The following is a 144,179-nucleotide window of genomic DNA, read 5'->3' on the forward strand; positions in this document are numbered from 1 at the left end:
CTAGGTTGGGTAGATCTGTGGAATAGGCTAGGTTGGGTAGATCTGTGGAATAGGCTAGGTTGTGTAGATCTGTGGAATAGGCTAGGTTGTGTAGATCTGTGGAATAGGCTAGGTTGGGTAGATCTGTGGAATAGGCTAGGTTGGGTAGATCTGTGGACCCCAATGTAATGCACGCCTGAATGTAAACCATCTCCGGGAGGGAATTTCAGTATTTTTAACCTGATAAGGGGAGAGTGGGGAAACTGATAGGGGAGAGTGGGGAAACTGATAGGGGAGAGTGGGGTAAACATAGGGGAGAGTGGGGTAAACTGATAGGGGAGAGTGGGGTAAACTGATAGGGGAGAGTGGGGTAAACTGATAGGGGAGAGTGGGGTAAACTGATAGGGGAGAGTGGGGTAAACTGATAGGGGAGAGTGGGGTAAACTGATAGGGGAGAGTGGGGTAAACTGATAGGGGAGAGTGGGGTAAACTGATAGGGGAGAGTGGGGTAAACTGATAGGGGAGAGTGGGGTAAACTGAAAGGGGAGAGTGGGGTAAACTGATAGGGGAGAGTGGGGTAAACTGATAGGGGAGAGTAGGGTAAACTGATAGGGGAGAGTGGGGTAAACTGATAGGGGAGAGTGGGGTAAACTGATAGGGGAGAGTAGGGTAAACTGATAGGGGAGAGTGGGGTAAACTGATAGGGGAGAGTGGGGTAAACTGATAGGGGAGAGTGGGGTAAACTGATAGAGGAGAGTGGGGTAAACTGATAGGGGAGAGTGGGGTAAACTGATAGGGGAGAGTGGGGTAAACTGATAGTGGAGAGTGGGGTAAGTGGGGTAAACTGATAGGGGAGAGTGGGGTAAGTGGGGTAAACTGATAGGGGAGAGTGGGGTAAACTGATAGGGGAGAGTGGGGTAAACTGATAGTGGAGAGTGGGGTAAGTGGGGTAAACTGATAGGGGAGAGTGGGGTAAACTGATAGGGGAGAGTGGGGTAAACTGATAGGGGAGAGTGGGGTAAACTGATAGGGGAGAGTGGGGTAAACTGATAGGGAGAGTGGGGTAAACTGATAGGGGAGAGTGGGGTAAACTGATAGGGGAGAGTGGGGTAAACTGATAGGGGAGAGTGGGGTAAACTGATAGGGGAGAGTGGGGTAAACTGATAGGGGAGAGTGGGGTAAACTGATAGGGGTGAGTGGGGTAAACTGATAGGGGAGAGTGGGGTAAACTGATAGGGGAGAGTGGGGTAAACTGATAGGGGAGAGTGGGGTAAACTGATAGGGGAGAGTGGGGTAAACTGATAGCGGAGAGTGGGGTAGGTTGAGCCAAAGGGATAAATTGAGCCACCCTTGTTTTTCTAGGAAACCAAACACCAAAAAAGTATTTGACCAAATATTTAGGAAGAGGTCATCATTTTATGGAGTCTGTGAAGGAAGAAACAACATGGAAAAAGTGGTAAAAGCAAGTTAGGTGCAGAAAACTGGGTTTTCACCAAGTCAAATGAATGTTTGTATCAGAGGTTTCATGATGCTTGTATCTAAACCAAAGTAGATAATTTAAAGATTGTTCTATACATCAGTTGGGGTCTCTATTAACTTCTATATGAGGTCCTAAACCTAGTATGAAAGTGCATCCTTGTAGCTGTGTGGGCTAATATAGTCAAAATGTTTGCCCGAGTAGCGCAGCGGTCTAAGGCACTGCATCTCAGTGCTTGAGGCGTCACTACAGACCGAGTGGCGCAGCGGTCTAAGGCTCTGCATCTCAGTGCTTGAGGCGTCACTACAGACCCCCTGGTTCGATTCCAGGCTGTATCACAACCGGCCGTGATTGGGAGTCCCATAGGGCGGCGCACAATTGGCCCAGCTTCGTCCGGGTTTGGCCGGTGTAGACCGTCATTGTGAATAAAAAATTGTTCTTAACTGCCTTGCCTAGTTAAATAAAATAAATAAATACAAATATAAAAAAAGTTGAGCCAATGGCCATAGGGTAAGTTGAGCCAATGGCAAGTTGAGCAAGTTGAAGTGTTTTCTTCCCAGGCATAATGCAAGGCGTTATCGCTGGGGTATCAGGTAACACCAGGGCCTCCCAGGCATAATGCAAGGCGTTATCGCTGGGGTATCAGGTAACACCAGGGCCTCCCAGGCATAATGCAAGGCGTTATCGCTGGGGTATCAGGTAACACCAGGGCCTCCCAGGCATAATGCAAGGCGTTATCGCTGGGGTATCAGGTAACACCAGGGCCTCCCAGGCATAATGCAAGGCGTTATCGCTGGGGTATCAGGTAACACCAGGGCCTCCCAGGCATAATGCAAGGCGTTATCGCTGGGGTATCAGGTAACACCAGGGCCGATGTTCAAAGTTTTTAAAAAGTACAAAGTGTTAGATGTTAAGCCTGTGTTAAAATATGCTTAAAAATACAAAAAGTGATTGTGAATGTGATGAATTGTGTTTGGAAAATAAAGAGAGACATGGTTTTAACTGGTAGTGGTAGTATTTAATTCAGTACAGAAATGTGTAGGTGGCTTAACTTACCCTGTCACGAGGCTCAACCTACCCCATGGCGTAAGTTGTGCCAAGAGAACACTTTTTTTGGTCATGCTATGTTTTCAAAACTGTACTGTTTACAATAATTCTGATTATTTCCAGGGATACACAACATCCTGAAATATATGTAGATATATCTTTGTTAGAAAGAATACTAGAATGGCTCAACTTACCCCACTCTCCCCTAACCCAACAAGGCTCTGCTCAAGCACAATAGAAGGGTCAGCTGACCCTGTGTGTTGTTGTGGTTCTGGATGGCCAGGTAGCTAGCAACAATGATAAGGAACTGCCATGTGGGGAATCAGAAGTGGCTCGTTTCATCTTGTTCTTGATACCATGTCTTGTTTTTAGGTGTTTTGATTGATGTCACGTGACTGAAATTGGCTAGCTAGCTAGCTAACCAACAACTGTAACTTTGTATTTGAGAGACAAGTGCTCATTTTGCAACTTTATTTTATGTTTTCAATAAACATTGGAGACTAAATACAGTTGACGTGTTTTCAACAATCTAAGCCAACCCCGTTCATATTGTCAAAGTTGCGCATGCGTCAGTTTTGTTGCTAAAACAATCAACCCGTCTATATGACTGAAGAGTGAGACAGACAGCTATTTAATATGACATCACTGGAGAGTGAGACAGGTTTAAAATGATATCACTGGAGAGTGAGACAGGTTTAAAATGACATCACTGGAGAGTGAGACAGGTTTAAAATGACATCACTGGAGAGTGAGACAGGTTTAAAATGACATCACTGGAAAGTGAGAGATCTTGAACAGTAAACAAGTCCTTTGAGATAGGACAAATGCCGTGTTCAAAACAACTAGGAATTCGTGAAAATATGAGGTCAAATCATGACGTCAGTGATCTTCAGGTCGGAAAGTCGGAACTCTAGAAAGAGTTGGATGACCGTTCAAATTGATTTTTCCCAGTCGGAGCTCGTTTTTTTCAGAATTCCCAGTTGTTTTGAACAGAAGTCGGAGATTTCCGAGTTCCCAGTTGTTTTGAACGCAGCAAAAAGATCACTGACCTGGCAGGTTTGGTACATATTCGACTAACCCTGGCCCAGCTCTGAACAGTCCTAACCCTGACCCAGCTCTGAACAGTCCTAAACCTAACCTTGACCCAGCGCTGAGCAGTCCTAACCCAGCTCTGAACGGTCCCGACCCTAACCCTGACCCAGCTCTGAATGGTCCTGGAGACAATCACATGACTGACAATCTACAGCATCCCTGCGATGGTTTCCTGACACACATTTAGTACGTGTTAGTCTCTCTCTAACCAGGTCTTCCAGAGAGAAGAGGTGTGTGTCAGAGTCTTCAGGGAGGAGGGTCCTCAGCGCCTCGGCCAATGAAAACAGGTATTCAGTGTTCCGTCCGCTCGGCCCGACTGCATCTACAATCTGATTGGCTATCAGCTCCAGGGGGGCGGGTCCAAGGTAGTCAGGGTTGTCATTAGAACCGATGTAGAGCAGAGCCTGGCTGGGGGCATGGGGAGTGTCAGTGTGTCTTGTGGGGGTCACGGAGGGTCGGGGGTGAAAGTTCACTGCGATGACGCGGTAACCGCCCTTCTCCCGGTGGTCAAGGTAACGCTTCACTTCCTGCTCTCGGCCAGACGGCAGCTTATAGGCCACGCCCCAGACACAACCCTGAGAGAGAGAGAGAGAGAGAGAGAGAGAGAGAGACAGAGAGAGACAGAGAGAGAGAGAGAGAGAGACAGAGAGAGAGAGACAGAGAGAGACAGAGAGAGAGAGAGAGAGAGAGAGAGACAGAGAAGCCCAGTTATACCAGGCACTACCTTTACCAATAAAACAGACCAATCATTGCCAATAGGGGGAGGAGACACACGCAAAGACATTCAGCAACTTAACGGTTGGTGGCGATGAGCTTGGGCGACCAGAGCTCAGCAACTACGTGATAACTAATCAGAGGAGGGAGGGTATTGCTAGCTAGCTTTGACACTGTGATGGATAGGCTAACAGCCAATGTGATGCTGTGCATGCTGTTTGGAAGCTACACTGACAAAGGGAGAACTGGCCAGCAGAGAGACGGACAGAAGACAAATCGGAGGACATCTACAGTGCCTTCAGAAAGTATTCAGACCTCTTGACTTTTTCCACTTTGTTAAATTACAGCCTTATTCTAAAATGGATCAAATACAATCCTCAGCAATCTACACCCAATACCCCATAATGACCCAATACCCCATAATGACCCAATACCCCATAATGACCCAATACCCCATAATGACCCAATACGCCATAATGACCCAATACCCCATAATGACCCAATACCCCATAATGACCCAATACCCCATAATGACCCAATACCCCATAATGACCCAATACCCCATAATGACCCAATACCCCATAATGACCCAATACCCCATAATGACCCAATACCCCATAATGACCCAATACCCCATAATGACCCAATACGCCATAATGACCCAATACCCCATAATGACCAAATACCCCATAATGACCCAATACCCCATAATGACCCAATACGCCATAATGACCCAATACGCCATAATGACCCAATACCCCATAATGACCCAATACCCCATAATGACCCAATACCCCATAATGACCCAATACCCCATAATGACCCAATACCCCATAATGACCCAATACCCCATAATGACCCAATACGCCATAATGACCCAATACCCCATAATGACCCAATACCCCATAATGACCCAATACCCCATAATGACCCAATACCCCATAATGACCCAATACCCCATAATGACCCAATACCCCATAATGACCCAATACCCCATAATGACCCAATACCCCATAATGACAAAGAGAAAACAGGTTGTTAGACATCTTTGCTAATTTATTAAACATAAAAAACATAAATACCTAATTTACATAAGTATTCAGACCCTTTGCTATGAGACTCGAAGTTGAGCTCAGGTGCATCCTGTTTCCATTGATCATCATTGAGATGTTTCTACAACTTGATTGGAGTCCACCTGTTGTAAATTCAATTGATTGGACATGATTTGGAAAGGCACACGTCAGAGCAAAAACCAAGCAATGAGGTCGAAGGAATTGTCCGTAGAGCTCCGAGACAATCTTGTGTGGAGGCACAGATCTGGGGAAGGGCACCAAAAAATGTCTGCAGCATTGAAGGTCCCCAAGAACACAGTGGCTTTTGGCCGCCCGGCCAAACTGAGCAATCAGGGGAGAAAGGCCTTGGTCAGGGAGGTGACCAAGAACCCGATGGTCACTCTGACAGAGCTCCAGAGTTCCTCTGTGGAGATGGGAGAACCTTCCAGAAGGACAACCATCTCTGCAGCACTCTACCAATCAGGCCTTTATGGTAGAGTGGCCAGACAGAAGCCACTCTTCAGTAAAAGGCACATGACAGCCCGCTTGGAGTTTGCCAAAAGGCACCTAAAGACTCTCAGACCATGAGAAACAAGATTCTCTGGTCTGATGAAACTAAGATTGAACTCTTTGGCCTGAATGCCAAGCGTCACATCTGGAGGAAACCTGGCACCATCCACACGGTGAAGCATGGTGGTGGCAGCATCATGCTGTGGGGATGTTTTTCAGCGGCAGGGACTGGGAGACTAGTCAGGATCGAGGCAAAGATGAACGGAGCAAAGTACAGAGCGATCCTTGATGAAAACCTGCTCCAGAGCGCTCAGGACCTCAGACTGGGGCGAAGGTTCACCATCCAACAGGACAACGACCCTAAGCACACAGCCAAGACAACGCAGGAGTGGCTTCGGGACAAGTCTCTGAATGTCCTTGAGTGACCCAGCCAGAGCCCGGACTTGAACCTGATCGAACATCTCTGGAGAGACCTGAAAATAGCTGTGCAGCAACGCTCCCCATTCAACCTGACAGAGCTTGAGAGGATCTGCAGAGAAGAATGGGATAAAAACTCCCCAAATACTGGTGTGCCAAGCTTGTAGCGTCATACCCAAGAAGACTTGAGGCTGTAATCGCTGCCAGGTGGCACACCAGTCTGGCCACTCTACCATAAAGGCCTGATTGGTAGAGTGCTGCAGAGATGGTTGTCCTTCTGGAAGGTTCTCCCATCTCCACAGAGGAACTATAGAGCTCTGTCAGAGTGACCAGGTGGCGAATCGCATCTCTGCATGTCTGGCAGACATATCAGTATGGATGACGGATCACCACCTCAAGCTGAACCCTGGCAAGACGGAGCTGCTCTTCCTCCCGGGGAAGGACTGCCCGTTCCATGATCTCGCCATCACGGTTGACAACTCTGTTGTGTCCTACTCCCAGAGTGCGAAGAGCCTTGGCGTGACCCTGGACAACACCCTGTCGTTCTCCGCTAACATCAAGGCGGTGACCCGATCCTGCAGGTTCATGCTCTACAACATTCGGAGAGTACGACCCTGCCTTACACAGGAAGCGGCACAGGTCCTAATCCAGGCACTTGTCATCTCCCGTCTGGATTACTGCAACTCGCTGTTGGCTGGGCTCCCTGCCTGTGCCATTAAACCCCTACAACTCATCCAGAATGCCGCAGCCCGTCTGGTGTTCAACCTTCCCAAGTTCTCTCACGTCACCCCCCTCCTCCGCACACTCCACTGGCTTCCAGTTGAAGCTCGCATCTGCTACAAGACCATGGTGCTTGCCTACGGAGCTGTGAGGGGATCGGCACCTCTGTACCTTCAGGCTCTGATCAGACCCTACACCCAAACGAGGGCACTACGTTCATCCACCTCTGGCCTGCTAGCCCCCCTACCTCTGCGGAAGCACAGTTCCCGCTCAGCCCAGTCAAAACTGTTCGCTGCTCTGGCACCCCAATGGTGGAACAAGCTCCCCCACGACGCCAGGACAGCGGAGTCACTCACCACCTTCCGGAGACATTTGAAACCCCACCTCTTTAAGGAATACCTGGGATAGGATAAAGTAATGCTTCTACCCCCCCCCCCCACAAAAAATAATAATAAATAAATAAATAAAAAAACAAAAAAATTGTAAACATTTACATTTACATTTTAGTCATTTAGCAGACGCTCTTATCCAGAGCGACTTACAGGAGCAATTAGGGTTAAGTGCCTTGCTCAAGGGCACATTTACGTCATTTAGCAGACGCTCTTATCCAGAGCGACTACAAATTGGTGCATTCACCCTATAGCCAGTGGGATAACCACTTTACAATTATACTTTTTTTTTTTTTTTTTGGGGGGGGGGGGGGGGGGGTAGAAGGATTACTTTATCCTATCCCAGGTATTCCTTAAAGAGGTGGGGTTTCAAATGTCTCCGGAAGGTGGTGAGTGACTCCGCTGTCCTGGCGTCGTGAGGGAGCTTGTTCCACCATTGGGGTGCCAGAGCAGCGAACAGTTTTGACTGGGCTGAGCGGGAACTGTGCTTCCGTAGAGGTAGGGGGGCTAGCAGGCCAGAGGTGGATGAACGCAATGCCCTCGCCTGGGTGTAGGGACTGATCAGAGCCTGAAGGTACGGAGGTGCCGTTCCCCTAAAGTGGTTATTCCACTGGCTATAGGGTGAATGCACCAATTTGTAAGTCGCTCTGGATAAGAGCGTCTGCTAAATGACGTAAATGTAAATGTAAATGTGCTTCAACAAAGTACTGAGTAAAGGGTCTGAATACTTATGTAAATAAGGTATCTGTTTTTTTATTTTTAATACATTTGCAAAAATGTCTAACAACCTGTTTTCGCTTTGTCATTATGGGGTATTGTGTGTAGATTGATGATTTTTATTTATTTAATACATTTTAGAATAATGCTGTGAACAAAATGTGGAAAAGTGAAGCGGTCTGAATACTTTCCGAAGGCACTGTTTCACACCGGTTCCATTACCACACACAGGTGGCAGCTCACCTCTGGGTCCTCCACTAGAGTCACGACTCGGCCAGGCTGAAAAGAGAAGAGAGGAGCTGATTGAGCTGTAATAAATCCAACCTGTAGAGAGGTGGACAACATTGAGCTCTAATCAATCCAACCTGTAGAGAGGTGGACAACATTGAGCTCTAATCAATCCAACCTGTAGAGAGGTGGACAACATTGAGCCTCTGTCCCCATCCAGAACCTGTAGAGAGGTGGACAACATCGAGCCTCTGTCCCCATACAGTGCCCATGCCGTAGAGCAGTCATGTAGCTGGCTGGATATCACCACTAGTCAACAGACTATTATTTAATAATAAACGTACACTACCTTCACTAGTCAGACAGACAGACAGACAGACACACACCTTGCCTGGCACTCCCCTGTGGTCGGTGCTGCCTTGCCAGAAGCGCCGGCTGAAGCCTGTGATGAAGCCGACCCGCTTCTCCTCATAGGGAAAATCCACCTTCCAGATCAGAGAGCCATACCCGAACACCCACATAGCTACAATACCTCCTCCTCCACCTGGCCTGCTAACTGTCACACCGGGGCGGTGTATAGTCACGTAGCTTGTCCTGTCAGACTTTTAGCTTTTAGCACTATATACCAGCATCTCTGCTGTTAGTAGCAGCTCCTACTGCATTCACAACGGCGCTCACTGTCGTGACTAGCTACTTCCGTCTGAAGCAACCAGCAACTCGTCACGTGATCGTCAGACAGCACTTGCTGCACAGACTTTGCTTGCCAGGCATTAGTAATCAATCATCATCAAATTCAATCTGCACTCAAAATAAAATCCAAGTTTAATCGTGACGTGCAGAGGATACAGCAGGGGTGTAAACATTATGCCGTTTCTGTATCTGAGCCATTGCAGCGTCTGTGACGTGGGCAGCGCCACCGAGTAAGGTTACATGCATACAATAATGCGATTACTGTAGCTATTCGGATTAATATAATAGTTCTATTAAAACGTTTACATGCTTTGCAAGAAGAGCGATTTCCCTAATAATCCTGTTTACATTGACACACCTGAAATCAGGGTACGTAATGTCAATCTGATAAATGCAGAAAATCGCCAATCAAAAGAAATGTTCTACCACAGTGACCATGTTATTTTTGTGAAGTATGTTTGATTCTCAGTTCGGACATATAAAGTTTGTATGTGATAACTATTTCTAAAACGCATACATTCAGTTGTTCCGAACTCATTTCACTCGCGCTAAAGAGGGAAGCTTGCACTATGGGTGCTGACACGTGCCGATTAAGGTGGTTACATTTTAGTCATTTAGCAGACGCTCTTATCCAGAGCAATTAGGGTTAAGTGCCTTGCTCAAGGGCACATCGAAAGATTTTTCACCTAGTCGGCTCGGGGATTAGAACCAGCGACCTTTCGATTACTGGCACAACGCTCTTACCCACTAAGCTACCTGCCGCCCTATACGCCTAATCATTTCAAAAATTGCTCACAAAACCAGGTGTTTTAATCGGCGTATGCTTCGATTTAGTCCTTATGCCGATTAAGATAAACAGAGTAAGGTGTTTACCTGACTATTGCATTATCCGCCTACTGCCATAATCAGTTTAATATCCAATTATTCCTGTGCATGTAAACATACTCATTGAGTATCCATTTTGAAGTAGTCCATTTTCTTCTTCATGATTGGCTGATCCCTCTTGATGACCCGGTTGGACATTACTCCAAAAGGGTCACCAGGAGGGATCAGCCAATGAAGCTGGAAGTCCCACCCAGTTGACTATGTTAAAATGGTGAAAGCCCGTGCTAATAAAGCCTTTTCCCCACTAGAGGCCTCTATCATTCTCTATGGTCCCTCGCAGTTTTGGTTCCATTTGCTCTGTTTGCTTCTGTTTGGTAAACGGTTTCCGTAAGGAATACACCCAGGGGGAAAACGGTACAGTGAAAGGCTTACTTGCAAGCTCTCCTCAACAGTGCAGTCCCCAGTACAAATATAAATCATAAAAAATATAACTAGTAAGTATTAAAAAGTTCTATAGCTGACATAGTGGTCCTCTGTAGCTCAGCTGGTAGAGCACGGCGCTTGTAACGCCAAGGTAGTGGGTTCGATCCCCGGGACCACCCATACTCATGACTGTTAGTCGCTTTGGATAAAAGCGTCTGCTAAATGGCATATTAATTAAAAATAAAATAATTAATAATACAATTTACTGCGGTAGAATATATACACAATAGGATATAGGGTATAAATGATGAAATGCGCTATGTCAAGTAGGCTTATTCTTATTTACAATTAATAAACACGCACTCAGTTGATCAAACGATTTAAAAATACAATAATCAACGAATTAATAGTGGGAAATAAATGTTTTATATCAATAATAAATCATTGTTGAAAGGTAGAAATGTATTATGCTAAAAAAAATGACATTTTCAAAGAAGAACTACAATTCCCAGAAGTCCCTTGTTTAAAGCCAACCGTAAACAGAAAGCGGAAACAATAGAGAACCACAAACACACACCCTTGCCTTGGCGATCTACTCAGGGAAATAAAATACCTTTACCTTTTAAGCAATACTATTAAAGTTGACATCTAAGAAAATACCAAGTCGACGAGTACTTAGACTAAGTTGGTCACCATGGCATTGAAAAGAATACAAAAGGTAAGATGGTTAGCTAGCATTGTGGCTAGCTGTGCTAGGCTAGCTAGCTAACTAACGTTAGCTTCATGGAACCGAACGTCATCTATCAGAAGTTGTTATTGTTTGTTAACGTTAGCTACATAATCGGTTCATTTTAAAACTAATCCTAACCACGTAGCTAGCTGTCTAGCTATAGAGTGTACACATATGCGGAAGCTATGTGTGTTGTTTCACTGGTTAACTAACACGGTCCACAATCCTAATGTTTAGCATAACATGATATCACGGTATGGCACAACGTCAGAACTAGATTTTAATGTTCCTTGTTGTCAGCCATTCACCCCCTCTCCAGGACACAGCTATTCATGCTAACTACACTTAGCTAGGTGCAGCACCTGTTCGTGTTGTAACGCTAACTAGTTAGTCTAATTTGACTTGAGGGTGTAGCTAAGGCAGGACATGATGAAGAAGGCCAATAATTATGATAACAGTCGGAGTCAAATATATCTACCAATAAAGCTGTGACTAGGGACAGGTTAAGAAACCCAGCTTTTTAGTGGATGTAAAATGCATCCGAGTATCTGACCTAGTCCACAAGGACAACTTTCAGTTTCATGTGTAACCCCTAGCACTACTTGTCTGACTTGTTTTGTCCCCTAGGAGCTTCATGACCTGCAGAGGGATCCGCCAGCACAGTGCTCCGCTGGACCCGTGGGAGAGGACTGTAAGTTTAGACAGAGGGACTCTGAGGGTAATGTACTCTATATCTGGTGAAGAGGAGAGGGACTAGGGCTGGTTGTATAGACCCAACCTAGAGGGACTAAGGCTGGTTGTATAGACCCTACCTAGAGGGACTAAGGCTGGTTGTATAGACCCTACCTAGAGGGACTAAGGCTGGTTGTATAGACCCTACCTAGAGGGACTATGGCTGGTTGTATAGACCCTACCTAGAGGGACTAAGGCTGGTTGTATAGACCCTACCTAGAGGGACTAAGGCTGGTTGTATAGACCCTACCTAGAGGGACTAAGGCTGGTTGTATAGACCCTACCTAGAGGGACTAAGGCTGGTTGTATAGACCCTACCTAGAGGGACTAAGGCTGGTTGTATAGACCCAACCTAGAGGGACTAAGGCTGGTTGTATAGACCCTACCTAGAGGGACTAAGGCTGGTTGTATAGACCCTACCTAGAGGGACTAAGGCTGGTTGTATAGACCCTACCTAGAGGGACTAGGGCTGGTTGTATAGACCCTACCTAGAGGGACTAAGGCTGGTTGTATAGACCCTACCTAGAGGGACTAGGGCTGGTTGTATAGACCCTACCTAGAGGGACTAAGGCTGGTTGTATAGACCCTACCTAGAGGGACTAAGGCTGGTTGTATAGACCCTACCTAGAGGGACTAAGGCTGGTTGTATAGACCCAACCTAGAGGGACTAAGGCTGGTTGTATAGACCCTACCTAGAGGGACTAAGGCTGGTTGTATAGACCCTACCTAGAGGGACTAAGGCTGGTTGTATAGACCCTACCTAGAGGGACTAGGGCTGGTTGTATAGACCCTACCTAGAGGGACTAAGGCTGGTTGTATAGACCCTACCTAGAGGGACTAGGGCTGGTTGTATAGACCCTACCTAGAGGGACTAAGGCTGGTTGTATAGACCCTACCTAGAGGGACTAAGGCTGGTTGTATAGACCCTACCTAGAGGGACTAAGGCTGGTTGTATAGACCCTACCTAGAGGGACTAAGGCTGGTTGTATAGACCCTACCTAGAGGGACTAAGGCTGGTTGTATAGACCCTACCTAGAGGGACTAAGGCTGGTTGTATAGACCCTACCTAGAGGGACTAAGGCTGGTTGTATAGACCCTACCTAGAGGGACTAGGGCTGGTTGTATAGACCCTACCTAGAGGGACTAAGGCTGGTTGTATAGACCCTACCTAGAGGGACTAAGGCTGGTTGTATAGACCCTACCTAGAGGGACTAAGGCTGGTTGTATAGACCCTACCTAGAGGGACTAAGGCTGGTTGTATAGACCCTACCTGGTGAAGGGGAGAGGGACTGGGGGTTGTTGCAGTCTGTACTAGACCTGGTGAAGGGGAGAGGGACTGGGGGTTGTTGCAGGCTGTACTACACCTGGTGAAGGGGAGAGGGACTGGGGGTTGTTGCAGGCTATACTTCACCTGGTGAAGGGGAGAGGGACTGGGGGTTGTTGCAGGCTGTACTACACCTGGTGAAGGGGAGAGGGACTGGGGGTTGTTGCAGGCTGTACTACACCTGGTGAAGGGGAGAGGGACTGGGGGTTGTTGCAGGCTGTACTACACCTGGTGAAGGGGAGAGGGACTGGGGGTTGTTGCAGGCTGTACTACACCTGGTGAAGGGGAGAGGGACTGGGGGTTGTTGCAGGCTATACTTCACCTGGTGAAGGGGAGAGGGACTGGGGGTTGTTGCAGGCTGTACTTCACCTGGTGAAGGGGAGAGGGACTGGGGGTTGTTGCAGGCTATACTTCACCTGGTGAAGGGGAGAGGGACTGGGGGTTGTTGCAGGCTATACTTCACCTGGTGAAGGGGAGAGGGACTGGGGGTTGTTGCAGGCTGTACTTCACCTGGTGAAGGGGAGAGGGACTGGGGGTTGTTGCAGGCTATACTTCACCTGGTGAAGGGGAGAGGGACTGGGGGTTGTTGCAGGCTGTACTTCACCTGGTGAAGGGGAGAGGGACTGGGGGTTGTTGCAGGCTGTACTCCACCTGGTGAAGGGGAGAGGGACTGGGGGTTGTTGCAGGCTGTACTACACCTGGTGAAGGGGAGAGGGACTGGGGGTTGTTGCAGGCTGTACTTCACCTGGTGAAGGGGAGAGGGACTGGGGGTTGTTGCAGGCTGTACTACACCTGGTGAAGGGGAGAGGGACTGGGGGTTGTTGCAGGCTGTACTTCACCTGGTGAAGGGGAGAGGGACTGGGGGTTGTTGCAGGCTGTACTTCACCTGGTGAAGGGGAGAGGGACTGGGGGTTGTTGCAGGCTGTACTTCACCTGGTGAAGGGGAGAGGGACTGGGGGATGTTGCAGGCTGTACTACACCTGGTGAAGTGATGCTCTATAGGCCTAATACATGTTATCTTTCTATATTCCAGTGTTCCATTGGCAAGCAACTATAATGGGGCCAGTGAGTATGACTTCAAAATGATCTGTGTGGTTTAATGATTGCAACATGGGTCATCTGAACAATGGGTATTGAAATAATTTTGTTGCACATTTTCATAATTTCTAACAATGTCTATCTGTTCCTGTTATTCCTAGGGTGATAGTCCATACCAAAGTGGGGTCTTCTTTCTCACAATCCACTTCCCCACTGACTATCCCTTCAAGCCACCAAAGGTAAGAATAGATTTGTTATGGAAGTCATTACATCATTAAACTGTTGCTAAAGAATGGTCCTCATGGATAAATGGTACATAAACACAGGTCCATGTTTCTACAGGTAGCATTCACAACAAAGATTTATCATCCAAACATCAACAGTAACGGGAGCATTTGCTTGGACATCTTGCGATCCCAGTGGTCTCCAGCACTAACTGTATCAAAAGGTGAGATAACTGGGTTAGTACTTTACCAAACAAATGCTGCCACAATGTAGCTGGTTAACTGGCAGAAATGACACACCTGGTTCCATGTTAAAACATTGTTCCATCCAACACTTGTAGAATGTTCTATTACAACCCTCCTACAACTTGAACCTGATCATTAAATCAGAATGACCAATTATTACATTACATGACCAATCTGACTGACTGGTGATTGAATGTGAAATGGGACCATTAACTGTATCAGCTGCTGCTTCATCTGTTTTCCAGTTCTGTTGTCCATATGTTCATTGCTTTGTGACCCGAACCCGGACGACCCCCTAGTTCCAGACATAGCACAGATCTACAAACTAGACAAAGAGAAGTGAGTATATTGTTACTGTGTAAAGTGTTAGGCCTATTTCTCCAATGAGCTGCTGTAACCAAATTCTTTGAATAATGGAGGACTTATTTAGGTCATTGCAGTATATTTGAACATTCTATAGCAAATCAACAGAGATGGCACCTAGACTTTGTTTCATATTATCTTTGTATTTGTTATTTTGAGCAAAACGTGTTTATTTTGTTTCCAGATACAACAGACTAGCAAGAGATTGGACCCAGAAGTATGCAATGTAAAGGCCCTCCTGAAGATTTTTTTAAAGTCACAAAACACTGTACATTCTGGTAATAGAAAGTAAACTTAGGTGATATGGAACACATTGTACTGTCAACATTTTATCATGTGACCCAATTAACTATAGATGATTTAGTGTTTCCAGGGGGTATGCACTGCACATATGGACATTACGGGTGGAATAGGGGGACAGATATGGGGGACAATAACTGGACATTGTTGTTCTCCCCACTTCCTGCTTTTGGGAACTTTTGTTTCTCGTCTCCTGAATAGAAGAGGAAGTCATCAGAATACTGTAGCCCACGGTTACATTCAGAATACTGTAGCCTGCTGTTAGTCATCAGACTACTGTAGCCTGCTGTTAGTCATCAGAATACTGTAGCCTGCTGTTAGTCATCAGAATACTGTAGCCCACGGTTACATTCAGAATACTGTAGCCTGCTGTTAGTCATCAGACTACTGTAGCCTGCTGTTAGTCATCAGAATACTGTAGCCTGCTGTTAGTCATCAGACTACTGTAGCCCACGGTTACATTCAGAATACTGTAGCCTGCTGTTAGTCATCAGAATACTGTAGCCTGCTGTTAGTCATCAGAATACTGTAGCCTGCTGTTAGTCATCAGAATACTGTAGCCTGCTGTTAGTCATCAGAATACTGTAGCCTGCTGTTAGTCATCAGAATACTGTAGCCTGCTGTTAGTCATCAGACTACTGTAGCCCACGGTTACATTCAGAATACTGTAGCCTGCTGTTAGTCATCAGACTACTGTAGCCTGCTGTTAGTCATCAGACTACTGTAGCCTGCTGTTAGTCATCAGACTACTGTAGCCTGCTGTTAGTCATCAGACTACTGTAGCCTGCTGTTAGTCATCAGACTACTGTAGCCCACGGTTACATTCAGAATACTGTAGCCTGCTGTTAGTCATCAGACTACTGTAGCCCACGGTTACATTCAGAATACTGTAGCCTGCTGTTAGTCATCAGACTACTGTAGCCCACGGTTACATTCAGAATACTGTAGCCTGCTGTTAGTCATCAGAATACTGTAGCCTGCTGTTAGTCATCAGACTACTGTAGCCTGCTGTTAGTCATCAGAATACTGTAGCCTGCTGTTAGTCATCAGACTACTGTAGCCTGCTGTTAGTCATCAGAATACTGTAGCCTGCTGTTAGTAATAAGAATACTGTAGCCTGCTGTTAGTCATCAGACTACTGTAGCCTGCTGTTAGTCATCAGAATACTGTAGCCTGCTGTTAGTAATAAGAATACTGTAGCCTGCTGTTAGTAATAAGAATACTGTAGCCTGCTGTTAGTCATCAGAATACTGTAGCCTGCTGTTAGTCATCAGACTACTGTAGCCTGCTGTTAGTCATCAGAATACTGTAGCCTGCTGTTAGTCATCAGACTACTGTAGCCTGCTGTTAGTCATCAGAATACTGTAGCCTGCTGTTAGTCATCAGAATACTGTAGCCTGCTGTTAGTCATCAGAATACTGTAGCCTGCTGTTAGTCATCAGACTACTGTAGCCCACGGTTACATTCAGAATACTGTAGCCTGCTGTTAGTCATCAGACTACTGTAGCCTGCTGTTAGTCATCAGACTACTGTAGCCTGCTGTTAGTCATCAGACTACTGTAGCCTGCTGTTAGTCATCAGAATACTGTAGCCTGCTGTTAGTCATCAGACTACTGTAGCCTGCTGTTCCAGTACAACATACTCATAAATGACGTAAATGTAAATACTCATGGCTCTGCTGACTGTCACCCATAAAGAGGGAAATTGAGGAATCAAACCAATTTTACTGTATTTTTTTCATTCCTTTTGTTGATTTTCTTTTAGAGATGTTTTTTATTGTATCAAACTATTCTGGACCTACTTTAGTTGTTTTAGCATTAAGTCATCAGAACTTGTATCATTAAAACATTGGTATACATACTCAGCAAATAACAGTGATTTAGGGTCTTCAATTATGGCTATGGCTTATGCTGTTTAGCACTTTGTATAGTTAAAGAACGGTAGACTTTTTATTAATGTTCATGTCTTCTAATTCACTGCTGATGGAAGCATGGAATATTGTCCTGAGAGAAGCATGAATTCCAGTTCTATTATGGGTTAAATATTCCACTCTAGTTTAAAGGCTCAACATGTTCAGTGGAGTGAATGACGCTCACACTGAGTTGAGTTGGAACTGCTGACTCCTGAAAGACACTCCCAGGGAAAAGAATGCAGGCCACTGGAGGGGAAATTCAGATGGTTACTGTCGTAGTAAATATATAATGTTATAGCTTGGTCTGACTAAAATCTTGTGCATGACCCATTTTGTGTTGGGCCTTTGTATTTAATACAATGCACAAAAGAGTCCTATCTTGTCAGCCTTATCAGCAGGTGGCTAAGGACAACACCCACGCCATAGGTCTCTCAGTTCTTCCAACTCACGAGTTCTTGCTCTGAGGACACACACACACACACCCCCACACACACACACACATACACACACACACACACACACGCACATACACACACATACACACACACACACACACACACACACACATACACACACACACACACACACACACAAAAATCCCCTTCTCTTAGGCTGAACATCTGAAGACAGAGAACCCGACTCAGAGCCAATGCAACAGTGACACTAACCTGGAGGGGACCTCGCCCAACTCATCAGGACCAATCAGAAGATCAGAACTACTAGATTCAACCTACTTCATTTTATTGTATAAAATGTCAGCACACAATGTTTCGGGGCTCTCTCAGATATCTCCCTACGAGATTGACGAACGGGTCCGTGCACGCGATTCCAGATATCTTTACCTCTGAATAAACTGCCTTTTATTATACCATATCCACCCTGTCCAAAGTCTCTACTTGGTCTCAGTTCTCCAGTAAACTTGTTTTATCAACATTACTCTTCTGATCAAACAGTTGGAAAGTGTGGTGGAGGCATGCTTGCCCCCTGTTATTGGGTATGGCCAAGGGGCATTAGGCTCTTACACTAGTAGCTGATTATTAAAGATGATACTGCCGTTCCATTTTCATCCCTCAAAATGGTCATCATTTGGGAAGCTCTGATTGGACTTCTGGCAACGCCTACTCACAAGAACTATGCAATGAAACCCATGGATCAAGAACGCAGCAATGATCATTTATTTAAATGAAACCCTTAGGCCAAGAACACGGCAATTTATTGGAGTTATTCTAAAGTCACTTGCTTATTTATGGTTGACATTTCTTTTAAATTGGTTGACGTTCCCATTTGTGGTGAATGTGCTGCAGTGAATGTTAAACTACGTAAACACTGCCATGACCTTATCCCACAATGCAGCTGGATGGTGAAAGCGCGTTATCCGTGCATGGCAGGGGCAGAAGGACGTTACTGAATTAGAAAGCTGTTAAACAACGAGTAGCTAGTGAGCCAGTCAGCCGGGACAGTAACGTTGTTGTCTCTGTCAGAAGTATATTCTGACCGTCTAGTTGATCCAACCGGACATGGCGCCCTTCGGTCTCCTGTCTGCTGGTGCCAGCCTTTTGGCCAAGTCAGTCAGTCTCTTCTCCAACGCATCCAGTCTTGCAAGGTAACATAAGGAGCAAAACGTCCTATTGTCAAGATAGTTAGTTAGCTATGTTAGGTAGGCAGTTAGTAAGCCACCCTGTACAATTTCTCATTGGTATTTTAGATTTTTTGAAATTCATGAAGCCAATTCTGCAAAGGAATTGCTGTATTTCCAGCTATCACTCCAGGATTAGCATAATTAGAGCTAAATTAGCTAGCTAGGGTTATCTAACGTTAGCTTGACTGACCACATTGGTTAGATTTGGGTAAACTAGCTAGGAATGATAAGACGTGTTTTACTTCTGAATGTAGTATTGGATGATTATAGAAATGAGTCTCATATATGATTTAACTACTAACTGGCCAATAGCTTCTACCCCCAGACCATCGGGCTGCTGAATAGCGTGGGGATCTAGATGTGATGACTAGCTTAGAAAGAATGCATTAAGGATTAAACATAAAGGGTTTGTACTGTACTGATATAAATTGTTTCACATAACAAGCTGTGATTCATGTGAGGAACGTTAGGGGGTAGGATGAGATAAGACTTGTATTTCTCACAGACACACACACACTGCCTCTTTGTTAAACCATCATACTCAAGGATGTGTACTGCAAAAAGTGCTGACTTTCTGGATAAGTTGCAAAACAACTAGACACCTGGCAACAGTGGTGCGCCAAGGTGCTGGGACCAGCCTGTGCGCCAACGGATTGGCTGAGTAAGTCTGAACCACGCCCAGTCTCTACCCTGATAGGCCCAGCAGGGAGCGGGAACTATCACTGTCAGGGTATTTAAAGAACAGCCTGTAACAATGGATCAGTTCTCTGTCTGCCCTGCGTGGTATTTCAGTGAGCCCGTATACGAACCATCATACTTATCATACATACATTTTGCATATAATAAATGTAGCTTGGATTGAATATCTCTTGATTATGTTTTCTCTTATTCCAATACCAGATTTGAATTACGCTATTTCTAACAATAGACACCATTAGTCATGACACAGTTGTTAGTATGTATACAGCACCAGTCAAAGGTTTGGACACATTCTCATTCAAGGGTTTTCATTTATTTCTTTACAATTTTTTACATTGTAGAATAATAGTGAAGACATCAAAACTATGAAATAACACATATGGAATCATGTAGTAACCAAAAGTGTTAATCAAATAGCCACCCCTTGCCTTGATGACAGCTTTGCACACTCTTGGCATTCTCTCAACCAGTTTCATGAGGTAGTCACCTGGAATGCATTTCAATTAACAGGTGTGCCTTCTTAAAAGTTAATTTCTGGAATTTATTTTCTCCTTAATGGGTATACAGAAGATAGCCCTATTTGGTAAACGACCAAGTGCATATTATGGCAAGAACAGCTCAAATATGCAAAGAGAAACGACAGGCCATCATTACTTTAAGACATGAAGGTCAGTCAAAACTGAAAATTTCAAGAACTTTGAAAGTTTCTTCAAGTGCAATCGCAAAAACCATCAAGCGCTATGATGAAACTGGCTCTCATGAGGACCGCCACAGGAAAGGAAGACCCAGAGTTACCTCTGCTGCAGAGGATACGTTCAGTAGAGTTACCAGCCTCAGAAATTGCAGCCCAAATAAATGCTTCACAGAGTTCAAGTAACAGACACATCTCAACATCAACTGTTCAGAGGAGACTGTGTGAATCAGTCCTTCATGGTCGAATTGCTGCAAAGAAACCACTAATAAAGGACACCAATAAGAAGAAGAGACCTACTTGGGCCAAGAAACACAAGCAATGGACATTAGACCGGTGGAAATTTGTCCTTTGGTCTGGACTCCAAATTTGAGATTTTTGGTTCCAATCGGCGTGTCTTTGTGACGCATTGTGGGTGAACAGATGATCTCTGCATGTGTATTTCCCACCATAAAGCATGGAGGAGGAGGTGTTATGGTGTGAGGGTGCTTTGCTGACTGTCTGTGATTTGTTTAGAATTCAAGGCACACTTAACCAGCATGGCTACCACAGCATTCTGCAGCGATACGCCATCCCATCTGGTTTGGGCTTAGTGGGACTATCATTTGTTTTTCAACAGGACAATGACCCAACACACCTCCAGGCTGTGTAAGGGCTATTTTACAGAGAAGCAGAGTGATGGAGTGCTGCATCAGATGACCTGGCCTCCACAATCCCCCGACCTCAACCCAATTGAGATGGTTTGGGATGAGTCGGACCGCAGAGTGAAGGAAAAGCAGCCAACAAGTGCTCAGCATATGTGGGAACTCCTTCAAGACTGTTGGAAAAGCATTCCAGGTGAAGCTGGCTGAGAGAATGCCAAGAGTGTGCAAAGCTGTCATCAAGGCAAAGGGTGGTTACTTTGATGTATTTAAAATATATTTTGATTTGTTTAACACTTTTTTGGTTACTATATGATTCCATATGTGTAGAAAATAGTAAAAATAAAGAAAAACCCTTTAATGAGTAGGTGTTCTAAAATGTTTGACCAGTAGTGTGTGTGTGTGTATATATATATATATATATATATATATATATATATATCACACACACAGTGGGGAGAATAAGTATTTGATACACAGCCGATTTTGCAGGTTTTCCTACTTACAAAGCATGTAGAGGTCTGTCATTTTTATCATAGGTACACTTCAACTGTGAGAGACGGAATCTAAAACAAAAATCCAGAAAATCACATTATATGATTTTTAAGTAATTCATTTGCATTTTATTGCATGACATAAGTATTTGATCACCTACCAACCAGTAAGAATTCCGGCTCTCACAGACCTGTTAGTTTTTCTTTAAGAAGCCCTCCTGTTCTCCACTCATTACCTGTATTAACTGCACCTGTTTGAACTCGTTACCTGTATAAAAGACACCTGTCCACAAACTCAATCAAACAGACTCCAACCTCTCCACAATGTCCAAGACCAGAGAGCTGTGTAAGGACATCAGGGATAAAATTGTAGACCTGCACAAGGCTGGGATGGGCTACAGGACAATAGGCAAGCAGCTTGGTGAGAAGGCAACGACTGTTGGCGCAATTATTAGAAAATGGAAGAAGTTCAAGATGACGGTCAATCACCCTCAGTCTGGGGCTCCATGCAAGATCTCACCTCGTGGGGCATCAATGATCATGAGGAAGGTGAGGGATCAGCCCAGAACTACACGGCAGGACCTGGTCAATGACCTGAAGAGAGCTGGGACCACAGTCTCAAAGAAAACCATTAGTAACACACTACACCGTCATGGATTAAAATCCTGCAGTGCACGCAAGGTCCCCCTGCTCAAGCCAGCGCATGTCCAGGCCCATCTGAAGTTTGCCAATGACCATCTGGATGATCCAGAGGAGGAATGGGAGAAGGTCATGTGGTCTGATGAGACAAAAATAGAGCTTTTTGGTCTAAACTCCACTCGCCATGTTTGGAGGAAGAAGAAGGATGAGTTCAACCCCAAGAACACCATCCCAACCGTGAAGCATGGAGGTGGAAACAACATTCTTTGGGGATGCTTTTCTGCAAAGGTGACAGGACGACTGCACCGTATTGAGGGGAGGATGGATGGGGCCATGTATCGCAAGATCTTGGCCAACAACCTCCTTCCCTCAGTAAGAGCATTGAAGATGGGTCGTGGCTGGGTCTTCCAGCATGACAACGACCCCAAACACACAGCCAGGGCAGCTAAGGAGTGGCTCCGCAAGAAGCATCTCAAGGTCCTGGAGTGGCCTAGCCAGTCTCGAGACCTGAACCCAATAGAAAATCTTTGGAGGGAGCTGAAAGTCCGTATTGCCCAGCGACAGCCCCGAAACATGAAGGATCTGGAGAAGGTCTGTAGGGAGGAGTGGGCCAAAATCCCTGCTGCAGTGTGTGCAAACCTGGTCAAGACCTAGAGGAAACGTATGATCTCTGTAATTGCAAACAAATGTTTCTGTACCAAATATTAAGTTCTGCTTTTCTGATGTATCAAATACTTATGTCATGCAATAAAATGCAAATGAATTACTTAAAAATCATACAATGTGATTTTCTGGATTTTTGTTTTAGATTCCGTCTCTCACAGTTGAAGTGTACCTATGATAAAAATTACAGACGTGGTGTAGGGTTAGGGCTAACGTGGTGTAGGGTTAGGGCTAACGTGGTGTAGGGTTAGGGCTAATGTGGTGTAGGGTTAGGGCTAACGTGGTGTAGGGTTAGGGCTAACGTGGTGTAGGGTTAGGGCTAACGTGGTGTAGGGTTAGGGCTAACGTGGTGTAGGGTTAGGGCTAACGTGGTGTAGGGTTAGGGCTAACGTGGTGTAGGGTTAGGGCTAACGTGGTGTAGGGTTAGGGCTAACGTGGTGTAGGGATAGGGCTAATGTGGTGTAGGGTTAGGGCTAATGTGGTGTAGGGTTAGGGCTAATGTGGTGTAGGGTTAGGGCTAACGTGGTGTAGGGTTAGGGCTAACGTGGTGTAGGGTTAGGGCTAACGTGGTGTAGGGTTAGGGCTAACGTGGTGTAGGGATAGGGCTAATGTGGTGTAGGGTTAGGGCTAATGTGGTGTAGGGTTAGGGCTAATGTGGTGTAGGGTTAGGGCTAACGTGGTGTAGGGTTAGGGCTAATGTGGTGTAGGGTTAGGGCTAATGTGGTGTAGGGATAGGGCTAATGTGGTGTAGGGTTAGGGCTAATGTATTGTGGTGTGTTGTAGGTTCGTCAGTGTGATCCCAGCTGTAAAGAGCTTCACCACCAGTGCAGGTGCGCCCCCCAAGAGGCCCCTGAACGGATACATGAGATTTGTGAAACAGCAACAACCTCTCGTTGTCAGGCAGTATCCAGGTGACTGGTGATATAACGTACAGTATTGTATCTCTACAGTTTCACTGTACACTCCTTTATCACTGAGTTACTGTTGATGTGAGTTTCAGATGTGAAAGCTGTGGACGTGATAAGGAAGATTGCACAGCAGTGGAGAACTCTGACAGCAGACCAGAAACAGGTAGGTTGCGTCTAGATTCATTAGAGATTCAGTAAGGCCACCTTGGACAGCAAGGCACCCAGACCCTAACACCTTGGACAGCAAGGCACCCAGACCCTAACACCTTGGACAGCAAGGCACCCAGACCCTAACACCTTGGACAGCAAGGCACCCAGACCCTAACACCTTGGACAGCAAGGCACCCAGACCCTAACACCTTGGACAGCAAGGCACCCAGACCCTAACACCTTGGACAGCAAGGCACCCAGACCCTAACACCTTGGACAGCAAGGCACCCAGACCCTAACACCTTGGACAGCAAGGCACCCAGACCCTAACACCTTGGACAGCAAGGCACCCAGACCCTAACACCTTGGACAGCAAGGCACCCAGACCCTAACACCTTGGACAGCAAGGCACCCAGACCCTAACACCTTGGACAGCAAGGCACCCAGACCCTAACACCTTGGACAGCAAGGCACCCAGACCCTAACACCTTGGACAGCAAGGCACCCAGACCCTAACACCTTGGACAGCAAGACACCCAGACCCTAACACCTTGGACAGCAAGGCACCCAGACCCTAACACCTTGGACAGCAAGGCACCCAGACCCTAACACCTTGGACAGCAAGGCAACCAGACCCTAACACCTTGGACAGCAAGGCAACCAGACCCAAACACCTTGGACAGCAAGGCACCCAGACCCTAACACCTTGGACAGCAAGGCACCCAGACCCTACCACCTTGGACAGCAAGGCACCCAGACCCAAACACCTTGGACAGCAAGGCGCCCAGACCCTAACACCTTGGACAGCAAGGCACCCTAACACCTTGGACAGCAAGGCACCCAGACCCTAACACCTTGGACAGCAAGGCACCCAGATATCTTCTGTCTCCTTGGGTGACGGAGAATACATTTGACACTTCTGTAGTCCATGTTTGCACCTTTCATGGAGAAGTAAGACTACACAGACTGTCATCAGTCTACTTCCTACCAACATGGATCTAGACTACAGACTGTCATCAGTCTACTTCCTACCAACATGGATCTAGACTACACAGACTGTCATCAGTCTACTTCCTACCAACATGGATCTAGACTACACAGACTGTCATGAGTCTACTTCCTACCAACATGGATCTAGACTACACAGACTGTCATCAGTTTACTTCCTACCAACATGGATCTAGACTACACAGACTGTCATCAGTCTACTTCCTACCAACATGGATCTAGACTACACAGACTGTCATCAGTCTACTTCCTACCAACATGGATCTAGACTACACAGACTGTCATCAGTCTACTTCCTACCAACATGGATCTAGACTACAGACTGTCATCAGTCTACTTCCTACCAACATGGATCTAGACTACAGACTGTCATGAGTCTACTTCCTACCAACATGGATCTAGACTACACCGACTGTCATCAGTCTACTTCCTACCAACATGGATCTAGACTACACAGACTGTCATCAGTCTACTTCCTACCAACATGGATCTAGACTACACAGACTGTCATCAGTCTACTTCCTACCAACATGGATCTAGACTACACAGACTGTCATCAGTCTACTTCCTACCAACATGGATCTAGACTACACCGACTGTCATCAGTCTACTTCCTACCAACATGGATCTAGACTACAGACTGTCATCAGTCTACTTCCTACCAACATGGATCTAGACTACAGACTGTCATCAGTCTACTTCCTACCAACATGGATCTAGACTACAGACTGTCATCAGTCTACTTCCTACCAACATGGATCTAGACTACACCGACTGTCATCAGTCTACTTCCTACCAACATGGATCTAGACTACACAGACTGTCATCAGTCTACTTCCTACCAACATGGATCTAGACTACAGACTGTCATCAGTCTACTTCCTACCAACATGGATCTAGACTACACAGACTGTCATCAGTCTACTTCCTACCAACATGGATCTAGACTACACCGACTGTCATCAGTCTACTTCCTACCAACATGGATCTAGACTACACAGACTGTCATCAGTCTACTTCCTACCAACATGGATCTAGACTACACAGACTGTCATCAGTCTACTTCCTACCAACATGGATCTAGACTACAGACTGTCATCAGTCTACTTCCTACCAACATGGATCTAGACTACACCGACTGTCATCAGTCTACTTCCTACCAACATGGATCTAGACTACACAGACTGTCATCAGTCTACTTCCTACCAACATGGATCTACATGGCAGCGTATTTAAATAACAGAAAATAGGCTATATGTCTGACTTATAGCTTACCTGAAAAGACATATCAATATTGTTGTACTGTGGACAGACCTGTGTGGTCAATTAGCTAAATACATGTTGACTTTCCCCCACAGCCTTTTCAACAGGCGTCAGTGGTTGCCAGGGAACAGTTTAAGGTGGACCTGCAGAGGTACCAGTCCCAACTCAGCCCGGCACAGGCTGCTGCTCTGAAAGAGGAGAGGAGACGGAGGCTGGCCAAGAGGAAAGCCATCAGAAGGAAGAGGGTGAGTGTAGTGATGTGCTGTCCTAGTGACTGGAATGGCTTACTACTAAGGCCTTGTGATAGTAGTGGTGTGTTCTGATGATGTGCTGTGGGCCGTGACAGGCCCCTCCTAGTGAATGGAATGGCTTACTACTAAGGCCTTGTGATAGTAGTGGTGTGTTCTGATGATGTGCTGTGGGCCGTGACGGGCCCCTCCTAGTGAATGGAATGGCTTACTACTAAGGCCTTGTGATAGTAGTGGTGTGTTCTGATGATGTGCTGTGAGCCGTGACAGGCCCCTCCTAGTGAATGGAATGGCTTACTACTAAGGCCTTGTGATAGTAGTGGTGTGTTCTGATGATGTGCTGTGGGCCGTGACGGGCCCCTCCTAGTGAATGGAATGGCTTACTACTAAGGCCTTGTGATAGTAGTGGTGTGTTCTGATGATGTGCTGTGGGCCGTGACGGGCCCCTCCTAGTGAATGGAATGGCTTACTACTAAGGCCTTGTGATAGTAGTGGTGTGTTCTGATGATGTGCTGTGGGCCGTGACGGGCCCCTCCTAGTGAATGGAATGGCTTACTACTAAGGCCTTGTGATAGTAGTGGTGTGTTCTGATGATGTGCTGTGGGCCGTGACAGGCCCCTCCTAGTGAATGGAATGGCTTACTACTAAGGCCTTGTGATAGTAGTGGTGTGTTCTGATGATGTGCTGTGGGCCGTGACAGGCCCCTCCTAGTGAATGGAATGGCTTACTACTAAGGCCTTGTGATAGTAGTGGTGTGTTCTGATGATGTGCTGTGGGCCGTGACAGGCCCCTCCTAGTGAATGGAATGGCTTACTACTAAGGCCTTGTGATAGTAGTGGTGTGTTCTGATGATGTGCTGTAGGCCGTGACAGGCCCCTCCTAGTGAATGGAATGGCTTACTACTAAGGCCTTGTGATAGTAGTGGTGTGTTCTGATGATGTGCTGTGGGCCGTGACAGGCCCCTCCTAGTGAATGGAATGGCTTACTACTAAGGCCTTGTGATAGTAGTGGTGTGTTCTGATGATGTGCTGTGGGCCGTGACAGGCCCCTCCTAGTGAATGGAATGGCTTACTACTAAGGCCTTGTGATAGTAGTGGTGTGTTCTGATGATGTGCTGTGGGCCGTGACGGGCCCCTCCTAGTGAATGGAATGGCTTACTACTAAGGCCTTGTGATAGTAGTGGTGTGTTCTGATGATGTGCTGTGGGCCGTGACGGGCCCCTCCTAGTGAATGGAATGGCTTACTACTAAGGCCTTGTGATAGTAGTGGTGTGTTCTGATGATGTGCTGTGGGCCGTGACAGGCCCCTCCTAGTGAATGGAATGGCTTACTACTAAGGCCTTGTGATAGTAGTGGTGTGTTCTGATGATGTGCTGTGGGCCGTGACAGGCCCCTCCTAGTGAATGGAATGGCTTACTACTAAGGCCTTGTGATAGTAGTGGTGTGTTCTGATGATGTGCTGTAGGCCGTGACAGGCCCCTCCTAGTGAATGGAATGGCTTACTACTAAGGCCTTGTGATAGTAGTGGTGTGTTCTGATGATGTGCTGTGGGCCGTGACAGGCCCCTCCTAGTGAATGGAATGGCTTACTACTAAGGCCTTGTGATAGTAGTGGTGTGTTCTGATGATGTGCTGTGGGCCGTGACAGGCCCCTCCTAGTGAATGGAATGGCTTACTACTAAGGCCTTGTGATAGTAGTGGTGTGTTCTGATGATGTGCTGTGGGCCGTGACAGGCCCCTCCTAGTGAATGGAATGGCTTACTACTAAGGCCTTGTGATAGTAGTGGTGTGTTCTGATGATGTGCTGTGGGCCGTGACAGGCCCCTCCTAGTGAATGGAATGGCTTACTACTAAGGCCTTGTGATAGTAGTGGTGTGTTCTGATGATGTGCTGTGGGCCGTGACGGGCCCCTCCTAGTGAATGGAATGGCTTACTACTAAGGCCTTGTGATAGTAGTGGTGTGTTCTGATGATGTGCTGTGGGCCGTGACAGGCCCCTCCTAGTGAATGGAATGGCTTACTACTAAGGCCTTGTGATAGTAGTGGTGTGTTCTGATGATGTGCTGTGGGCCGTGACGGGCCCCTCCTAGTGAATGGAATGGCTTACTACTAAGGCCTTGTGATAGTAGTGGTGTGTTCTGATGATGTGCCACTGAAATGGTCCAGTCCTGATGACTCATCTGACTTCACCACCATCTTCCACTTTTAGGAGTTGAACAGTCTGGGCAAACCCAAACGGCCCCGGTCGGCCTTTAACATCTACATGGCAGAACACTATGAGGAGTCCAGAGGGGTTACCATGCAGGTTAGTATTGGGGAATGGTTACCATGCAGGTTAGTATTGGGGACTGGTTACCATGCAGGTTAGTATTGGGGACTGGTTACCATGCAGGTTAGTATTGGGGACTGGTTACCATGCAGGTTAGTATTGGGGACTGGTTACCATGCAGGTTAGTATTGGGGAATGGTTACCATGCAGGTTAGTATTGGGGAATGGTTACCATGCAGGTTAGTATTGAGGAATGGTTACCATGCAGGTTAGTATTGAGGACTGGTTACCATGCAGGTTAGTATTGAGGACTGGTTACCATGCAGGTTAGTATTGGGGACTGGTTACCATGCAGGTTAGTATTGGGGACTGGTTACCATGCAGGTTAGTATTGGGGACTGGTTACCATGCAGGTTAGTATTGGGGAATGGTTACCATGCAGGTTAGTATTGGGGAATGGTTACCATGCAGGTTAGTATTGAGGACTGGTTACCATGCAGGTTAGTATTGGGGAATGGTTACCATGCAGGTTAGTATTGGGGAATGGTTACCATGCAGGTTAGTATTGGGGAATGGTTACCATGCAGGTTAGTATTGGGGACTGGTTACCATGCAGGTTAGTATTGGGGAATGGTTACCATGCAGGTTAGTATTGGGGACTGGTTACCATGCAGGTTAGTATTGGGGAATGGTTACCATGCAGGTTAGTATTGGGGAATGGTTACCATGCAGGTTAGTATTGAGGAATGGTTACCATGCAGGTTAGTATTGGGGACTGGTTACCATGCAGGTTAGTATTGGGGACTGGTTACCATGCAGGTTAGTATTGGGGACTGGTTACCATGCAGGTTAGTATTGGGGAATGGTTACCATGCAGGTTAGTATTGAGGACTGGTTACCATGCAGGTTAGTATTGGGGAATGGTTACCATGCAGGTTAGTATTGGGGAATGGTTACCATGCAGGTTAGTATTGGGGAATGGTTACCATGCAGGTTAGTATTGGGGAATGGTTACCATGCAGGTTAGTATTGGGGAATGGTTACCATGCAGGTTAGTATTGGGGAATGGTTACCATGCAGGTTAGTATTGGGGAATGGTTAGTATTGAGGACTGGTTACCATGCAGGTTAGTATTGGGGACTGGTTACCATGCAGGTTAGTATTGGGGAATGGTTACCATGCAGGTTAGTATTGGGGAATGGTTACCATGCAGGTTAGTATTGGGGAATGGTTAGTATTGAGGACTGGTTACCATGCAGGTTAGTATTGGGGACTGGTTACCATGCAGGTTAGTATTGGGGACTGGTTACCATGCAGGTTAGTATTGGGGACTGGTTACCATGCAGGTTAGTATTGGGGAATGGTTACCATGCAGGTTAGTATTGGGGACTGGTTACCATGCAGGTTAGTATTGGGGACTGGTTACCATGCAGGTTAGTATTGAGGACTGGTTACCATGCAGGTTAGTATTGGGGACTGGTTACCATGCAGGTTAGTATTGAGGACTGGTTACCATGCAGGTTAGTATTGGGGACTGGTTACCATGCAGGTTAGTATTGGGGAATGGTTACCATGCAGGTTAGTATTGGGGAATGGTTACCATGCAGGTTAGTATTGGGGAATGGTTACCATGCAGGTTAGTATTGGGGACTGGTTACCATGCAGGTTAGTATTGAGGACTGGTTACCATGCAGGTTAGTATTGGGGAATGGTTACCATGCAGGTTAGTATTGGGGAATGGTTACCATGCAGGTTAGTATTGGGGAATGGTTACCATGCAGGTTAGTATTGGGGACTGGTTACCATGCAGGTTAGTATTGAGGACTGGTTACCATGCAGGTTAGTATTGGGGACTGGTTACCATGCAGGTTAGTATTGGGGAATGGTTACCATGCAGGTTAGTATTGGGGAATGGTTACCATGCAGGTTAGTATTGGGGACTGGTTACCATGCAGGTTAGTATTGAGGACTGGTTACCATGCAGGTTAGTATTGACTGTAAGTCGCTTTGGATAAAAGCGTCTGCTAAATGGCATATTATTATTATTATTATTATTGAGGAATGGTTACCATGCAGGTTAGTATTGGGGAATGGTTACCATGCAGGTTAGTATTGGGGAATGGTTACCATGCAGGTTAGTATTGGGGACTGGTTACCATGCAGGTTAGTATTGGGGACTGGTTACCATGCAGGTTAGTATTGAGGACTGGTTACCATGCAGGTTAGTATTGAGGACTGGTTACCATGCAGGTTAGTATTGGGGAATGGTTACCATGCAGGTTAGTATTGGGGAATGGTTACCATGCAGGTTAGTATTGAGGAATGGTTACCATGCAGGTTAGTATTGAGGACTGGTTACCATGCAGGTTAGTATTGGGGAATGGTTACCATGCAGGTTAGTATTGGGGAATGGTTACCATGCAGGTTAGTATTGGGGACTGGTTACCATGCAGGTTAGTATTGGGGAATGGTTACCATGCAGGTTAGTATTGGGGAATGGTTACCATGCAGGTTAGTATTGGGGAATGGTTACCATGCAGGTTAGTATTGAGGACTGGTTACCATGCAGGTTAGTATTGGGGAATGGTTACCATGCAGGTTAGTATTGGGGAATGGTTACCATGCAGGTTAGTATTGGGGACTGGTTACCATGCAGGTTAGTATTGGGGAATGGTTACCATGCAGGTTAGTATTGAGGACTGGTTACCATGCAGGTTAGTATTGGGGACTGGTTACCATGCAGGTTAGTATTGGGGAATGGTTACCATGCAGGTTAGTATTGAGGACTGGTTACCATGCAGGTTAGTATTGAGGACTGGTTACCATGCAGGTTAGTATTGGGGAATGGTTACCATGCAGGTTAGTATTGGGGAATGGTTACCATGCAGGTTAGTATTGGGGACTGGTTACCATGCAGGTTAGTATTGGGGAATGGTTACCATGCAGGTTAGTATTGGGGACTGGTTACCATGCAGGTTAGTATTGGGGAATGGTTACCATGCAGGTTAGTATTGGGGAATGGTTACCATGCAGGTTAGTATTGGGGACTGGTTACCATGCAGGTTAGTATTGAGGACTGGTTACCATGCAGGTTAGTATTGGGGAATGGTTACCATGCAGGTTAGTATTGGGGAATGGTTACCATGCAGGTTAGTATTGAGGACTGGTTACCATGCAGGTTAGTATTGAGGACTGGTTACCATGCAGGTTAGTATTGGGGAATGGTTACCATGCAGGTTAGTATTGGGGAATGGTTACCATGCAGGTTAGTATTGGGGAATGGTTACCATGCAGGTTAGTATTGGGGAATGGTTACCATGCAGGTTAGTATTGGGGAATGGTTACCATGCAGGTTAGTATTGGGGACTGGTTACCATGCAGGTTAGTATTGGGGACTGGTTACCATGCAGGTTAGTATTGGGGAATGGTTACCATGCAGGTTAGTATTGGGGACTGGTTACCATGCAGGTTAGTATTGGGGAATGGTTACCATGCAGGTTAGTATTGGGGAATGGTTACCATGCAGGTTAGTATTGGGGAATGGTTACCATGCAGGTTAGTATTGAGGACTGGTTACCATGCAGGTTACTATTGGGGAATGGTTACCATGCAGGTTAGTATTGGGGAATGGTTACCATGCAGGTTAGTATTGGGGACTGGTTACCATGCAGGTTAGTATTGGGGACTGGTTACCATGCAGGTTAGTATTGGGGAATGGTTACCATGCAGGTTAGTATTGGGGAATGGTTACCATGCAGGTTAGTATTGGGGACTGGTTACCATGCAGGTTAGTATTGGGGACTGGTTACCATGCAGGTTAGTATTGGGGAATGGTTACCATGCAGGTTAGTATTGGGGAATGGTTACCATGCAGGTTAGTATTGAGGACTGGTTACCATGCAGGTTAGTATTGAGGAATGGTTACCATGCAGGTTAGTATTGGGGAATGGTTACCATGCAGGTTAGTATTGGGGACTGGTTACCATGCAGGTTAGTATTGGGGACTGGTTACCATGCAGGTTAGTATTGGGGAATGGTTACCATGCAGGTTAGAATTGGGGAATGGTTACCATGCAGGTTAGTATTGGGGAATGGTTACCATGCAGGTTAGTATTGAGGACTGGTTACCATGCAGGTTAGTATTGGGGAATGGTTACCATGCAGGTTAGTATTGGGGACTGGTTACCATGCAGGTTAGTATTGAGGACTGGTTACCATGCAGGTTAGTATTGGGGAATGGTTACCATGCAGGTTAGTATTGGGGAATGGTTACCATGCAGGTTAGTATTGGGGAATGGTTACCATGCAGGTTAGTATTGGGGACTGGTTACCATGCAGGTTAGTATTGGGGAATGGTTACCATGCAGGTTAGTATTGAGGACTGGTTACCATGCAGGTTAGTATTGAGGAATGGTTACCATGCAGGTTAGTATTTGGGAATGGTTACCATGCAGGTTAGTATTGGGGAATGGTTACCATGCAGGTTAGTATTGAGGACTGGTTACCATGCAGGTTAGTATTGAGGAATGGTTACCATGCAGGTTAGTATTGGGGACTGGTTACCATGCAGGTTAGTATTGGGGAATGGTTACCATGCAGGTTAGTATTGGGGAATGGTTACCATGCAGGTTAGTATTGGGGAATGGTTACCATGCAGGTTAGTATTGAGGACTGGTTACCATGCAGGTTAGTATTGGGGAATGGTTACCATGCAGGTTAGTATTGAGGACTGGTTACCATGCAGGTTAGTATTGGGGACTGGTTACCATGCAGGTTAGTATTGGGGACTGGTTACCATGCAGGTTAGTATTGAGGACTGGTTACCATGCAGGTTAGTATTGAGGACTGGTTACCATGCAGGTTAGTATTGAGGAATGGTTACCATGCAGGTTAGTATTGGGGAATGGTTACCATGCAGGTTAGTATTGAGGAATGGTTACCATGCAGGTTAGTATTGAGGACTGGTTACCATGCAGGTTAGTATTGGGGAATGGTTACCATGCAGGTTAGTATTGGGGAATGGTTACCATGCAGGTTAGTATTGGGGAATGGTTACCATGCAGGTTAGTATTGGGGAATGGTTACCATGCAGGTTAGTATTGAGGAATGGTTACCATGCAGGTTAGTATTGGGGAATGGTTACCATGCAGGTTAGTATTGAGGACTGGTTACCATGCAGTTTAGTATTGAGGACTGGTTACCATGCAGGTTAGTATTGAGGACTGGTTACCATGCAGGTTAGTATTGAGGACTGGTTACCATGCAGGTTAGTATTGAGGACTGGTTACCATGCAGGTTAGTATTGAGGACTGGTTACCATGCAGGTTAGTATTGGGGAATGGTTACCATGCAGGTTAGTATTGAGGACTGGTTACCATGCAGGTTAGTATTGAGGACTGGTTACCATGCAGGTTAGTATTGGGGAATGGTTACCATGCAGGTTAGTATTGAGGACTGGTTACCATGCAGGTTAGTATTGAGGACTGGTTACCATGCAGGTTAGTATTGAGGACTGGTTACCATGCAGGTTAGTATTGGGGAATGGTTACCATGCAGGTTAGTATTGGGGAATGGTTACCATGCAGGTTAGTATTGGGGACTGGTTACCATGCAGGTTAGTATTGGGGAATGGTTACCATGCAGGTTAGTATTGGGGAATGGTTACCATGCAGGTTAGTATTGAGGACTGGTTACCATGCAGGTTAGTATTGGGGACTGGTTACCATGCAGGTTAGTATTGGGGAATGGTTACCATGCAGGTTAGTATTGGGGAATGGTTACCATGCAGGTTAGTATTGAGGACTGGTTACCATGCAGGTTAGTATTGGGGAATGGTTACCATGCAGGTTAGTATCAGTGTTGAGTTATAAAATACTTGTTCATGGGTTCCGAGGCAATGGAATGGAAATATAATTTTCTTTAACATATTACATATTAACCATCTCTTTAATGCTGGTATAATGTAATGGAAATGTAATTGTATAACGCTGTCACCTGTTATAATGCTGCTATAACGCTGTCACCTGTTATAATGCTGCTGTCACCTGCTATAACGGTGTCACCAGTTATAATGCTGCTGTCACCTGTTATAATGCTGCTGTCACCTGTTATAATGCTGCTGTCACCTGTTATAATGCTGCTGTCACCTGTTATAATGCTGCTGTCACCTGTTATAATGCTGCTGTCACCTGCTATAACGGTGTCACCAGTTATAATGCTGCTGTCACCTGTTATAATGCTGCTGTCACCTGTTATAATGCTGCTGTCACCTGTTATAATGCTGCTGTCACCTGTTATAATGCTGCTGTCACCTGTTATAATGCTGCTATAACGCTGTCACCTGTTATAATGCTGCTGTCACCTGTTATAATGCTGCTATAACGCTGTCACCTGTTATAATGCTGCTGTCACCTGTTATAATGCTGCTATAACGCTGTCACCTGTTATAATGCTGCTGTCACCTGTTATAATGCTGCTGTCACCTGTTATAATGCTGCTGTCACCTGTTATAATGCTGCTGTCACCTGTTATAATGCTGCTGTCACCTGTTATAATGCTGCTGTCACCTGTTATAATGCTGCTATAACGCTGTCACCTGTTATAATGCTGCTGTCACCTGTTATAATGCTGCTGTCACCTGTTATAATGCTGCTATAACGCTGTCACCTGTTATAATGCTGCTGTCACCTGTTATAATGCTGCTGTCACCTGTTATAATGCTGCTATAACGCTGTCACCTGTTATAATGCTGCTGTCACCTGTTATAATGCTGCTGTCACCTGTTATAATGCTGCTGTCACCTGTCATAATGCTGCTGTCACCTGTCATAATGCTGCTGTCACCTGTCATAATGCTGCTGTCACCTGTTATAATGCTGCTGTCACCTGTTATAATGCTGCTATACCGCTGTCACCTGTTATAATGCTGCTGTCACCTGTTATAATGCTGCTGTCACCTGTTATAATGCTGCTATAACGCTGTCACCTGTTATAATGCTGCTGTCACCTGTTATAATGCTGCTGTCACCTGTTATAATGCTGCTATAACGCTGTCACCTGTTATAATGCTGCTATAACGCTGTTACCTGTTATAATGCTGCTGTCACCTGTTATAATGCTGCTGTCACCTGTTATAATGCTGCTATAACGCTGTCACCTGTTATAATGCTGCTGTCACCTGTTATAATGCTGCGGTCACCTGTTATAATGCTGCTGTCACCTGTTATAATGCTGCTGTAACGCTGTCACCTGTTATAATGCTGCTGTCACCTGTTATAATGCTGCTGTCACCTGTTATTATGCTGCTGTCACCTGTTATAATGCTGCTGTCACCTGTTATAATGCTGCTGTCACCTGTTATAATGCTGCTGTCACCTGTTATAATGCTGCTGTCACCTATTATATTGCTGCTATAACGCTGTCACCTGTTATAATGCTGCTCTCACCTGTTATAATGCTGCTGTCACCTATTATAATGCTGCTATAACGCTGTCACCTGTTATAATGCTGCTGTCACCTGTTATAATGCTGCTGTCACCTGTTATAATGCTGCTGTCACCTGTTATAATGCTGCTGTCACCTGTCATAATGCTGCTGTCACCTGTCATAATGCTGCTGTCACCTGTCATAATGCTGCTGTCACCTGTTATAATGCTGCTGTCACCTGTTATAATGCTGCTATACCGCTGTCACCTGTTATAATGCTGCTGTCACCTGTTATAATGCTGCTATAACGGTGTCACCTGTTATAATGCTGCTGTCACCTGTTTGCCCTCAGGGCAAGATGAAGATGCTGCGGGAGGAGTGGACCAAACTGTCAACTTCACAGAAACAAGTAGGTCTAATGAATGTGTTTGATGAACAGTGCATTCGGAAAGTATTCAGACCCATTTTTCCACATTTTGTTCAGTTTCAGCCTGATTCTAAAATGGATTAAATCGTATTTTCCCTCATCAATCTACACACAGTACCCCATAATGACAAATCAAAAACAGGATTGTAGAAATGTTAGCAATTTTTATTAAATTTTTTAACCCCCCACATTTACAGAAGTATTCAGACCCTTTACTCAGTACTTTGTTGAAGCACTTTGACAGAGATTACAGCCTCAAGTCTTCTTGGGTATGATGCTACAAGCTTGGCACACCAGTATTTGGGGAGTTTCTATTTTCAGGTCTCTCCAGAGATGTTCGATCGGGCTCTGGCTGGGCCACTCAAGGACGTTCAGAGACTTGTCCCGAAGCCACTCCTGCGTTGTCTTGGCTGTGTGCTTAGGGTCGTTGTCCTGTTGGAAGGTGAACCTTCGCCCCAGTCTGAGGTCCTGAGCGCTCTGGAGCAGGTTTTCATCAAGGATCGCTCTGTACTTTGCTCCGTTCATCTTTCCCTCGATCCTGACTAGTGTCCCAGTCCCTGCCGCTGAAAAACATCCCCACAGCATAATGCTGCCACCACCATGCTTCACCGTGTGGATGGTGCCAGGTTTCCCCCAGATGTGACGCTTGGCATTCAGGCCAAAGAGTTCAATCTTGGTTAAAGGCCTGATTGGTAGAGTGCTGCAGAGATGGTTGTCCTTCTGGAAGGTTCTTCCATCTCCACAGAGGAACTCTGGAGCTCTGTCAGAGTGACCATCGGGTTCTTGGTCACCTCCCTGACCAACGCCCTTCTCCCCCGATTGCTCAGTTTTGCCGGGCGGCCAGCTCTAGGAAGAGTCTTGGTGGCTCCAAACTTCTTCCATTTAAGAATGATGGAGGCCACTGTGTTCTTGGGGACCTTCAATGCTGTTGAAACCTTTTGGTACCCTTCCCCAGATCTGTGCCTCGACACAATCCTGTCCCGGAGCTCTACGGACAATTCCTTCGACCTCATGGCTTGTTTTTTAAAATATAAATATGGTGGTGGTGTAGATGTAGTTGTATAAATATGGCTGTGTAAGGGCTATTTTACCAAGAAGGAGAGTGATGGAGTGCTGCATCAGATGACCTGGCCTCCACAATCCCCCGACCTCAACCCAATTGAGATGGTTTGGGGTGAGTTGGACGGCAGAGTGAAGGAAAAGCCGCCAACAAGTGCTCAGCAAATGTGGAAACTCCTTCAAGACTGTTGAAAAGCATTCCAGGTGAAGCTGGCTGAGAGAATGCCAAGAGTGTGCAAAGCTGTCATCAAGGCAAAGGGTGGCTACTTTGAAGAATCTCAATTTGTTTAACACTTATGATTCCATATGTGTTATTTCATAGTTTTGATGTCCACTATTATTCTACAATGTAGAAAATAGTAAAAATAAAGAAAATGTATGGTATATAGTGACTGGTGCTGTAGGTGTGGTATATAGTGACTGGTGCTGTAGGTGTGGTATATATGTTCTACATCAAAATGCAGACTGACACAATATAGTCATATAGTATAGTGAAAGTTTGCACCTGTTCAGATTTCTGTGATGCTGTGTTTCTCTGCTGGCATCTGTCACATGCAGCACCATTCACGGCGAAGGAAGTACGTCACGTCCAGCTTTCAGTGCGGGAAAACTGAATTGACCTTCAAAGATTCTCTCCTATCCGCACCACATCAGAAGATAGTTGGAAAGAGGAGGAGATGGATGGATTCTCTCCTATCCGCACCACATCAGAAGATGGTTGGAAAGAGGAGGAGATGGATGGATTCTCTCCTATCCGCACCACATCAGAAGATGGTTGGAAAGAGGAGGAGATGGATGGATTCTCTCCTATCCGCACCACATCAGAAGATGGTTGGAAAGAGGAGGAGATGGATGGATTCTCTCCTATCCGCACCACATCAGAAGATAGTTGGAAAGAGGAGGAGATGGATGGATTCTCTCCTATCCGCACCACATCAGAAGATGGTTGGAAAGAGGAGGAGATGGATGGATTCTCTCCTATCCGCACCACATCAGAAGATGGTTGGAAAGAGGAGGAGATGGATGTATCCAGTATAATAGACGGACTAAGTTAGAAAAACTAAGTCATATAATCACTAGTTAACACTAGTCCTGCCAAGGCAGCAGCTACTCTTCCTGGGGTTTATTATGGATCCCCATTAGTTCCTGCCAAGGCAGCAGCTACTCTTCCTGGGGTTTATTATGGATCCCCATTAGTTCCTGCCAAGGCAGCAGCTACTCTTCCTGGGGTTTATTATGGATCCCCATTAGTTCCTGCCAAGGCAGCAGCTACTCTTCCTGGGGTTTATTATGGATCCCCATTAGTTCCTGCCAAGGCAGCAGCTACTCTTCCTGGGGTTTATTATGGATCCCCATTAGTTCCTGCCAAGGCAGCAGCTACTCTTCCTGGGGTTTATTATGGATCCCCATTAGTTCCTGCCAAGGCAGCAGCTACTCTCCCTGGGGTTTATTATGGATCCCCATTAGTTCCTGCCAAGGCAGCAGCTACTCTCCCTGGGGTTTATTATGGATCCCCATTAGTTCCTGCCAAGGCAGCAGCTACTCTTCCTGGGGTTTATTATGGATCCCCATTAGTTCCTGCCAAGGCAGCAGCTACTCTTCCTGGGGTTTATTATGGATCCCCATTAGTTCCTGCCAAGGCAGCAGCTACTCTTCCTGGGGTTTATTATGGATCCCCATTAGTTCCTGCCAAGGCAGCAGCTACTCTTCCTGGGGTTTATTATGGATCCCCATTAGTTCCTGCCAAGGCAGCAGCTACTCTCCCTGGGGTTTATTATGGATCCCCATTAGTTCCTGCCAAGGCAGCAGCTACTCTTCCTGGGGTTTATTATGGATCCCCATTAGTTCCTGCCAAGGCAGCAGCTACTCTTCCTGGGGTTTATTATGGATCCCCATTAGTTCCTGCCAAGGCAGCAGCTACTCTTCCTGGGGTTTATTATGGATCCCCATTAGTTCCTGCCAAGGCAGCAGCTACTCTTCCTGGGGTTTATTATGGATCCCCATTAGTTCCTGCCAAGGCAGCAGCTACTCTCCCTGGGGTTTATTATGGATCCCCATTAGTTCCTGCCAAGGCAGCAGCTACTCTTCCTGGGGTTTATTATGGATCCCCATTAGTTCCTGCCAAGGCAGCAGCTACTCTTCCTGGGGTTTATTATGGATCCCCATTAGTTCCTGCCAAGGCAGCAGCTACTCTTCCTGGGGTTTATTATGGATCCCCATTAGTTCCTGCCAAGGCAGCAGCTACTCTTCCTGGGGTTTATTATGGATCCCCATTAGTTCCTGCCAAGGCAGCAGCTACTCTCCCTGGGGTTTATTATGGATCCCCATTAGTTCCTGCCAAGGCAGCAGCTACTCTCCCTGGGGTTTATTATGGATCCCCATTAGTTCCTGCCAAGGCAGCAGCTACTCTTCCTGGGGTTTATTATGGATCCCCATTAGTTCCTGCCAAGGCAGCAGCTACTCTTCCTGGGGTTTATTATGGATCCCCATTAGTTCCTGCCAAGGCAGCAGCTACTCTCCCTGGGGTTTATTATGGATCCCCATTAGTTCCTGCCAAGGCAGCAGCTACTCTTCCTGGGGTTTATTATGGATCCCCATTAGTTCCTGCCAAGGCAGCAGCTACTCTTCCTGGGGTTTATTATGGATCCTCATTAGTTCCTGCCAAGGCAGCAGCTACTCTTCCTGGGGTTTATTATGGATCCCCATTAGTTCCTGCCAAGGCAGCAGCTACTCTTCCTGGGGTTTATTATGGATCCCCATTAGTTCCTGCCAAGGCAGCAGCTACTCTTCCTGGGGTTTATTATGGATCCCCATTAGTTCCTGCCAAGGCAGCAGCTACTCTTCCTGGGGTTTATTATGGATCCCCATTAGTTCCTGCCAAGGCAGCAGCTACTCTTCCTGGGGTTTATTATGGATCCCCATTAGTTCCTGCCAAGGCAGCAGCTACTCTTCCTGGGGTCCAGCAAAATTAAGGCAGTTATACATTTTAAAAACATGAATACATTCATAACAGATTTCACAACATATTAAGTGTGTACCCTCTGGCCTCTACTCTACTACCACATATCAATAACACAAAATCCATGTGTGTGTATAGTGCGTATGTTATCGTATGTATGTACACAGCTGACTGACTGTGATGTTATGTTTCAGGTTTACATGCAGCTGGCGGAGGATGACAAGGTGCGCTATAAAAATGAGATAAAGTCCTGGGAGGAACACATGATGGATATCGGACGGGAGGACCTGATCAGACGGAAAGAGACCCGCAAGAAGAAAACCGCCACTAAAGGAGGCAAAAAGAAATCCAAAGTGAAAGTGGTGGAAACCAAAGCTGCAGGAGCGACTACAGCGAGGAGCAGGAAAAAGGCTTGAGTTGTTCTGGAGAGGAAGGGTTCTGTTAGAAAGGCAAGTTACCGTCCCAAATAAAAGTCATTTTGTTTCAGTTATCAGTTGTAAATAATCATAGTGTCCTATCAATGCTCGTAGCACCTCCAACTGTGAAAGAACCTTCAAGGCATCAGTCTGGGAAAGATCAGGAAACATTAACATTCTCAACTGACAGTTTCTGCAGAATTATGAGAATTGACTGTGCTTTATTGTAAACTATCATTAAAGCAGTGTTCTTTCTAGTATGAAAATATGAATTATGTTGAAGTTAAGTTCCTGTCATCAGGGCCACGTTCTGTATATGCTGTCTCTATACATGACATCCTGTACAGGCTAGTCTATACTAGATACAGGGCCAGGTTCTGTATATGCTGTCTCTATATGTGACATCCTGTACAGGCTAGTCTATACTAGATACAGGGCCACGTTCTGTATATGCTGTCTCTATATGTGACATCCTGTACAGGCTAGTCTATACTAGATATAGTCTTTAAGAGACTTGCCGGCTGAAGAACAAGACAGCGTTGACATACCAGTTACAAGTTACTTTGCTTGTAGAATGTATTAGTGTTTTCCTGCGTAAAAGTTGCCTCATGTTTTGTATCTAATCTTTTATTAAATAAACATTTACATACATTTTCAAAATAAATAACACTTCATATACACCATGTTTATACAGTGAAAACAAATTGGGGGGAAATCGACCAAGGTACATAAGAAACGCTGTATGATGAAAGTAAACTATGTACAATATCTACAGATTAATGCTCACATTTTATAATACAACTGTGTACAATATCTACACATTGATGCTCACATTTTATAATACAACTGTGTACAATATCTACACATTGATGCTGAAAAAGGTGAGTTAGAGATGTGCTGATTGGTGAGGTGATGGCTCCTGTAGCAGAGTTAGAGATGTGCTGATTGGTAAGGTGATGGCTCCTGTAGCAGAGTTAGAGATGTGCTGATTGGTAAGGTGATGGCTCCTGTAGCAGAGTTAGAGATGTGCTGATTGGTGAGGTGATGGCTCCTGTAGCAGGGTTAGAGATGTGCTGATTGGTAAGGTGATGGCTCCTGTAGCAGAGTTAGAGATGTGCTGATTGGTGAGGTGATGGCTCCTGTAGCAGAGTTAGAGATGTGCTGATTGGTGAGGTGATGGCTCCTGTAGCAGAGTTAGAGATGTGCTGATTGGTAAGGTGATGGCTCCTGTAGCAGAGTTAGAGATGTGCTGATTGGTAAGGTAATGGCTCCTGTAGCAGAGTTAGAGATGTGCTGATTGGTAAGGTGATGGCTCCTGTAGCAGAGTTAGAGATGTGCTGATTGGTGAGGTGATGGCTCCTGTAGCAGAGTTAGAGATGTGCTGATTGGTAAGGTGATGGCTCCTGTAGCAGAGTTAGAGATGTGCTGATTGGTGAGGTGATGGCTCCTGTAGCAGAGTTAGAGATGTGCTGATTGGTGAGGTGATGGCTCCTGTAGCAGAGTTAGAGATGTGCTGATTGGTAAGGTGATGGCTCCTGTAGCAGAGTTAGAGATGTGCTGATTGGTAAGGTGATGGCTCCTGTAGCAGAGTTAGAGATGTGCTGATTGGTAAGGTGATGGCTCCTGTAGCAGAGTTAGAGATGTGCTGATTGGTAAGGTGATGGCTCCTGTAGCAGAGTTAGAGATGTGCTGATTGGTGAGGTGATGGCTCCTGTAGCAGAGTTAGAGATGTGCTGATTGGTAAGGTGATGGCTCCTGTAGCAGAGTTAGAGATGTGCTGATTGGTGAGGTGATGGCTCCTGTAGCAGAGTTAGAGATGTGCTGATTGGTGAGGTGATGGCTCCTGTAGCAGAGTTAGAGATGTGCTGATTGGTAAGGTGATGGCTCCTGTAGCAGAGTTAGAGATGTGCTGATTGGTAAGGTAATGGCTCCTGTAGCAGAGTTAGAGATGTGCTGATTGGTAAGGTGATGGCTCCTGTAGCAGAGTTAGAGATGTGCTGATTGGTGAGGTGATGGCTCCTGTAGCAGAGTTAGAGATGTGCTGATTGGTAAGGTGATGGCTCCTGTAGCAGAGTTAGAGATGTGCTGATTGGTGAGGTGATGGCTCCTGTAGCAGAGTTAGAGATGTGCTGATTGGTGAGGTGATGGCTCCTGTAGCAGAGTTAGAGATGTGCTGATTGGTAAGGTGATGGCTCCTGTAGCAGAGTTAGAGATGTGCTGATTGGTAAGGTGATGGCTCCTGTAGCAGAGTTAGAGATGTGCTGATTGGTAAGGTGATGGCTCCTGTAGCAGAGTTAGAGATGTGCTGATTGGTAAGGTGATGGCTCCTGTAGCAGAGTTAGAGATGTGCTGATTGGTAAGGTGATGGCTCCTGTAGCAGAGTTAGAGATGTGCTGATTGGTGAGGTGATGGCTCCTGTAGCAGAGTTAGAGATGTGCTGATTGGTGAGGTGATGGCTCCTGTAGCAGAGCCTGGAAGTCTGGAGAGCAGACCAGCTTGTGCTTGACGTTCCCCAGGATCCTCATGTCTCCAGTCAGGCCCTCAGACAGACGCACAGACACCAGCTGCTGTGGGAGAAATAATACGTTAGTTTCCCCCCTAGGTGATTTAACCCCTTATTGTCTGAACCTAAACCATTATTGTCTGGACAGTGATAGAGGACTACGTGGTTCTTTAGGATGAAACAGGAGAACTAGACCGTTAGGGGAAGGCCTCTCCCTCTGAGATGTCCATAGTGATGTCTCCCAACACCCTCTAACCCTGTCCTGGGTAACTATTATATTAACCTACCTGTAGGAAGGGGAAGGCCTCTCCCTCTGAGATGTCCATAGTGATGTCTCCCAACACCATCTAACCCTGTCCTGGGTAACTATTATATTAACCTACCTGTAGGAAGGGGAAGGCCTCTCCCTCTGAGATGTCCATAGTGATGTCTCCCAACACCATCTAACCCTGTCCTGGGTAACTATTATATTAACCTACCTGTAGGAAGGGGAAGGCCTCTCCCTCTGAGATGTCCATAGTGATGTCTCCCAACACCATCTAACCCTGTCCTGGGTAACTATTATATTAACCTACCTGTAGGAAGGGGAAGGCCTCTCCCTCTTGAGATGTCCATAGTGATGTCTCCCAACACCATCTAACCCTGTCCTGGGTAACTATTATATTAACCTACCTGTAGGAAGGGGAAGGCCTCTCCCTCTGAGATGTCCATAGTGATGTCTCCCAACACCATCTAACCCTGTCCTGGGTAACTATTATATTAACCTACCTGTAGGAAGGGGAAGGCCTCTCCCTCTGAGATGTCCATAGTGATGTCTCCCAACACCATCTAACCCTGTCCTGGGTAACTATTATATTAACCTACCTGTAGGAAAGAGAAGGCGGCTCCCTCAGAGACGTCCATAGTGATGTCTCCCAGCAGCAGCTGCACCTTGCCAGACTTCCTGATCTGTAGTTTACCCAGAAACCCCTCTGTGAACTCTGACAGGACAGGAACGTCTTTACCAGCAGGGTCCTGAGGAAGAACATGGCCTTTAGGGTTGAGGTTAGGGTTAGGAGAACTCTTACCGGATTGGAACGCTATCTCCAGCAGGGTCCTGAGGAAGAACATGGCCTTTAGGGTTGAGGTTAGGGTTAGGAGAACTCTGACCGGATTGGAACGCTATCTCCAGCAGGGTCCTGAGGAAGAACATGGCCTTTAGGGTTGAGGTTAGGGTTAGGAGAACTCTGACCGGATTGGAACGCTATCTCCAGCAGGGTCCTGAGGAAGAACATGGCCTTTAGGGTTGAGGTTAGGGTTAGGAGAACTCTGACCGGATTGGAACGCTATCTCCAGCAGGGTCCTGAGGAGCAACATGGCCGTTTACTCAGATGGTTTTTTCATTCTCTGTTAGAATGAAGTGGCTGATAGAAAATAAGGAGAGAATATGTGGTCTTTACTCACTGGTGCTTTAATGTGAGAGGAGCGCTTGCCATCGGACTTGGAGTCTTTTTTAGCATTTTTCTCTGGGGCTATGATTGGCTGGCCGGGGGCTGTGGTTGGCTGGCTCGGGGCGGATGCTGTGGTTGGCTGGCCAGGGATAGTATCAGGTAGCTGGATGAACAGCAACTCTTCTGTCTCTGAAACCGTCAGCTGGTGGAAGAGCTCTGCTACAGAGGGCTGGTCTGGGCTCAGGACCCCCTGGCCTGGTCCGTACTGAAGGGTCTGGTCTGGGCTCAGGACCCCCTGGCCTGGTCCGTACTGAAGGGTCTGGTCTGGGCTCAGGACCCCCTGGCCTGGTCCGTACTGAGGGGGCTGGTCTGGGCTCAGGACCCCCTGGACTGGTCCGTACCGAGGGGTCTGGTCTGGGCTCAGGACCCCCTGGCCTGGTCCGTACTGAAGGGTCTGGTCTGGGCTCAGGACCCCCTGGCCTGGTCCGTACCGAAGGGGCTGGTCTGGGCTCAGGACCCCCTGGCCTGGTCCGTACTGAAGGGGCTGGTCTGGGCTCAGGACCCCCTGGCCTGGTCCGTACTGAAGGGGCTGGTCTGGGCTCAGGACCCCCTGGCCTGGTCCGTACTGAAGGGGCTGGTCTGGGCCAGTAGCAGCAGAGGCTCTGAACCCTGTAGGGCAACAAACACAGGACGATCAACTACCTGGGAACAAAGACACACATTTATCATGTATTTTATTTATTGAGTCTGTACACCTCCATATGTGCATGTCTAATGGTCTACATACTGTATTATGTGCATACAGTGCCTTCAGAAAGCATTCACACCCCTGGACTTATTCCTCATTTTGTTTTGTTACAGCCTGAATTTAAAATGGATTCAATTGAGATTGTCAAAGTGGAATTATGTTTGTAGAAATGAACAAATTAATTACAAATGGAAAAGCTGAAATGTCTTGAGTATTCAACCCCTTTGTTATGGCATGCCTAAATCAGTTCAGGAGTAAAAATTTGCTGACCAATGGACTTCCCCGTTGTCTCTGTACTGCTGTGCTGTTTGTTGCTACTTGGCTACCCGACAAACTCTCTTTTTACTGTTAACAGTTACATCAAACTCTGTATTTAACAAGTTTACCAACATCTTAGTTTTGTCTTCACTCAATGTTTTTCATAAAGCATCCGGGGTGAAAGCGTTTTATCTGGCATGGATCTGCAGGACCTCCTCCAGCCGAAAAAGCTAAGTAACATTATGCTTCTCATTGCAGCCGCTGTACTCTTAATATACAGGAGAATTATCGCCTTATGGTGAGGTTAGCTGTGTTGCAAACTCTGCTTCAGACGCAGTCGTTAGACAAGGGCAATGGAGGTGTAGGAAAGGATGATACAGCGTCTGTGCCACCAGTAAGTACAGGGAGTAGTGTTAATCCCCCACTGGGAGGGGTCAGAGACAATTACTCCACTCCAACTCATCTTTCTAGCTGATTTACACGCTGAAGCTCTGTTGCTCTTGGTGACCTCTGACTGTTTCATCCTAACATCGTTGGTGCCGACGTGGATAACAATATCCCTATACCATCTACACTCACCAGTTTTAGCCTCAGCCAGCACCATCTTCAGATTAGCCTTTATGTCGGTAGCACTGCCCCCTGGTAAACAGTGTATGATCACTGGAGGATTATTTTTAAGTCTAATATTGTGGATAATGGAGTCGCCAATGACTAGGGTTTTCAATTTGTCAGAGCTAATGGTGGGGAGGCTTCAGCGGCTCAGAACCCGTAACGGGTGGAGGAGAGACCTGGGAAGGCTCGGGCTCTGACTCAGACCCCGTAACGGGTGGAGGAGACACCTGGGAAGGCTCGGGCTCTGACTCAGACCCCGTAACGGGTGGAGGAGACACCTGGGAAGGCTCTGACTCAGACACCGTAACGGTTGGAGGAGACACCTGGGAAGGCTTGGCTCTGACTCAGACCCCGTAACGGGTGGAGGAGACACCTGGGAAGGCTTGGCTCTGACTCAGACCCCGTAACGGGTGGAGGAGACACCTGGGAAGGCTCTGACTCAGACACCGTAACGGGTGGAGGAGAGACCTGGGAAGGCTCGGGCTCTGACTCAGACCCCGTAACGGGTGGAGGAGACACCTGGGAAGGCTCTGACTCAGACCCCGTAACGGGTGGAGGAGACACCTGGGAAGGCTCTGACTCAGACCCCGTAACGGTTGGAGGAGACACCTGGGAAGGCTCGGGCTCTGACTCAGACCCCGTAACGGGTGGATGAGACACCTGGGAAGGCTCTGACTCAGACCCCGTAACGGGTGGAGGAGACACCTGGGAAGGCTCTGACTCAGACCCCGTAACGGGTGGAGGAGACACCTGGGAAGGCTCGGGCTCTGACTCAGACCCAGTAACGGGTGGAGGAGACATCTGGGAAGGCTCGGGCTCTGACTCAGACCCCGTAACGGGTGGAGGAGACACCTGGGAAGGCTCGGGCTCTGACTCAGACCCCGTAACGGGTGGAGGAGACACCTGGGAAGGCTCGGGCTCTGACTCAGACCCCGTAACGGGTGGAGGAGACACCTGGGAAGGCTCGGGCTCTGACTCAGACCCCGTAACGGGTGGATGAGACACCTGGGAAGGCTCTGACTCAGACCCCATAACGGGTGGAGGAGACACCTGGGAAGGCTCTGACTCAGACCCCGTAACGGGTGGAGGAGACACCTGGGAAGGCTCGGGCTCTGACTCAGACCCAGTAACGGGTGGAGGAGACATCTGGGAAGGCTCGGGCTCTGACTCAGACCCCGTAACGGGTGGAGGAGACACCTGGGAAGGCTCGGGCTCTGACTCAGACCCCGTAACGGGTGGAGGAGACACCTGGGAAGGCTCGGGCTCTGACTCAGACCCCGTAACGGGTGGAGGAGACACCTGGGAAGGCTCGGGCTCTGACTCAGACCCCGTAACGGGTGGAGGAGACACCTGGGAAGGCTCTGACTCAGACCCCGTAACGGGTGGAGGAGACACCTGGGAAGGCTCGGGCTCTGACTCAGACCCAGTAACGGGTGGAGGAGACATCTGGGAAGGCTCGGGCTCTGACTCAGACCCCGTAACGGGTGGAGGAGACACCTGGGAAGGCTCTGACTCAGACCCCGTAACGGGTGGAGGAGACACCTGGGAAGGCTCTGACTCAGACCCCGTAACGGGTGGAGGAGACACCTGGGAAGGCTCGGGCTCTGACTCAGACCCCGTAACGGGTGGAGGAGACACCTGGGAAGGCTCTGACTCAGACCCAGTAACGGGTGGAGGAGACACCTGGGAAGGCTCTGACTCAGACCCCGTAACGGGTGGAGGAGACACCTGGGAAGGCTCTGACTCAGACCCCGTAACGGGTGGAGGAGACACCTGGGAAGGCTCTGACTCAGACCCCGTAACGGGTGGAGGAGGCACCTGGGAAGGCTCGGGCTCTGACTCAGACCCCGTAACGGGTGGAGGAGACACCTGGGAAGGCTCGGGCTCTGACTCAGACCCAGTAACGGGTGGAGGAGACACCTGGGAAGGCTCGGGCTCAGACTCAGACCCCGTAACGGGTGGAGGAGACACCTGGGAAGGCTCTGACTCAGACCCCGTAACGGGTGGAGGAGACACCTGGGAAGGCTTGGGCTCTGACCCCGTAACGGGTGGAGGAGACACCTGGGAAGGCTCGGGCTCTGACTCAGACCCAGTAACGGGTGGAGGAGACATCTGGGAAGGCTCGGGCTCTGACTCAGACCCCGTAACGGGTGGAGGAGACACCTGGGAAGGCTCTGACTCAGACCCCGTAACGGGTGGAGGAGACACCTGGGAAGGCTCGGGTTCTGACTCAGACCCCGTAACGGGTGGAGGAGACACCTGGGAAGGCTCGGGCTCTGACTCAGACCCCGTAACGGGTGGAGGAGACACCTGGGAAGGCTCTGACTCAGACCCCGTAACGGGTGGAGGAGACACCTGGGAAGGCTCGGGCTCTGACTCAGACCCCGTAACGGGTGGAGGAGACACCTGGGAAGGCTCTGACTCAGACCCCGTAACGGGTGGAGGAGACACCTGGGAAGGCTCTGACTCAGACCCCGTAACGGGTGGAGGAGACACCTGGGAAGGCTCTGACTCAGACCCCGTAACGGTTGGAGGAGACACCTGGGAAGGCTCTGACTCAGACCCCGTAACGGGTGGAGGAGACACCTGGGAAGGCTCTGACTCAGACCCCGTAACGGTTGGAGGAGACACCTGGGAAGGCTCTGACTCAGACCCCGTAACGGGTGGAGGAGACACCTGGGAAGGCTCTGACTCAGACCCCGTAACGGGTGGAGGAGACACCTGGGAAGGCTCGGGCTCTCTCATCTTTTTAAGTGGGAGAACTTGCACAATTGGTGGCTGACTAAATACTTTTTTCCCCCACTGTACATCTGCATTGCTTGCTGTTTGAGGTTTTAGGCTGGGTTTCTGTATAGCACTTTGTGACATCTTCTGATGTAAAAAGGGCTTTATAAATAAAGTTGATTGATTGGACTCAGTGTAATAGTCTAATAGTGTTTAACATAATGTTTGAATGACTACCTCATCTCTGTACCCCACACATACAATTATCTGGAAGGTCCCTCAGTCGAGCAGTGAATTTCAAACACAGAGACCAAGGAGGTTTTCCAATGCCTCGTAAAGGACACAAATGTAAAAAGCAGACATTGAATATCTCTGAGCACGGTGAAGTTATTAATTACACTTTGGATGGTGTATCAATACACCCAGTCACTAAGATAAAGGCGTCCTTCCTAACTCAGTTGCCGGAGAGGAAGGAAACCGCTCAGGGATTTCACCATGAGGCCAATGGTGACTTTAAAACAGTGTAGTTACTCCACAATCCTAACCTAAATGACAGAGTGAAAAGAAGGAAGCCTGTACAGAATAAATATTCCTGTTTGCAATAAGGCACTAAAGTAAAACTGCAAAAAATGTGGCAAAGAAATTAACTTTATGTCCTGAATACAAAGCTTTATGTTTGGGGCAAATCCAACAGCACATCACTGAGTACCACTTCATATTTCCAAGCATGGTGGTGGCTGCATCATGTTATGGGGATGCTTGTCATCAGCAGGGATTAGGGATTTTTTTTTAATATATAAAAAGAAACAGAATAGAGCTAAGCACAAGCAAAATCCTAGACGAAAACCTGGTTCAGTCTGCTTTCCAACACAGTGGAAACCAAATTCACCTTTCAGCAGGACAATAACCTAAAACACAAGGCCAAATATACGCTGGAGTTGTTTACCAAGATGACATTGAATGTTCCTGAGTGGCCTAGTTACAGTTTTGAATTAACCCTCCTATTGTCCTAGGGTCAAAATGACCCGCCACTGTGTTGAACCAACTTTATTTAATTTGTTTATTTTTTGGATCATTTGTGAGAAGGAGGCAGTGATACTTTCTTTAAAGTCTCACTGCCTCCTTCTCACAAATGATCCCCAAAAAATAAAAAATTTATAAAGTTGGTTCAACACAGTGGCGGGTCATTTTGACCCTAGGACAACGGGAGGGTTAAGTCTGCTATGGCAAGACCTGAAAATGGTTGTCTTGCAATGATGGTGTCCTGTGTAGCTCAGTTGGTAGAGCATGGCGCTTGCATCGCCAGGGTTGTGAGTTTGATTCCCACGGGGGACCAGTACGAAAATGTATGCACTCACTATTGTAAGTCGCTCTGGATAAAGAGCGTCTGCTAAATGACTAAAATGTTTTTAAAAAAATGTAAAATGTAATCAACAACCAATTTGACAGAGCTTGAATAATATTTTTAAGAATAATGTGCAGTCCAGGTGTGAAAGCTCTTAGAGACTTACCCAGAAAGACTCACAGCTGTAATCGCTGCCAAAGGTGATTCTAACATGTATTGACTCAGGGGTGTGAATACTTATGTAAATGAGATATTTCTGTATTTAATTTTCGATACATTCGCAAAAAAATCTTAAAATGTTTTTCATCCATTTTGAATTCAGGCTGTAACACAACAAAAGTAATGGGGTATGAATACTTTCTGAAGGCACTGTATATACTTACATGGAGTTGTTATTGCCTCTGTTTTCAGGAAGTTGCTGGATTGATACAGTGGCAGTTGAATCGGCCTGTTCTTGGCATCATTTTTCAAACCAGGATCATCCAAAAACTACAATTAAAAAGAAAGTGTGTGGTTTAAAATGTCTGAATATATGTATTTCAACCAGGGGTTGGAACCGGTTCAGGGAAATAACAAAAAATGTATACGAACAGAATCAGAACCCGGAACGAAAGTGATCTATATTGTTCCGGAACAGAACTTAAACACATGGGAACCAGTTAATAACGTTATCCCTCTGTCAATCAGAAACTTCTTCCAGTGTCTGCCTGCCAGCTAAAAGCATGATTCAGAAGATTGGGGGGGGATTTCTAATTAGAGAAGAATGGATTCACTTTTTCAATGCTAGTTAGGGATACTATAGTTATCACATTTCACATTGGATTTATTAACTACAAAAAGGTAAGACATGATTTGAATTCTGGTGCCGCTCTGCACACACAAGCTTGTTAGCTAGCTAGCTTCTCTGGTCCAACGTTAAACCAACTCTGAAGTTCAAAGACATTCAAGGTTCCTCCAGAAGCCGCTCCTCCGTAGGTATAATTATGTGGGCCTAATTCAGATAATGCATGTCATCACAAGACGCCCAGCGTTTCAAGCCAAGCTGCCGCCTCCATCCTCTCTCACTCTCTCCCCACACGCAAAATGTCAGTTGCATCTCTCGCCCAACACTTGTCTTTCCATCCCGCGTTGTAAACAAGTCACTGAGCTATAGCTTGCTGCTCTATCTGCACTGCATGATGGGTGAAGTAGCTTTCAAAAGGAACAGAAAGGAACAATATAAACCGCTACTTTTGTTTTTGGTTCGAACCGGTTCAGAACTTTTATTTTGCTGGTCGGAACAGAAAGGAACGAAACAAACAAAAAAAATGGTTCCGTTCAGACTTCAGTTCCAAGCCCTGATTTCAACCACACAGCACCATGTTATAGCGACTTTAGGTTGACTAGTCATTAAGGCTGTTTTACTGTAGGTTGACTAGTCATTACGGCTGTTTTACTGTAGGTTGACTAGTCATTACGGCTGTTTTACTGTAGGTTGACTAGTCATTAAGGCTGTTTTACTGTAGGTTGACTAGTCATTAAGGCTGTTTTACTGTAGGTTGACTAGTCATTAAGGCTGTTTTACTGTAGGTTGACTAGTCATTACGGCTGTTTTACTGTAGGTTGACTAGTCATTACGGCTGTTTTACTGTAGGTTGACTAGTCATTACGGCTGTTTTACTGTAGGTTGACTAGTCATTACGGCTGTTTTACTGTAGGTTGACTAGTCATTAAGGCTGTTTTACTGTAGGTTGACTAGTCATTAAGGCTGTTTTACTGTAGGTTGACTAGTCATTCAGGCTGTGTGTTTTACTGTAGGTTGACTAGTCATTACGGCTGTTTTACTGTAGGTTGACTAGTCATTAAGGCTGTTTTACTGTAGGTTGACTAGTCATTACGGCTGTTTTACTGTAGGTTGACTAGTCATTACGGCTGTTTTACTGTAGGTTGACTAGTCATTCAGGCTGTGTGTTTTACTGTAGGTTGACTAGTCATTACGGCTGTTTTACTGTAGGTTGACTAGTCATTAAGGCTGTTTTACTGTAGGTTGACTAGTCATTACGGCTGTTTTACTGTAGGTTGACTAGTCATTACGGCTGTTTTACTGTAGGTTGACTAGTCATTCAGGCTGTGTGTTTTACTGTAGGTTGACTAGTCATTAAGGCTGTTTTACTGTAGGTTGACTAGTCATTACGGCTGTTTTACTGTAGGTTGACTAGTCATTACGGCTGTTTTACTGTAGGTTGACTAGTCATTACGGCTGTTTTACTGTAGGTTGACTAGTCATTAAGGCTGTTTTACTGTAGGTTGACTAGTCATTAAGGCTGTTTTACTGTAGGTTGACTAGTCATTAAGGCTGTTTTACTGTAGGTTGACTAGTCATTAAGGCTGTTTTACTGTAGGTTGACTAGTCATTACGGCTGTTTTACTGTAGGTTGACTAGTCATTAAGGCTGTTTTACTGTAGGTTGACTAGTCATTAAGGCTGTTTTACTGTAGGTTGACCAGTCATTAAGGCTGTTTTACTGTAGGTTGACTAGTCATTACGGCTGTTTTACTGTAGGTTGACTAGTCATTAAGGCTGTTTTACTGTAGGTTGACTAGTCATTAAGGCTGTTTTACTGTAGGTTGACCAGTCATTACGGCTGTTTTACTGTAGGTTGACTAGTCATTACGGCTGTTTTACTGTAGGTTGACTAGTCATTAAGGCTGTTTTACTGTAGGTTGACTAGTCATTACGGCTGTTTTACTGTAGGTTGACTAGTCATTACGGCTGTTTTACTGTAGGTTGACTAGTCATTACGGCTGTGTGTTTTCCTCTGTGTGTTTTACTCTGTGTGTTTTACTCTGTGTGTTTTCCTCTGTGTGTTTTCCTCTGTGTGTTTTCCTCTGTGTGTTTTCCTCTGTGTGTTTTCCTCTGTGTGTTTTCCTCTGTGTGTTTTCCTCTGTGTGTTTTCCTCTGTGTGTTTTCCTTACATCATCCCGTTGAAGCTTCTGTAACATGTCATTATCGTCTTCCTCTGAGGCGCGTCTCTCCTTCTTAAAACACTTGGCTCCAGGAGAGGATCCGCTGTCTCTCAGGTCGGTCCCTCGCCACCCCCCTGCTCAGAACAGAGGACAGGACACACTGGAATCAAGTGTTTCTAATGATCACAATAATAACCTATTGTTTTCCTGTTTGTTAAAGACAGCTTCTGGCAGAGAACGTCCAGTTCACCTGCTTTCCTTATTGTGCCTGCAGGACCCTGTTCAAAGATGGAGTGGGACTGAATGGTCTGAGGGGGGCGCTCTCTTCTCTCCACTCTGCTCTCCCTGGGCCTCTCCTCCCTCTCTCTTCTGTCCTTTGGTGCAACATGGGCCTCTTCCTTTAACCTGGGGGAAGGAGTTCAACATTAACATGAATTCATCTAAACGGTATCCTTGATAGTCTAATGGAATGTGTCTTCAATCAATACAGTCGACACTCACTCATCTTTACTCTTCCTCAGAGAATGGACATTGGGTACGAAGGTTTTCTGTAATAAAAATAGAAATTATTCATAATTTATACTATTTTGTCACTTCTGAATATCATGACTGTTTTGCTTAATGCTTGTGACAGGACTCTGGACACCTGTATATTTGCCTTTGTTCATCTCCCACTGTTTCCATTTACACTGTAGACTGGTTATTTAGTGCTACTGATGTAACCGGTGTGAAATGGCTAGCTAGTTAGTGGTGCTAGTGTAACCGGTGTGAAATGGCTAGCTAGTTAGCGGTGCGCGCTAGTAGCGTTTCAATCGGTGACGTCACTCAGCGGTGCGCACTAGTAGCGTTTCAATCGGTGACGTCACTCGCTCTGAGACCTTGAAGTAGTTGTTTCCCTTTGCTCTGCAAGAGCCGCGGCTTTTGTGGAGCGACGGGTAACGGTGCTTTGAGGGTGACAGTTGTCGATGTGTGCAGAGGGTCCCTGGTTCAAGCCCAGGTAGGGGCGAGGAGAGGGACGGAAGCAACACTGTTACCCTGGCAATAGTGGTGAGGACGAGGAGTCTACCGTGTCCGGAAGAGACTTCCACCACAGCGCTTGTAACGCCAGGGTAGTGGGTTCGATCCCCGGAACCACCCATTCACAAAACAAAAAAAACAAAAAAACAAATGTGCACGCATGACTGTAAGTCGCTTTGGATAAAAGCGTCTGCTAAATGGCATATTATATATTATTATTATATTATTCCTTTTCTGGATTCAGGTTCACTCAGACATCGTTTTAAGCTTTTACTATTGACAGTTACAGCTGATTTCGGAATAGGAATCGATTCGCTCTCCTTAAATATTTCTCATTCGATATATTCCTTTCAGTCTCTCTGAATTGTTTAATCAAACCTTTCCCTGCCAGCTCCTGATATCAGGGCATAAAAACTACTATATGTCCTGAAATAGCCTAGTGTGAATGTGCGCCCAGCTATATCGTGCCTGAGCTTGTTTTCCCTGGCTAAACTAGCTGTGTTAGTTTTCGTCCTCGTTGTCAAACTTCATATACTGCACCCTCAACTTCAAAACTCCTTTGCTAGTTATACAATCATGTAACTAAGAAATTCGCTGGAAAGAAACTTAAATGACTTATTGTTTTGTTTAACAGTCATGACTGGTTTGAGCTATATGTCGTGTCGTGAGACAACTGCGGCGGAGGAGGATATCATTGCTACTTAACCCGGATCCAAGGTCAGTTTTGAGATCCAGCGACGTCATTGGCGTAGGGTTTGATGGACGTTTCTGATTGGTCTCGGAACTGTGACAACGGGCAGCCTCCCCCGCTTGGCTCGATGGGATATGTAGTGATTTTGCCAACACAGCCAGATATGTACACAGTCTTGCACCCTTAACCTTTTATAAACTGACTATCGTATTTGTTGATTAAATCAGACTTTATTAATATAATGACTAATCCAGAAATGTCACAAGTTAATTGACACTAGAAAACCCGAGAAAATAGCAACTCTACAGTGCGCCCAATGGCTACAATGAATGGCTAAATTACTTCTGGACATGAAGGAAGAATCCACGGAGCTCCTCCTCCTCACCAAGTCATAGAGAATGATAGAGGCCTCTAGTGGCCAAAGGGCCGTTTAGCAAAGATTTTTATAACTCGAGATAAAGCAGCCCGTCGTTTCAAACGGGAACAAATGAGTCCTAGTGGGCAGAACAAGCAAGGTGGTGAGCAGAGCCAAGCACGAGCTAGCGAGATCCTATTGGTGCGTTCTGACATGCATATGCATATTTCTGTTAGGGAACGCCTACTCTGTGATGTGCAATAACTCAAATCACCTTTGCACTCCTAAACAACGCACATTTTTTTTAAACGTTGGAAAAGGGTAAAGTCTACAAAACTTAGTCCACTCTGTAACATATTCATTGTTCTTTTGGGAACAGAAAATTGTATTGAGATCAAACGTTTAATAGATGAGAAAATTAGCAGAATGTCGGCCAAAATCCATCTGGTTCAGTCTTTATTAATTAATTAATAATTTAATTAGTCTTCTCCCACTGCTGGCCAATGGGCTTCCTCATTACCATATTTGGTAGTGAGTGGAAACGCCAAGCGGATGCTTCACATTTATACATGGGGTGAAATATCTGTCTCATTGTTCTATCTGTGGTGTCAGCGTGGGCAGCGCCATTGAGGGCTTCCACCATTTTAATGTATTCAACTGGGTGGGACTTCCAGCTTCATTGGCTGATCCCCTCCTGCTGATCCTGTTGAAGTCATGTTCAACTGGGTCATCAGGAGGGTTCAGCCAATCGTGAAGAAGAACATTTACATTTCAGTGGCCCCCCTCTTGATGGTGGAGATAATATATTTATTTTTTTAAGTTCATTTCCTGCAATTCTACACATTTTGCCATAACTTTTGCCATGTTAACGATATCCGAGTAATAGTGACTAACAAAATCAACGGGGGCTCACTGGAGGTGGAGGCCCCTGGTCACGTGCCCTGCGTGCCCGGTCGGTATTCGGCTAGTGTAACCGGTGTGAAATGGCTAGCTAGTTAGCGGTGCGCGCTAGTAGCATTTCAATCGGTGATGTCACTCGCTCTGAGACCTTGAAGTAGTTGTTTCCCTTTGCTCTGCAAGGGCCGCGGCTTTTGTGGAGCGACGGGTAACGGTGCTTCAAGGGTGACTGTTGTCGGGGGTGCAGAGGGTCCCTGGTTCGAGCCCAGGTAGGGGCGAGGAGAGGGACGGAAGCAAAACTGTTACACTATGATCACTACAAGTTTAGATAGTCTAGCCAGCTAACTTATCAATCTAACTTTTTTATCTAACATGGCAAATTTAGTGGGGGGGTGGGGCCCCTTAGCAGCCTGGGGCCCTAAGCAACCGCTTATTTCGCTTATGACTGGAGCAGGGCCCTGATGGCACAGATACAAAGATGAGTCCTCTATCTATCTCTATGGGTAGAGTACATAGTCTGTGATATACAGTATGACCGTTCCCATTTGGTATCACCTTTTTGAACCCGCCCAGAGTCAGGTCCCGGGACCGCAGGGACGTCAGTCTGCCGTGAGGAGGGGGAGAGTTCAGCACCGTCCGACGAGGTAACCCACAGCCAGCTACATTTGGTCGGGTGATACCGGAGTAGGCAGCCATAAAGTCCGTGTTGCTGCTTGGATCAGTCATTCTGCTGATCACCGGCTGGAACGGACGGCTTTGTGACCATACAGTATTAAGGGGATGTAGGCTGTTGAAGGCTATACTAAACCTACACTCTCTCTTCGATGGGGTAGCCTACAAATGAAATGGCAGCATGACTCCGATTTGGAAGAAACAATAATTGAACCGAATTCCTATTTCTTCTTCATCACGCTGTCCAATAGCCTAATAAACAGGCCTATGATATGTGCATTAAGAATAGGCCCGCTTAGTGTGAAGTTGGAGAGTGCAGGTGTCCCCTCCGGAAACACGGATATCGGTATTAACGCAACACTCTGCTATTATACTGTAAGCCTCCAGGAGCTGTAGCCTCCATCTTGTCCGTAATGTCTGGCCACATCTGACCAAAAACAGCGACTGAACAGCAGCATATCTACAATACAAATCCAGCAGTCTACCCTGGAAAGAATATTGGAGGTGTTGCATCCAAGCAGGCCTTTGTAGAAAGCAGTTGGCTACATCCTTGATACAAAGTAACTTACTACCTGATCAAGTGAGCAAGTCTTCAGGAAACACAACCGAGATTCCACTCGCTCTAGCCTTGTTCCTACTCCTCTAGGATACTTGACGGTAGATGCTCTAGCCCAGTTCCTACTCCTCTAGGATACTTGGCGATAGATATTCTAGCCCAGTTCCTACTCCTCTAGGATACTTGACGGTAGATGCTCTAGCCCAGTTCCTACTCCTCTAGGATACTTGGCGATAGATATTCTAGCCCAGTTCCTACTCCTCTAGGATACTTGACGGTAGATGCTCTAGCCTTGTTCCTACTCCTCTAGGATACTTGGCGATAGATATTCTAGCCCAGTTCCTACTCCTCTAGGATACTTGGCGATAGATATTCTAGCCCAGTTCCTACTCCTCTAGGATACTTGACGATAGATGGTAATCGCTCATTCGGTTCCCCGAGTTAATCACATCAGCACCGTTTCTTCTGCTTTGTGTTGTTACGTCTTCAGATGATTCCATGATCTGAACACAAGGTGGCGGTGTTGATTCGGTCTGAGAAGGATAACCGGATTGTCCAAGGTGGTGGTGTTGATTCGGTCTGAGAAGGATAACCGGATTGTCGCCTGATATAATAGAACCCCTGTTGTTTTTGTTCCAGTTCATTATTCTTATTATTATTTAGATTTTTCTGCCGTTTTGGTGAAAAAAAAAGCAATTTCCCGTGAGATGATAAAGCCCAGGAATGGGCAACATAGCAACGTGGTAAAGGACAAAGGGCCACACCCTCTCATGCAATACTATGCCAATTGGCCACATGGTGGCGCTATAACAAGCAATTGAATATGCTCACTTTTAAAGGTCAGCCCCCGCAGTCATGAAATTTGGTCCATAGGTCCCTCTCCTCACAAGGAACACATTTTCCTCAAGAACCCATAAAGTCCGGCTTGATGGATTTTCTGGCATTTAGAATTTTGTGAAAATCCCTTAAAACTCTACTCCTCTAGCACTGATTGACCGATCTGCAGCTAGCGACTGGAACGAGCTGCAAAAAACACTGAAACTGGACAGTTTTATCTCCATCTCTACATTCAAAGACTCAATCATGGACACTCTTACTGCCAGTTGTGGCTGCTTCACGTGATGTATTGTTGTCTCTACCTTCTTGCCCTTTGTGCTGTTGTCTGCCCAATAATGTTTGTACCATGTTTTGTGCTGCTACCATGTTGTGTTGCTACCATGTTGTTTTCATGTTGTGTTGCTACCATGCTGTGTTGTTGTCTTAGGTCTCTCTTTATGTAGTGTTGTGGTGTCTCTCTTTATGTAGTGTTGTGGTGTCTCTCTTTATGTAGTGTTGTGGTGTCTCTCTTTATGTAGTGTTGTGGTGTCTCTTTACATTTTAGTCATTTAGCAGACGCTCTTATCCAGAGCGACTTACAGGAGCAATTAGGGTTAAGTGCCTTGCTTAAGGGCACATCGACAGATTTTTCACCTAGTCGGCTCAGGGATTAGAACCAGCGACCTTTCGGTTACTGGCACAACGCTCTTACCCACTAAGCTACCTGCCGCCCTATGTAGTGTTGTGGCGTCTCTCTTTATGTAGTGTTGTGGCGTCTCTCTTTATGTAGTGTTGTGGTGTCTCTCTTTATGTAGTGTTGTGGTGTCTCTCTTTATGTAGTGTTGTGGTGTCTCTCTTTATGTAGTGTTGTGGCGTCTCTCTTTATGTAGTGTTGTGGTGTCTCTCTTTATGTAGTGTTGTGGTGTCTCTCTTTATGTAGTGTTGTGGCGTCTCTCTTTATGTAGTGTTGTGGCGTCTCTCTTTATGTAGTGTTGTGGTGTCTCTCTTTATGTAGTGTTGTGGCGTCTCTCTTTATGTAGTGTTGTGGTGTCTCTTTATGTAGTGTTGTGGTGTCTCTCTTTATGTAGTGTTGTGGTGTCTCTCTTTATGTAGTGTTGTGGTGTCTCTTTATGTAGTGTTGTGGCGTCTCTCTTTATGTAGTGTTGTGGCGTCTCTCTTTATGTAGTGTTGTGGTGTCTCTCTTTATGTAGTGTTGTGGTGTCTCTCTTTATGTAGTGTTGTGGTGTCTCTCTTTATGTAGTGTTGTGGCGTCTCTCTTTATGTAGTGTTGTGGTGTCTCTCTTTATGTAGTGTTGTGGTGTCTCTCTTTATGTAGTGTTGTGGCGTCTCTCTTTATGTAGTGTTGTGGCGTCTCTCTTTATGTAGTGTTGTGGTGTCTCTCTTTATGTAGTGTTGTGGTGTCTCTCTTTATGTAGTGTTGTGGCGTCTCTCTTTATGTAGTGTTGTGGCGTCTCTCTTTATGTAGTGTTGTGGTGTCTCTCTTTATGTAGTGTTGTGGCGTCTCTCTTTATGTAGTGTTGTGGTGTCTCTTTATGTAGTGTTGTGGTGTCTCTCTTTATGTAGTGTTGTGGTGTCTCTCTTTATGTAGTGTTGTGGTGTCTCTTTATGTAGTGTTGTGGCGTCTCTCTTTATGTAGTGTTGTGGCGTCTCTCTTTATGTAGTGTTGTGGTGTCTCTCTTTATGTAGTGTTGTGGTGTCTCTCTTTATGTAGTGTTGTGGCGTCTCTCTTTATGTAGTGTTGTGGTGTCTCTCTTTATGTAGTGTTGTGGTGTCTCTCTTTATGTAGTGTTGTGGCGTCTCTCTTTATGTAGTGTTGTGGCGTCTCTCTTTATGTAGTGTTGTGGTGTCTCTCTTTATGTAGTGTTGTGGTGTATCTCTTTATGTAGTGTTGTGGTGTCTCTCTTTATGTAGTGTTGTGGCGTCTCTCTTTATGTAGTGTTGTGGTGTCTCTCTTTATGTAGTGTTGTGGTGTCTCTCTTTATGTAGTGTTGTGGCGTCTCTCTTTATGTAGTGTTGTGGCGTCTCTCTTTATGTAGTGTTGTGGTGTCTCTCTTTATGTAGTGTTGTGGCGTCTCTCTTTATGTAGTGTTGTGGTGTCTCTTTATGTAGTGTTGTGGTGTCTCTCTTTATGTAGTGTTGTGGTGTCTCTCTTTATGTAGTGTTGTGGTGTCTCTTTATGTAGTGTTGTGGCGTCTCTCTTTATGTAGTGTTGTGGCGTCTCTCTTTATGTAGTGTTGTGGTGTCTCTCTTTATGTAGTGTTGTGGTGTCTCTCTTTATGTAGTGTTGTGGCGTCTCTCTTTATGTAGTGTTGTGGCGTCTCTCTTTATGTAGTGTTGTGGCGTCTCTCTTTATGTAGTGTTGTGGTGTCTCTTTATGTAGTGTTGTGGTGTCTCTCTTTATGTAGTGTTGTGGCGTCTCTCTTTATGTAGTGTTGTGGTGTCTCTCTTTATGTAGTGTTGTGGTGTCTCTCTTTATGTAGTGTTGTGGCGTCTCTCTTTATGTAGTGTTGTGGCGTCTCTCTTTATGTAGTGTTGTGGTGTCTCTCTTTATGTAGTGTTGTGGCGTCTCTCTTTATGTAGTGTTGTGGTGTCTCTTTATGTAGTGTTGTGGTGTCTCTCTTTAAGTAGTGTTGTGGTGTCTCTCTTTATGTAGTGTTGTGGTGTCTCTTTATGTAGTGTTGTGGCGTCTCTCTTTATGTAGTGTTGTGGCGTCTCTCTTTATGTAGTGTTGTGGTGTCTCTCTTTATGTAGTGTTGTGGCGTCTCTCTTTATGTAGTGTTGTGGCGTCTCTCTTTATGTAGTGTTGTGGCGTCTCTCTTTATGTAGTGTTGTGGCGTCTCTCTTTATGTAGTGTTGTGGCGTCTCTCTTTATGTAGTGTTGTGGCGTCTCTCTTTATGTAGTGTTGTGGTGTCTCTCTTTATGTAGTGTTGTGGTGTCTCTCTTTATGTAGTGTTGTGGTGTCTCTCTTTATGTAGTGTTGTGGTGTCTCTCTTTATGTAGTGTTGTGGCGTCTCTCTTTATGTAGTGTTGTGGCGTCTCTCTTTATGTAGTGTTGTGGCGTCTCTCTTTATGTAGTGTTGTGGCGTCTCACTTTATGTAGTGTTGTGGCGTCTCTCTTTATGTAGTGTTGTGGCGTCTCTCTTTATGTAGTGTTGTGGTGTCTCTCTTTATGTAGTGTTGTGGTGTCTCTCTTTATGTAGTGTTGTGGTGTCTCTCTTTATGTAGTGTTGTGGTGTCTCTCTTTATGTAGTGTTGTGGTGTCTCTCTTTATGTAGTGTTGTGGTGTCTCTCTTTATGTAGTGTTGTGGTGTCTCTCTTTATGTGGTGTTGTGGTGTCTCTTTATGTAGTGTTGTGGTGTCTCTCTTTATGTAGTGTTGTGGTGTCTCTCTTTATGTGGTGTTGTGGTGTCTCTTTATGTAGTGTTGTGGCGTCTCTCTTTATGTAGTGTTGTGGCGTCTCTCTTTATGTAGTGTTGTGGTGTCTCTCTTTATGTAGTGTTGTGGTGTCTCTCTTTATGTAGTGTTGTGGCGTCTCTCTTTATGTAGTGTTGTGGTGTCTCTCTTTATGTAGTGTTGTGGTGTCTCTCTTTATGTAGTGTTGTGGTGTCTCTTTATGTAGTGTTGTGGCGTCTCTCTTTATGTAGTGTTGTGGCGTCTCTCTTTATGTAGTGTTGTGGCGTCTCTCTTTATGTAGTGTTGTGGCGTCTCTCTTTATGTAGTGTTGTGGCGTCTCTCTTTATGTAGTGTTGTGGCGTCTCTCTTTATGTAGTGTTGTGGTGTCTCTCTTTATGTAGTGTTGTGGTGTCTCTTTATGTAGTGTTGTGGCGTCTCTCTTTATGTAGTGTTGTGGCGTCTCTCTTTATGTAGTGTTGTGGCGTCTCTCTTTATGTAGTGTTGTGGTGTCTCTCTTTATGTAGTGTTGTGGCGTCTCTCTTTATGTAGTGTTGTGGCGTCTCTCTTTATGTAGTGTTGTGGCGTCTCTCTTTATGTAGTGTTGTGGCGTCTCTCTTTATGTAGTGTTGTGGCGTCTCTCTTTATGTAGTGTTGTGGTGTCTCTCTTTATGTAGTGTTGTGGTGTCTCTTTATGTAGTGTTGTGGCGTCTCTCTTTATGTAGTGTTGTGGCGTCTCTCTTTATGTAGTGTTGTGGTGTCTCTCTTTATGTAGTGTTGTGGTGTCTCTCTTTATGTAGTGTTGTGGCGTCTCTCTTTATGTAGTGTTGTGGCGTCTCTCTTTATGTAGTGTTGTGGCGTCTCTCTTTATGTAGTGTTGTGGCGTCTCTCTTTATGTAGTGTTGTGGCGTCTCTCTTTATGTAGTGTTGTGGCGTCTCTCTTTATGTAGTGTTGTGGTGTCTCTCTTTATGTAGTGTTGTGGTGTCTCTCTTTATGTAGTGTTGTGGTGTCTCTCTTTATGTAGTGTTGTGGCGTCTTTTTATGTAGTGTTGTGGCGTCTCTCTTTATGTAGTGTTGTGGCGTCTCTCTTTATGTAGTGTTGTGGCGTCTCTCTTTATGTAGTGTTGTGGCGTCTCTCTTTATGTAGTGTTGTGGCGTCTCTCTTTATGTAGTGTTGTGGTGTCTCTCTTTATGTAGTGTTGTGGTGTCTCTCTTTATGTAGTGTTGTGGTGTCTCTCTTTATGTAGTGTTGTGGTGTCTCTCTTTATGTAGTGTTGTGGTGTCTCTCTTTATGTGGTGTTGTGGTGTCTCTTTATGTAGTGTTGTGGTGTCTCTCTTTATGTAGTGTTGTGGTGTCTCTCTTTATGTGGTGTTGTGGTGTCTCTTTATGTAGTGTTGTGGTGTCTCTCTTTATGTAGTGTTGTGGCGTCTCTCTTTATGTAGTGTTGTGGTGTCTCTCTTTATGTAGTGTTGTGGTGTCTCTCTTTATGTGGTGTTGTGGTGTCTCTTTATGTAGTGTTGTGGTGTCTCTCTTTATGTAGTGTTGTGGTGTCTCTCTTTATGTAGTGTTGTGGCGTCTCTCTTTATGTAGTGTTGTGGTGTCTCTTTATGTAGTGTTGTGGCGTCTCTCTTCATGTAGTGTTGTGGCGTCTCTCTTTATGTAGTGTTGTGGTGTCTCTTTATGTAGTGTTGTGGTGTCTCTCTTTATGTAGTGTTGTGGCGTCTCTCTTTATGTAGTGTTGTGGCGTCTCTCTTTATGTAGTGTTGTGGCGTCTCTCTTTATGTAGTGTTGTGGTGTCTCTCTTTATGTAGTGTTGTGGTGTCTCTCTTTATGTAGTGTTGTGGTGTCTCTCTTTATGTAGTGTTGTGGTGTCTCTTTATGTAGTGTTGTGGTGTCTCTCTTTATGTAGTGTTGTGGTGTCTCTCTTTATGTGGTGTTGTGGTGTCTCTTTATGTAGTGTTGTGGTGTCTCTCTTTATGTAGTGTTGTGGTGTCTCTCTTTATGTGGTGTTGTGGTGTCTCTTTATGTAGTGTTGTGGTGTCTCTCTTTATGTAGTGTTGTGGCGTCTCTCTTTATGTAGTGTTGTGGTGTCTCTCTTTATGTAGTGTTGTGGTGTCTCTCTTTATGTGGTGTTGTGGTGTCTCTTTATGTAGTGTTGTGGTGTCTCTCTTTATGTAGTGTTGTGGTGTCTCTCTTTATGTAGTGTTGTGGTGTCTCTCTTTATGTAGTGTTGTGGCGTCTCTCTTTATGTAGTGTTGTGGTGTCTCTCTTTATGTAGTGTTGTGGTGTCTCTCTTTATGTGGTGTTGTGGTGTCTCTTTATGTAGTGTTGTGGTGTCTCTCTTTATGTAGTGTTGTGGTGTCTCTCTTTATGTAGTGTTGTGGTGTCTCTCTTTATGTGGTGTTGTGGTGTCTCTTTATGTAGTGTTGTGGTGTCTCTCTTTATGTAGTGTTGTGGTGTCTCTCTTTATGTGGTGTTGTGGTGTCTCTTTATGTAGTGTTGTGGTGCATTCGGAAAGTATTCCGAACACTTGACCTTTTCCATATTTTGTTACGTTACAGCCTTATTCTCAACTGGATTAAATAGTTTTCCCCCCCTCATTAATCTACACACAATACCCCATAATGACCCAATACCCCATAATGACCCAATACCCCATAATGACCCAATACCCCATAATGACCCAATACCCCATAATGACCCAATACCCCATAATGACCCAATACCCCATAATGACCCAATACCCCATAATGACCCAATACGCCATAATGACCCAATACCCCATAATGACCCAATACCCCATAATGACCCAATACCCCATAATGACCCAATACCCCATAATGACCCAATACCCCATAATGACCCAATACCCCATAATGACCCAATACCCCATAATGACCCAATACGCCATAATGACCAAATACGCCATAATGACCCAATACCCCATAATGACCCAATACCCCATAATGACCCAATACCCCATAATGACCCAATACCCCATAATGACCCAATAATGACCCAATACCCCATAATGACCCAATACGCCATAATGACCCAATACCCCATAATGACCCAATACCCCATAATGACCCAATACGCCATAATGACCCAATACCCCATAATGACCCAATACCACATAATGACCCAATACCCCATAATGACCCAATACCCCATAATGACACAATACCCCATAATGACCCAATACCCCATAATGACCCAATACCCCATAATGACCCAATAATGACCCAATACCCCATAATGACCCAATACGCCATAATGACCCAATACCCCATAATGACCCAATACCCCATAATGACCCAATACCCCATAATGACCCAATACCTCATAATGACCCAATACCCCATAATGACCCAATACGCCATAATGACCCAATACCCCATAATGACCCAATACCCCATAATGACCCAATACCCCATAATGACCCAATACCCCATAATGACCCAATACCCCATAATGACCCAATACCCCATAATGACCCAATACGCCATAATGACCCAATACGCCATAATGACCCAATACCCCATAATGACCCAATACCCCATAATGACCCAATACCCCATAATGACCCAATACCCCATAATGACCCAATAATGACCCAATACCCCATAATGACCCAATACGCCATAATGACCCAATACCCCATAATGACCCAATACCCCATAATGACCCAATACGCCATAATGACCCAATACCCCATAATGACCCAATACCACATAATGACCCAATACCCCATAATGACCCAATACCCCATAATGACCCAATACCCCATAATGACCCAATACCCCATAATGACCCAATACGCCATAATGACCCAATACGCCATAATGACCCAATACGCCATAATGACCCAATACCCCATAATGACCCAATACCCCATAATGACCCAATACCCCATAATGACCCAATACCCCATAATGACACAATACCCCATAATGACCCAATACCCCATAATGACCCAATACCCCATAATGACCCAATACCCCATAATGACCCAATACCCCATAATGACCCAATACCCCATAATGACCCAATACCCCATAATGACCCAATAATGACCCAATACCCCATAATGACCCAATACGCCATAATGACCCAATACCCCATAATGACCCAATACCCCATAATGACCCAATACGCCATAATGACCCAATACCCCATAATGACCCAATACCACATAATGACCCAATACCCCATAATGACCCAATACCCCATAATGACCCAATACCCCATAATGACCCAATACCCCATAATGACCCAATACGCCATAATGACCCAATACGCCATAATGACCCAATACCCCATAATGACCCAATACCCCATAATGACCCAATACCCCATAATGACCCAATACCCCATAATGACCCAATACCCCATAATGACCCAATACCCCATAATGACCCAATACCCCATAATGACCCAATACCCCATAATGACCCAATACCCCATAATGACCCAATACCCCATAATGACCCAATACCCCATAATGACAAAGCAAAAACTGGTTAGTAGAAATGTTTGCTAATATATAAATGTATAAATTCTAGGCCCTCTCCTATTCTCTCTATACACCAAGTCACTCGGCTGTCATATCCTCACATGGTCTCTCCTATCATTGCTACGCAGACGACACACAATTAATTTTCTCCTTTCCCCTTTCTGATAACCAGGTGGCGAATCGCATCTCTGCATGTCTGGCAGACATATCAGTGTGGATGTCGGATCACCACCTCAAGCTGAACCTCTTTATGTAGTGTTGTGGCGTCTCTCTTTATGTAGTGTTGTGGTGTCTCTTTATGTAGTGTTGTGGCGTCTCTCTTCATGTAGTGTTGTGGCGTCTCTCTTTATGTAGTGTTGTGGCGTCTCTTTATGTAGTGTTGTGGTGTCTCTCTTTATGTAGTGTTGTGGCATCTCTCTTTATGTAGTGTTGTGGCGTCTCTCTTTATGTAGTGTTGTGGCGTCTCTCTTTATGTAGTGTTGTGGTGTCTCTCTTTATGTAGTGTTGTGGTGTCTCTCTTTATGTAGTGTTGTGGTGTCTCTCTTTATGTAGTGTTGTGGTGTCTCTTTATGTAGTGTTGTGGTGTCTCTCTTTATGTAGTGTTGTGGTGTCTCTCTTTATGTGGTGTTGTGGTGTCTCTTTATGTAGTGTTGTGGTGTCTCTCTTTATGTAGTGTTGTGGTGTCTCTCTTTATGTGGTGTTGTGGTGTCTCTTTATGTAGTGTTGTGGTGTCTCTCTTTATGTAGTGTTGTGGCGTCTCTCTTTATGTAGTGTTGTGGTGTCTCTCTTTATGTAGTGTTGTGGTGTCTCTCTTTATGTGGTGTTGTGGTGTCTCTTTATGTAGTGTTGTGGTGTCTCTCTTTATGTAGTGTTGTGGTGTCTCTCTTTATGTAGTGTTGTGGTGTCTCTCTTTATGTAGTGTTGTGGCGTCTCTCTTTATGTAGTGTTGTGGTGTCTCTCTTTATGTAGTGTTGTGGTGTCTCTCTTTATGTGGTGTTGTGGTGTCTCTTTATGTAGTGTTGTGGTGTCTCTCTTTATGTAGTGTTGTGGTGTCTCTCTTTATGTGGTGTTGTGGTGTCTCTTTATGTAGTGTTGTGGTGTCTCTCTTTATGTAGTGTTGTGGTGTCTCTCTTTATGTGGTGTTGTGGCGTCTCTCTTTATGTAGTGTTGTGGCGTCTCTCTTTATGTGGTGTTGTGGTGTCTCTTTATGTAGTGTTGTGGTGTCTCTCTTTATGTAGTGTTGTGGCGTCTCTCTTTATGTAGTGTTGTGGTGTCTCTCTTTATGTAGTGTTGTGGTGTCTCTCTTTATGTAGTGTTGTGGTGTCTCTCTTTATGTAGTGTTGTGGTGTCTCTCTTTATGTAGTGTTGTGGTGTCTCTCTTTATGTAGTGTTGTGGTGTCTCTCTTTATGTAGTGTTGTGGTGTCTCTCTTTATGTAGTGATGTGGTGTCTCTCTTTATGTAGTGTTGTGGTGTCTCTCTTTATGTAGTGTTGTGGTGTCTCTCTTTATTTAGTGTTGTGGTGTCTCTCTTTATGTGGTGTTGTGGCGTCTCTCTTTATGTAGTGTTGTGGCGTCTCTCTTTATGTGGTGTTGTGGTGTCTCTTTATGTAGTGTTGTGGTGCATTCGGAAAGTATTCCGAACACTTGACCTTTTCCATATTTTGTTACGTTACAGCCTTATTCTCAACTGGATTAAATAGTTTTCCCCCCCTCATTAATCTACACACAATACCCCATAATGACCCAATACCCCATAATGACCCAATACCCCATAATGACCCAATACCCCATAATGACCCAATACCCCATAATGACCCAATACGCCATAATGACCCAATACCCCATAATGACCCAATACCCCATAATGACCCAATACCCCATAATGACCCAATACCCCATAATGACCCAATACCCCATAATGCCCCAATACCCCATAATGACCCAATACGCCATAATGACCCAATACCCCATAATGACCCAATACCCCATAATGACCCAATACCCCATAATGACCCAATACCCCATAATGACCCAATACCCCATAATGACCCAATAATGACCCAATACCCCATAATGACCCAATACGCCATAATGACCCAATACCCCATAATGACCCAATACCCCATAATGACCCAATACCCCATAATGACCCAATACCCCATAATGACCCAATACCCCATAATGACCCAATACCCCATAATGACAAAGCAAAAACAGGTTAGTAGAAATGTTTGCTAATATATAAATGTATAAATTCTAGGCCCTCTCCTATTCTCTCTATACACCAAGTCACTCGGCTGTCATATCCTCACATGGTCTCTCCTATCATTGCTACGCAGACGACACACAATTAATTTTCTCCTTTCCCCTTTCTGATAACCAGGTGGCGAATCGCATCTCTGCATGTCTGGCAGACATATCAGTGTGGATGTCGGATCACCACCTCAAGCTGAACCTCTTTATGTAGTGTTGTGGCGTCTCTCTTTATGTAGTGTTGTGGTGTCTCTTTATGTAGTGTTGTGGCGTCTCTCTTCATGTAGTGTTGTGGCGTCTCTCTTTATGTAGTGTTGTGGTGTCTCTTTATGTAGTGTTGTGGTGTCTCTCTTTATGTAGTGTTGTGGCATCTCTCTTTATGTAGTGTTGTGGCGTCTCTCTTTATGTAGTGTTGTGGCGTCTCTCTTTATGTAGTGTTGTGGTGTCTCTCTTTATGTAGTGTTGTGGTGTCTCTCTTTATGTAGTGTTGTGGTGTCTCTCTTTATGTAGTGTTGTGGTGTCTCTTTATGTAGTGTTGTGGTGTCTCTCTTTATGTAGTGTTGTGGTGTCTCTCTTTATGTGGTGTTGTGGTGTCTCTTTATGTAGTGTTGTGGTGTCTCTCTTTATGTAGTGTTGTGGTGTCTCTCTTTATGTGGTGTTGTGGTGTCTCTTTATGTAGTGTTGTGGTGTCTCTCTTTATGTAGTGTTGTGGCGTCTCTCTTTATGTAGTGTTGTGGTGTCTCTCTTTATGTAGTGTTGTGGTGTCTCTCTTTATGTGGTGTTGTGGTGTCTCTTTATGTAGTGTTGTGGTGTCTCTCTTTATGTAGTGTTGTGGTGTCTCTCTTTATGTAGTGTTGTGGTGTCTCTCTTTATGTAGTGTTGTGGCGTCTCTCTTTATGTAGTGTTGTGGTGTCTCTCTTTATGTAGTGTTGTGGTGTCTCTCTTTATGTGGTGTTGTGGTGTCTCTTTATGTAGTGTTGTGGTGTCTCTCTTTATGTAGTGTTGTGGTGTCTCTCTTTATGTGGTGTTGTGGTGTCTCTTTATGTAGTGTTGTGGTGTCTCTCTTTATGTAGTGTTGTGGTGTCTCTCTTTATGTGGTGTTGTGGCGTCTCTCTTTATGTAGTGTTGTGGCGTCTCTCTTTATGTGGTGTTGTGGTGTCTCTTTATGTAGTGTTGTGGTGTCTCTCTTTATGTAGTGTTGTGGCGTCTCTCTTTATGTAGTGTTGTGGTGTCTCTCTTTATGTAGTGTTGTGGTGTCTCTCTTTATGTAGTGTTGTGGTGTCTCTCTTTATGTAGTGTTGTGGTGTCTCTCTTTATGTAGTGTTGTGGTGTCTCTCTTTATGTAGTGTTGTGGTGTCTCTCTTTATGTAGTGTTGTGGTGTCTCTCTTTATGTAGTGTTGTGGTGTCTCTCTTTATGTAGTGTTGTGGCGTCTCTCTTTATGTAGTGTTGTGGCGTCTCTCTTTATGTGGTGTTGTGGTGTCTCTTTATGTAGTGTTGTGGTGCATTCGGAAAGTATTCCGAACACTTGACCTTTTCCATATTTTGTTACGTTACAGCCTTATTCTCAACTGGATTAAATAGTTTTCCCCCCCTCATTAATCTACACACAATACCCCATAATGACCCAATACCCCATAATGACCCAATACCCCATAATGACCCAATACCCCATAATGACCCAATACCCCATAATGACCCAATACGCCATAATGACCCAATACCCCATAATGACCCAATACCCCATAATGACCCAATACCCCATAATGACCCAATACCCCATAATGACCCAATACCCCATAATGACCCAATACCCCATAATGACCCAATACGCCATAATGACCCAATACGCCATAATGACCCAATACCCCATAATGACCCAATACCCCATAATGACCCAATACCCCATAATGACCCAATACCCCATAATGACCCAATACCCCATAATGACCCAATAATGACCCAATACCCCATAATGACCCAATACGCCATAATGACCCAATACCCCATAATGACCCAATACCCCATAATGACCCAATACCCCATAATGACCCAATACCCCATAATGACCCAATACCCCATAATGACCCAATACCCCATAATGACCCAATACCCCATAATGACCCAATACCCCATAATGACCCAATACCCCATAATGACCCAATACGCCATAATGACCCAATACCCCATAATGACCCAATACCCCATAATGACCCAATACCCCATAATGACCCAATACCCCATAATGACAAAGCAAAAACAGGTTAGTAGAAATGTTTGCTAATATATAAATGTATAAATTCTAGGCCCTCTCCTATTCTCTCTATACACCAAGTCACTCGGCTGTCATATCCTCACATGGTCTCTCCTATCATTGCTACGCAGACGACACACAATTAATTTTCTCCTTTCCCCTTTCTGATAACCAGGTGGCGAATCGCATCTCTGCATGTCTGGCAGACATATCAGTGTGGATGTCGGATCACCACCTCAAGCTGAACCTCTTTATGTAGTGTTGTGGCGTCTCTCTTTATGTAGTGTTGTGGTGTCTCTTTATGTAGTGTTGTGGCGTCTCTCTTTATGTAGTGTTGTGGTGTCTCTCTTTATGTAGTGTTGTGGCGTCTCTCTTTATGTAGTGTTGTGGTGTCTCTTTATGTAGTGTTGTGGCGTCTCTCTTCATGTAGTGTTGTGGCGTCTCTCTTTATGTAGTGTTGTGGTGTCTCTTTATGTAGTGTTGTGGTGTCTCTCTTTATGTAGTGTTGTGGCGTCTCTCTTTATGTAGTGTTGTGGCGTCTCTCTTTATGTAGTGTTGTGGCGTCTCTCTTTATGTAGTGTTGTGGTGTCTCTCTTTATGTAGTGTTGTGGTGTCTCTCTTTATGTAGTGTTGTGGTGTCTCTCTTTATGTTGTGTTGTGGTGTCTCTTTATGTAGTGTTGTGGTGTCTCTCTTTATGTAGTGTTGTGGTGTCTCTCTTTATGTGGTGTTGTGGTGTCTCTTTATGTAGTGTTGTGGTGTCTCTCTTTATGTAGTGTTGTGGTGTCTCTCTTTATGTGGTGTTGTGGTGTCTCTTTATGTAGTGTTGTGGTGTCTCTCTTTATGTAGTGTTGTGGCGTCTCTCTTTATGTAGTGTTGTGGTGTCTCTCTTTATGTAGTGTTGTGGTGTCTCTCTTTATGTGGTGTTGTGGTGTCTCTTTATGTAGTGTTGTGGTGTCTCTCTTTATGTAGTGTTGTGGTGTCTCTCTTTATGTAGTGTTGTGGTGTCTCTCTTTATGTAGTGTTGTGGCGTCTCTCTTTATGTAGTGTTGTGGTGTCTCTCTTTATGTAGTGTTGTGGTGTCTCTCTTTATGTGGTGTTGTGGTGTCTCTTTATGTAGTGTTGTGGTGTCTCTCTTTATGTAGTGTTGTGGTGTCTCTCTTTATGTGGTGTTGTGGTGTCTCTTTATGTAGTGTTGTGGTGCATTCGGAAAGTATTCCGAACACTTGACCTTTTCCATATTTTGTTACGTTACAGCCTTATTCTCAACTGGATTAAATAGTTTTCCCCCCCCTCATTAATCTACACACAATACCCCATAATGACCCAATACCCCATAATGACCCAATACCCCATAATGACCCAATACCCAATAATGACCCAATACCCCATAATGACCCAATACGCCATAATGACCCAATACCCCATAATGACCCAATACCCCATAATGACCCAATACCCCATAATGACCCAATACCCCATAATGACCCAATACGCCATAATGACCCAATACCCCATAATGACCCAATACCCCATAATGACCCAATACCCCATAATGACCCAATACCCCATAATGACCCAATACCCCATAATGACCCAATACCCCATAATGACCCAATACCCCATAATGACCCAATACCCCATAATGACCCAATACGCCATAATGACCCAATACGCCATAATGACCCAATACCCCATAATGACCCAATACCCCATAATGACCCAATACCCCATAATGACAAAGCAAAAACAGGTTAGTAGAAATGTTTGCTAATATATAAATGTATAAATTCTAGGCCCTCTCCTATTCTCTCTATACACCAAGTCACTCGGCTGTCATATCCTCACATGGTCTCTCCTATCATTGCTACGCAGACGACACACAATTAATTTTCTCCTTTCCCCTTTCTGATAACCAGGTGGCGAATCGCATCTCTGCATGTCTGGCAGACATATCAGTATGGATGTCGGATCACCACCTCAAGCTGAACCTCGGCAAGACGGAGCTGCTCTTCCTCCCGGTGAAGGACTGCCCGCTCCACGATCTCACCATCACGGTTGACAACTCCATTGTGTCCTCCTCCCAGAGTGCAAAGAACCCTGGCGTGACCCTGGACAACACCCTGTCGTTCTCCGCTAACATCAAAGCTGTGACCCGATCCTGCAGGTTCATGCTCTACAACATTCGCAGAGTACGACCCTGCCTTACACAGGAAGCGGCACAGGTCCTAATCCAGGCACTTGTCATCTCCCGTCTGGATTACTGCAACTCGCTGTTGGCTGGCCTCCCTGCCTGTGTCATTAAACCCCTACAACTCATCCAGAACGCTGCAGCCTGTCTGGTGTTCAACCTTCCCAAGTTCTCTCATGTCACCCCGCTCCTCCGCACACTCCACTGGCTTCCAGTTGGATCTCGCATCTGCTACAAGACCATGGTGCTTGCCTATGGAGCAGTGAGGGGAACGGCACCTCCGTACCTTCAGGCTCTGATCAGTCCCTACACCCAGGCGAGGGCATTGCGTTCATCCACCTCTGGCCTGCTGGCTCCCCTACCTCTGCGGAAGCATAGTTCCCGCTCAGCCCAGTCAAAACTGTTCGCTGCTCTGGCACCCCAATGGTGGAACAAGCTCCCCCACGATGCCAGGACAGCGGAGTCACTCACCACCTTCCGGAGACACTTGAAACCCCAGCTCTTTAAGGAATACCTGGGATAGGATAAAGTAATCCTTCAACCCCCCCCCCCCCCCCCCCCCCCCCCCTGAAAAATTAAAATAAAATAAGTGGTTATCCCACTGGCTATCATAAGTTGAATGCACCAATTTGTAAGTCGGTCTGGATAACAGCGTCTGCTAAATGATGTAAATGTAAATAATGTAAAATGTCTCTTGTATCATAAATTCTATACATTAATTTATACTGGATTAAGCATTTTTGTTAACTGTAATTCCATGCTCCAACTTTCCCTCCATCTTGTGCCAACATCAGTTCTTTTTAAGTCTTGGTTCCAATGGTTTATATTTATTTCTAAGAGATTGTCAGTTGGATCGGCTCTCTGCTCTCTGCAAGGTTTAGTATGTCTTATCTATCATATGAACATCCTTTTCTGACTCAAATAAGGTTCCCTCAAGGTTGCTCTGTCTAAAAGATTTCAAATCAACATTTTGTGATATGTAACTTTTAAGTTGCATGTATTTGAAACGATCTACATTGGTTAGTCCAAAATAACTTTTTAGTTATGTCATGGAAATAAATGTATTACCAAGTCATTTACGGTTTCTATGACTTTAGTTTTCCATGTGGACCAACTTCTCTGTGAATTCTGAAAAGCTATCCAAGGATTGTGTTTTTAGGTAGTGATATTGGTTCCTGTAGAATACGTTTCATTTTCTTCCATTTTGTTATAGTGTTCTTAACTATGAAGTTGTTAATGTTCTTAGCTTTATCCTTTGAAAATAGACAAGTAAAAAGATTCAGGGGAGGAGCATGAACATCCTCAATATGGACCCATTGTTCCTCTTTAGGACATTTAACTACAGCACAAGTAAAAGCCTTGGGGAGCGAGTTGGAAGGTTAAAACCCCCCTCAGACTCAGGAAGGTTAAAACCCCCCTCAGACTCAGGAAGGTTAAAACCCCCCTCAGACTCAGGAAGGTTAAAACCCCCCTCAGACTCAGGAAGGTTAAAACCCCCCTCAGACTCAGGAAGGTTAAAACCCCCCTCAGACTCAGGAAGGTTAAAACCCCCCTCAGACTCATGAAGGTTAAAACCCCCCTCAGACTCAGGAAGGTTAAAACCCCCCTCAGACTCAGGAAGGTTAAAACCCCCCTCAGACTCAGGAAGATGTAAAATGTTCCTTTTTATTCTATGAGTTTTATTTGCCCAAATAAAGTATTTTATGACCGAGTAAACTTTTTAAAGAATGTCTTTGGTGGGGTAATTGGTATTGCCAAAAATAAATCCAAAAACCTTGGCAACAGTGGCATTCTAAAGAGGTTTATTCTACCTGTAAGATTTATGGGAAGATTCCATTTAATTAGATCTGCTTTCATATTGTTGAGTGATGGGATGAAGTTCCCTTTATATGTTTGTTGTCCTGTATGAAGCATCCTGAGTCTGTGATATGTGTTCTGGTCCATTTAAAGGATTGCTGTAAATCAGGAGTCATTCTTTTTATTTTTCCTATTGACATGATTTTGTTTTTTTCCACGTACATTTTATAACCTGATATTTTTGAGTATTCTGAAAATACTTTTAGCAAAGGGGGCATTGAGTTTTCAATTTTGGTCCGATATATCAGGAGATAATCTGCAAATAAATTGAGTTTATATTCATGTTTGCCAATACTGATACCTGTTACGTTTGGGTCCTGTCTAATTCTTTCTGCAAGCGGTTCAATTGCCAGTGGAAACAGGAGGGGGGGAGGACATCCCTGTCTTGTCCCCCTTTCTAAAGGAATTTCATCAGATAATCTATTATTGGGTTAGGGTTAGTATTATATCATCTATTATTGGGTTAGGGTTAGGGTTAGTATTATATAATCTATTATTGGGTTAGGGTTAGGGTTAGTATTATATAATCTGTTATTGGGTTAGGGTTAGTATTATATAATCTATTATTGGGTTAGGGTTAGGGTTAGTATTATATAATCTGTTATTGGGTTAGGGTTAGTATTATATAATCTATTATTGGGTTAGGGTTAGGGTTAGTATTATATAATCTATTATTGGGTTAGGGTTAGTATTATATAATCTATTATTGGGTTAGGGTTAGGGTTAGTATTATATAATCTATTATTGGGTTAGGGTTAGTATTATATAATCTATTATTGGGTTAGGGTTAGGGTTAGTATTATATAATCTATTATTGGGTTAGGGTTAGGGTTAGTATTATATAATCTATTATTGGATTAGGGTTAGGGTTAGTATTATATAATCTATTATTGGGTTAGGGTTAGGGTTAGTATTATATAATCTATTATTGGGTTAGGGTTAGGGTTAGTATTATATAATCTATTATTGGGTTAGGGTTAGGGTTAGTATTATATAATCTATTATTGGGTTAGGGTTAGGGTTAGTATTATATAATCTATTATTGGGTTAGGGTTAGGGTTAGTATTATATAATCTATTATTGGGTTAGGGTTAGGGTTAGTATTATATAATCTATTATTGGGTTAGGGTTAGGGTTAGTATTATTTAATCTATTATTGGATTAGGGTTAGGGTTAGTATTATATAATCTATTATTGGATTAGGGTTAGGGTTAGTATTATATAATCTATTATTGGGTTAGGGTTAGTATTATATAATCTATTATTGGGTTAGGGTTAGGGTTAGTATTATATAATCTATTATTGGGTTAGGGTTAGGGTTAGTATTATATAATCTATTATTGGGTTAGGGTTAGGGTTAGTATTATATAATCTATTATTGGGTTAGGGTTAGGGTTAGTATTATATAATCTATTATTGGGTTAGGGTTAGGGTTAGTATTACATAATCTATTATTGGGTTAGGGTTAGGGTTAGTATTATATAATCTATTATTGGGTTAGGGTTAGGGTTAGTATTATATAATCTATTATTGGGTTAGGGTTAGGGTTAGTATTATATAATCTATTATTGGGTTAGGGTTAGGGTTAGTATTATATAATCTATTATTGGGTTAGGGTTAGGGTTAGTATTATATAATCTATTATTGGGTTAGGGTTAGGGTTAGTATTATATAATCTATTATTGGGTTAGGGTTAGGGTTAGTATTATATAATCTATTATTGGGTTAGGGTTAGGGTTAGTATTATATAATCTATTATTGGGTTAGGGTTAGGGTTAGTATTATATAATCTATTATTGGGTTAGGGTTAGGGTTAGTATTATATAATCTATTATTGGGTTAGGGTTAGGGTTAGTATTATATAATCTATTATTGGGTTAGGGTTAGTATTATATAATCTATTATTGGGTTAGGGTTAGGGTTAGTATTATATAATCTATTATTGGGTTAGGGTTAGGGTTAGTATTATATAATCTATTATTGGGTTAGGGTTAGTATTATATAATCTATTATTGGGTTAGGGTTAGGGTTAGTATTATATAATCTATTATTGGGTTAGGGTTAGGGTTAGTATTATATAATCTATTATTGGGTTAGGGTTAGGGTTAGTATTATATAATCTATTATTGGGTTAGGGTTAGGGTTAGTATTATATAATCTATTATTTGAGTATATTTTTTGCTTTAGGACATTTATACAATATTTGTATTACATTTATTATTTCAGCTGAAATATTAAAAGCTTTTTAATAGAAAAGGCCATTCAAGATGGTCAAAAGCCTTTTCGGCATCAACAGCCATTATTGATAAATCTATATCTTGTTTTTAAACATATTGTATTAAACTGAAACATGTTCTTGTATTTGTTTGTAAATGTCTATTTTTAATAAACCCTGTTTGATTGATATGTATCAAGTCTGAAAAGACTTTCCCATTCTGTTGCTTATAAGCTTTGTTATTTTATTGCCACAATTTATTAAAATTATGTGTTTATAATCAGCAGGGGACGCTCCAGATTATCCTGGTTTTAATATAACTGAAATAACCGTTTGATTCTTGAAACTAGCAACTACTGAATTGAGAGACGTGTTATCATTTGTGTAAATAGGGGGGTTACTTTATCCCAAAATGTTAAGTAGAATTCTATGGGAAAGCTTCCATTCCTGGTGCTTTTCTCCCTGTGAATGTTTTAACAGTATCTAATATTTCTTCTTCTCTGTTTTTAGTGATTATTTTTCCCCCACTGTAGCTGCTTCAGAGTTCAGTCTAAGAAGGCTGTAGGGTTCATTCAACCGTTGTTTAATTCTGATTTATAGACATTTTCATAGAAGCTTTTAAAATTGTAATTAATCGCGTTGTTGTTTCTAATTACCACTTTGTATCTTTATTTTTATTTTTGTTATAACTGGTTTAGCATGTATTTGTTTTGTGAGAGCTGCGATAAATTTACCAGGTTTATTTGCCATTAAGTAGTATGCTTTATTTGAGTTTAACCTGTAGTTTTTGGCTCGCTTCAAAATTAATAGACCGTATTCCTGCTTAAATTCCGAAATGTAATTTTCTTCTTTACCTTGTAAAAAAATTTTTGGGGTGATTTATTTGTATTTAATTTTAATTTCTAAATCAGATTATATTTTTGCTGAGTATGAGATTATCATCCCCATAATGTATGCCTTAAAATAATCCCAAATTATATCGGGGATCGGCTTTTCTCTGTCCTCTATGTCCTCTAAGGTTTTTAATTTTTCGTTTACGTATTTAATACATTTCGGGTCCAGAAGATCTGCTCTGTTCATTCTCCAAACTCTCTCGCTAAGTGTATTTTCTATTGGTGTAATTAAACATGATACTGGAGAATGATACTATATAATTCATTTTTTAATCCAGTAAATTGTTGGGCATGTTTGGACAAAAAAAAATGTAGTCAATTCTTGAATAGCTTTTCTAACTTTGAGAAAAAAAGGACTAGTATTTTGTAGTTGGGAATAGTAATCTCCAGGTGTCCTGTCAATTATTTGTAGAAATGAAATGTTTCTGCATCTTTGGAGGCTCCATAAATGTGCCTTTTTTATTACTACGTCTGTCAATAGTCTACTCTGCTCTCAGCCTCTCTCTCCTCATCACTATTAATTAGACAGACATCTACTCTGCTCTCAGCCTCTCTCTCCTCATCACTATTAATTAGACAGACATCTACTCTGCTCTCAGCCTCTCTCTCCTCATCACTATTAATTAGACAGACATCTACTCTGCTCTCAGCCTCTCTCTCCTCATCACTATTAATTAGACAGACATATACTCGGCTCTCTCTCTCCTCATCACTATTAATTAGACAGACATCTACTCTGCTCTCAGCCTCTCTCTCCTCATCACTATTAATTAGACAGACATCTACTCTGCTCTCAGCCTCTCTCTCCTCATCACTATTAATTAGACAGACATCTACTCTGCTCTCAGCCTCTCTCTCCTCATCACTATTAATTAGACAGACATCTACTCTGCTCTCAGCCTCTCTCTCCTCATCACTATTAATTAGACAGACATATACTCGGCTCTCTCTCTCCTCATCACTATTAATTAGACAGACATCTACTCTGCTCTCAGCCTCTCTCTCCTCATCACTATTAATTAGACAGACATCTACTCTGCTCTCAGCCTCTCTCTCCTCATCACTATTAATTAGACAGACATCTACTCTGCTCTCAGCCTCTCTCTCCTCATCACTATTAATTAGACAGACATCTACTCTGCTCTCAGCCTCTCTCTCCTCATCACTATTAATTAGACAGACATCTACTCTGCTCTCAGCCTCTCTCTCCTCATCACTATTAATTAGACAGACATCTACTCTGCTCTCAGCCTCTCTCTCCTCATCACTATTAATTAGACAGACATATACTCGGCTCTCTCTCTCCTCATCACTATTAATTAGACAGACATCTACTCTGCTCTCAGCCTCTCTCTCCTCATCACTATTAATTAGACAGACATCTACTCTGCTCTCAGCCTCTCTCTCCTCATCACTATTAATTAGACAGACATCTACTCTGCTCTCAGCCTCTCTTTCCTCATCTCTATTAATTAGACAGACATCTACTCTGCTCTCTCTCTCTCCTCATCACTATTAATTAGACAGACATCTACTCTGCTCTCAGCCTCTCTCTCCTCATCACTATTAATTAGACAGACATCTACTCTGCTCTCAGCCTCTCTCTCCTCATCACTATTAATTAGACAGACATCTACTCTGCTCTCAGCCTCTCTCTCCTCATCACTATTAATTAGACAGACATCTACTCTGCTCTCAGCCTCTCTCTCCTCATCACTATTAATTAGACAGACATCTACTCTGCTCTCTCTCTCTGCATCACTATTAATTAGACAGACATCTACTCTGCTCTCAGCCGCTCTCTCCTCATCACTATTAATTAGACAGACATCTACTCTACTCTCAGCCTCTCTCTCCTCATCACTATTAATTAGACAGACATCTACTCTGCTCTCAGCCTCTCTCTCCTCATCACTATTAATTAGACAGACATCTACTCTGCTCTCAGCCTCTCTCTCCTCATCACTATTAATTAGACAGACATCTACTCTGCTCTCAGCCGCTCTCTCCTCATCACTATTAATTAGACAGACATCTACTCTGCTCTCAGCCTCTCTCTCCTCATCACTATTAATTAGACAGACATCTACTCTGCTCTCAGCCTCTCTCCTCATCACTATTAATTAGACAGACATCTACTCTGCTCTCAGCCTCTCTCCTCATCACTATTAATTAGACAGACATCTACTCTGCTCTCAGCCTCTCTCTCCTCATCACTATTAATTAGACAGACATCTACTCTGCTCTCAGCCTCTCTCTCCTCATCACTATTAATTAGACAGACATCTACTCTGCTCTCAGCCTCTCTCTCCTCATCACTATTAATTAGACAGACATCTACTCTGCTCTCAGCCTCTCTCTCCTCATCACTATTAATTAGACAGACATCTACTCTGCTCTCAGCCTCTCTCTCCTCATCACTATTAATTAGACAGACATCTACTCTGCTCTCAGCCTCTCTCCTCATCACTATTAATTAGACAGACATCTACTCTGCTCTCAGCCTCTCTCTCCTCATCACTATTAATTAGACAGACATCTACTCTGCTCTCAGCCTCTCTCTCCTCATCACTATTAATTAGACAGACATCTACTCTGCTCTCAGCCTCTCTCTCCTCATCACTATTAATTAGACAGACATCTACTCTGCTCTCAGCCTCTCTCTCCTCATCACTATTAATTAGACAGACATCTACTCTGCTCTCAGCCTCTCTCTCCTCATCACTATTAATTAGACAGACATCTACTCTGCTCTCAGCCTCTCTCCTCATCACTATTAATTAGACAGACATCTACTCTGCTCTCAGCCTCTCTCTCCTCATCACTATTAATTAGACAGACATCTACTCTGCTCTCAGCCTCTCTCCTCATCACTATTAATTAGACAGACATCTACTCTGCTCTCAGCCTCTCTCTCCTCATCACTATTAATTAGACAGACATCTACTCTGCTCTCAGCCTCTCTCTCCTCATCACTATTAATTAGACAGACATCTACTCTGCTCTCAGCCTCTCTCTCCTCATCACTATTAATTAGACAGACATCTACTCTGCTCTCAGCCTCTCTCTCCTCATCACTATTAATTAGACAGACATCTACTCTGCTCTCTCTCTCTGCATCACTATTAATTAGACAGACATCTACTCTGCTCTCAGCCGCTCTCTCCTCATCACTATTAATTAGACAGACATCTACTCTACTCTCAGCCTCTCTCTCCTCATCACTATTAATTAGACAGACATCTACTCTGCTCTCAGCCTCTATCTCCTCATCACTATTAATTAGACAGACATCTACTCTGCTCTCAGCCTCTCTCTCCTCATCACTATTAATTAGACAGACATCTACTCTGCTCTCAGCCGCTCTCTCCTCATCACTATTAATTAGACAGACATCTACTCTGCTCTCAGCCTCTCTCTCCTCATCACTATTAATTAGACAGACATCTACTCTGCTCTCAGCCTCTCTCCTCATCACTATTAATTAGACAGACATCTACTCTGCTCTCAGCCTCTCTCCTCATCACTATTAATTAGACAGACATCTACTCTGCTCTCAGCCTCTCTCTCCTCATCACTATTAATTAGACAGACATCTACTCTGCTCTCAGCCTCTCTCTCCTCATCACTATTAATTAGACAGACATCTACTCTGCTCTCAGCCTCTCTCTCCTCATCACTATTAATTAGACAGACATCTACTCTGCTCTCAGCCTCTCTCTCCTCATCACTATTAATTAGACAGACATCTACTCTGCTCTCAGCCTCTCTCTCCTCATCACTATTAATTAGACAGACATCTACTCTGCTCTCAGCCTCTCTCCTCATCACTATTAATTAGACAGACATCTACTCTGCTCTCAGCCTCTCTCTCCTCATCACTATTAATTAGACAGACATCTACTCTGCTCTCAGCCTCTCTCTCCTCATCACTATTAATTAGACAGACATCTACTCTGCTCTCAGCCTCTCTCTCCTCATCACTATTAATTAGACAGACATCTACTCTGCTCTCAGCCTCTCTCTCCTCATCACTATTAATTAGACAGACATCTACTCTGCTCTCAGCCTCTCTCTCCTCATCACTATTAATTAGACAGACATCTACTCTGCTCTCAGCCTCTCTCCTCATCACTATTAATTAGACAGACATCTACTCTGCTCTCAGCCTCTCTCTCCTCATCACTATTAATTAGACAGACATCTACTCTGCTCTCAGCCTCTCTCCTCATCACTATTAATTAGACAGACATCTACTCTGCTCTCAGCCGCTCTCTCCTCATCACTATTAATTAGACAGACATCTACTCTGCTCTCAGCCTCTCTCTCCTCATCACTATTAATTAGACAGACATCTACTCTGCTCTCAGCCTCTCTCCTCATCACTATTAATTAGACAGACATCTACTCTGCTCTCAGCCTCTCTCTCCTCATCACTATTAATTAGACAGACATCTACTCTGCTCTCAGCCTCTCTCCTCATCACTATTAATTAGACAGACATCTACTCTGCTCTCAGCCTCTCTCTCCTCATCACTATTAATTAGACAGACATCTACTCTGCTCTCAGCCTCTCTCCTCATCACTATTAATTAGACAGACATCTACTCTGCTCTCAGCCTCTCTCCTCATCACTATTAATTAGACAGACATCTACTCTGCTCTCAGCCTCTCTCCTCATCACTATTAATTAGACAGACATCTACTCTGCTCTCAGCCTCTCTCTCCTCATCACTATTAATTAGACAGACATCTACTCTGCTCTCAGCCTCTCTCCTCATCACTATTAATTAGACAGACATCTACTCTGCTCTCAGCCTCTCTCTCCTCATCACTATTAATTAGACAGACATCTACTCTGCTCTCAGCCTCTCTCCTCATCACTATTAATTAGACAGACATCTACTCTGCTCTCAGCCTCTCTCTCCTCATCACTATTAATTAGACAGACATCTACTCTGCTCTCAGCCTCTCTCTCATCACTATTAATTAGTTCTTCTTAGGTGATTGTTCTGTCTGAGTTGCATAAGGCTTCCTAGATCGGCATTTTGGTTTCCAAGGAGATGGATAGGGCTGTTACGGTGATCGTATTACTGCCACACCGGCGGTCACGAGTCATGATGGCAGTCAAATTCCACGTGACGGTTTATTCACGTTAATTAGGCTACTCCAGGCTCTGATGCTGCTGATGGTCATTAGTAGCCTACCAAACTTGCTAACTGCCTGGTACTCAGCACTCTATTGTCCCTCTAATCACTCTGACATCAATGCAAATGTAATTGAAAATCTAATCAAACACTTCATGAGAGGCCATGAGCTCATGTTGCGCAACGTTTCCATAGGCTATGCAACTGTTATGGCCTCTATTAAAAAGAGGAGGATCCCATCAGCTTTAATAGGCTAGGCCACCTATATTTATTTCTCAACTTTCCTAATATTAAGCACATTGCTTGTCTTTACAACAGGAGTATTGCCTACCTGGCTGGCACGAAAATGAACCACTGGGAAAAGCGTCCTCCATTCGTTCTTTAAGTGCATAGATTACTAATTATTTTCCCCTTGTTTCGAGACAGGTGCATTCTAAATCAAAACAAATGTCACACATATATTATTTAGTATATGTAAAGACAAGATTAAATCAAGAATAATCTGATGGTGACAATATTAGCCTGTCACTTGTGAACGATATATTATCACTTAAATGATGCCCAGCTTGTGTGCAGTAAGGAAACGCATGGCTTTTTCTAATCATAGTCGCCCACCTCATGTAGCCGAGCCCATAGGCCTATAAGGTTTGGAACTAAGGCAGGAAACGCATGGCTTTTTCTAATCATAGTGGCCCACCTCATGTAGCCGAGCCCATAGGCCTATAAGGTTTGGAATTAAGGCAGGAAACCCATGGCTTTTTCTAATCATAGTGGCCCACCTCATGTAGCCGAGCCCATAGGCCTATAAGGTTTGGAACTAAGGCAGGAAACGCATGGCTTTTTCTAATCATAGTCGCCCACCTCATGTAGCCGAGCCCATAGGCCTATAAGGTTTGGAACTAAGGCAGGAAACGCATGGCTTTTTCTAATCATAGTCGCCCACCTCATGTAGCCGAGCCCATAGGCCTATAAGGTTTGGAACTAAGGCAGGAAACGCATGGCTTTTTCTAATCATAGTCGCCCACCTCATGTAGCCGAGCCCATAGTCCTATAAGGTTTGGAACTAAGGCAGGAAACGCATGGCTTTTTCTAATCATAGTGGCCCACCTCATGTAGCCGAGCCCATAGGCCTATAAGGTTTGGAACTAAGGCAGGAAACGCATGGCTTTTTCTAATCATAGTCCCCACCTCATGTAGCCGAGCCCATAGGCCTATAAGGTTTGGAACTAAGGCAGGAAACGCATGGCTTTTTCTAATCATAGTCGCCCATCTCATGTAGCCGAGCCCATAGGCCTATAAGGTTTGGAACTAAGGCAGGAAACGCATGGCTTTTTCTAATCATAGTGGCCCACCTCATGTAGCCGAGCCCATAGTCCTATAAGGTTTGGAACTAAGGCAGGAAACGCATGGCTTTTTCTAATCATAGTGGCCCACCTCATGTAGCCGAGCCCATAGGCCTATAAGGTTTGGAACTAAGGCAGGAAACGCATGGCTTTTTCTAATCATAGTGGCCCACCTCATGTAGCCGAGCCCATAGGCCTATAAGGTTTGGAACTAAGGCAGGAAACGCATGGCTTTTTCTAATCATAGTGGCCCACCTCATGTAGCCGAGCCCATAGGCCTATAAGGTTTGGAACTAAGGCAGGAAACGCATGGCTTTTTCTAATCATAGTGGCCCACCTCATGTAGCCGAGCCCATAGGCCTATAAGGTTTGGAACTAAGGCAGGAAACGCATGGCTTTTTCTAATCATAGTGGCCCACCTCATGTAGCCGAGCCCATAGTCCTATAAGGTTTGGAACTAAGGCAGGAAACGCATGGCTTTTTCTAATCATAGTGGCCCACCTCATGTAGCCGAGCCCATAGGCCTATAAGGTTTGGAACTAAGGCAGGAAACGCATGGCTTTTTCTAATCATAGTGGCCCACCTCATGTAGCCGAGCCCATAGGCCTATAAGGTTTGGAACTAAGGCAGGAAACGCATGGCTTTTTCTAATCATAGTGGCCCACCTCATGTAGCCGAGCCCATAGGCCTATAAGGTTTGGAACTAAGGCAGGAAACGCATGGCTTTTTCTAATCATAGTGGCCCACCTCATGTAGCCGAGCCCATAGGCCTATAAGGTTTGGAACTAAGGCAGGAAACGCATGGCTTTTTCTAATCATAGTCGCCCACCTCATGTAGCCGAGCCCATAGGCCTATAAGGTTTGGAACTAAGGCAGGAAACGCATGGCTTTTTCTAATCATAGTCCCCACCTCATGTAGCCGAGCCCATAGGCCTATAAGGTTTGGAACTAAGGCAGGAAACGCATGGCTTTTTCTAATCATAGTCGCCCACCTCATGTAGCCGAGCCCATAGGCCTATAAGGTTTGGAACTAAGGCAGGAAACGCATGGCTTTTTCTAATCATAGTCGCCCACCTCATGTAGCCCAGCCCATAGGCCTATAAGGTTTGGAACTAAGGCAGGAAACGCATGGCTTTTTCTAATCATAGTCGCCCACCTCATGTAGCCGAGCCCATAGGCCTATAAGGTTTGGAACTAAGGCAGGAAACGCATGGCTTTTTCTAATCATAGTCGCCCACCTCATGTAGCCCAGCCCATAGGCCTATAAGGTTTGGAACTAAGGCAGGAAACGCATGGCTTTTTCTAATCATAGTGGCCCACCTCATGTAGCCTAGCCCATAGGCCTATAAGGTTTGGAACTAAGGCAGGAAACGCATGGCTTTTTCTAATCATAGTGGCCCACCTCATGTAGCCGAGCCCATAGGCCTATAAGGTTTGGAACTAAGGCAGGAAACGCATGGCTTTTTCTAATCATAGTCGCCCACCTCATGTAGCCGAGCCCATAGGCCTATAAGGTTTGGAACTAAGGCAGGAAACGCATGGCTTTTTCTAATCATAGTCGCCCACCTCATGTAGCCGAGCCCATAGGCCTATAAGGTTTGGAACTAAGGCAGGAAACGCATGGCTTTTTCTAATCATAGTCGCCCACCTCATGTAGCCGAGCCCATAGTCCTATAAGGTTTGGAACTAAGGCAGGAAACGCATGGCTTTTTCTAATCATAGTGGCCCACCTCATGTAGCCGAGCCCATAGGCCTATAAGGTTTGGAACTAAGGCAGGAAACGCATGGCTTTTTCTAATCATAGTGGCCCACCTCATGTAGCCGAGCCCATAGGCCTATAAGGTTTGGAACTAAGGCAGGAAACGCATGGCTTTTTCTAATCATAGTGGCCCACCTCATGTAGCCTAGCCCATAGGCCTATAAGGTTTGGAACTAAGGCAGGAAACGCATGGCTTTTTCTAATCATAGTCCCCACCTCATGTAGCCGAGCCCATAGTCCTATAAGGTTTGGAACTAAGGCAGGAAACGCATGGCTTTTTCTAATCATAGTCGCCCACCTCATGTAGCCTAGCCCATAGGCCTATAAGGTTTGGAACTAAGGCAGGAAACGCATGGCTTTTTCTAATCATAGTCGCCCACCTCATGTAGCCTAGCCCATAGGCCTATAAGGTTTGGAACTAAGGCAGGAAACGCATGGCTTTTTCTAATCATAGTCGCCCACCTCATGTAGCCTAGCCCATAGGCCTATAAGGTTTGGAACTAAGGCAGGAAACGCATGGCTTTTTCTAATCATAGAAACACCTCATGTAGCCGAGCCCATAGGCCTATAAGGTTTGGAACTAAGGCAGGAAACGCATGGCTTTTTCTAATCATAGTCGCCCACCTCATGTAGCCGAGCCCATAGGCCTATAAGGTTTGGAACTAAAGTGGCCAAATAACTTCTTAAAATGAAGCACAATAATCAGCTTTACAACGGGTGTAGAGCCTAACTGGCATACATATGCAGCACAGAGTTTCAAGTTTGGGGAAGATCATTTTCACCATAAAAATGCCCCTATAAAATAATATAAAATAATGCCACGGAATTCTAAGTAAATCTTGTCTGCTAAATGAACTAGTGTAGCCCACAGCCATTTGGCATAGCCAGATCAGGACCTAACATAAGGACAACTCAGAGTATGCTATTCTGTTCTTCTGAAATAGACTACGTTTTCTTCATATCATGTGTCTTTAGACCTGTCTAAAATAAATAATGGATGTATTGTGATGGTGTAGGCTATATTACATGAATTTATTAGACTTTTTCAAATGTAGATGTTCCAAAGGTCTTCATCAGTGGCTTGTAGGCTATGTGTGGAAGCCAGGAGATGCTAAATGTGTTTATGTTAATTAACGGTCAATTACCGTGAGACCGGCAGTTATTTGCTTGACAATCACCGGCTGACAAAGTTTCATGACCGACACAGCCCTAGAGATGGATCATTGAACCTTCAAGGGCTCGCCTAAACCTCACTGACTGCCACAGCCCTAGAGATGGATCATTGAACCTCCAAGGGCTCGCCTAAACCTCACTGACTGCCACAGCCCTAGAGATGGATCATTGAACCTCCAAGGGCTCGCCTAAACCTCACTGACTGCCACAGCCCTAGAGATGGATCATTGAACCTCCAAGGGCTCGCCTAAACCTCACTGACTGCCACAGCCCTAGAGATGGATCATTGAACCTCCAAGGGCTCGCCTAAACCTCACTGACTGCCACAGCCCTAGAGATGGATCATTGAACCTCCAAGGGCTCGCCTAAACCTCACTGACTGCCACAGCCCTAGAGATGGATCATTGAACCTCCAAGGGCTCGCCTAAACCTCACTGACTGCCACAGCCCTAGAGATGGATCATTGAACCTTCAAGGGCTCGCCTAAACCTCACTGACTGCCACAGCCCTAGAGATGGATCATTGAACCTCCAAGGGCTCGCCTAAACCTCACTGACTGCCACAGCCCTAGAGATGGATCATTGAACCTCCAAGGGCTCGCCTAAACCTCACGAAGATCTGATTTCTGTTTAGTAAGTCCCCTTATTTATAGTCAGACTCACAGAAGGCGGGGTCTAATGGCCAACTCACAGAAGGCGGGGTCTAATGGCCCCACTCACAGAAGGCGGGGTCTAATGGCCAACTCACAGAAGGCGGGGTCTAATGGCCCCGTTGTGCAACAAGGGAATGCCCCGTTGATTGTAACAATTCAGCATACCAATGTTCATATGAGATAAACATGAAACTTCCTCATAAGTGGTCACATAATGTTAAAAATGTGTTTTGAATAAAAAAAATATCTCTAGGATGAAGTACGTAGTCTGAAGGGCATGAATATGTCTATGGTGAAATCTATTAAGTCTGTGACATAGTGAGAGTCCAATCCAATAACGAGGAGGCAGAAGGTAAGTTTAGCCTGTTTATTCCATGGTGCAATAAACATGAACGCCATGTCGGCAGGGGACTGTGTACCTTTCCACATAAGGAGCGTGCCCACTACATATGGGAGTGCTGTGCACGGTCCTTAACGTGCCACCACCACTACACCCACAATCAAATACAGACATTTTCTGTTACAGCAAAATGCACATTATACTTCTTCTATGAAATAGGAAAATCTGAAGAAAGATATGACTATGTTTCAAGTTATATCAGTGAAGAAAACATTTTTTAACTCTGTTGGCACTATTTTGTCTTTGTTAAGAAAACATCTGAAACCGTACCTCTTCAAACAGTATCTTATATAATCCTCCTCAAATCGAAAACAAATACACTTAACCAGCACTTGCGCTTAACACGCCCCCCAACTGGGTGGATGGGCAGGGGTACCAGGTAATAACATGGCTATATACAGGAGTACCAGTACTGAGTGGATGTGCAGGGGTACCAGGTAATAACATGGCTATATACAGGAAGTACCAGTACTGAGTCAATGTGCAGGGGTACCAGGTAATAACATGGCTATATACAGGGAGTACCAGTACTGAGTGGATGTGCAGGGGTACCAGGTAATAACATGGCTATATACAGGAAGTACCAGTACTGAGTGGATGTGCAGGGGTACCAGGTAATAACATGGCTATATACAGGAAGTACCAGTACTGAGTGGATGTGCAGGGGTACCAGGTAATAACATGGCTATATACAGGAAGTACCAGTACTGAGTGGAGGTGCAGGGGTACCAGGTAATAACATGGCTATATACAGGGAGTACCAGTACTGAGTGGATGTGCAGGGGTACCAGGTAATAACATGGCTATATACAGGGAGTACCAGTACTGAGTCAGGAGTACCAGGTAATAACATGGCTATATACAGGAAGTACCAGTACTGAGTGGATGTGCAGGGGTACCAGGTAATAACATGGCTATATACAGGAAGTACCAGTACTGAGTGGATGTGCAGGGGTACCAGGTAATAACATGGCTATATACAGGAAGTACCAGTACTGAGTCCATGTGCAGGGGTACCAGGTAATAACATGGCTATATACAGGGAGTACCAGTACTGAGTGGATGTGCAGGGGTACCAGGTAATAACATGGCTATATACAGGAAGTACCAGTACTGAGTCCATGTGCAGGGGTACCAGGTAATAACATGACTATATACAGGAAGTACCAGTACTGAGTCCATGTGCAGGGGTACCAGGTAATAACATGGCTATATACAGGAAGTACCAGTACTGAGTGGATGTGCAGGGGTACCAGGTAATAACATGGCTATATACAGGAAGTACCAGTACTGAGTCCATGTGCAGGGGTACCAGGTAATAACATGACTATATACAGGAAGTACCAGTACTGAGTGGATGTGCAGGGGTACCAGGTAATAACATGGCTATATACAGGGAGTACCATTACTGAGTGGATGTGCAGGGGTACCAGGTAATAGCATGGCTATATACAGGAAGTACCAGTACTGAGTGGATGTGCAGGGGTACCAGGTAATAACATGGCTATATACAGGGAGTACCAGTACTGAGTGGATGTGCAGGGGTACCAGGTAATAACATGGCTATATACAGGGAGTACCAGTACTGAGTGGATGTGCAGGGGTACCAGGTAATAGCATGGCTATATACAGGAAGTACCAGTACTGAGTGGATGTGCAGGGGTACCAGGTAATAACATGGCTATATACAGGGAGTACCAGTACTGAGTGGATGTGCAGGGGTACCAGGTAATAACATGGCTATATACAGGGAGTACCAGTACTGAGTGGAGGTGCAGGGGTACCAGGTAATAACATGGCTATATACAGGAAGTACCAGTACTGAGTTGATGTGCAGTGGTACCAGGTAATAACATGGCTATATACAGGAAGTACCAGTACTGAGTGGATGTGCAGGGGTACCAGGTAATAACATGGCTATATACAGGAAGTACCAGTACTGAGTGGATGTGCAGGGGTACCAGGTAATAACATGGCTATATACAGGGAGTACCAGTACTGAGTGGATGTGCAGGGGTACCAGGTAATAACATGGCTATATACAGGGAGTACCAGTACTGAGTGGAGGTGCAGGGGTACCAGGTAATAACATGGCTATATACAGGAAGTACCAGTACTGAGTGGATGTGCAGGGGTACCAGGTAATAACATGGCTATATACAGGAAGTACCAGTACTGAGTGGATGTGCAGGGGTACCAGGTAATAACATGGCTATATACAGGGAGTACCAGTACTGAGTGGATGTGCAGGGGTACCAGGTAATAACATGACTATATACAGGAAGTACCAGTACTGAGTCAATGTGCAGGGGTACCAGGTAATAACATGGCTATATACAGGAAGTACCAGTACTGAGTGGATGTGCAGGGGTACCAGGTAATAACATGGCTATATACAGGAAGTACCAGTACTGAGTGGATGTGCAGGGGTACCAGGTAATAACATGGCTATATACAGGAAGTACCAGTACTGAGTGGAGGTGTGCCACCAGAGGTAACAGTAGTGTCTGCAGCCTGCATATTGTCACATTTCAAATGAAGTATTTTTTTGGCGTTGTCATTTATTTGTAATGAAAATAGAGATGAATGTGATGAAAGGCGACAGAGGTCAGAGCGACACACGGCGCAGCAGAGTAATCTGGTTACGTCAACCATCATTTAATTCATTTTTACTGCTAATCCCTGCTCTATGTTCTCTGCCCTGAGGCTGAATAAACACGTGTGGCTGGCCTGCTACATCAGTAACTCATGAAATAATTCCATAACATGTCTAATAGATAACGTCATGTTCCCTCCTTTTTCTCAATTTCCATCCGTTTATCCACTGTGCTTCGGCGGGGACCGTTTATCCAAGTAGTGCCGTGCCGTGCCATGCCACTGTGCTGAAGCTGCTAGGGGACCCGAGAGGAAAGGAGTAGGGGAGGGGAGGGGATCAGAGGAGCAGGGGAGGGGGGAGGAGAGGAGAGGAGAGGAGGAAGGGAGGGGGTAAGGGAAGAGGAGAGGAGGGCAGGGGATCAGAGGAGGAGGGGAGGGGTTAAGGGAAGAGAAGGAGAGGAGAGGAGGGGAGGGGAGCACTGAGCACAGTGAGTGACTGGACTGTGTAGTGAAGGTGTAGATCAGTCCTGCACCACGAAGAGACAACATTATCCCAGTAGGAGACGTTGTAAAGGCTTGACCATGGAGGTGCCGTGTGTGGAAGAAAGCACCAGCAGCCCTGTCAGCCGCTGCCACGACATGATGAAGAACCTGAGCCTGGATTTGATACAGCTGAGTGACAGGGAAGGTAAGGACCGGACCCCGGAGGGCGGCAGGGTCATGGCTTGAAGGAGCGGTGTGTAGCCTGTATTGGTCGACCATATTCTCATTAGCTGATTGATACTGGTAGTCAAGGTGATCTGAGTGCCTCATCAGGAAATTGAGTCTATCATAGTTCATGTGGGATTCAATGACATTATGAAGGGCAGTTCAGAACAGCTGAAGATGGATTTTAAAGAACTGATTGGGTCATTACTTGACACCAACAAACGCCCCATAATATCTGGCCCTCTGCCCTCCCTAAATCGTGGCATTGAACGGATCAGCAGACTTTTATCCCTCCATAACTGGCTACGAGACTATTGCAGCTCTGTGGGTGTAACATTTATTGACCATTTTGATACCTTCTGGAAACAAAGCTCGTATTATAAGGGGAATGGATCCACCAAAATCATTTGGGTTCATGGATCCTTTCACAGCATTATAAGGCTGCGTTGAGACAATGACTTATCAATGACCCAAGCCCAGCTCATTTAATCCCTACTATTGTGTCATTGAGTCGTCTTAATGCTTCAGCAAATGTATATTATGCCAGGGGCGCTGGAAGACACAATGTAAGTAACCTAATTTATGTCCGTCTTACATGCCTCTGCTGATCCTACAACTATTGTATGCAGTATTCATATGCCTATGAACCAGAGTTATACTGTTAGCACTGAGGTGGTGTGCCCTAGTAGGAAGTCCACTGTGTGCAGCTCACCCTGCACTAGCATAAATAACTTGAGCATGTCTACCTCTGCTAAGCTTCCTAGTAAAGCAAGAAAAACAATCAAGCATCCCAGAAAAGTGCTAGAAATAGCCCAAGTTAACATATGTAGCTTAAGAAACAAGGTTCATGAAATCAATAATTTGCTACTAACAGATAACATTCATATTCTGACTATCTCTGAAACCCACTTAGACAATACCTTTGATGATACAGTGGTAGTAATACATGGTTATAAGATCTACAGATAATACAGAAATGCCAGTGGTGGAGGTGTTGCTGTTTATATTCAGAACCACATTCCAGTAAAGATTAGAGAGGATCTCATGTTAAATACTGTTGAAGTAATATGGCTACAGGTTCATCTGCCTCACCTAAAGCCCATTCTGGTGGGAAGCTGCTATAGACCACCAAGTGCTAAAAGTCAGTATTTGGACTAGATGTGTGAAATGCTTGATAATGTATGTGATATCAACAGAGAGGTATATTTTCTGGGTGATTTAAATACTGACTGGTTTTCATCAAGCTGCCCACTCAATAAAAAGTTTCAAACTTTAACCAGTGCCTGCAACCTGGTTCAGGTTATCAGTCAATTTACCAGGGTATTTACAAACAGCACAGGAATGAAATAATTTTTATTTATTTTATTTCACCTTTATTTAACCAGGTAAGCCAGTTGAGGACAAGTTCTCATCAACATGTATTGATCACATCTTTACTAATGCTGCAGAAATGTGTTTGAAAGCAGTATCCAGATCCATTGGATGTAGTGATCACAATATCGTAGCCATATCTAGGAAAACCAAAGTTCCAAAGGCTGGGCCTAATATAGTGTATAATAAGTTTTGTAGTGATTCCTATGTTGTTGATGTAAATAATATTTGTTGGTCCGTGGTGTGTAATGAGAAGCAAACAGACGCTGCACTTGACACATTTATGAAATTATTCCAGTTACTAATAAGCATGCACCCATTAAGAAAATGACTGTAAAAACCCTGTGGATTGATGAGGAATTGAAAAATTGTAAGGTTTGGCTGTACAACCGATTGGCAAACGTACTGCAAATTGAGAAATCATGTGACTAAACTGAATAAAAAGAAGAAGAAACTACACTATGAAACAAAGATAAATTACATAAAGAATTATGTAAAAAGCTTTGGAGCACCTTAAAGGAAATTATCTCATGCCAGCAAGAAACGCTGACACTACACATCCAAGTTTATCTGACCAAATTATGAAAGACAAGCATTGTCATTTTGAATTCCGTAAAGTGAGTGTGGAAGAGGTGAACAAATTATTGTTGTCTATCAACTTGGATGGAAAATTCCTGAGGACAATAGTGGACGATATTGCCACTCCTATTTGCCATATCTTCAATCTAAGCTTACTAGAAAATGTGCAGATGACTCAACACTAGCGATTGAAATTACTGCAACACTTAACAAAGAGTTAACGTTTTTAAATATAGTATACATCTAATCTAATTTTTCATTGTCCTATCATGATGGAAAGATCCCTAACCCTATAACCTGGACACCCACCTGAGCGACCCATACACCAAAGAGAAGTTCCCATCTATTTTATGGACCTGCTGTGAATATGCAGCCTAAACAGAGAAATAAATGCGGTCAGAGACCTACTTGAGCAGCACCGCCCCCTCAAGATTCTGAGCCTGCCTGGCAGGGTTGGTCCTACAAAGCCAGAGCCCCCTGATGGGAGAGCATAATATACAAGGAAATTCTCAAAGCTGCTAATGAGAACCTTGACAACCTTTTACCTAGCCGGTGGGGATTCCGGTGGGGTACGCCCACCCAGGTAGTGGCAGTGCTGGCTACACTGGCTGCAGTAACCCATGGGGAGGGGGTCACACTCGGACAATCAGAGAGGGGGTTTATCATTGTGGCCCAGGTGGCACAAAATAATCAAAGGTCTGACCGCATGGAGATGCTTGGGAAAATGGTTACAACAGGGGATCAGAGTGTTTGTGTCTCAGATCTCCATCACCTAGGACTTGACATAGATTAAGTAGATTAATCAAATCTCACATTGTTATCAATTTCTGCTCAATCTGCATGCTTTCTCAATCAGCTTTAACTGTATGTGCACTCGTAAATCAAGTTATTTCTCGAGTTGGGCTCTGGGATATAACAGCCGTTGAGTATCTGATTTTATGGTGGATTGTGGAGGAGGGGTTGAGTATGTGAGTATGTGCGTGTATGCTTGTCTGGCATCTGTTGGGGGGGAGGGGGGGGTATGGGATGGACCACGGGAATTATTTGCTAGGATAATAATTGCTTGTCAATGAATTAAATGTAATACAATGGCAATCCGGGTTATATGTTAGAATCCTACGCGTGAACTGCCGACATTATTACGCATATTAATTGATAATGATGGAAAATATGATATGCATAATTTAAAAAAAATAGTTATATAGATATATATATAGAGAGGTGAAAGCATTGGAAATGCTTTTGGCGGTTAATCTGCTTCTGTTTTGTGGGTGGCACTGTGTGCTGTTTTCGATGGATGGGTCCTGGCCTCTCGGGGCCTTATGGTTCCGGAGGGACGTGGGTGGGATGCTGATCACTGGGATGACGGCTCAACTTGGGATGGGGGGGGGGGGGCTTTAGCGGGGGAATTAGTGGAGAACAATTGAAGGGTTACTCCGTAGCAATGAAAATATCACGGTACAGCTATATGGACACTCAATCATTACGATATTTTTTATTGGTAAATTTACAAACATATATAATGATAAATAGACTTGAAACTTGTATCTCATTATGGTGTATGGTGAAATAAGTATAGCCAGTTATAATTGTAATGGCTTAGCTGATAATAACAAAAGAAGAACAATATTTACATGGCTCAAAGAGAAGGAATATAATATCTATTGTATACAGGAAACTCATTCAACAATTCGAGATGAAGTAGCGTGGAAAAAAGATGGGGGGGGGGGAAATATACTTCTCCCATGGGCAAAGAAATTCAAAAGGGGTGATGATATTAATTAATAGTAATTTCGATCCGAATGTGCAAATTGTCCAAATAGATACGCAAGGTAGATGGATTACTTTAAATATGTTATTGGACCATAAACAGATATGGCTCATTAACCTTTACGGACCAAATAATGATGATCCACAATTCTTTGACAATATATATAATAAATTATCAAGCCTGCAAGCAACTCAAGACAATATTATTATGGTGGGGGATTATAATACTGTTTTAAATACCTCAATGGACCGTAAAGGAAATCACACCACAAACAATCACCCACATGCTCTTAAGGAAATTGTGAATGTCATGGATACATTAGAACTAGTAGATATATGGAGGCTTAAATATACTGATCTAGTGAGATATACATGGCGGAGACTGAATCAAGCTAGTCGTCTTGACTTCTTTCTTATCTCATTTTCGTTGGCACCAAAAGTAAAAAAAAGTGTTGATAGGGGACAGAATGCGGTCAGACCATCATATAATAGGCATATACATTACTCTTACTGAATTTCCACGTGGGCGAGGATATTGGAAATTTAATCAAAGCCTATTGGATGATAATTTATTTATAAATTAGAACAAAGGAATTTATAACTGACTTTTTCCAACATAACATAGGTACAGCGAATCCCCTTATTGTATGGGACACCTTTAAATGTGCCTTTAGAGGCCATGCAATTCAGTACTCATCTCGAAAACAAAAGCAATTTAGGTCAAAAGAGTTTATACTAAGAAAGGAAATAGAAAGTCTAACAGAACAGATACAGTGGGGAGAACAAGTATTTGATACACTGCCGATTTTGCATGTTTTCCTACTTACAAAGCATGTAGAGGTCTGTAATTGTTATCATAGGTACACTTCAACTGTGAGAGACGGAATCTAAAACAAAAATCCAGAAAATCACATTGTATGATTTTTAAGTAATTAATTTGCATTTTATTGCATGACATAAGTATTTGATCACCTACCAACCAGTAAGAATTCCGGCTCTCACAGACCTGTTAGTTTTTCTTTAAGAAGCCCTCCTGTTCTCCACTCATTACCTGTATTAACTGCACCTGTTTGAACTCGTTACCTGTATAAAAGACACCTGTCCACACACTCAATCAAACAGACTCCAACCTCTCCACAATGGCCAAGACCAGAGAGCTGTGTAAGGACATCAGGGATAAAATTGTAGACCTGCACAAGGCTGGGATGGGCTACAGAACAATAGGCAAGCAGCTTGGTGAGAAGGCAACAACTGTTGGCGCAATTATTAGAAAATGGAAAAAGTTCAAGATGACGGTCAATCACCCTCGGTCTGGGGCTCCATGCAAGATCTCACCTTGTGGGGCATCAATGATCATGAGGAAGATGAGGGATCAGCCCAGAACTACACGGCAGGACCTGGTCAATGACCTGAAGAGAGCTGGGACCACAGTCTCAAAGAAAACCATTAGTAACACACTACGCCGTCATGGATTAAAATCCTGCAGCGCACGCAAGGTCCATCTGGATGATCCAGAGGAGGAATGGGAGAAGGTCATGTGGTCTGATGAGACAAAAATTGAGCTTTTTGGTCTAAACTCCACTCGCCGTGTTTGGAGGAAGAAGAAGGATGAGTACAACCCCAAGAACACCATCCCAACCGTGAAGCATGGATGTGAAAACATCATTCTTTGGGGATGCTTTTCTGCAAAGGGGACAGGACGGCTGTACCGTATTGAGGGGAGGATGGATGGGGCCATGTATCGCGAGATCTTGGCCAACAACCTCCTTCCCTCAGTAAGAGCATTGAAGATGGGTCGTGGCTGAGTCTTCCAGCATGACAACGACCCGAAACACACAGCCAGGGCAACTAAGGAGTGGCTCCGTAAGAAGCATCTCAAGGTCCTGGAGTGGCCTAGCCAGTCTCCAGACCTGAACCCAATAGAAAATCTTTGGAGGGAGCTGAAAGTCCGTATTGCCCAGTGACAGCCCCAAAACCTGAAGGATCTGGAGAAGGTTTGTATGGAGGAGTGGGCCAAAATCCCTGCTGCAGTGTGTGCAAACCTGGTCAAGACCTACAGGAAACATATGATCTCTGTAATTGCAAACAAAGGTTTCTGTACCAAATATTAAGTTCTGCTTTTCTGATGTATCAAATACTTATGTCATGCAATAAAATGCAAATTAATTACTTAAAAATCATACAATGTGATTTTCTGGATTTTTGTTTTAGATTCCGTCTCTCACAGTTGAAGTGTACCTATGTTAAAAATTACAGACCTCTACATGCTTTGTAAGTAGGAAAACCTGCAAAATCGGCAGTGTATCAAATACTTGTTCTCCCCACTGTAGATGGCAATAAAAACTGTAACATAGAGACTCAGAATAAATTAGAGGAAAAACAAAAAGAAATGGAGAAACTTATTCAAGAAAGATCAAGTGTAATATATTATAAAAATAAAGCAAACTGGATGGAATATGGGGAAAAATCCACAGAATTCTTTTTTAATCTTCAACATAGGAATGCTACCAAAAAGAACTTAATGAAACTGGTTACAATTGACGGAGTCACCCATAATTCACCAAATGATATTTTGAAGGAAGATACTTTAAGCATATGTTTTCTTTTCAATCGCCTCCATCTCCTCTAACAGAAGCTAATTGTAGAGATTTTTTTTCTATTGATAATGTCAAATTAACAGCCACACAGAAAGACTCATGTGAAGGTGAAATTACAGAGGAGGAACTTCTGGATGCAATTAAAGACTTTAAGTCTGGGAAAACTCCAGGGTTGGATGCCATACCAGTCGAGGTATACCAAAACTTTTTTGATATACTAAGAGGACCGTTATTAGCATGTTTTAACCACTCCTATGTAAATGGTAGATTATCTGACACTCAAGAAGAAGGTCTGATCTCATTATTACTGAAACAGGATACAAGTGGAAAATATAAAGATCCAGTCCATTTACAAAATTGGAGGCCCCTTACACTTCAGTGTTGTGATGCAAAAATCCTAGCAAAATGTATAGCGCATAGAATTAAAAAGGTCTTGTCGGATATTATTCATTCTAATCAGACAGGTTTTTTACATGGAAGATACATTGGAGATAATATAAGGCAAGTATTGGAAACAATAGAACACTATGGAAAATATGGGAAACCAGGCCTACTATTCATAGCAGACTTTGAAAAGGCATTTGATAAAGTACGACTGGGGTTTATATATAAATGCCTGGAGCATTTCAATTTTGGAGAATCTCTTATAAAATGGGTCAAAATCATGTATAGTAACCCTAGGTGTAAAATAGTAAATAATGTCTATTTCTCAGAAAGTTTTAAACTGTCAAGAGGAGTGAAACAAGGTTGTCCACTATCGGCATATCTATTTATTGTGGCCATCGAGATGTTAGCTATTAAAATCAGATCCAATAATAATATCAGAGGATTAGAAATACAGGGCTTAAAAACAAAGGTGTCATTGTACGCTGATGATTCATGTTTTCTTTTAAATCCACAACTAGAATCCCTCCACAGCCTCATAGAGGATCTAGATACATTTTCTAACCTCTCTGGATTACAACCAAATTATGACAAATGTACTATATTACGTATTGGATCACTAAAAAATACAATTTTTACATTACCATGTAGTTTACCAATAAAATGGTCTGATGGTGATGTGGATATACTCGGAATACATATCCCAAAGGAAATAAATGATCTCACTTCAATACATTTTAATAGAAAGTTAGCAAAAATAGATAAGATCTTACTACCATGGAAAGGAAAATACCTGTCAATTTGTGGAAAAATCACCCTGATTAACTCTTTAGTATTATCACAGTTTACCTATTTGCTTATGGTCTTGCCTACGCCTAGCGAACAGTTTTTTAAATTATATGAGAAAAAAATATTAAATTTTATTTGGAACGGCAAGCCAGACAAAATTAAAAGGGCTTATTTATATAATGAATATGAATTCGGAGGACAGAAATTATTAAATATTAAAGCATTAGACCTATCACTAAAAGCTTCAGTCATACAAAAGTTATACTTAAATCCGAACTGGTTCTCAAGCAAATTAGTAAGATTGTCTCACCCAATGTTCAAGAAAGGCCTTTTTCCCTTTATTCAGATTACAACAACTCATTTGCAGTTATTTGAAAAGGAAATCATCTCCCAAATATCCCTATTTCTAAAACAAGCCATAGAAAGTTGGTTGCAATTTCAATTTAATCCTCCAGAAACGACAGAACAAATAATGCAACAAATATTGTGGTTAAATTCAAATATACTAATTGACAAAAAACCTTTATTTTTTGACAGAATGTTTAAAAAAGGTATAATCTTCGTAAATGATATCATCGGTAGGACTGGTGGAGTTATGTCGCACATGGAGCTAAAAAAAACATATGGAAATGTCTGCTCTACCCAAAATTACAACCAAATAATTGCAGCCTTACCGCAAAAGTGGAAGAGGAAAGTGGAAGGGGGAGAAAGTAAGGAACTTGTCTGTCGGCCTTGCATTAAAGAACATAATTGGTTAAGGAAAACTGTGATAAATAAAAAAGTATATCAGTTTCACTTAAGGACCAAAGGATTGACAGCCGTCCCATATAGATTGCAAAATAGTTGGGAAGAGATCTTTGACGTACCGATCCCATGGCATAGTGTTTATGAACTGACACGCAAAACGGCACCGGATTCAAAAATTAGAATCTTTCAATTTAAATTATTATATAAAATTCTTGCTACCAATAGAATGTTATTTATATGGGGGATACAATCTTCCCAGCTCTGCAGATTTTGCTGTGAAGAGACAGAATCGTTAGATCATTTGTTTTGATTCTGTCCATTTGTAGCTTGTTTTTGGACACAGGTCCAGGAATGGTTAAAGGATTGCAATATTTACCTGGAGCTAACCTTGCAGATAGCATTACTGGGTGATCTGAAAAGTAATAGTCAATCAATAAATAATATTATAATACTTTTAGCAAAAATGTTTATTTTTAATTCACAATCTGTAGAAGCAATGAGAATAGAAAGGTTCAGAACTTTTGTAAAACATCACAGTACGGTTGAAATATATATGGCAAATAGAAATCCAATATGGATGGTGTTAAGAGATAGATGGGAGGTATTGAATAGAGTTGAAGGATGGGACTAATAACAAATAACAACAAATAATAACAAAGATAGCTAATAATGTAAAGCATACTGTGTCCATAATAAGTATATAGGTTGTATGTTGGGAGCTTTTGGGAAAGAGCACAGTTAGAAAGATATGGCATATAGAAGCAAACCGGATGGACATCATGAAAAGGATCGGAGAGGTTGAGAGTAGAGGAAGTTCAGGAGCAAAAAAAAAATATGTGTGTATGTATATATATATATATATATATAATAGGATTATTGTAAAATTAACTTTGTCCATAAGGTGTAGATAGTAAGTACAGACCGGAAGTAGAGGCCTGGGCGTTGTTGTTCACTAATTTACTCCAAGTAGGGAAAGGATGGTGGGGTTGAAAAGTAATAAAGGGGAGTATATATATAAAAAACATGGGGGATTGGAAGTGATGCAGACAATTACATTGATAGAAGATACAATCTATCTGCAATATTAAGCTGATCCATAAAAATAAAAAATTATAATAAAAAAAAAAAGAGCTGCAGTTAGTTTCGGAATGGGTGGCAAGGAATAAGTTAGTCCTAAATATTTATAAAACTAAAAGCTTTGTATTTGGGACAAATCAATCACTAAACCATAAACCTCAACTAAATATTGTAATGAATAATGTGGAAATTGAGCAAGTTGAGGTGACTAAACTGCTTGGAGTAACCCTGGATTGTAAACTGTCATGGTCAAAACATATTGATACAACAGTAGCTAGGATGGGGAGAAGTCTGTCCATAATAAAGCGCTGCTCTGCCTTCTTAACAACACTATCAACAAGGCAGGTCCTACAGGCCCTAGTTTTGAGGCACCTGGACTACTGTTCAGTCGTGTGGTCAGGTGCCACAAAAAAGGACTTAGGAAAATTGCAGTTGGCTCAAAACAGGGCAGCACGCCTGGCCCTTGGATGCACACAGAGAGCTAATATTAATAATATGCATGTCAATCTCTCCTGGCTCAAAGTGGAGGAGAGATTGACTTCATCACTACTTGTATTTGTGAGAGGTATTAACATGTTGAATGCACCGAGCTGTCTGTTTGAACAGCTTGATGCTGGCGCTGTTCAGCACCATGGAAACAGACACCGGAGCTGCACCAGGAGGTGTAGGCCTGAAGCCACCGGGGCAGAAATCTCAGAGCTAGTATAATGAATAGTCACTGTGCTGGGTACAAGGCATGCTCCCCTGCAAGGATAGTCCCCTGTAGCTCAGTTGGTAGAGCATGGCGCTTGCAAAGCCAGGGTTGTGGGTTCGTTTCCCACGGTGGGGCAGTATGAAAATGTATGCACTCACTAACTGTAAGTTGCTCTGGATAAGAGCGTCTGCTAAATGACTGAAAAGGATAGAAGTGTCTGGTTCGAAAAAGAACAAAGCCAACAATTTAAACCGTCTGGTGACATCATCACGGGGATACAGGTGGGAGGCAGACTCACTTTTCAGCAGGGCCTTCCTTTGGGGCTGAGGGACTGATATTAACTACAGGCTAGGTCTCCTTTCCCTTGGGGCTGATATTAACTACAGGCTAGGTCTCCTTTCCCTTAGGGCTGATATTAACTACAGGCTAGGTCTCCTTTCCCTTGGGGCTGATATTAACTACAGGCTAGGTCTCCTTTCCCTTGGGGCTGATATTAACTACAGGCTAGGTCTCCTTTCCTTTAGGGCTGATATTAACTACAGGCTAGGTCTCCTTTCCTTTAGGGCTGATATTAACTACAGGCTAGGTCTCCTTTCCTTTGGGGCTGATATTAACTACAGGCTAGGTCTCCTTTCCCTTAGGGCTGATATTAACTACAGGCTAGGTCTCCTTTCCCTTGGGGCTGATATTAACTACAGGCTAGGTCTCCTTTCCCTTAGGGCTGATATTAACTACAGGCTAGGTCTCCTTTCCCTTAGGGCTGATATTAACTACAGGCTAGGTCTCCTTTCCCTTAGGGCTGATATTAACTACAGGCTAGGTCTCCTTTCCTTTAGGGCTGATATTAACTACAGGCTAGGTCTCCTTTCCTTTGGGGCTGATATTAACTACAGGCTAGGTCTCCTTTCCCTTAGGGCTGATATTAACTACAGGCTAGGTCTCCTTTCCCTTAGGGCTGATATTAACTACAGGCTAGGTCTCCTTTCCTTTAGGGCTGATATTAACTACAGGCTAGGTCTCCTTTCCCTTAGGGCTGATATTAACTACAGGCTAGGTCTCCTTTCCTTTGGGGCTGATATTAACTACAGGCTAGGTCTCCTTTCCCTTAGGGCTGATATTAACTACAGGCTAGGTCTCCTTTCCCTTAGGGCTGATATTAACTACAGGCTAGGTCTCCTTTCCCTTAGGGCTGATATTAACTACAGGCTAGGTCTCCTTTCCTTTGGGGCTGATATTAACTACAGGCTAGGTCTCCTTTCCTTTAGGGCTGATATTAACTACAGGCTAGGTCTCCTTTCCTTTAGGGCTGATATTAACTACAGGCTAGGTCTCCTTTCCCTTAGGGCTGATATTAACTACAGGCTAGGTCTCCTTTCCTTTAGGGCTGATATTAACTACAGGCTAGGTCTCCTTTCCCTTAGGGCTGATATTAACTACAGGCTAGGTCTCCTTTCCCTTAGGGCTGATAGTAACTACAGGCTAGGTCTCCTTTCCTTTAGGGCTGATATTAACTACAGGCTAGGTCTCCTTTCCTTTAGGGCTGATATTAACTACAGGCTAGGTCTCCTTTCCCTTAGGGCTGATATTAACTACAGGCTAGGTCTCCTTTCCTTTGGGGCTGATATTAACTACAGGCTAGGTCTCCTTTCCCTTAGGGCTGATATTAACTACAGGCTAGGTCTCCTTTCCCTTAGGGCTGATATTAACTACAGGCTAGGGCTCCTTTCCTTTGGGGCTGATATTAACTACAGGCTAGGTCTCCTTTCCCTTAGGGCTGATATTAACTACAGGCTAGGTCTCCTTTCCCTTAGGGCTGATATTAACTACAGGCTAGGTCTCCTTTCCCTTAGGGCTGATATTAACTACAGGCTAGGTCTCCTTTCCCTTAGGGCTGATATTAACTACAGGCTAGGGCTCCTTTCCTTTGGGGCTGTACCCCATACCATTCTGTTACTACATACCACTTACAGTGCGCTATACCCCATACCATTACACTGCATGGAACAGAGGCATTGCTATGGTAACAAATGTATTGCATATTGATCTTGTCTCCATCTCTCTATCTCTAATGCCTTTAATGCTTAATTTACTATATTTTGACTCATTGTTGAGTCTGTTGTCTACTTCCTGTGTTGACAGGAAACAACTCTCAGGACGGCAGCATCGCGGAAATGGAGGAGCTTCCTGTTCCTCAGAACATCAAGATCAACAACATCACTTGTGACTCCTTCAAGATCAACTGGGACATGGACTGCAGAGCCAAGGTCTGCATCACTAACTACTTCATAGACCTCAACAAGAAGGAGCACAAGAACTCCAACAAGTTCAAACACAAGGTATATCAATACAGTACATATTATAGTTCAAACACAACGTACATCAATACAGTACATATTATAGTTCAAACACATCGTACATCAATACAGTACATATTATAGTTCAAACACAACGTACATCAATACAGTACACATTATAGTTCAAACACACGGTACATCAATACAGTACATATTATAGTTCAAACACAAGATACATCAATACAATACATATTATAGTTCAAACACAAGGTACATCAATACAGTACATATTATAGTTCAAACACACGGTACATCAATACAGTACATATTATAGTTCAAACACACGGTACATCAATACAGTACATATTATAGTTCAAACACAAGGTAAATCAATACAATACATATTATAGTTCAAACACAAGGTACATCAATACAGTACATATTATAGTTCAAACACAAGGTACATCAATACAGTACATATTATAGTTCAAACACAAGGTACATCAATACAGTACATATTATAGTTCAAACACAAGGTAAATCAATACAATACATATTATAGTTCAAACACAAGGTACATCAATACAGTACATATTATAGTTCAAACACAAGGTACATCAATACAGTACATATTATAGTTCAAACACAAGGTACATCAATACAGTACATATTATAGTTCAAACACAAGGTACATCAATACAGTACATATTATAGTTCAAACACATCGTACATCAATACAGTACATATTATAGTTCAAACACAACGTACATCAATACAGTACACATTATAGTTCAAACACACGGTACATCAATACAGTACATATTATAGTTCAAACACAAGATACATCAATACAATACATATTATAGTTCAAACACAAGGTACATCAATACAGTACATATTATAGTTCAAACACACGGTACATCAATACAGTACATATTATAGTTCAAACACAAGGTACATCAATACAGTACATATTATAGTTCAAACACAAGGTAAATCAATACAATACATATTATAGTTCAAACACAAGGTACATCAATACAGTACATATTATAGATCAAACACAAGGTACATCAATACAGTACATATTATAGTTCAAACACAAGGTAAATCAATACAATACATATTATAGTTCAAACACAAGGTACATCAATACAGTACATATTATAGTTCAAACACAAGGTACATCAATACAGTACATATTATAGTTCAAACACAAGGTAAATCAATACAATACATATTATAGTTCAAACACAAGGTACATCAATACAGTACATATTATAGTTCAAACACAAGGTACATCAATACAGTACATATTATAGTTCAAACACAAGGTAAATCAATACAATACATATTATAGTTCAAACACAAGGTACATCAATACAGTACATATTATAGTTCAAACACAAGGTACATCAATACAGTACATATTATAGTTCAAACACAAGGTACATCAATACAGTACATATTATAGTTCAAACACAAGGTACATCAATACAGTACATATTATAGTTCAAACACAAGGTACATCAATACAGTACATATTATAGTTCAAACACAAGGTACATCAATACAGTACATATTATAGTTCAAACACAAGGTAAATCAATACAATACATATTATAGTTCAAACACAAGGTACATCAATACAGTACATATTATAGTTCAAACACACAGTACATTAATACAGTACATATTATAGTTCAAACACAACGTACATCAATACAGTACATATTATAGTTCAAACACACGGTACATCAATACAGTACATATTATAGTTCAAACACACGGTACATCAATACAGTACATATTATAGTTCAAACACAATGTACATCAATACAGTACATATTATAGTTCAAACACACGGTACATCAATACAGTACATATTATAGTTCAAACACACGGTACATCAATACAGTACATATTATAGTTCAAACACACGGTACATCAATACAGTACATATTATAGTTCAAACACACGGTACATCAATACAGTACATATTATAGTTCAAACACACGGTACATCAATACAGTACATATTATAGTTCAAACACACGGTACATCAATACAGTACATATTATAGTTCAAACACACGGTACATCAATACAGTACATATTATAGTTCAAACACACGGTACATCAATACAGTACATATTATAGTTCAAACACACGGTACATCAATACAGTACATATTATAGTTCAAACACAATGTACATCAATACAGTACATATTATAGTTCAAACACACGGTACATCAATACAGTACATATTATAGTTCAAACACACGGTACATCAATACAGTACATATTATAGTTCAAACACACGGTACATCAATACAGTACATATTATAGTTCAAACACACGGTACATCAATACAGTACATATTATAGTTCAAACACACGGTACATCAATACAGTACATATTATAGTTCAAACACACGGTACATCAATACAGTACATATTATAGTTCAAACACACGGTACATCAATACAGTACATATTATAGTTCAAACACACGGTACATCAATACAGTACATATTATAGTTGAAACACACGGTACATCAATACAGTACATATTATAGTTCAAACACAACGTACATCAATACAGTACATATTATAGATCAAACACAAGGTTAGATACAGTTCATCTTACAGCACATTGTTCAAACTCAGACCTCCTTTAGGGTTGTAATGTATGTGTATCTAACCCTAATATAACTCTAACCCTAACCCTAACCCTAATATAACCCTAACCCTAATATAACTCTAACCCTTTAGGGTTGTAATGTATGTGTATCTAACCCTAATATAACTCTAACCCTAACCCTAACCCTAATATAACCCTAACCCTAACCCTAACCCTAACCCTAACCCTAACCCTAACCCTAATATAACTCTAACCCTAACCCTAACCCTAACCCTAACCCTAACCCTAACCCTAACCCTAACCCTAACCCTAATATAACTCTAACCCTAACCCTAACCCTAACCCTTTAGGGTTGTAATGTCTGTGTATCTAACCCTAACCCTAATATAACTCTAACCCTTTAGGGTTGTAATGTCTGTGTATCTAACCCTAACCCTAATATAACTCTAACCCTTTAGGGTTGTAATGTATGTGTATCTAACCCTAACCCTAATATAACTCTAACCATTTAGGGTTGTAATGTATGTGTATCTAACCCTAACCCTAATATAACTCTAACCCTTTAGGGTTGTAATGTCTGTGTATCTAACCCTAACCCTAATATAACTCTAACCCTTTAGGGTTGTAATGTATGTGTATCTAACCCTAACCCTAATATAACTCTAACCCTTTAGGGTTGTAATGTATGTGTATCTAACCCTAACCCTAATATAACCCTAACCCTAACCCTAACCCTAACCCTAACCCTAACCCTAACCCTAACCCTAACCCTAATATAACTCTAACCCTAACCCTAACCCTAACCCTTTAGGGTTGTAATGTCTGTGTATCTAACCCTAACCCTAATATAACTCTAACCCTTTAGGGTTGTAATGTCTGTGTATCTAACCCTAACCCTAATATAACTCTAACCCTTTAGGGTTGTAATGTATGTGTATCTAACCCTAACCCTAATATAACTCTAACCATTTAGGGTTGTAATGTATGTGTATCTAACCCTAACCCTAATATAACTCTAACCCTTTAGGGTTGTAATGTCTGTGTATCTAACCCTAACCCTAATATAACTCTAACCCTTTAGGGTTGTAATGTATGTGTATCTAACCCTAACCCTAATATAACTCTAACCCTTTAGGGTTGTAATGTATGTGTATCTAACCCTAACCCTAATATAACTCTAACCCTTTAGGGTTGTAATGTATGTGTATCTAACCCTAACCCTAATATAACTCTAACCCTTTAGGGTTGTAATGTATGTGTATCTAACCCTAACCCTAATATAACTCTAACCCTTTAGGGTCGTAATGTATGTGTATCTAACCCTAACCCTAATATAACTCTAACCCTTTAGGGTTGTAACGTATGTGTATCTAACCCTAACCCTAATATAACTCTAACCCCTGGGTTCTGCTCTCACTGATTTGATGGTGCAGATCAGCTGTTAATCCCTTAAGCATCCAGTACCATTTCTGAACCTGGCTACAGGGTAGAGTCTAGTGGAAAGTGCATAGTGGGTAATGGCTAAGACTGTGGAGTCTAGTGGAAACTGCATAGTGGGTAATAGCTAAGACTGTGGAGGCTAGTGGGTAATGCTTAGTGGGTAATAGCTAAGACTGTAGAGGCTAGTGGGTAGTGCGTAGTGGGTAATAGCTAAGGCTGTAGAGGCTAGTGGGTAATGCTTAGTGGGTAATAGCTAAGACTGTAGAGGCTAGTGGGTAATGCGTAGTGGGTAATAGCAAAGACTGTAGAGGCTAGTGGGTAATGCTTAGTGGGTAATAGCTAAGTCTGTAGAGGCTAGTGGGTAATGCTTAGTGGGTAATAGCTAAGACTGTAGAGACTAGTGGGTAATGCTTAGTGGGTAATAGCTAAGGCTGTAGAGGCTAGTGGGTAATGCTTAGTGGGTAATAGCTAAGACTGTAGAGGCTAGTGGGTAATGCGTAGTGGGTAATAGCAAAGACTGTAGAGGCTAGTGGGTAATGTGTAGTGGGTAATAGTTAAGACTGTAGAGGCTAGTGGGTAATGTGTAGTGGGTAATAGCTAAGACTGTAGAGGCTAGTGGGTAATGCGTAGTCGGTAATAGCTAAGACTGTAGAGGCTAGTGGGTAATGTGTAGTGGGTAATAGCTAAGACTGTAGAGGCTAATGGGTAATGCGTAGTGGGTAATAGCTAAGACTGTAGAGGCTAGTGGGTAATGCATAGTGGGTAATAGCTAAGACTGTAGAGGCTAGTGGGTAATGCTTAGTGGGTAATTGCTAAGACTGTAGAGGCTAGTGGGTAATGTGTAGTGGGTAATAGTTAAGACTGTGGAGGCTAGTGGGTAATGCTTAGTGGGTAATTGCTAAGACTGTAGAGGCTAGTGGGTAATGCGTAGTGGGTAATAGCTAAGACTGTGGAGGCTAGTGGGTAATGCGTAGTGGGTAATAGCTAAGACTGTAGAGGCTAGTGGGTAATGCTTAGTGGGTAATTGCTAAGACTGTAGAGGCTAGTGGGTAATGCGTAGTGGGTAATAGCTAAGACTGTGGAGGCTAGTGGGTAATGCGTAGTGGGTAATAGCTAAGCCTGTAGAGGCTAGTGGGTAATGCTTAGTGGGTAATATCTAAGACTGTAGAGGCTAGTGGGTAATGCGTAGTGGGTAATAGCTAAGACTGTGGAGGCTAGTGGGTAATGCGTAGTGGGTAATAGCTAAGACTGTGGAGGCTAGTGGGTAATGCGTAGTGGGTAATAGCTAAGACTGTGGAGGCTAGTGGGTAATGCTTAGTGGGTAATAGCTAAGACTGTAGAGGCTAGTGGGTAATGGATAGTGAGACTGGTCTCTCTGCAACACAGTGTTTCATTACCCGCTGCTGTAAAGCCTGCTGGTACTACTAGATGGCTGTATAGCAGGTCAGCAGAGACACACAGGGCAGTAGACTCAGACATCAGCAATGACATCCACTACATGTTAAGGGAGGTGTGAAGTTCACTCACTTTCTCTCAAACACACACAGACTCAGACACAGACACACACCCACACAAAAACATACAGAACACACACACACATACACACACACACACACACACACACACACAGACACACACAGACACACACCCACACAAACAAATACACAACACACACACACACACACACATACACACACACACTGATGTTCCTTCTCTCTGGTCATAGGTCAGCAGCCTGTCCTGATAAGGCTTCCTGTAGGGTTAGAGGAGATACAGTAGCTTCCAGCAGGTAGCCTGCACTGCATTATGGGTTACATTTACATTTAAGTCATTTAGCAGACGCTCTTATCCAGAGCCACTTACAAGTTTACTACATCATGTTTTCGGCATCAATCCATGTCTGTCCATGTCCCCACTAAGCTGGTTGTCTGTCTCTGTGTTTCAGGATGTCCCCACTAAGCTGGTTGTCTGTCCCTGTGTTTCAGCATGTCCCCACTAAGCTGGTTGTCTGTCCTGTGTTTCAGGATGTCCCCACTAAACTGGTTGTCTGTCTCTGTGTTTAAATATGTCTCCACTAAGCTGGTTGTTTTTCTCTGTGTTTCAAGATGTCCTGACTAAACTGGTAATCTGTCCTTGTGTTTAAAGATGTCCCCACTAAGCTGGCTGGTTGTCTGTCCCGATGTTTCAGGATGTCCCCACTAAGCTGGTTGTCTGTCTCTGTGTTTCAGGATGTCCCCACTAAGCCGGTTGTCTGTCTCTGTGTTTCAGGATGTCCCCACTTAGCCGGTTGTCTGTCTCTGTGTTTCAGGATGTCCCCACTTAGCCGGTTGTCTGTCTCTGTGTTTCAGGATGTCCCCACTTAGCCGGTTGTCTGTCTCTGTGTTTCAGGATGTCCCCACTTAGCCGGTTGTCTGTCTCTTTGTTTCAGGATGTCCCCACTTAGCTGGTTTTCTGTCTCTGTGTTTTTGGAAGTCTGCACTAAACTGCTTCTGTCCCTGTGTTTTAAGATATTCCCACTAACCTGGTTGTTTGTCTCCGTGTTTCAGAATGTCCCCACTAAGCTGGTTGTCTGTCTCTGTGTTTTAAGATATTCCCACTAAACTGGTTGTCTGTCCCTGTGTTTCAGCATGTCCCCACTAAGCTGGTTGTATGTCTCTGTGTTTCAGCATGTCCCCACTAAGCTGGTTGTATGTCTCTGTGTTTCAGGATGTCCTCATTAAACTGGTTGTCTGTCTCTCTGTTTCAGGATGTCCCCACTAAGCTGGTGGCGAAGGCGGTGCCACTGCCCATGACAGTGAGAGGCCACTGGTTCCTGAGCCCCAGGACAGAGTACACTGTAGCTGTCCAGACTGCCTCCAAACAGAGGGACGGTAACTACGCTGTCTCTGAATGGAGTGAGATCATCCAACTCTGCACTGGGGGTGAGAACAAGGGGTGGAGGGAGGGGGTGACAGAGAGATGGAAAGAGAGAGAGAAACAGAAAAGAAAGAGTGATCGAAATAGAGAGGGAAACGGGAGAGGGAGTGCATGAAGAATTAGAGAGAGATGGAGGGAGAATTAGAGAGAGCTGGAGGGAGAGAGAGTTTCATTGAGGGAAGAGCCCTGTCAGAGAGCAGACAGACAGCTGATGGGTTAGAGTTATACAGCAGGACAGATGGAGGGAAGAGCCCTGTCAGAGAGCAGACAGACAGCTGATGGGTTAGAGTTATACAGCAGGACAGATGGAGGGAAGAGCCCTGTCAGAGAGCAGACAGACAGCTGATGGGTTAGAGTTATACAGCAGGACAGATGGAGGGAAGAGCCCTGTCAGAGAGCAGACAGACAGCTGATGGGTTAGAGTTATACAGCAGGACAGATGGAGGGAAGAGCCCTGTCAGAGAGCAGACAGACAGCTGATGGGTTAGAGTTATACAGCAGGACAGATGGAGGGAAGAGCCCTGTCAGAGAGCAGACAGCTGATGGGTTAGAGTTATACAGCAGGACAGATGGAGGGAAGAGCCCTGTCAGAGAGCAGACAGACAGCTGATGGGTTAGAGTTATACAGCAGGACAGATGGAGGGAAGAGCCCTGTCAGAGAGCAGACAGACAGCTGATGGGTTAGAGTTATACAGCAGGACAGATGGAGGGAAGAGCCCTGTCAGAGAGCAGACAGCTGATGGGTTAGAGTTATACAGCAGGACAGATGGAGGGAAGAGCCCTGTCAGAGAGCAGACAGACAGCTGATGGGTCAGAGTTATACAGCAGGACAGATGGAGGGAAGAGCCCTGTCAGAGAGCAGACAGACAGCTGATGGGTTAGAGTTATACAGCAGGACAGATGGAGGGAAGAGCCCTGTCAGAGAGCAGACAGACAGCTGATGGGTTAGAGTTATACAGCAGGACAGGTGGAGGGAAGAGCCCTGTCAGAGAGCAGACAGACAGCTGATGGGTTAGAGTTATACAGCAGGACAGATGGAGGGAAGAGCCCTGTCAGAGAGCAGACAGACAGCTGATGGGTTAGAGTTATACAGCAGGACAGATGGAGGGAAGAGCCCTGTCAGAGAGCAGACAGCTGATGGGTTAGAGTTATACAGCAGGACAGATGGAGGGAAGAGCCCTGTCAGAGAGCAGACAGACAGCTGATGGGTTAGAGTTATACAGCAGGACAGATGGAGGGAAGAGCCCTGTCAGAGAGCAGACAGACAGCTGATGGGTTAGAGTTATACAGCAGGACAGATGGAGGGAAGAGCCCTGTCAGAGAGCAGACAGACAGCTGATGGGTTAGAGTTATACAGCAGGACAGATGGAGGGAAGAGCCCTGTCAGAGAGCAGACAGACAGCTGATGGGTTAGAGTTATACAGCAGGACAGATGGAGGGAAGAGCCCTGTCAGAGAGCAGACAGACAGCTGATGGGTTAGAGTTATACAGCAGGACAGATGGAGGGAAGAGCCCTGTCAGAGAGCAGACAGACAGCTGATGGGTTAGAGTTATACAGCAGGACAGGTGGAGGGAAGAGCCCTGTCAGAGAGCAGACAGACAGCTGATGGGTTAGAGTTATACAGCAGGACAGATGGAGGGAAGAGCCCTGTCAGAGAGCAGACAGACAGCTGATGGGTTAGAGTTATACAGCAGGACAGATGGAGGGAAGAGCCCTGTCAGAGAGCAGACAGACAGCTGATGGGTTAGAGTTATACAGCAGGACAGATGGAGGGAAGAGCCCTGTCAGAGAGCAGACAGACAGCTGATGGGTTAGAGTTATACAGCAGGACAGATGGAGGGAAGAGCCCTGTCAGAGAGCAGACAGACAGCTGATGGGTTAGAGTTATACAGCAGGACAGATGGAGGGAAGAGCCCTGTCAGAGAGCAGACAGACAGCTGATGGGTCAGAGTTATACAGCAGGACAGATGGAGGGAAGAGCCCTGTCAGAGAGCAGACAGACAGCTGATGGGTTAGAGTTATACAGCAGGACAGATGGAGGGAAGAGCCCTGTCAGAGAGCAGACAGACAGCTGATGGGTTAGAGTTATACAGCAGGACAGATGGAGGGAAGAGCCCTGTCAGAGAGCAGACAGACAGCTGATGGGTTAGAGTTATACAGCAGGACAGATGGAGGGAAGAGCCCTGTCAGAGAGCAGACAGACAGCTGATGGGTTAGAGTTATACAGCAGGACAGATGGAGGGAAGAGCCCTGTCAGAGAGCAGACAGACAGCTGATGGGTTAGAGTTATACAGCAGGACAGATGGAGGGAAGAGCCCTGTCAGAGAGCAGACAGACAGCTGATGGGTTAGAGTTATACAGCAGGACAGATGGAGGGAAGAGCCCTGTCAGAGAGCAGACAGACAGCTGATGGGTTAGAGTTATACAGCAGGACAGATGGAGGGAAGAGCCCTGTCAGAGAGCAGACAGACAGCTGATGGGTTAGAGTTATACAGCAGGACAGATGGAGGGAAGAGCCCTGTCAGAGAGCAGACAGACAGCTGATGGGTTAGAGTTATACAGCAGGACAGATGGAGGGAAGAGCCCTGTCAGAGAGCAGACAGACAGCTGATGGGGCAGAGTTATACAGCAGGACAGATGGAGGGAAGAGCCCTGTCAGAGAGCAGACAGACAGCTGATGGGTTAGAGTTATACAGCAGGACAGATGGAGGGAAGAGCCCTGTCAGAGAGCAGACAGACAGCTGATGGGTTAGAGTTATACAGCAGGACAGATGGAGGGAAGAGCCCTGTCAGAGAGCAGACAGACAGCTGATGGGTTAGAGTTATACAGCAGGACAGATGGAGGGAAGAGCCCTGTCAGAGAGCAGACAGACAGCTGATGGGTTAGAGTTATACAGCAGGACAGATGGAGGGAAGAGCCCTGTCAGAGAGCAGACAGACAGCTGATGGGTTAGAGTTATACAGCAGGACAGATGGAGGGAAGAGCCCTGTCAGAGAGCAGACAGACAGCTGATGGGTTAGAGTTATACAGCAGGACAGATGGAGGGAAGAGCCCTGTCAGAGAGCAGACAGACAGCTGATGGGTTAGAGTTATACAGCAGGACAGATGGAGGGAAGAGCCCTGTCAGAGAGCAGACAGACAGCTGATGGGTCAGAGTTATACAGCAGGACAGATGGAGGGAAGAGCCCTGTCAGAGAGCAGACAGACAGCTGATGGGTTAGAGTTATACAGCAGGACAGATGGAGGGAAGAGCCCTGTCAGAGAGCAGACAGACAGCTGATGGGTTAGAGTTATACAGCAGGACAGATGGAGGGAAGAGCCCTGTCAGAGAGCAGACAGACAGCTGATGGGTTAGAGTTATACAGCAGGACAGATGGAGGGAAGAGCCCTGTCAGAGAGCAGACAGACAGCTGATGGGTTAGAGTTATACAGCAGGACAGATGGAGGGAAGAGCCCTGTCAGAGAGCAGACAGACAGCTGATGGGTTAGAGTTATACAGCAGGACAGATGGAGGGAAGAGCCCTGTCAGAGAGCAGACAGACAGCTGATGGGTTAGAGTTATACAGCAGGACAGATGGAGGGAAGAGCCCTGTCAGAGAGCAGACAGACAGCTGATGGGTTAGAGTTATACAGCAGGACAGATGGATGGAAGAGCCCTGTCAGAGAGCAGACAGACAGCTGATGGGTTAGAGTTATACAGCAGGACAGATGGAGGGAAGAGCCCTGTCAGAGAGCAGACAGCTGATGGGTTAGAGTTATACAGCAGGACAGATGGAGGGAAGAAGCTGATGGGTTAGAGTTATACAGCAGGACAGATGGAGGGAAGAGCCCTGTCAGAGAGCAGACAGACAGCTGATGGGTTAGAGTTATACAGCAGGACAGATGGAGGGAAGAGCCCTGTCAGAGAGCAGACAGACAGCTGATGGGTTAGAGTTATACAGCAGGACAGATGGAGGGAAGAGCCCTGTCAGAGAGCAGACAGACAGCTGATGGGTTAGAGTTATACAGCAGGACAGATGGAGGGAAGAGCCCTGTCAGAGAGCAGACAGACAGCTGATGGGTTAGAGTTATACAGCAGGACAGATGGAGGGAAGAGCCCTGTCAGAGAGCAGACAGACAGCTGATGGGTTAGAGTTATACAGCAGGACAGATGGAGGGAAGAGCCCTGTCAGAGAGCAGACAGACAGCTGATGGGTTAGAGTTATACAGCAGGACAGATGGAGGGAAGAGCCCTGTCAGAGAGCAGACAGACAGCTGATGGGTTAGAGTTATACAGCAGGACAGATGGAGGGAAGAGCCCTGTCAGAGAGCAGACAGACAGCTGATGGGTTAGAGTTATACAGCAGGACAGATGGAGGGAAGAGCCCTGTCAGAGAGCAGACAGACAGCTGATGGGTTAGAGTTATACAGCAGGACAGATGGAGGGAAGAGCCCTGTCAGAGAGCAGACAGACAGCTGATGGGTTAGAGTTATACAGCAGGACAGATGGAGGGAAGAGCCCTGTCAGAGAGCAGACAGACAGCTGATGGGTTAGAGTTATACAGCAGGACAGATGGAGGGAAGAGCCCTGTCAGAGAGCAGACAGACAGCTGATGGGTTAGAGTTATACAGCAGGACAGATGGAGGGAAGAGCCCTGTCAGAGAGCAGACAGACAGCTGATGGGTTAGAGTTATACAGCAGGACAGATGGAGGGAAGAGCCCTGTCAGAGAGCAGACAGACAGCTGATGGGTTAGAGTTATACAGCAGGACAGATGGAGGGAAGAGCCCTGTCAGAGAGCAGACAGACAGCTGATGGGTTAGAGTTATACAGCAGGACAGATGGAGGGAAGAGCCCTGTCAGAGAGCAGACAGACAGCTGATGGGTTAGAGTTATACAGCAGGACAGATGGAGGGAAGAGCCCTGTCAGAGAGCAGACAGACAGCTGATGGGTTAGAGTTATACAGCAGGACAGATGGAGGGAAGAGCCCTGTCAGAGAGCAGACAGACAGCTGATGGGTTAGAGTTATACAGCAGGACAGATGGAGGGAAGAGCCCTGTCAGAGAGCAGACAGACAGCTGATGGGTTAGAGTTATACAGCAGGACAGATGGAGGGAAGAGCCCTGTCAGAGAGCAGACAGACAGCTGATGGGTTAGAGTTATACAGCAGGACAGATGGAGGGAAGAGCCCTGTCAGAGAGCAGACAGACAGCTGATGGGTTAGAGTTATACAGCAGGACAGATGGAGGGAAGAGCCCTGTCAGAGAGCAGACAGACAGCTGATGGGTTAGAGTTATACAGCAGGACAGATGGAGGGAAGAGCCCTGTCAGAGAGCAGACAGACAGCTGATGGGTTAGAGTTATACAGCAGGACAGATGGAGGGAAGAGCCCTGTCAGAGAGCAGACAGACAGCTGATGGGTTAGAGTTATACAGCAGGACAGATGGAGGGAAGAGCCCTGTCAGAGAGCAGACAGACAGCTGATGGGTTAGAGTTATACAGCAGGACAGATGGAGGGAAGAGCCCTGTCAGAGAGCAGACAGACAGCTGATGGGTTAGAGTTATACAGCAGGACAGATGGAGGGAAGAGCCCTGTCAGAGAGCAGACAGACAGCTGATGGGTTAGAGTTATACAGCAGGACAGATGGAGGGAAGAGCCCTGTCAGAGAGCAGACAGACAGCTGATGGGTTAGAGTTATACAGCAGGACAGATGGAGGGAAGAGCCCTGTCAGAGAGCAGACAGACAGCTGATGGGTTAGAGTTATACAGCAGGACAGATGGAGGGAAGAGCCCTGTCAGAGAGCAGACAGACAGCTGATGGGTTAGAGTTATACAGCAGGACAGATGGAGGGAAGAGCCCTGTCAGAGAGCAGACAGACAGCTGATGGGTTAGAGTTATACAGCAGGACAGATGGAGGGAAGAGCCCTGTCAGAGAGCAGACAGACAGCTGATGGGTTAGAGTTATACAGCAGGACAGATGGAGGGAAGAGCCCTGTCAGAGAGCAGACAGACAGCTGATGGGTCAGAGTTATACAGCAGGACAGATGGAGGGAAGAGCCCTGTCAGAGAGCAGACAGACAGCTGATGGGTTAGAGTTATACAGCAGGACAGATGGAGGGAAGAGCCCTGTCAGAGAGCAGACAGACAGCTGATGGGTTAGAGTTATACAGCAGGACAGATGGAGGGAAGAGCCCTGTCAGAGAGCAGACAGACAGCTGATGGGTTAGAGTTATACAGCAGGACAGATGGAGGGAAGAGCCCTGTCAGAGAGCAGACAGACAGCTGATGGGTTAGAGTTATACAGCAGGACAGATGGAGGGAAGAGCCCTGTCAGAGAGCAGACAGACAGCTGATGGGTTAGAGTTATACAGCAGGACAGATGGAGGGAAGAGCCCTGTCAGAGAGCAGACAGACAGCTGATGGGTTAGAGTTATACAGCAGGACAGATGGAGGGAAGAGCCCTGTCAGAGAGCAGACAGACAGCTGATGGGTTAGAGTTATACAGCAGGACAGATGGAGGGAAGAGCCCTGTCAGAGAGCAGACAGACAGCTGATGGGTTAGAGTTATACAGCAGGACAGATGGAGGGAAGAGCCCTGTCAGAGAGCAGACAGACAGCTGATGGGTTAGAGTTATACAGCAGGACAGATGGAGGGAAGAGCCCTGTCAGAGAGCAGACAGACAGCTGATGGGTTAGAGTTATACAGCAGGACAGATGGAGGGAAGAGCCCTGTCAGAGAGCAGACAGACAGCTGATGGGTTAGAGTTATACAGCAGGACAGATGGAGGGAAGAGCCCTGTCAGAGAGCAGACAGACAGCTGATGGGTTAGAGTTATACAGCAGGACAGATGGAGGGAAGAGCCCTGTCAGAGAGCAGACAGACAGCTGATGGGTTAGAGTTATACAGCAGGACAGATGGAGGGAAGAGCCCTGTCAGAGAGCAGACAGACAGCTGATGGGTTAGAGTTATACAGCAGGACAGATGGAGGGAAGAGCCCTGTCAGAGAGCAGACAGACAGCTGATGGGTTAGAGTTATACAGCAGGACAGATGGAGGGAAGAGCCCTGTCAGAGAGCAGACAGACAGCTGATGGGTTAGAGTTATACAGCAGGACAGATGGAGGGAAGAGCCCTGTCAGAGAGCAGACAGACAGCTGATGGGTTAGAGTTATACAGCAGGACAGATGGAGGGAAGAGCCCTGTCAGAGAGCAGACAGACAGCTGATGGGTTAGAGTTATACAGCAGGACAGATGGAGGGAAGAGCCCTGTCAGAGAGCAGACAGACAGCTGATGGGTTAGAGTTATACAGCAGGACAGATGGAGGGAAGAGCCCTGTCAGAGAGCAGACAGACAGCTGATGGGTTAGAGTTATACAGCAGGACAGATGGAGGGAAGAGCCCTGTCAGAGAGCAGACAGACAGCTGATGGGTTAGAGTTATACAGCAGGACAGATGGAGGGAAGAGCCCTGTCAGAGAGCAGACAGACAGCTGATGGGTTAGAGTTATACAGCAGGACAGATGGAGGGAAGAGCCCTGTCAGAGAGCAGACAGACAGCTGATGGGTTAGAGTTATACAGCAGGACAGATGGAGGGAAGAGCCCTGTCAGAGAGCAGACAGACAGCTGATGGGTTAGAGTTATACAGCAGGACAGATGGAGGGAAGAGCCCTGTCAGAGAGCAGACAGACAGCTGATGGGTTAGAGTTATACAGCAGGACAGATGGAGGGAAGAGCCCTGTCAGAGAGCAGACAGACAGCTGATGGGTTAGAGTTATACAGCAGGACAGATGGAGGGAAGAGCCCTGTCAGAGAGCAGACAGACAGCTGATGGGTTAGAGTTATACAGCAGGACAGATGGAGGGAAGAGCCCTGTCAGAGAGCAGACAGACAGCTGATGGGTTAGAGTTATACAGCAGGACAGATGGAGGGAAGAGCCCTGTCAGAGAGCAGACAGACAGCTGATGGGTTAGAGTTATACAGCAGGACAGATGGAGGGAAGAGCCCTGTCAGAGAGCAGACAGACAGCTGATGGGTTAGAGTTATACAGCAGGACAGATGGAGGGAAGAGCCCTGTCAGAGAGCAGACAGACAGCTGATGGGTTAGAGTTATACAGCAGGACAGATGGAGGGAAGAGCCCTGTCAGAGAGCAGACAGACAGCTGATGGGTTAGAGTTATACAGCAGGACAGATGGAGGGAAGAGCCCTGTCAGAGAGCAGACAGACAGCTGATGGGTTAGAGTTATACAGCAGGACAGATGGAGGGAAGAGCCCTGTCAGAGAGCAGACAGACAGCTGATGGGTTAGAGTTATACAGCAGGACAGATGGAGGGAAGAGCCCTGTCAGAGAGCAGACAGACAGCTGATGGGTTAGAGTTATACAGCAGGACAGATGGAGGGAAGAGCCCTGTCAGAGAGCAGACAGACAGCTGATGGGTTAGAGTTATACAGCAGGACAGATGGAGGGAAGAGCCCTGTCAGAGAGCAGACAGACAGCTGATGGGTTAGAGTTATACAGCAGGACAGATGGAGGGAAGAGCCCTGTCAGAGAGCAGACAGACAGCTGATGGGTTAGAGTTATACAGCAGGACAGATGGAGGGAAGAGCCCTGTCAGAGAGCAGACAGACAGCTGATGGGTTAGAGTTATACAGCAGGACAGATGGAGGGAAGAGCCCTGTCAGAGAGCAGACAGCTGATGGGTTAGAGTTATACAGCAGGACAGATGGAGGGAAGAGCCCTGTCAGAGAGCAGACAGACAGCTGATGGGTTAGAGTTATACAGCAGGACAGATGGAGGGAAGAGCCCTGTCAGAGAGCAGACAGACAGCTGATGGGTTAGAGTTATACAGCAGGACAGATGGAGGGAAGAGCCCTGTCAGAGAGCAGACAGACAGCTGATGGGTCAGAGTTATACAGCAGGACAGATGGAGGGAAGAGCCCTGTCAGAGAGCAGACAGCTGATGGGTTAGAGTTATACAGCAGGACAGATGGAGGGAAGAGCCCTGTCAGAGAGCAGACAGCTGATGGGTTAGAGTTATACAGCAGGACAGATGGAGGGAAGAGCCCTGTCAGAGAGCAGACAGACAGCTGATGGGTTAGAGTTATACAGCAGGACAGATGGAGGGAAGAGCCCTGTCAGAGAGCAGACAGACAGCTGATGGGTTAGAGTTATACAGCAGGACAGATGGAGGGAAGAGCCCTGTCAGAGAGCAGACAGACAGCTGATGGGTCAGAGTTATACAGCAGGACAGATGGAGGGAAGAGCCCTGTCAGAGAGCAGACAGACAGCTGATGGGTTAGAGTTATACAGCAGGACAGATGGAGGGAAGAGCCCTGTCAGAGAGCAGACAGACAGCTGATGGGTTAGAGTTATACAGCAGGACAGATGGAGGGAAGAGCCCTGTCAGAGAGCAGACAGACAGCTGATGGGTTAGAGTTATACAGCAGGACAGATGGAGGGAAGAGCCCTGTCAGAGAGCAGACAGACAGCTGATGGGTTAGAGTTATACAGCAGGACAGATGGAGGGAAGAGCCCTGTCAGAGAGCAGACAGACAGCTGATGGGTTAGAGTTATACAGCAGGACAGATGGAGGGAAGAGCCCTGTCAGAGAGCAGACAGACAGCTGATGGGTTAGAGTTATACAGCAGGACAGATGGAGGGAAGAGCCCTGTCAGAGAGCAGACAGACAGCTGATGGGTTAGAGTTATACAGCAGGACAGATGGAGGGAAGAGCCCTGTCAGAGAGCAGACAGACAGCTGATGGGTTAGAGTTATACAGCAGGACAGATGGAGGGAAGAGCCCTGTCAGAGAGCAGACAGACAGCTGATGGGTTAGAGTTATACAGCAGGACAGATGGAGGGAAGAGCCCTGTCAGAGAGCAGACAGACAGCTGATGGGTTAGAGTTATACAGCAGGACAGATGGAGGGAAGAGCCCTGTCAGAGAGCAGACAGACAGCTGATGGGTTAGAGTTATACAGCAGGACAGATGGAGGGAAGAGCCCTGTCAGAGAGCAGACAGCTGATGGGTTAGAGTTATACAGCAGGACAGATGGAGGGAAGAGCCCTGTCAGAGAGCAGACAGACAGCTGATGGGTCAGAGTTATACAGCAGGACAGATGGAGGGAAGAGCCCTGTCAGAGAGCAGACAGACAGCTGATGGGTTAGAGTTATACAGCAGGACAGATGGAGGGAAGAGCCCTGTCAGAGAGCAGACAGACAGCTGATGGGTTAGAGTTATACAGCAGGACAGATGGAGGGAAGAGCCCTGTCAGAGAGCAGACAGACAGCTGATGGGTTAGAGTTATACAGCAGGACAGATGGAGGGAAGAGCCCTGTCAGAGAGCAGACAGACAGCTGATGGGTTAGAGTTATACAGCAGGACAGATGGAGGGAAGAGCCCTGTCAGAGAGCAGACAGACAGCTGATGGGTTAGAGTTATACAGCAGGACAGATGGAGGGAAGAGCCCTGTCAGAGAGCAGACAGCTGATGGGTTAGAGTTATACAGCAGGACAGATGGAGGGAAGAGCCCTGTCAGAGAGCAGACAGACAGCTGATGGGTCAGAGTTATACAGCAGGACAGATGGAGGGAAGAGCCCTGTCAGAGAGCAGACAGACAGCTGATGGGTTAGAGTTATACAGCAGGACAGATGGAGGGAAGAGCCCTGTCAGAGAGCAGACAGACAGCTGATGGGTTAGAGTTATACAGCAGGACAGATGGAGGGAAGAGCCCTGTCAGAGAGCAGACAGACAGCTGATGGGTTAGAGTTATACAGCAGGACAGATGGAGGGAAGAGCCCTGTCAGAGAGCAGACAGACAGCTGATGGGTTAGAGTTATACAGCAGGACAGATGGAGGGAAGAGCCCTGTCAGAGAGCAGACAGACAGCTGATGGGTTAGAGTTATACAGCAGGACAGATGGAGGGAAGAGCCCTGTCAGAGAGCAGACAGACAGCTGATGGGTTAGAGTTATACAGCAGGACAGATGGAGGGAAGAGCCCTGTCAGAGAGCAGACAGACAGCTGATGGGTTAGAGTTATACAGCAGGACAGATGGAGGGAAGAGCCCTGTCAGAGAGCAGACAGACAGCTGATGGGTTAGAGTTATACAGCAGGACAGATGGAGGGAAGAGCCCTGTCAGAGAGCAGACAGACAGCTGATGGGTTAGAGTTATACAGCAGGACAGATGGAGGGAAGAGCCCTGTCAGAGAGCAGACAGACAGCTGATGGGTTAGAGTTATACAGCAGGACAGATGGAGGGAAGAGCCCTGTCAGAGAGCAGACAGACAGCTGATGGGTTAGAGTTATACAGCAGGACAGATGGAGGGAAGAGCCCTGTCAGAGAGCAGACAGACAGCTGATGGGTTAGAGTTATACAGCAGGACAGATGGAGGGAAGAGCCCTGTCAGAGAGCAGACAGACAGCTGATGGGTTAGAGTTATACAGCAGGACAGATGGAGGGAAGAGCCCTGTCAGAGAGCAGACAGACAGCTGATGGGTTAGAGTTATACAGCAGGACAGATGGAGGGAAGAGCCCTGTCAGAGAGCAGACAGACAGCTGATGGGTTAGAGTTATACAGCAGGACAGATGGAGGGAAGAGCCCTGTCAGAGAGCAGACAGACAGCTGATGGGTTAGAGTTATACAGCAGGACAGATGGAGGGAAGAGCCCTGTCAGAGAGCAGACAGACAGCTGATGGGTTAGAGTTATACAGCAGGACAGATGGAGGGAAGAGCCCTGTCAGAGAGCAGACAGACAGCTGATGGGTTAGAGTTATACAGCAGGACAGATGGAGGGAAGAGCCCTGTCAGAGAGCAGACAGACAGCTGATGGGTTAGAGTTATACAGCAGGACAGATGGAGGGAAGAGCCCTGTCAGAGAGCAGACAGACAGCTGATGGGTTAGAGTTATACAGCAGGACAGATGGAGGGAAGAGCCCTGTCAGAGAGCAGACAGACAGCTGATGGGTTAGAGTTATACAGCAGGACAGATGGAGGGAAGAGCCCTGTCAGAGAGCAGACAGACAGCTGATGGGTTAGAGTTATACAGCAGGACAGATGGAGGGAAGAGCCCTGTCAGAGAGCAGACAGACAGCTGATGGGTTAGAGTTATACAGCAGGACAGATGGAGGGAAGAGCCCTGTCAGAGAGCAGACAGACAGCTGATGGGTTAGAGTTATACAGCAGGACAGATGGAGGGAAGAGCCCTGTCAGAGAGCAGACAGACAGCTGATGGGTTAGAGTTATACAGCAGGACAGATGGAGGGAAGAGCCCTGTCAGAGAGCAGACAGACAGCTGATGGGTTAGAGTTATACAGCAGGACAGATGGAGGGAAGAGCCCTGTCAGAGAGCAGACAGACAGCTGATGGGTTAGAGTTATACAGCAGGACAGATGGAGGGAAGAGCCCTGTCAGAGAGCAGACAGACAGCTGATGGGTTAGAGTTATACAGCAGGACAGATGGAGGGAAGAGCCCTGTCAGAGAGCAGACAGACAGCTGATGGGTTAGAGTTATACAGCAGGACAGATGGAGGGAAGAGCCCTGTCAGAGAGCAGACAGACAGCTGATGGGTTAGAGTTATACAGCAGGACAGATGGAGGGAAGAGCCCTGTCAGAGAGCAGACAGACAGCTGATGGGTTAGAGTTATACAGCAGGACAGATGGAGGGAAGAGCCCTGTCAGAGAGCAGACAGACAGCTGATGGGTTAGAGTTATACAGCAGGACAGATGGAGGGAAGAGCCCTGTCAGAGAGCAGACAGACAGCTGATGGGTTAGAGTTATACAGCAGGACAGATGGAGGGAAGAGCCCTGTCAGAGAGCAGACAGACAGCTGATGGGTTAGAGTTATACAGCAGGACAGATGGAGGGAAGAGCCCTGTCAGAGAGCAGACAGACAGCTGATGGGTTAGAGTTATACAGCAGGACAGATGGAGGGAAGAGCCCTGTCAGAGAGCAGACAGACAGCTGATGGGTTAGAGTTATACAGCAGGACAGATGGAGGGAAGAGCCCTGTCAGAGAGCAGACAGACAGCTGATGGGTTAGAGTTATACAGCAGGACAGATGGAGGGAAGAGCCCTGTCAGAGAGCAGACAGACAGCTGATGGGTTAGAGTTATACAGCAGGACAGATGGAGGGAAGAGCCCTGTCAGAGAGCAGACAGACAGCTGATGGGTTAGAGTTATACAGCAGGACAGATGGAGGGAAGAGCCCTGTCAGAGAGCAGACAGACAGCTGATGGGTTAGAGTTATACAGCAGGACAGATGGAGGGAAGAGCCCTGTCAGAGAGCAGACAGACAGCTGATGGGTTAGAGTTATACAGCAGGACAGATGGAGGGAAGAGCCCTGTCAGAGAGCAGACAGACAGCTGATGGGTTAGAGTTATACAGCAGGACAGATGGAGGGAAGAGCCCTGTCAGAGAGCAGACAGACAGCTGATGGGTTAGAGTTATACAGCAGGACAGATGGAGGGAAGAGCCCTGTCAGAGAGCAGACAGACAGCTGATGGGTTAGAGTTATACAGCAGGACAGATGGAGGGAAGAGCCCTGTCAGAGAGCAGACAGACAGCTGATGGGTTAGAGTTATACAGCAGGACAGATGGAGGGAAGAGCCCTGTCAGAGAGCAGACAGACAGCTGATGGGTTAGAGTTATACAGCAGGACAGATGGAGGGAAGAGCCCTGTCAGAGAGCAGACAGACAGCTGATGGGTTAGAGTTATACAGCAGGACAGATGGAGGGAAGAGCCCTGTCAGAGAGCAGACAGACAGCTGATGGGTTAGAGTTATACAGCAGGACAGATGGAGGGAAGAGCCCTGTCAGAGAGCAGACAGACAGCTGATGGGTTAGAGTTATACAGCAGGACAGATGGAGGGAAGAGCCCTGTCAGAGAGCAGACAGACAGCTGATGGGTTAGAGTTATACAGCAGGACAGATGGAGGGAAGAGCCCTGTCAGAGAGCAGACAGCTGATGGGTTAGAGTTATACAGCAGGACAGATGGAGGGAAGAGCCCTGTCAGAGAGCAGACAGACAGCTGATGGGTTAGAGTTATACAGCAGGACAGATGGAGGGAAGAGCCCTGTCAGAGAGCAGACAGACAGCTGATGGGTTAGAGTTATACAGCAGGACAGATGGAGGGAAGAGCCCTGTCAGAGAGCAGACAGACAGCTGATGGGTTAGAGTTATACAGCAGGACAGATGGAGGGAAGAGCCCTGTCAGAGAGCAGACAGACAGCTGATGGGTTAGAGTTATACAGCAGGACAGATGGAGGGAAGAGCCCTGTCAGAGAGCAGACAGACAGCTGATGGGTTAGAGTTATACAGCAGGACAGATGGAGGGAAGAGCCCTGTCAGAGAGCAGACAGACAGCTGATGGGTTAGAGTTATACAGCAGGACAGATGGAGGGAAGAGCCCTGTCAGAGAGCAGACAGACAGCTGATGGGTTAGAGTTATACAGCAGGACAGATGGAGGGAAGAGCCCTGTCAGAGAGCAGACAGACAGCTGATGGGTTAGAGTTATACAGCAGGACAGATGGAGGGAAGAGCCCTGTCAGAGAGCAGACAGACAGCTGATGGGTTAGAGTTATACAGCAGGACAGATGGAGGGAAGAGCCCTGTCAGAGAGCAGACAGACAGCTGATGGGTTAGAGTTATACAGCAGGACAGATGGAGGGAAGAGCCCTGTCAGAGAGCAGACAGACAGCTGATGGGTTAGAGTTATACAGCAGGACAGATGGAGGGAAGAGCCCTGTCAGAGAGCAGACAGACAGCTGATGGGTTAGAGTTATACAGCAGGACAGATGGAGGGAAGAGCCCTGTCAGAGAGCAGACAGACAGCTGATGGGTTAGAGTTATACAGCAGGACAGATGGAGGGAAGAGCCCTGTCAGAGAGCAGACAGACAGCTGATGGGTTAGAGTTATACAGCAGGACAGATGGAGGGAAGAGCCCTGTCAGAGAGCAGACAGACAGCTGATGGGTTAGAGTTATACAGCAGGACAGATGGAGGGAAGAGCCCTGTCAGAGAGCAGACAGACAGCTGATGGGTTAGAGTTATACAGCAGGACAGATGGAGGGAAGAGCCCTGTCAGAGAGCAGACAGACAGCTGATGGGTTAGAGTTATACAGCAGGACAGATGGAGGGAAGAGCCCTGTCAGAGAGCAGACAGACAGCTGATGGGTTAGAGTTATACAGCAGGACAGATGGAGGGAAGAGCCCTGTCAGAGAGCAGACAGACAGCTGATGGGTTAGAGTTATACAGCAGGACAGATGGAGGGAAGAGCCCTGTCAGAGAGCAGACAGACAGCTGATGGGTTAGAGTTATACAGCAGGACAGATGGAGGGAAGAGCCCTGTCAGAGAGCAGACAGACAGCTGATGGGTTAGAGTTATACAGCAGGACAGATGGAGGGAAGAGCCCTGTCAGAGAGCAGACAGACAGCTGATGGGTTAGAGTTATACAGCAGGACAGATGGAGGGAAGAGCCCTGTCAGAGAGCAGACAGACAGCTGATGGGTTAGAGTTATACAGCAGGACAGATGGAGGGAAGAGCCCTGTCAGAGAGCAGACAGACAGCTGATGGGTTAGAGTTATACAGCAGGACAGATGGAGGGAAGAGCCCTGTCAGAGAGCAGACAGACAGCTGATGGGTTAGAGTTATACAGCAGGACAGATGGAGGGAAGAGCCCTGTCAGAGAGCAGACAGACAGCTGATGGGTTAGAGTTATACAGCAGGACAGATGGAGGGAAGAGCCCTGTCAGAGAGCAGACAGACAGCTGATGGGTTAGAGTTATACAGCAGGACAGATGGAGGGAAGAGCCCTGTCAGAGAGCAGACAGACAGCTGATGGGTTAGAGTTATACAGCAGGACAGATGGAGGGAAGAGCCCTGTCAGAGAGCAGACAGACAGCTGATGGGTCAGAGTTATACAGCAGCAACTAGCAACCAACTTGCAACCAACTGACAATCAACTGGCAACCAAATGACAACTTCCTCAGGTTTTAATCCCCTGTGGAATGGCTTGTAATAAAGTGCAAGTTGAAGACTTTCAAATAAGTGCTTTTTTTTTTTTTTTTTTTTTAGATTACTCCACTGTGCATCTGACTCAGTTGCTGGAGAAGGCAGAGGGGATAGCGGGTAGGATGCTGAGACTCTCAGTGTTTTATCGCAACCAGCAGAAGGACTACTTCAATAAAGCAAGGTACGTATAGCATCTCAACCTTTAAAAGGTGAAGAGCTTTCTATTGGTAATGAGAGAGTAGAAGGTAGTATTGGGTTGATAATAGTATTGGTAATAGTATTGTATTGATAATAGTATTGATAATAGTAGTGATAATAGTATTGGTAATATTATTGTATTGATAATTGTATTGATAATAGTATTGGTAATAGTATTGTATTGATAATAGTATTGGTAATAGTATTGTATTGATAATAGTATTGGTAATAGTATTGATAATAGTATTGGTAATAGTATTGGTAATATCATTGTATTGATAATAGTATTTTATTTTTATTATTTTTGTCATTTAGCAGACGCTCTTATCCAGAGCGACTTACAGGAGCAATTAGGGTTAAGTGCCTTGCTCAAGGGCACATCGACAGATTTTTCACCTAGTCGGCTCGGGGATTAGAACCAGCGACCTTTCGGTTACTGGCACAACGCTCTTACCCACTAAGCTACCTGCCGTCCTATTGGTAATAGTATTGTATTGATAATAGTATTGGTAATAGTATTGTATTGATAATATTATTGGTAATAGTATTGTATTGCTCTCCTGTGGTCCAGACAACAGCCACTAACAGACTGAGCTGGTTTATTATGTATAGTATTATCTCCAATAGAACCTGAAAGAGGCTCTAGTGATGTCATCATGTCTTCTTTACACAGTGGAGCACTCAGGTCAAAGCCTCCTCAGCAGACACTGACAGCTTCTGGTTCTGCATTATGGAACCTCTTACCTCTCTCACTATCTGTCAAATGATTAAGATTCTCAAAGAGTGACTCAGTTTGAGATACGTTCTGGCATTCTAAAAGTGATCTGTGGTGGGTAGCGAGGAAAGGATTGTGTTCGTTTTCTAATAGCTATTTTTCCTGGCCGTTGGAGCCGGATAGGACCAATAGGAAGATGACCAGTAGAGGCAGAGTTCTGTTCTGTTGTAGACTCAGAGTTCTGTTTGTTTGCTGATAGTGTAGTGTTTGATAGAGTTTACATGCTGATTGATTAACGTGGTCTGGTGTGGTGATAAGCCCCTCTTGTGATTCCAGAGAGACACAGGACAACCGGATGCTCCCGGCTGTAAAGGACAACAGTGGCAGCCATGGCTCTCCCATCAGCGGCAAGCTGGAAGGCATCTATTTCAGCTGCAACACGGAGTTCAACACAGGCAAGCCCCCCCAGGACTCCCCCTACGGACGCTACCGCTTCCAGATCCAGGCCGAGGCCCTGTTCAACACCAAGACCAACCTGTACTTCGGGGACTTCTACTGCATGTACACAGCCTACCACTACGTGATCCTGGTGCTGGCCCCAGAGGGCTCCCCAGGGGACCTATTCTGTAAGGGCCGCCTCCCGGCGCTGGACATCTCAGACAACCGCTTCCTGACATGCACCCAGGAGGAGGAGGGGGGGCGGCTGGTGTTCCACCACGCCCAGGATGTGATTCTGGAGGTGATCTACACCGACCCCGTGGACCTGGCCCTAGGCAGCGTGGAGGAGATCCAAGGACACCAACTCAGTAGCATGTCCACCATCAATGCTAACAAGGACCCCAGTTGCAAGACCTGCAACATCAGCGTGGGACGCTAACCGGCTAACTGTGCTAACTGTTTGACTGTGCTACCTGGCTAACCGGCTAACTGTGCTAACTGTTTGACTGTGCCACCTGGCTAACCGGCTATCTGGCTAATAAGTAAACTGGTTAACTGGCTAACCGGCTAACTGTGCTAACTGTTTGACTGTGCTACCTGGCTAACCGGCTAACTGTGCTAACTGTTTGACTGTGCTACCTGGCTAACCGGCTATCTGGCTAATAAGTAAACTGGTTAACTGGTTAACTGGCTAACCGGCTAACTGTGCTAACTGTTTGACTGTGCTACCTGGCTAACCGGCTATCTGGCTAATAAGTAAACTGGAGGAGGGGGGGGGGGGGGGGGGGGAGGGAGGAGGGTGGGGGAGGGAGGAGGGGGGGGGGGAGGAGGGGGGGGGAAGGAGGAGGGTGGGGGGGGAGGAGGGTGGGGGAAGGAGGAGGGTGGGGGAAGGAGGAGGGTGGGGGAAGGAGGAGGGTGGGGGAGGGAGGAGGGTGGGGGGGGAGGAGGGTGGGGGAGGGAGGAGGGTGGGGGAAGGAGGAGGGTGGGGGGGGGAGGAGGGTGGGGGAGGGAGGCGGGTGGGGGGGTACGGAGGGGGTGTTACTACGAGGTCCCTGCAGTTCTAAGGATAATAATGTTTCTCTAACCCTACTGGCTGTGGTGATTCTGATGTGGAAAATTATCACTATACTTAGTAAAACTCAAAGTTCTTCCAGAGTTTTTGTAGAATTAAGAAAGACTTTATTACAATTAGACAAAGCCGAGCTGGTCTGCAGAGCATCCTCCCGTCTACCTCTCAGCCCTCCGTTTATATAGTCATATTCACATCCTAGCTTAAAGCCCCTCCCTCTTGGGTTCCCCCACAACCATCTTCAGTTTCCCCCTCTCGACTGCTCCGCCCACTTCCTTAGTCTATGATAGCGGCTAAATTGGACTTTTATTCAGTTTAGAATCAATAGTAGTATAATCAATCCAGCCCTTATCATGCAAAAACACTAATGTTCAGTTTAAACTCTGTTCAACCCCGGCTCTCCCTGGCTTGACCTGAAGATTGATTGTTGGACATGACAGGTCCACACTCAATCTTTCGAACGTACCCAAACCCACTCCTCTCTTCCCTCCCGTCATGCTGTAATTACTCATGATTAGTCTGGTCTAAACTCTGTTCAACTCGGGCGCCGCTCTTTCCACTTTGTTTGAGGAGAGAGGCAAAAGGCCACAGTCTGGTTTCAGTCCCTGATAAGGTAGGACAGCCATGGATTAGGTAAGGACAAGGAATTCGACCCTAGGTCAGATCCCCACTTCACACACACACACACATCCAGTGAAATGAACCAATTAAGTTCTTGCCTAGCAACAGAGAATTCTAATTATATGTTCGTGATTAACTCTGCTTTATCTAAAAGTCCACTAAAAAAATCCCATCAATTCTAACAGACGTCAGACATATTATAGAGCTGCAATGTAATGATCTGCCGAAGGTAACAACACCCTGACCAAGCTGTTAGAAGGTAACAACACCCTGACCAAGCTGTTAGAAGGTAACAACACCCTGACCAAGCTGTTAGAAGGTAACAACACCCTGACCAAGCTGTTAGAAGGTAACAACACCCTGACCAAGCTGCTAGAAGGTAACAACACCCTGACCAAGCTGTTAGAAGGTAACAACACCCTGACCAAGCTGTTAGAAGGTAACAACACCCTGACCAAGCTGTTAGAAGGTAACAACACCCTGACCAAGCTGCTAGAAGGTAACAACACCCTGACCAAGCTGTTAGAAGGTAACAACACCCTGACCAAGCTGTTAGAAGGTAACAACACCCTGACCAAGCTGCTAGAAGGTAACAACACCCTGACCAAGCTGTTAGAAGGTAACAACACCCTGACCAAGCTGCTAGAAGGTAACAACACCCTGACCAAGCTGTTAGAAGGTAACAACACCCTGACCAAGCTGTTAGAAGGTAACAACACCCTGACCAAGCTGCTAGAAACAAGCCATGGTAACAGCTTCACCAAGGCATAATGAATTAGTATTACGCAACATGATCTTGTAAAGGAATGTGATTACTGGATCATTCTAATGTTATCTTGTAATGGAATATGATTACTGGATCATTCTACGGCAGTGATTCATTCTGATCGCGGGTTATAGGTATTGCGGTTTTTAAAGACAATTTCCCATGGAGCCGACATATATAGCGTTTACCGTGAATGGGAATCGAACCCACAACCACAAGCGCCATGCTCTACCAACTGAGCTACGTATACCGTGAATGGGAATCGAACCCACAACCACAAGCGCCATGCTCTACTGAGCTACGTTTACCGTGAATGGGATCTCCATGAATGAAGGAACATTGCCTTTAAAAGCTGCAATGCCTATAACCCGCAATCTGAATGAATCCCAGCCTAAAGCATTGCAGGTTGCAGCATTACACTGATATCAGTCTGATGTCATCACATCATCATTGTTGTCTGCTGTGTCCTGTGTTATATGTATTGCCATCATTAACAGAAACCACATTATCCTGTGTTATATAAATGGTAGATTATCAGACACGCAACAAGAAGGTCTGATTTCATTATTACTGAAACAGGATCCAAGTGGAAAATATTAAGATCCAGTCCATTTAAAAAATTGGAGGCCCCTTACACTTCAGTGTTGTGATGCAAAAATTGTAGCAAAATGCATAGTGCGTAGAATTAAAAAGGTATTGTCGGATATTATTAATCCTAATCAGACAGGTTTTTAACATGGACGATACATTGGAGATAATATAAGACAAGTACTGGAAACAATAGAACACTATGAAAAATCTGGGAAACCAGGCCTGGTATTCATAGCAGACTTTGAAAAGGCTTTTGATAAAGTACGACTGGAATTTATATATAAATGCCTGGAATATTTCAATTTTGGAGAATCTCTTATAAAATGGGTTAAAGTTATGTATAGTAACCCTAGGTGTAAAATAGTAAATAATGGCTACTTCTCAAAGTTTTAAACTGTCAAGAGGAGTAAAACAAGGTTGTCCACTATCGGCATATCTATTTATTTTTGCCATCGAAATATTAGCTGTTAAAATCAGATCCAACAATAATATCAAAGAATTAGAAATCCAGGGTTTAAAAACAAAGGTGTCATTGTACGCTGATGATTCATGTTTCCTTTTAAATCCACAACTTGGATCCCTCCACATCCTTATAGAGGATCTAGATACTTTTTCTAACCTCTCTGGATTACAACCAAATTATGATAAATGCACTATATTACATATTGGATCACAAAAAAAATACAATTTTTACATTACCATGTAGTTTCTCAATAAAATGGTCTGAAGGTGATGTGGACATACTCGGTATACATATCCCGAAATAAATAAATGATCTCACTCCACATTTTTTTTATAGAAAGTTAGCAAAAATGGATAAGCTCTTGCTACCATGGAAAGGAAAATACCTGTCAAATGGTGGAAAATCCAGTTTACCTATTTGCTTATGGTCTTGCCTACACCTAGCAACCTGTTTTAAAAATTATATGAGCAAAAAATATTCAATTTTATTTGGAATTGCAAGCCAGGCAAAATTAAAATACTCTATTTATATAATGAATATGAATTCGGAGGGCAGAAATTATTAAATATTAAAGCATTAGACCTCTCACTAAAGGCGGCAGTCATACAAAAGTTATACTTAAATCCGAACTGGTTCTCTAGCAAAGTAGTAAGAATGTCTCACCCCATGTTCAAGAATGGCCTTTTCCCTTTATTCAGATTACAAACTCTCACTTTCGGTTATTTTAAAATGAAATAATCTCCAAAATATCGCTATTTTTAAAACAAGCCATAGAAAGTTGGTTGCAATTTCGGTTTAATCCACCAGAAAAGACAGAACAAATAATACAACAAATATTGTGGTTAAACTCAAATATACAAATTGATGAAAAAACATTATTTCTTGAAAAAATGTTTAAAAAAAGGTATCATCTTGGTAAATGATATCATAAATAGGATTGGTGAAGTTATGTCACATATGCAGCTAACAAAAATATATGGAAATGTCTGCTCTACCCAAAATTACAACAAAATAATTGCAGCATTACCGCAAGAATGGAAGAGGCAAGTGGAAGGGGGAAAAAGTAAGGAACTTGTCTGTCGGCCCTGCATTAAAGAACAAAATTGGTTAAAGAAAATTGTGATGAATAACAAAGTATACCAGTTTCATTTAAAGACCAAAAAATTGATAGTTGTGCCATATAGATAGCAAAATAGTTGGGAAAAGATTTTCCATTGATTTGCATAGATTTCCATCCAGATTCCATGGCACATGGTTTATGAACTGCTACACAAAATGACGCCGGATTCAAAACTGAAATTATTCTACAAAATTCTTGCAACCAATAAGTTGTTATATACAGTGGGGAGAACAAGTATTTGATACACTGCCGATTTTACAGGTTTTTCTACTTACAAAGCATGTAGAGGTCTGTAATTTTTTATCATAGGTACACTTCAACTGTGAGAGACGGAATCTAAAACAAAAATCCAGAAAATCACATTGTATGATTTTTAAGTAATTAATTTGCATTTTATTGCATGACATAAGTATTTGATACATCAGAAAAGCAGAACTTAATATTTGGTACAGAAACCTTTGTTTGCAATTACAGAGATCATACGTTTCCTGTAGGTCTTGACCAGGTTTGCACACACTGCAGCAGGGATTTTGGCCCACTCCTCCATACAGACCTTCTCCAGATCCTTCAGGTTTCGGGGCTGTCGCTGGGCAATACGGACTTTCAGCTAGGCCACTCCAGGACCTTGAGATGCTTCTTACGGAGCCACTCCTTAGTTGCCCTGGCTGTGTGTTTCGGGTCGTGGTCATGCTGAAAGACCCAGCCACGACCCATCTTCAATGCTCTTACTGAGGGAAGGAGGTTGTTGGCCAAGATCTCGCGATACATGGCCCCATCCATCCTCCCCTCAATACGGTGCAGTCGTCCTGTCCCCTTTGCAGAAAAGCATCCCCAAAGAATGATGTTTCCACCTCCATGCTTCACGGTTGGGATGGTGTTCTTGGGGTTGTACTCATCCTTCTTCTTCCTCCAAACACGGCGAGTGGAGTTTAGACCAAAAAGCTCTATTTTTGTCTCATCAGACCACATGGCCTTCTCCCATTCCTCCTCTGGATCATCCAGATGGTCATTGGCAAACTTCAGACGGGCCTGGACATGCGCTGGTTTGAGCAGGGGGACGTTGCGTGCGCTGCAGGATTTTAATCCATGACGGCGTAGTGTGTTACTAATGGTTTTCTTTGAGACTGAGGTCCCAGCTCTCTTCAGGTCATTGACCAGGTCCTGCCGTGTAGTTCTGGGCTGATCCCTCACCTTCCTCATGATCATTGATGCCCCACGAGGTGAGATCTTGCATGGAGCCCCAGACCGAGGGTGATTGACCGTCATCTTGAACTTCTTCCATTTTCTAATAATTGCGCCAACAGTTGTTGCCTTCTCACCAAGCTGCTTGCCTATTGTCCTGTAGCCCATCCCAGCCTTGTGCAGGTCTACAATTTTATCCCTGATGTCCTTACACAGCTCTCTGGTCTTGGCCATTGTGGAGAGGTTGGAGTCTGTTTGATTGAGTGTGTGGACAGGTGTGTTTTATACAGGTAACGAGTTCAAACAGGTTCAGTTAATACAGGTAATGAGTGGAGAACAGGAGGGCTTCTTAAAGAAAAACTAACATGTCTGTGAGAGCCGGAATTCTTACTGGTTGGTAGGTGATCAAATACTTATGTCATGCAATAAAATTCAAATTAATTACTTAAAAATCATACAATGTGATTTTCTGGATTTTTGTTTTAGATTCCGTCTCTCACAGTTGAAGTGTACCTATGATAAAAATTACAGACCTCTACATGCTTTGTAAGTAGGAAAACCTGCAAAATCGGCAGTTTATCAAATACTTGTTCTCCCCACTGTATATGGGGGATACAACCTTCCCAGCTCTGCAGATTTTGCTGCGAAGAGACAGTCATTACATCATTTATTTTGGTACTGTCCATATGTAGATTGGTTTTGGTCACAGGTCCAGGAATGGCTGAAGAATTGCAACATTTCCCTGGAGATAACTCTGCAGATAGCACTACTGGGTGATTTGAAAAGTCATATTCAATCGATCAATAATATAATACTTTTAGCAAAAATCTTTATCTTTCATTTACAATCTGTAGAAACTATGAGAATAGAAAGGCTCAGAACTTTTGTGAAACATCACAGCACAGTTGAAAAATATATAGCAAATAGAAAACCGACATGGATGGTGTTAAGAGATAGATGGGAGGGGTTGAATGGAGCTGAAGGGTGGGACTAATAACAACAAGATAACTAAAGTAAGATATACTGTGTCCGTAAAATGTACATCGGATCAGAACTTTGTGAAACAGCATAGTTAAAAATATATGGCAAATATAAATCAAACAGGATGGACATCAGAAATAGATGGGAGAGGTTGGGTAGAGGAAGGACAGGAGTAAAAACAAACTATATATAACTACTGTAAAATAGACTGTGTCCATAAAATGTATATAGTATAAGCTGGAAATAGAAGCCTGGGTGTTGTTGTTCATTAGTTAACTCCAATAGGGGAGGGGTGGTAGGGTTAGAAAGTAATTAAGGAAAATATAATTTAAAAAGATATGTATACATTTACATTTACATTTTAGTCATTTAGCAGACGCTCTTATCCAGAGCGACTTACAAATTGGTGCATTCACCCTATAGCCAGTGGGATAACCACTTTCCAAAATATTATTATTATTATTATTATTATTATTATTTTATTTTTTTTGGGGGGGGGGGGGTAAAAGGATTACTTTATCCTATCCCAGGTATTCCTTAAAGAGGTGGGGTTTCAAATGTCTCCGGAAGGTGGTGAGTGACTCCGCTGTCCTGGCGTCGTGAGGGAGCTTGTTCCACCATTGGGGTGCCAGAGCAGCGAACAGTTTTGACTGGGCTGAGCGGGAACTATGCTTCCGCAGAGGAAGGGGAGCCAGCAGGCCAGAGGTGGATGAACGCAATGCCCTCGTTTGGGTGTAGGGACTGATCAGAGCCTGAAGGTACGGAGGTGCCGTTCCCCTCACTGCTCCATAGGCAAGCACCATGGTCTTGTAACGGATGCGAGCTTCAACTGGAAGCCAGTGGAGTGTGCGGAGGAGGGGGGTGACGTGAGAGAACTTGGGAAGGTTGAACACCAGACGGGCTGCGGCATTCTGGATGAGTTGTAGGGGTTTAATGGCACAGGCAGGGAGCCCAGCCAACAGCGAGTTGCAGTAATCCAGACGGGAGATGACAAGTGCCTGGATTAGGACCTGTGCCGCTTCCTGTGTAAGGCAGGGTCGTACTCTCCGAATGTTGTAGAGCATGAACCTGCAGGATCGGGTCACCGCCTTGATGTTAGCGGAGAACGACAGGGTGTTGTCCAGGGTCACGCCAAGGCTCTTCGCACTCTGGGAGGAGGACACAACGGTGTTGTCAACCGTGATGGCGAGATCATGGAACGGGCAGTCCTTCCCCGGGAGGAAGAGCAGCTCCGTCTTGCCAGGGTTCAGCTTGAGGTGGTGATCCGTCATCCATACTGATATGTCTGCCAGACATGCAGAGATGCGATTCGCCACCTGGTTATCAGAAGGGGGAAAGGAGAAGATTAGTTGTGTATCGTCAGCGTAGCAATGATAGGAGAGGCCATGTGAGGATATGACAGAGCCAAGTGACTTGGTGTATAGGGAGAAAAGGAGAGGGCCTAGAACTGAGCCCTGGGGGACACCAGTGGTGAGAGCACGTGGTGCGGAGACAGCTTCTCGCCACGCCACTTGGTAGGAGCGACCGGTCAGGTAGGACGCAATCCAGGAGTGAGCCGCGCCGGAGATGCCCAGCTCGGAGAGGGTGGAGAGGAGGATCTGATGGTTCACAGTATCAAAGGCAGCAGACAGGTCTAGAAGGACAAGAGCAGAGGAGAGAGAGTTAGCTTTAGCAGTGCGGAGAGCCTCCGTGACACAGAGAAGAGCAGTCTCAGTTGAATGACCAGTCCTGAAACCTGACTGGTTTGGATCAAGAAGGTCATTCTGAGAGAGATAGCAAGAGAGTTGGCTAAAGACGGCACGCTCAATAGTTTTGGAAATAAAAGAAAGAAGGGATACTGGTCTGTAGTTGTTGACATCAGTGGGATCGAGTGTTGGTTTTTTGAGAAGGGGTGCAACTCTCGCTCTCTTGAAGACGGAAGGGACATAGCCAGCGGTCAAGGATGAGTTGATCAGCGAGGTGAGGTAGGGGAGAAGGTCACCGGAGATGGTCTGGAGAAGAGAGGAGGGGATGGGGTCAAGCGGGCAGGTTGTTGGGCGGCCTGCAGTCACTAGTCGCAAGATTTTATCTGGAGAGAGAGGGGAGAAAGAAGTCAAAGCATAGGGTAGGGCAGTGTGAGCAGGACCAGCAGTGTCATTAGACTTACAAACGAGGATCGGATGTCGTCAACCTTCTTTTCAAAGTGGTTGACGAAGTCATCCACAGAGAGGGAGGAGGGGGGGGGGGGGGGGGGGGATTCAGCAGTGAGGAGAATGTGGCAAAGAGCTTCCTAGGGTTAGAGGCAGATGCTTGGAATTTAGAGTGGTAGAAAGTGGCCTTAGCAGCAGAAACAGATGAAAAAAATGTAGAGAGGAGGGAGTGAAAAGATGCCAGGTCAGCAGGGAGTTTAGTTTTCTTCCATTTCCACTCAGCTGCCCGGAGCTCTGTTCTGTGAGCTCGCAATGAGTCGTCAAGCCACGGAGCTGGAGGGGAGGACCGAGCCGGCCGGGAGGATAGGGGACACAGGGAGTCAAAGGATGCAGAAAGGGAGGAGAGGAGGGTTGAGGAGGCAGAATCAGGAGAGTGGAGGGAGAAGGATTGAGCAGAGGGAAGAGATGATAGGATGGAAGAGGAGAGAGTAGTGGGAGAGAGAGAGCGAAGGTTGCGGCGGCGCGTTACCATCTGTGTAGGGGCAGAGTGAGTAGTGTTGGAGGAGAGCGAGAGAGAAAAGGATACAAAGTAGTGGTCGGAGACATGGAGGGGAGTTGCAGTGAGATTAGTAGAAGAGCAACATCTAGTAAAGATGAAGTCAAGCATATTGCCTGCCTTGTGAGTAGGGGGGGCGGTGAGAGGGTGAGGTCAAAAGAGGAGAGGAGTGGAAAGAAGGAGGCAGAGAGAAATGAGTCAAATGTAGACGTAGGGAGGTTGAAATCCTCCAAAACTGTGAAGGGTGAGCCATCCTCAGGAAAGGAACTTATCAAGGCGTCAAGCTCATTGATGAACTCTCCAAGGGAACCTGGAGGGCGATAGATGACAAGGATATTAAGCTTAAATGGGCTAGTGACTGTGACAGCGTGGAATTCAAATGAGGAGATAGACAGATGGGTTAGGGGAAAAATTGAGAATGACCACTTGGGAGAGATGAGGATTCCTGCGCCACCACCCCTCTGACCAGATGCTCTCGGGGTATGCGAGAACACAAGGTCAGACGAGGAGAGAGCAGTAGGAGTAGCAGTGTTTTCAGTGGTAATCCATGTTTCCGTCAGCGCCAGGAAGTCGAGGGACTGGAGGGTAGCATAGGCTGGGATGAAGTCAGCCTTGTTGGCAGCAGAACGGCAGTTCCAGAGGCTGCCTGAGACCTGGAACTCCAGGTGTGTGGTGCGTGCAGGGACCACCAGGTTAGAGAGGCAGCAGCCACGCGGTGTGAGGTGTTTGTGTAGCCTGTGCGGAGAGGAGAGAACAGGGATAGGCAGAGGCATAGTTGACAGGCTGTAGCAGATGGCTACAATAATGCAGAGGAGATCGGAATGAAATGAACTAAACATCTGGGAAAGGAGAGAGCAAGGCCTCCCTCACCAAAAAAATATAACTCTCCCAACTTCCACCTCAGAAACTATAATTGTTTCACTGAACCACCTGAATAAAACTCTCCCAACTTCCACTTTAGAAATTAGAATTGTTGTAAGCTACAGCGGTTCAATGTTTCAAGGACTAGACTCAACTTACTTTATTCAGCTAGCTAACTATGACGCCATAGCTAACTAGCATGCTAGCATCCAATAACACACAGTTTAGCACCAATACTTAGTGTATGTATATACACTACCGTTCAAAAGTTTGGGGTCACTTAGAAAGTTCCTTGTTTTCCATGAAAACATCCACGAAATGAGTTTGAATAGGAAATATAGCAAAATGCATAGGAAATGTAGTCATTGACAAGTTAGAAATAAAGATTTTTAATATAAATAATAATTGTGTCCTTCAAACTTTGCTTTCATCAAAGAATCCTCCATTTGCAGCAATGACAGCCTTGCAGACCTTTGGCATTCTAGTTGTCAATTTGCTGAGGTAATTTCACCCCGTGCTTCCTGAAACGCCTCCCACAAGTTGGATTGGCTTGATGGGCACTTCTTGCGTACCATACGGTCAAGCTGCTCCCACAACAGCTCAATAGGGTTGAGATCCGGTGACTGTGCTGGCCACTCCATTATAGACAGAATACCAGCTGACTGCTTCTTCCCTAAATTGTTCATGCACCGTTTGGAGTTGTGCTTTGGGTCATTGTCCTGTTGTAGGAGGAAATTGGCTCCAATCAAGCGCCGTCCACAGGGTATGGCATGGCGTTGCAAAATGGAGTGATAGCCTTCCTTCTTCAAGATCCCTTTTACCCTATACAAATCTCACACTTTACCACCACCAAAGCACCCCCAGACCATCACATTGCCTCCACCATGCTTGACATATGGCATCAAGCACTCCTCCAGCATTTTTTCATTTGGTCTGCGTCTCACAAATGTTCTTTTTTGTGATCCGAACACCTCAAACTTCGATTTGTCTGTCCATAACACTTTTTTCCAATCTTCCTCTGTCCAGTGTCTGTGTTCTTTTGCCCATCTTAATCTTTTATTTTTATTGGCCAGTCTGAGATATGGCTTTTTCTTTGCAACTCTGCCTAGAAGGTCAGCATCCCGGAGTCACCTCTTCACTGCTGACGTTGAGACTGGTGTTTTGCGGGTACTATTTAATGAAGCTGCCAGTTGAGGACCTGTGAGGTATCTGTTTCTCAAACTAGACACTCTAATGTATTTGTCCTCTTGCTCAGTTGTGCACCGGGGCCTCCCACTCCTCTTTCTATTCTGGTTAGAGCCAGTTTGCGCTGTTCTGTGAAGGGAGTAGTACACAGCGTTGTATGAGATCGTCCGTTTATTGGCAATTTCTCACATGGAATAGCCTTCATTTCTCAGAAGAAGAATAGACTGATGAGTTTCAGAAGAAAATTATTTGTTTCTGGCCATTTTGATTCTGTAATCGAACCCACAATTGCTGATGCTCCAGATACTCAACTAGTCTCAAGAAGGCCAGTTTTATTGCTTCTTTAATCAGCACAACAGTTTTCAGCTGTGCTAACATAATTGCAAAAGGGTTTTCTAATGATCAATTAGCCTTTTAAAATGATAAACTTTGATTAGCAAACACAACGTGCCATTGGAACACAGGACTGATGGTTGCTGATAATGGGCCTCTGTACACCTATGTAGATATTCCATTAAAAATCAGCTGTTTCCAGCTACAATAGCCATTTACAACATTAACAATGTCTACACTGTATTTCTGATCAATTTGATGTTATTTTAATGGACCCGGAGAAGATCAGCGCCATCACAGATATGCCCATCCACCAGAACGTGGCGGAAGTCAGAACCTTCTTAGGCCACATATGTGTGTAAGTTCCTCCCACAGTTATCGATACAAACAAACCCCTGAGAGACTTATTAACCAAAGAGAATGACTGGTCATGGGGTCACATGCAACAGGTGGCATTTGACAACATCAAAGGAGCCTGGCCACACAGAGAGTACTGACCCAGTACCATCCCCAAGGAGACCTGGCCTCACAGAGAGTACTGACCCAGTACCGTCCCCAAGGAGACCTGGCCTCACAGAGAGCACTGACCCAGTACCGTCCCCAAGGAGACCTGGCCTCACAGAGAGTACTGACCCAGTACCGTCCCCAAGGAGACCTCACAGAGAGTGCTGACCCAGTACCGTCCCCAAGGAGCCTGGCCTCACAGAGAGTACTGACCCAGTACCGTCCCCAAGGAGACCTGGCCTCACAGAGAGCACTGACCCAGTACCGTCCCCAAGGAGGCCTGGCCTCACAGAGAGTGCTGACCCAGTACCATCCCCAAGGAGACCTCACAGAGAGTACTGACCCAGTACCGCCCCCAAGGAGACCTGGTCTCACAGAGAGTACTGACCCAGTACCGTCCCCAAGGAGACCTGGTCTCACAGAGAGTACTGACCCAGTACCATCCCCAAGGAGACCTGGCCTCACAGAGAGTGCTGACCCAGTACCATCCCCAAGGAGTCCTGGCCTCACAGAGAGTGCTGACCCAGTACCGTCCCCAAGGAGACCTGGTCTCACAGAGAGTGCTGACCCAGTACCGTCCCCAAGGAGACCTGGCCTCACAGAGAGCACTGACCCAGTACCATCCCCAAGGAGACCTGGTCTCACAGAGAGTACTGACCCAGTACCGTCACATGGGCATGTGAAAGGCTCAGCAGCAGAGACTGACCACAAACCACTGTTGGCTCTGTTAGGGATAAAAGCACTGGACGACTTGCCTCCCAGAGTTCTGCGCTTCCGCCTCAGATTTCTGAGTTTCACCTATAAGATGGTGTATGAGCCAGGGAAGGCACTGATCAAAGCAGATGCACTCTCCAGGGCCCCAATAAAACGTCCATTAACAGAGGAGGAGCAATGTCTAGAGGGTGAGGTACAAGTGTCCATTACCTCTGGTAACAGAGAATACACCTGGTAAACCTTCTTATTTAGGAGCTGGGAACAGAGAATACACCTGGTAAACCTTCTCATTTAGGAGCTGGGAACAGAGAATACACCTGGTTAACCTTCTCATTTAGGAGCTGGGAACAGAGAATACACCTGGTAAACCTTCTCATTTAGGAGCTGGGAACAGAGAATACACCTGGTAAACCTTCTCATTTAGGAGCTGGGAACAGAGAATACACCTGGTAAACCTTCTCATTTAGGAGCTGGGAACAGAGAATACACCTGGTAAATCTTCTCATTTAGGAGCTGGGAACAGAGAATACACCTGGTAAACCTTCTCATTTAGGAGCTGGGAACAGAGAATACACCTGGTAAACCTTCTCATTTAGGAGGTGGGAACAGAGAATACACCTGGTTAACCTTCTCATTTAGGAGCTGGGAACAGAGAATACACCTGGTAAACCTTCTCATTTAGGAGCTGGGAACAGAGAATACACCTGGTAAACCTTCTCATTTAGGAGCTGGGAACAGAGAATACACCTGGTAAACCTTCTCATTTAGGAGCTGGGAACAGAGAATACACCTGGTAAACCTTCTCATTTAGGAGCTGGGAACAGAGAATACACCTGGTAAACATTCTCATTTAGGAGCTGGGAACAGAGAATACACCTGGTAAACCTTCTCATTTAGGAGGTGGGAACAGAGAATACACCTGGTAAACATTCTCATTTAGGAGCTGGGAACAGAGAATACACCTGGTAAACCTTCTCATTTAGGAGCTGGGAACAGAGAATACACCTGGTAAACCTTCTCATTTAGGAGCTGGGAACAGAGAATACACCTGGTAAACCTTCTCATTTAGGAGGTGGGAACAGAGAATACACCTGGTAAACCTTCTCATTTAGGAGCTGGGAACAGAGAATACACCTGGTAAACCTTCTCATTTAGGAGCTGGGAACAGAGAATACACCTGGTAAACCTTCTCATTTAGGAGCTGGGAACAGAGAATACACCTGGTAAACCTTCTCATTTAGGAGCTGGGAACAGATAATACACCTGGTAAACCTTCTCATTTAGGAGCTGGGAACAGAGAATACACCTGGTAAACCTTCTCATTTAGGAGGTGGGAACAGAGAATACACCTGGTAAACCTTCTCATTTAGGAGCTGGGAACAGAGAATACACCTGGTAAACCTTCTCATTTAGGAGCTGGGAACAGAGAATACACCTGGTAAACCTTCTCATTTAGGAGCTGGGAACAGAGAATACACCTGGTAAACCTTCTCATTTAGGAGCTGGGAACAGAGAATACACCTGGTAAACCTTCTCATTTAGGAGCTGGGAACAGAGAATACACCTGGTAAACCTTCTCATTTAGGAGCTGGGAACAGAGAATACACCTGGTTAACCTTCTCATTTAGGAGGTGGGAACAGAGAATACACCTGGTAAACCTTCTCATTTAGGAGCTGGGAACAGAGAATACACCTGGTAAACCTTCTCATTTAGGAGGTGGGAACAGAGAATACACCTGGTAAACCTTCTCATTTAGGAGCTGGGAACAGAGAATACACCTGGTAAACCTTCTCATTTAGGAGCTGGGAACAGAGAATACACCTGGTAAACCTTCTCATTTAGGAGCTGGGAACAGAGAATACACCTGGTAAACCTTCTCATTTAGGAGCTGGGAACAGAGAATACACCTGGTTAACCTTCTCATTTAGGAGCTGGGAACAGAGAATACACCTGGTTAACCTTCTCATTTAGGAGCTGGGAACAGAGAATACACCTGGTAAACCTTCTCACTTAGGAGCTGGGAACAGAGAATACACCTGGTAAACCTTCTCATGTTGGAGCTGGGAACAGAGAATACACCTGGTAAACCTTCTCATTTAGGAGCTGGGAACAGAGAATACACCTGGTAAACCTTCTCATTTAGGAGGTGGTAACAGAGAATACACCTGGTAAACCTTCTCATTTAGGAGGTGGTAACAGAGAATACACCTGGTAAACCTTCTCATTTAGGAGGTGGGAACAGAGAATACACCTGGTAAACCTTCTCGTGTTGGAGCTGGGAACAGAGAATACACCTGGTAAACCTTCTCATGTTGGAGCTGGGAACAGAGAATACACCTGGTAAACCTTCTCATTTAGGAGCTGGGAACAGAGAATACACCTGGTTAACCTTCTCATTTAGGAGGTGGGAACAGAGAATACACCTGGTAAACCTCCTCATTTAGGAGCTGGGAACAGAGAATACACCTGGTTAACCTTCTCATTTAGGAGCTGGGAACAGAGAATACACCTGGTAAACCTTCTCATTTAGGAGCTGGGAACCAGGTAAGATGAGCCAAGTGAGATAATTATTTGTTGTTCAATGAGACATGGCGTAGGCATATCTACTTGATAAACTTACAAAAGTATAACAGCAAGTAGGGTGGCAGAAAATGTGCTTTGGTGATGACATTTCACTTCCTTATGTAATCAAATACATTTTACCACGAAAAACATGATTCTTCATGTTCTGAATTGTTCAGTGGGGTCTCTAACATATAATGAACATTGTATAA

The 144,179-nt window shown here is 45.0% G+C and overlaps 5 protein-coding genes across 11 annotated transcripts; 3 read left to right on the forward strand and 2 right to left on the reverse strand.

The window, feature by feature from the left end:
- Positions 1–2,959: 2,959 nt before the first annotated feature.
- Positions 2,960–9,039, reverse strand: LOC311114305 (putative glutathione-specific gamma-glutamylcyclotransferase 2; the record flags this gene model as incomplete). Of its 3 annotated transcripts, none has more annotated exons than XM_084189564.1 (3): positions 2,960–4,170; positions 8,337–8,393; positions 8,729–9,039. In XM_084189564.1, the coding sequence occupies 3 exons, from the start codon at positions 8,861–8,863 to the stop codon at positions 3,691–3,693; spliced, it is 672 nt and encodes a 223-aa protein (XP_084045690.1). In that variant the 3' UTR covers positions 2,960–3,690. The 3 variants fall into 3 exon arrangements, with proteins under 3 accessions (XP_084045690.1, XP_084045691.1, XP_084045692.1); XM_084189565.1 differs by having other exon boundaries at positions 8,358–8,393; positions 8,729–8,863; XM_084189566.1 differs by lacking the exon at positions 8,337–8,393 and having other exon boundaries at positions 8,729–9,015.
- A 294-nt stretch (positions 9,040–9,333) lies between these two features.
- Positions 9,334–17,736, forward strand: LOC311114306 (ubiquitin-conjugating enzyme E2 D4-like). Of its 4 annotated transcripts, none has more exons than XM_084189567.1 (8): positions 9,334–9,401; positions 11,638–11,701; positions 14,100–14,131; positions 14,266–14,343; positions 14,447–14,552; positions 14,820–14,913; positions 15,122–15,163; positions 15,311–17,736. In XM_084189567.1, exons 1-8 carry the CDS (start codon positions 9,339–9,341, stop codon positions 15,348–15,350), a joined length of 519 nt encoding a protein of 172 aa, XP_084045693.1. In that variant the 5' UTR covers positions 9,334–9,338; the 3' UTR covers positions 15,351–17,736. The 4 variants fall into 4 exon arrangements, with proteins under 4 accessions (XP_084045693.1, XP_084045694.1, XP_084045695.1 ...); XM_084189569.1 differs by lacking the exon at positions 9,334–9,401 and adding an exon at positions 10,826–10,998; XM_084189568.1 differs by having other exon boundaries at positions 15,122–17,736.
- Positions 17,737–18,488: 752 nt separating this feature from the next.
- Positions 18,489–53,669, forward strand: LOC311114303 (transcription factor A, mitochondrial-like). Of its 2 annotated transcripts, XM_084189562.1 has the most exons (8): positions 18,496–18,752; positions 23,399–23,526; positions 23,616–23,686; positions 26,040–26,189; positions 28,399–28,494; positions 36,235–36,291; positions 40,522–40,776; positions 53,583–53,669. In XM_084189562.1, the coding sequence occupies exons 1-7, from the start codon at positions 18,667–18,669 to the stop codon at positions 40,741–40,743; spliced, it is 810 nt and encodes a 269-aa protein (XP_084045688.1). In that variant the 5' UTR covers positions 18,496–18,666; the 3' UTR covers positions 40,744–40,776; positions 53,583–53,669. The 2 variants fall into 2 exon arrangements, with proteins under 2 accessions (XP_084045687.1, XP_084045688.1); XM_084189561.1 differs by lacking the exon at positions 53,583–53,669 and having other exon boundaries at positions 18,489–18,752; positions 40,522–41,394.
- Positions 41,554–57,257, reverse strand: LOC311114302 (DNA-directed RNA polymerase III subunit RPC4-like). The gene is made up of 8 exons (XM_084189560.1): positions 56,824–57,257; positions 53,810–53,856; positions 53,559–53,713; positions 53,318–53,442; positions 50,747–50,852; positions 44,690–45,345; positions 44,111–44,260; positions 41,554–43,310 (listed from the first exon to the last, which is right to left on the reverse strand). Exons 1-8 carry the CDS (start codon positions 56,992–56,994, stop codon positions 43,170–43,172), a joined length of 1,551 nt encoding a protein of 516 aa, XP_084045686.1. The 5' UTR covers positions 56,995–57,257; the 3' UTR covers positions 41,554–43,169.
- Positions 57,258–91,553: 34,296 nt separating this feature from the next.
- LOC311114307 (phytanoyl-CoA hydroxylase-interacting protein-like) lies at positions 91,554–128,768 on the forward strand (the record flags this gene model as incomplete). The annotated part of the gene is made up of 5 exons (XM_084189571.1): positions 91,554–91,659; positions 103,827–104,023; positions 110,809–110,983; positions 127,042–127,159; positions 128,228–128,768. 5 exons carry the CDS (start codon positions 91,554–91,556, stop codon positions 128,766–128,768), a joined length of 1,137 nt encoding a protein of 378 aa, XP_084045697.1.
- Between the last annotated feature and the right edge of the window lie 15,411 nt (positions 128,769–144,179).

Source organism: Coregonus lavaretus, assembly GCF_964263955.1.
Source record: "Coregonus lavaretus genome assembly, contig: HAP1_SCAFFOLD_1002, whole genome shotgun sequence".
In the NCBI taxonomy this organism is placed as follows: Eukaryota; Metazoa; Chordata; class Actinopteri; order Salmoniformes; family Salmonidae; genus Coregonus; species Coregonus lavaretus.

Coding starts and splice junctions, on each gene's coding strand:
- LOC311114306 (XM_084189567.1), top strand. CDS start 9,339: ATGCTTTGCAAGAAGAGCGATTTCCCTAATAATCCTGTTTACATTGAC. Junction 14,132..14,265: donor AAGCAACTATAATGGGGCCA/GTGAGTATGACT, acceptor TGTTATTCCTAG/GGTGATAGTCCATACCAAAG. Junction 14,344..14,446: donor ATCCCTTCAAGCCACCAAAG/GTAAGAATAGAT, acceptor ATGTTTCTACAG/GTAGCATTCACAACAAAGAT.
- LOC311114303 (XM_084189561.1), top strand. CDS start 18,667: ATGGCGCCCTTCGGTCTCCTGTCTGCTGGTGCCAGCCTTTTGGCCAAG. Junction 26,190..28,398: donor AAGCCATCAGAAGGAAGAGG/GTGAGTGTAGTG, acceptor TTCCACTTTTAG/GAGTTGAACAGTCTGGGCAA. Junction 36,292..40,521: donor TGTCAACTTCACAGAAACAA/GTAGGTCTAATG, acceptor GTTATGTTTCAG/GTTTACATGCAGCTGGCGGA.
- LOC311114302 (XM_084189560.1), bottom strand. CDS start 56,994: ATGACTGATCCAAGCAGCAACACGGACTTTATGGCTGCCTACTCCGGT. Junction 53,443..53,558: donor AGGCACAATAAGGAAAGCAG/GTGAACTGGACG, acceptor TGTTCTGAGCAG/GGGGGTGGCGAGGGACCGAC. Junction 44,261..44,689: donor CCTCTCACATTAAAGCACCA/GTGAGTAAAGAC, acceptor GTTCTTCCTCAG/GACCCTGCTGGTAAAGACGT.